The 141608-nt window shown below is 53.6% G+C and overlaps 1 protein-coding gene across 2 annotated transcripts; it reads left to right on the forward strand.

Annotated features, from left to right (window-relative positions):
• Positions 1–56963: 56963 nt before the first annotated feature.
• RUNX3 (RUNX family transcription factor 3) lies at positions 56964–117133 on the forward strand. 2 transcript variants are annotated; one of them, XM_060142763.1, is made up of 6 exons: positions 56964–57024; positions 90557–90825; positions 92708–92864; positions 100505–100609; positions 111536–111694; positions 116431–117133. In XM_060142763.1, the coding sequence occupies exons 1-6, from the start codon at positions 56967–56969 to the stop codon at positions 116973–116975; spliced, it is 1293 nt and encodes a 430-aa protein (XP_059998746.1). In that variant the 5' UTR covers positions 56964–56966; the 3' UTR covers positions 116976–117133. The 2 variants fall into 2 exon arrangements, with proteins under 2 accessions (XP_059998746.1, XP_059998745.1); XM_060142762.1 differs by lacking the exon at positions 56964–57024 and having other exon boundaries at positions 90541–90825.
• Positions 117134–141608: the final 24475 nt, after the last annotated feature.

Genomic DNA, 141608 nt, shown 5'->3' on the forward strand with positions numbered 1-141608 from the left:
TTAAGTATCCCAGCTACCCCCTTTCCTGGGAGAATTTACTAGTGCACCCCGGATACATATGCTTTGACCCCAAAGGATGGCTGGCTAGTGAGGGACTTTTTGGCATCAAGGGAAGGTAGAGAATCTCTTGTAGGCAACCAACTGCTCCGCCTACAGATAAAGCCCACCTCAGGGGAGCGTCAAAGCAACGGGTCTGCTCAGCAGTCCCCAGCGCCCCAGCTACCCAGCATCTGGAGGCGGCTGACATGGAAGGTGCAGTAGGAATGGGGCTGGTGTCTCCACGTGCTGAGAGCCGCTGTGTGGTCCTGGGCACGTGGCTGAGTCAAATGCCTTCAGGAGGCCCTCCCAGCCCCCCACCCAGTGATGGGCATGGCCATGAGGAGTGGGGGACAGAGAGGGCAGAGGGAGTGTCCCAGATCAAGGCAGGTGGGCACTCCCCAGAGAAGCAGTGGGAGGTCATTTGGACTTAGGAATGGCATTGGCATTACCCAGGGAACATGGAGCAAGATGAACAGTAATAACAATATGATGATGAGAACTGTCACAGGTTAAGGACCACAAGTGAGGAAATTTGCTCAGATTATCTTGTCTAATCTTCACAATGAGCCCTCTTGTGTGGCAGGCATTAAAGACCATGGAATCTGGAGTCAATAGTTGGAGTTCAGATCCTGGCCCACCAAGCCTCGTTCCCTCATCGCCCACAAGATTTACAAAGAGCCCCTACCTTCTGGGTGATGGGGCGTGTCTGTGAGCGATCACTGGGCACCACGGCAGAGAGGAAAAGCTCAAATCATGTGATAATTAGTACTGTGGATGCAGAGACGGAGGCTCAGAGAGACCACGTCACTTGCCCAAGACCACCCACCTAGTAAGTGGCAGAGTCAGAATTTGATCTTAGATCTCTGTGACTCAAAGCCCCACTCCCCCCCAGTGCCCCCTGCCTCAGTCTCTCTTGTGCCCCTTCTGTTCCTTCAGGAGAGTAAAGTACTCAAAACCACAGGTGCCCTAAAATGACATTCCTTTTAGAGGACCAGAGAGGAGTGGAATTTGCTGGAAGTCACAGCGAGTCTGCGGTCTGGCCAGAACTGGACCCTCAGTTGGCAGACTCTCATGCCAGTGCCCCACACATGTCTCTGTACAGCCTGACGGTGGGGTCACCCCCTTTCCGGAACCGTGCCCGACCCCGCCCTCACCTCCCTTGGGGCACAGGAAATGATGGCTACGATCCATTCCAAACCACAGGGGAAATTTTTGTCTGCGCTGGACTAGAATCCGGCCAGAGCCCCAGGTCAGACGTTTCCAGTCATATGCAAAGGGCGGGGGGTATGTAAGCAGGGTAGGAGGGCGCGTTACACTCCCACAACTGTCTGGCCTCGGGATTTCCCTCGCCTGGTGCGGGTGGCTCTGAATCAGGAGAGCTTCCGAGCTGCGGACAGAGGCTCCTGACCTCACCTGCACAGACCATCCTGGGGTCATGCACAAGCCGGGCCTTGGTCAGCTCAGCTCCAGCCTCAGATCAGAGCCAGTGCTGGGTCGGGGACAGCAGACAGACCTCCCCTGCTGGCTCAGCCCAAACTTTCTGTGCGACCCAGGACGGGTGACTTGTCCCCACCGACCTCCAGCTCCTCGCTGTCTCAAAATCTTTCCTAAACTCCTCTTCAGCGATTCACAGGGAGCTTTCTTTCAAGCATTTCTGCCTTTCTTACAAGACCCAGCCTGCTGAACCCAGCACCAAGAGAAGAGCTGGGGGTAACTGGCTTTTCAGCCAAGCAGGTGCCTCTGGCTTCTCCTCTGTTCACTCTCTGGGCTGGCATGAGGCAGTGAGCTCTCGAAGGAGCAAGCCTGGCTCTGCAGACGGCAAAGGGCTGGGAAAGAACTGCAGGTGGCCCATCCTTAGGTTGATCCAGAGGGCAGCTCTTGGCCCTGCCAAGGCCTAACAGGGCGCTGGCGCTCAGCTCTGGCCTGGTCTCTCCAGGGCTTTCCTAGGGGCTGCTTGGGTGGTAGCGGGCAGTGCCTGGGGCTGGCAGGGCTAAACCTACGGCAGGGGTGGAATTGCAGCCGGAATCAGGTCTGGCTGGAGACAGACCTGAGCAGCTCCAGACAGACCAGAGCTGACTTCCAGGGCCCTCGATAAATCCTTTTGTTTCTGGTGGTGGGGTGGGACACCAGGGCAGGGGACCACGAGTTAGGACACCTGGATTCTGGACGCTGCTCTGGCCTGACCTCCTCAGGCGGCGGGCAGCTGGGATGAGTCCTTTGCCCTTGCTGGGCCTCAGCCTTCTTCTCTGTACAATGGGGAGATACCTATGATCCTGAAGACAGGGCAGGGAGTTGGGAACGGACAGAGAGAGGGACTGAGTTTTCAATGAATTTGTGTCTTTCTGCATGAGGTGGGCTGCTGTGGCCTCAGGGAAGGCGGCTCTTCCTGTGTCTGAGCATTTCAGCAATAAGGCAGGCTGGGGGCGGGGCGGCTCAATTGCACAGTCTTCCGTCCATTTTCATGGTGCCTGGGCCCCCAGCACACACACCCCCACCCCAATCAAGTGAAGCTCCCCTCTCCCACCTTCCTGAGTTGCTGTGTGACCTTGCCTCAGTCACTCCACATCTCTGGCCTCCATTTGGGTAATGGAGCTGCAAAGTCCTCAGCGAGGAGCAGCCTGTTCTGGCCACATGCCACCCCTCCTGTGAGACCAACCAGCTAGGAGCGCCCTGGGAGATGGTGGAGGCCGAGTGCCTAGTTTCACAGATGCAGGAAACTGAGGCCCCAAGGGGGAGAGGCCGGCCATACCCACTCCTCATGCCCCGTTTTGCTCCCCATACACCCTTTCTCCCTCCCCTTCCAAGAGCATCCGAGTAATGGGGTAAATCTCACCCAAGTGGAGAGGCCTGTGGCGGCTGGGGCTTTGGGTCCCCGCGCCCCAGCTTTCAAGTTCCCAGATGTCCCTGGGCCCCCATGTTCCCATCTGTGCTCTGGGCAGAGTGAGGGTGACGGGGGGAGAGGGCTGACACCAATGTCCAAAATGGCCTCACTCTCTCTGGGGCCTGACCAGTGGCCCAGGCCCCTCTCCTGCCATCCTCCAGCTTCCTGGCTGCGGTGTCCCTCCTTTCAGCTCTCCTGGTGCCTCCACAGGCTCGTGCTGCCCCTCACAAGGCCCCCAAGGCAGCCAGGAAAGCCAGGGAAGGAGGCGGCAGAAATGGCAGGCAGTGGGCACCCAAGCCCCAAGCATCTGCAGAGGCATTCAGAGCATTTGGTGTCAGAGGGAATATTTGCGTCCGTGGTCAGCTGCGCTGCTCTTGCTGGCGTGGCCCCTCCGGTCCTCTGAACCATTCCTGCCTGGTGGGTGACGGCGTGACCTCTTCCATGGTCATCTGTCCTTTCTTCCCCTGCTCCCTGCTGGCATGGCCACACCCCCTGATCACTGCGTTGCCCTTGTCGGTGTACCTGCTGTGGCGGTGGCTCCTTCCACGAGCAGAAAGAGGGCCCCTTTGCCGGACAGCTACTCCTGTGGTCGGGTAAGCTGCCCCCAGCCCACTGGCATGGCCGCTGGATCTGGGTGTGAGGTCACGGCTTTCTGCATTCACGGCAGTACTCAAGGCACCTGCCAGACATCTGCAGACAGGAACTGCTGCCCCTTCAACCAGGGCAGGACAGCCTTGCCTTCAGATCCATCCCCCAGGGGGCCTCAGCTTCCCCCATGCCCTGGGGACCCAAGATTGTGTGCTCCCCTCTGCCCTGGAACCTCTCTCTGTCCCCAACGCCACCCTGTGATAAGCACCGTCCGCCCTGGCCTTGGGGACCTGTGGGCCCCCAACGACAGAGCTGAATGCCCCTCTCTCTTGGGACCTCAGCCACTGCCAGAAATGGCAGGGAGTGGGGGGCACAGCACACGCTCCCTCTCTCTTACTCCCCCGAAGCTCCAGTGCCGTAAGCAAATAGCCAGGGATTCCCACATCCATGGAGGGGTAGCCACCTGCTGTCCTGGGAAAGTTGTCCTCTGCACGGCCCCTCTGGGACCCTCCTGTCAACTCTAAACCCTCAGTGAGCAGCAGGTCCCAGGGCCTGCCTTTCCCAGAGGTCACCAAAGGGAAGAAGGGAGGTTCCTGGAAAACCTTCTGTGCTTCTCTCAGCCTCTGGCTGCCTTGGTGGCCCTCCTTCAGTCCACAGCCTTGGAAACCTACTGTGTGCCAGGTACTGTGCTCGCCTGGGGATGCAGCCATGAGGGGCCAGACCCGTCCCTATCCCGGGGACAGTCACAGTCTGGGCAGGGACCGGGGCAGAAAACTGCACAAATCATGATTTAAGCAGTTATGATTAGTATGCAGAGAGGGGCTGTGTGCCGTGAGGGCACGTAACAGAGCCAATCCTGGAAGGTTCCAGGAGGAAGTGACCTTCCAGCTGAGGTCTCAAGCTTGAGGAGGATATGGTCAGGCAAATGGGGGAACAGTCAGTGCTTAGGCAGAGGAAACAGCGTGTGCAAGGGCTCTGAGCAGAAGGGGCGCGCTCCTCATAGCTCCTGTGGTCCAGATCTCCATCAGCCACCGCCTGCCAAGCTCCTGGGACAGGCTGGCGCGGCAGTTAACGGCTCGGGCTCTGGTGCCACGTCACATGGGTTTGAATCTCACTTTGCGCTTACTGGCTGTGAGATCATGTGGAAGTAACTTGACTCCCTGTGCCTCAGTTTCCTTATCTGTAAAATGGGAATAATACTAGTAAGCACTTCCTGGAGTTGTTAGGAAAACTGAATGCGATCATGCATGTAAAATAAGCACCCAGCACACATTAGCAACTCTCATGAATTATAAACCCCACCCATGGAGCCCCTGCTGTGTGTCAGGCACTGTGCTACACATTCTGCAGTTAATTTTCCCACAGATCTGCAAGCTTGGACTCACTGACCCTTTTCAGAGATGAGAAGACTGAGGGCAGAGGACCGAGTCACTAAGGTGGAGATTGGTCGAGGTTCTGGAGGACTCAGGGGTGGCTTCTTGGAGGAGGTGGTGGCTGTGATGAGTTTTGAGGACAGCCCCCTCCCAGCCAGGCAGCCCCCCCCCCCCCAACCGCAGCAGAACGTTTCAGCCCTTGGGCTTCCTGGGTCTGGTGACAGGACAAAGGGGCCCCTCCAGGCACTTCCAAGGCCTTCCAGGAGTCCCAGCAAGGGAAGGCCCCAGCGAGCCAGGTTCTCAGACCGTAGAGCCTCGAGCGAGCACCAAACAAAAAGGCTTTTCTCACTCTGGATGACTCACCAGACCGAGAGAGCAGACGCCCGGTCTCTGTGCTGGAGAAGACGAAACCACACATCTAAAGAAGTTTCCCACGGCCACCACTTGCTTTAAATAGCTGCAGAGAAGTGGGGGAGGGTGGGTTGGGAGGCAGGGTTCTCCCCTCCCAGGCCCTGGCTGGGGTCTCCACACCCCGCCCGCACAGGACCCTGAGCTGAAGCCCCCTCGGAGGCTGGTCATTGCTGGGAACGCAGGCCTCACGGGCACCATGGGAACCCAGCAGAGGTCCAGAACCCGCGGTGGGCCGGGAGATAGCGGACAGACAGACAGCTGGAGAGACATCCCACCAGGCAGCAGGCGTGGGGTGCAGGCCCGGGAAGGGGGAAGTTGACCTCACCCTGCACCCCGGTGCAGCCTCCAGGCCCACAGCCAAGCTGCCTCGCAGGTCACCTGACTCCCCCTCGCGCTCTGGCTGCCCCGCCTGCCCGCCCGGTTCGTGACTGAGCCCTGGGCGGCGTTTCCGGAGGCAGGCCAGGAGCCGGGGCTGCTGACGCACTTGCCGCCCCCCGGCAGGGCCGGGTGAGAAGAGCGAGCCCCCCATCCCCCTTTCCCGTAAATGAGCTCCGCCACCCAGGCCTCGCAGGGATTCTAAGAAGTGGAAGCTTCTGCACCTGCTCCTCGCCCACCATCTCGGCTTCCCCGTGGTGGGGGGAGGGGCCGGGGGTCCTCACTTCTCTCCAGCTTAGCCCTCAGGCGCAGGGGCTCCGGGGCTGGCAAAGTTTTCTCCCCTCAGGTGTGCAAGAACGCTGAGATCAGTTTAGCTCAGGGTGCCCCCATGGCTTGTGCCCATTTCTCAGAGGGTCAATGGGGGAAATCCAAAGATGCCTGGGCAATCAGTCTGGTTCCCTCCCAGGCTGGGAGTAACAGCTCCTCTCAGGGGGTGTTTGAGCAGCCCTTGGGGGCCAGTGGTGGCTCACTAAGTGTCAGCCCTTAGAGACCATCAGAGCCAAGGCCCAGAGAGGGCAGTGACCTGCTCAAGGTCACACAGCAGACCCGTGGAGCCCCAGGTGCACCCCTCCATGGGCCCACAACCCTGGGCAGCCCACCGGTATCACCGTCACACGTTTATTGCGTGTCCTTTGGAGGGTCCCAGGATGAAATAAGATGACATCCTGCTAGAGTCTGAAACATAACAACTAGCAGTCACCAGGGCCCTAGGCCAGGGGTTCTCAGTGCTGGCTTCTCGGACAGAGCTCTACGCTTTGCAAAAATACAGATTCTAGGATGCCAGCTCTGAGACTATGATTCAGCAGATTGGGAACAGGCCCAGGAATCTGCATTTTATAAGATTCCTCAGCTTGAGCAGATGACTGAGAGGCTCTGGGACAGACTGTGAGTGGCTCCAGGGCAGGTGCCACTCCTCCAGGAGGGTGATTTGCAAGGGCTTCTAATGGGAGGCTCACGCTGCGGCCTTCCCCTCCCACACCAACCTCAGCCTGCACACAAAGCCCAGCCCAAAGGGGCCCCAGAAATGATGCATCGCTGAGGGAGGAGCTGGATGAATGATGCCCCCCACACCTCCGTGCTGCGGGGAAAGGTGGGGGCCAGCGCCTCAGCCTCAAATGTCTTCTAACTCTTGATCTGGCGCTCAAGGAGCTTGGTCTTCTCAGGCCTGGTAGCACTTGGTGGCATCTCTCTAGGTAACTTGGGAAGCAACGAGAAGCTCACAGGCTGGGCCGCCTAGTGGTGTGGGGCCGGCCGGACCCCTGGAGTGGGCTGAGGTCTGCCCCTTGTCCCACCCCTGTGCCCGGCACTATGTCCAGCCAGGGTCAGGGAGGACTCCTTGACTGGCTGGGGGTCTGGGGCAGCTGGAGCCCTCGGGTGAGCAGGAGTTGCTCCCCTCTCTGAGCCTATGGCCTCAAGGGCCCTGGTCCTGCACGCAGTGCCCAGCTCTGCCACCTCCTAAGGTCACCTGTCCTCTCAGAGACTGTGTCCTCTTTGTTCAATGGGCAGAGTCACTTCTTCCAGCAGGTGCAGACAGCGTGGGAAGAGTGGCTGGTCCAGCCCCCCAGCTGAGCTAACAGCGGGAGCCAGGCCCCTCTGCAAGCCCAGATGCCCCCCAGATGGGGTGTGTCCCCAGAGCCTCTCTGGTCTGTGTGTAGGTCACCGTGAGGAAGCAGAGGGCCCTGTCCCAACCTCCCCGAGGGAGGCTGCTGCTCACAAACTCCGGGACCTTAGGCAGGCCACGCCCCCTCCAGTCGGGCAGATACCCCAACTCTAGAAGGTCGTTGTGAGGATTGAATGAACAAAATCACCGGTGTGAAGAGCAATCATTACTTCAACAAGCACTACTGATTTTTTTTTCTGACTAAGTGTGAGTACCAGGAATGGGGACTATGTCTCTGTGTCCAGGGCCTGACACAGTCCCTGCTGCATGGTAGATGCCCTGCCTGTGTTTCTGGAGGGAATAAAGGCTTAGAGAGAGAGCCCCCCTCTCACAGCGCATGTGTATGCATGCATGCACACTCGGTGTGCAGGTGTGAGCCAGCATGGAAGTGTGTCTGTGCATGGCCCTGTCTGGGTCTGAATTTGCATATGGGTCTAGCGTGTGTGTATTTGCATGTATGTCTTAGGCTGTGTGCCTGGACACATGGACCTATGTGTATGAGTGTGCTCACCCCACAGGTGTTCAGGCCTTATGTGGTTAATTCTTTGTGTTCAGGCCTATATGTTAATTCCTTGTGGGGCGTGGGGTGGGAGGGTGCCCCTTGCTCTCCTGACCTCGCCCTTCCCCAGAGACTCCAAGTTACGGGCCCACCTGCGAGGGCCAGACTATGCAAAACAGAGGCCAGGCTTGGGGAAGCCCCTGGAGAGCGGCCCCTGGGGACTGGCTGGCCCTCCTCTCCTGCTTAGGCTCCCCCTCCCCCCACACTCTCTCCATCCCCACCACCCTCACTACCCGCAGCAGAGCAGCCTGCCCCTTCCAGAGTCCTGTGACCCTCCGCTCCAGGGCCTTCACCCCGTCAGGAGCCGGGTGCTTAGATTTCCCTGCCCCCCTGGCCCTACCCGTCCTGCTCTCTGCCTCTGTTGACACTATGCCTGGCATCTCCTTCCTTCCTCTGCGAGGACGGTGGCATCTCCTCTCCTTCCTCCCTTTCACTTCTGCACCTCCCTGAACTGCTTTTGCGAGCTGCACCGTGCAGCAGGTACTTGGCGCTTTACCAAGAGAGAGGTCTGGCAAGCGCCCCATTTTACCAATGAGGAAATGGAAGCTCAGAGAAGTTAAGGAACTTGTCCAGGGTCACACAGCAAGTGACTGAGAGTCAGACACGAACCAGAGTCCACATCCAGATGTCTTACCCACTAGGCCACACTGCTGTCACATTTCAATTCACCTGAATGGCCAAGCCTTGCGGGGCTGACCTTGCAGACCTCCCCCCACCTCCAAGAGGGGCCTCAGGGGCCTGGGCACCATCTCATATGCCCACAGCCTAGGAGATGGAGACCCCGGACTCAGGAAAGAGCTCTTGTCCTCTCAATGGTGGAACTGTGGCCCATCCCTAGCTCTTGGTCTGAGCCACGTTTGGGCCTAGAAACTTCTGAGCCCACCCCAGTCAGGCCGACTTGAAGCACCCCAAGTCTTCCCATTGCCTGGTGGTCCCCACGGAGAGATCAGAATCCCCTTCAACAGGGTCGTTATTGTTTCCCCAGAACACGCTTCCATTTGTCAAGGGGGTGTGTATCGGGGGAGCCAGGTGGCTTTGATTTAAATTTCACCCTGGAAAGACAATGGTTTGGATTAAAGGAAGAAACAGTTGGTGACAAGTCATGAAAAGACAGAAGGGGGGCCCTTGTAGCAAAAATGAGCCCCAAACTTTCAAACCGGCGTTCCAGAGGTTTCTCAAGGCCTGCCGTCCAGCCATAACCTCCCACCCCAGCAGGCTCCTGTCCCCTTCAGTAGTTGGGCAGGCAAAGCTGTGGGAGTGGAAGGTAGGGGGGTCCCACTGGTCGCCCTCCCTCCTCTTACAGAGGAGGAAACTGAGGCGCAGGGAGGTTGATGATGGATTCTGGTGGCTTCCACAGAGGGCAGAAGAAAGGTGGGGTAGGGGGACCACGAGCCTCTGCTGCTCCCACTCTGTTGGCAAGGAGCTTGCCCTCTCTAGGCCTCCATTACCCCACTGAGAAAGGGAAGAAAAGGGTGTTACAGTATCTTATCACCACTGGAGCTGAGTAAAGCCCAGGAGGCCCAGGCGAGGGTGATCTGCTTGGCTCTGACCTACTGGCCCTTTTCTCATGCCAGGCTCTGCACCGAAAGCTTTCCACACATCGCCTGCGTGAGTCTTCCCAACACCCGAAATCCCCATTTCACAGACGAACAGACTGAGGCTTCAAGAGGTTAAGAAACTTGCAGAGGTTCCCCAGCTAGGATGTGGTGAGTGGGTCTTGAGGCCAGGTCTGGGTGGCCCTGAGGGCTGTTTCTAACCACTGGGCTGTGAGACTGAGGCCAGGAAGGCAGAGTGGAGGGGAGTCAGCCTAGGGAAGTGAGAGTTGGGAAAAGTCTGGAAACACGCCCACAAGAGCATTTTGTGTCTCCTGACTCGCCAACCGTCAGAGCTGGGAAAGCCCTCAAAGATTGTCCATTCCTGCCTCGTAGGGAAGAGGGGAAACTGAGGCCAAGGAGGGTGGGACGTGTCCAGGGTCACACGGGGGGTGGTGCCAGGCCCAGTTACAACCACGTCTCCCGAGGACCAGCTGGGGGCTTCGTGGTGCATGTCCTGGAGCCGCGTGGATGGCCTTCACCTTCGGGGATGGCAACCCTGGCTCAGCAGGCCAGCCTCAGGCGGTGAGCAGCCTGGGCTGGTCCAGAGCCCACATCGACGTCTCTGACACGGCTGTTTGGGGTCAGGACCCTGCGGCTGTGGCTACGGGTTCATCTGAGGCCAAGGTCAGGGCATGTTGTGTGGCCAGCGCTGTGTGTCAGGAGTCAGAGCTTGGTCTGTGGCTGGGGTCAAGGCTGAGGAGTCCGAGGCAATGAACTGACTGTGGAAGACCAAAGGACTTCAAGCCCCAAAGACCAAGGCTGCTAATGGTGGAGTTGCAGGGGCTGTGATGGGCTGGGACAGAGGTGGGACGCTGGGCTCTGGAGTGTCTGGGGGCAGGAGATGGGGGCTCTCCACCCCATGCACTTCCCCTTCACACCCACCACTGCCTGGCCCCAGGTGTGTGCAGATGGCGGGCACACCTGGCTACCCCACCCCCACCCTCCCCCGGACAATGCCACCCTTCCCTCTGGAGAGAAGCAGCTGGCAGTCAGGCCTCTTCCCTCTCCTGATTTGCCTCCTATCGGACCAGAAGAGCCACTGCTCCTCAGTTCTGTGGTCACCTGTGCTCAGAGCCCAATCTTGCCCCCCGTGACAGGAGAAGAACCATCTGGAGGCCAGAAGGGCCGTTCTGCAGGGCTGGGTGTGGGGATGCTGAGCAAGGGACTGTGGAGGGCATCGTTCCAATTCAAGACGCTTCTGATCCCTAAACCCACCCCTGCCCCTGAACTATTCCTGTTACTGGGCACTTACCACCCATCCAAGCCATATGAGGTTGAGACAAATACCCCCATTTTATGGGTGGGTAAGTGGAGGCTCAGACAGGTGCCTTCACTTGCTCAAGGTCACCAGCTGACAGGGATGGGGCAGGGTTTGCCAGGCCCACCAGCTCTGAGACTGGGCCGTACCCACTCGTCACACGACCTCCTCCAGCTCCTCTGCCCATCCTGGGCCCAAGGAAAGCACTCCCGGGCTGAACGGGACAGGGCGAGGCGAGCACACCCAGCCATGGAGACGCCAGACCTGCCTTCTCAGAATTTCAGGAGAAATGGTTTTCCCTGGCGGTGGGGAGCAAACCTCGGCTGATATGATCTACTTATCTACCTCCCTTGGGTTTCTGTGCCCGGTGTCGCCCCACCAATGCAATGATAATAATAAGGGCCAGCACTTCCTGAGGGCTTTGTACGTACCAGGTACCGTTCAAAGTAATTTCCATGCATTCACTCATGTTATCCTTCCAACTACCCCATGAAGTAGGAACTATTATTAATCCTATTTTTAAAAATAAGCTTTAGTTTTTTAGAACAGTTTCAGATTTACAGAAAAATTGAGAAGCTAATGCAGTGTTCCCGTATACCCTACACATATATCCCGTTTCCCCGTTATTCACATCTGACATTAGTCTGGTGCCTTTGTTACAGTGAACGAATTGATATTATTAACTAATGTTCATACTTTATTCAGATTTCCATCATTTTTACCTGATGCCCTTGTTCTGTTGCAGGATCCCACCCGGGAAACCACGTTACATTTAGCTGTCGTGTCTCCTTAGGCTCCTCTTGGTTCTGACAGATTCTCAGGCTTGCCTTTTCTTTTTTTTTTTTTTTAAATGATCTTGACAGTTTCAAGAAGTGCTGGTACTGGTCAGGTGTTTTGTAGAATGTCCCTCTGCTGGAATCTCTCTGATGTTTTTGTCATGATTAGACTGGAGTTACAGGGTTTGGGGAGAAAGGCCGTGCAGGTAGAGTGGCGTATCCATCACATCATACAAAGGGTACATGCTATCCATATGACCTATCACTGTTGTTGTTGACCTTGACCACTGGCTGAGGTAGCATTTGTCAGGTTTCTCTACTGTAAGGTTACTCTCCCCACTCTCAAACCTCTCCCTTTCCATACTGTTCTCCTTGGAAGTAAGTCATTAACCCATTCTACAGGTGCAAACACTGGGGCCCAGAGAGGTTAAGTAACTTGCCCCGGGTCACACAGCAAAGGACAGAGCCAGGATTTGAACCCTGGCAGTTTGGCTCCTTAGCTCATGCTTCCAATCAAATGCCATAAACTTCCAAGAGCCTAGTGAGGCATTTATAAAAGGTCGCGTGCACACTGTTTTAGCAAAGCAGGGCAGTGTGGGGCAAAGGACAGAAACTCAGGGCCCCATGGGCCTGAGTGTCAGGCTCCATCCTGCCATCGAGACTTTGAGCAAGTCACCTCACATCATGGGGCCTGACATGTAGTAGGTGGTCAACAAACAGGAGTCTTAGACTCTCAGCTCCAGGCTCCGGGTCAGGGAGATACTGCATAGCAGGGGAAGGAGAAGCCGGCCTGAGCCTCCAACCTGTGTCCCAAGGGAAGGGGCCCCCTCCAGCCTTTCCTGCATGGGGGCAGTCGGCACCGCTGACCTGGGCTTTGCCAAAAGGATCAGGGTCAGATTCCAGGTGTTGCTCTCGACCATATCTACTCATGACTACCACATCTCTGAAGACAGTGAGAAAACAATCCCCAAGAACTGGGTAGGAAGGGACCCGGCATATCACCCTCTCCCCATTTTACAGAGCAGAGAATTGAGGCTTCAGGTTAGGAAGGGACTTGGCCGGGGTTGTACAGTGAGGTGCAAGCACATGCCTGGCCCGATAGGTGCCTCATGATAACAACGGGGCTATGCTTGCCTGCGGGCGGCCCTACTCCTCGTCCCCTGCACGTCCAGTCTCATCTAATCCTGTCAGGGCCGTACGACCACCAGCCCCATCTTGTTGGGGGGTGTACACTGGTGGGGGATAGTTTAAGGCTACGTTCACTCAACCAGCAAGTAAAAGAGGTGAGATTTGAGCCTGGCTGCCAGGCACCAAGCCATGTGTCCCCTCTGTGCCGCCAGCCTCACTCCCGGCAGCCCAGGCCAGGGGATGCCCAGGGTGTGGCAGCCTCATGCCCAGCCCTCCTCGCCCCTGCATCTTTGCGGAAGTCCGGGCCCTCTGCGTTCCACAAGGAACACTGTTCTCTTTACCCTCCAGCCTGTCTCATGAGAGGTAAGAGGAAGACAAACACACAGACGCAGGCGAAGTGACCCCACACCCGCCATCATTTCCCCTGGTGGATTTTTTCTCTGCCGCTGAATTCAGAGGAACCAGCCAACCTGGAGGAGAAATTAGGCTCGGGGCGAGGCAGCTGTGGCCAGGGGTGGGTGTGGGTAGATGGGGGTGGGCAGTACATTGACCAACCAAATGCAATTAGTTCATTTAGCGTTAACCTTGAACAGTGTCAGAGTCTTGCTGGGTTGAGGGATACCAAGGCCCAGTTCTAGTGCCACTGATTTGCTGTGTGACCTTAGACAAGTGACTTGGCCTCTCTGAGGCTTTGTCGCCCCCACCTATAAAGCGAGGGGCTTGAGTTCATCAGCTCGACTCCGGCTGCACTGGGGATCTTTTAGAACATGCACTTCGTTAAGGTTCTGGGGTGGTCCCCATTTAAGCCCACCCCAGGTGATTCAACCGAACAGCCAGGGTTGAGGGCCCTCGCCAGGTCGTGTGTGAGGGGCCCTCTGGCTCTGACATTCCACCAGAGCATAGGGTTTGGTGTCCAGCCCTGCCACGCACCGCTGTGTGCGCCTGGGTCTCTTCTCTGCTCTATGCCTCAGTTTCTCCATTGAGGGCTCGTCCTAGCCTTCCCTGCATGAAGTTATTGGAAGATTAAATAACCTGGTTGTGTAAGTTCTGCCATGTGCAGAGGAAGGACTGGGTAAGCTGGTGTGGAACGAGTAGGACAACAGTTCTGAGCAGAGGGCCTCAGCTGGCAGGTGTCCCTGGGTTGCAGGGCAGGATGCAGTGGGCTTTCCCGGAACGGATGCTTCTCTACCAGTCTGCCTAAGCCCCTGCGGCCGTGTTCTTGTGTGATCCCCTGAGCCAGTGCCTCCCCAAGGTGCAGCGGGGGCCTCAGGAGGTGGCGAGCTCCCTATCGGTAGGGGTGTAAGCAGGGGCTGGAGGACCCATGGTTGACGGGGAGCAAGCTGGTTCGGGCCTATTCAAAGAGGGTTGGACAGAGCTGGGCGTCTGACCATCTCAAGAATGTCTGCTTCTCCTGTTCCAGGATCTGGGGAGTCTAGAACCCGTTTGGCCCATCTGGGCCTCTCCCTCTTGCAGCTGCAGCCTGGCTCCCCACGCCCTCCCCACTGCCCGCAGTGTCCCTGTGGGCCGGGTGTTCTAGCCGTGGCAGGAGGTGCCTGGTGTGAGGAGAGGATGGGGGCTGGAGGCGGGACCTGTCCGGGGGGCACGGAGGAGGCTGCCGCTCCGGGGTCGGGGCTGGCGCTGGGGCCCCCTCAGAGCCAGCAGCCCTGGGCTCCTGCTTGAGCTCGCTGAATGCCAGAAATAGGGCTCTGGACAAATCACTGCCTTCGATAAGCCTCAGTTTCCTCACCTGCAAACTGTAGCTGATAAGTCCTAACCTGTGAAGCTGTGGCGAGGAGAAAATGAGGCCACGCTCGCGGCGGACATCTCGGAGATCACAAGGCGGGCGTCGGGCCCTGCATGGGGGAGCATCAGCTCAGCTCACCCTGAGCTCCATCACTGTGCGCACCGTCCCCGTTCACAGAAGAGAAACGAGACCTGTTTCGTTCACTGAAGGCCTGCTCTATGCTTGCCCCATTCCTGCATGCCTCCACCCCGAGGCAAGGCTCAGAATGGTAAAGCCACTTGCTCCAAGCTCAGCAACAAGAAGCGCCAAGCCTGGATCTGAGCTCAGGACCAGCAGGCTCCTCAGCTCTGAACCAGTCGACTGAAATGTGCAGAGAGGCCCTAGCAGGCGGTGGGTGCCACACGCTGACAGCTGTCGTATTGTTGCGTGGTACCCCTGGGCTCAGGCCTGGCTGTCAGGAAAGTGAAGGAGGTGGGGCTTCACTGCCTGTGCTGGACCAAGGCTTGTGGCAGGAGAGCTGGAAGTGTGCATCCTTGTGGCCAGAGAACATCTCAGGTCTGGTGTGGGTGACAGTGATGATATCGACATGGCCTGAGCACATACTGTGTGCCAAGCCCTGCTCCAAGCACTTTCCACCCACTAACTCACAGCCATCCAAAAAGAAGAACCACCATGGGCCCCATTTCACAAAGAAGAAGCTGAGGCGCAGAGAGGTTGAGTAAGGTGCCCACGGTCACCGAGTTAGAAAGGAGCAGAGTTGAGGCTCAGGTCCAGACTCCATACGTGAACAGCTATGCCTTAAGACCTCAGTGTAGACACCTGTATAAATTCAAGAGGTCTCTGGATCAAGCACCCAGACTCTCCAGCCTGCCGCCTGGAATCAAATCTCAGCTCTGCCACTTACTGGCTGTGTGACCTTGGGCAACTTACTCAACCTCTCTGTGTGTTTCAGTTTCCCATCAATGAAATGTGGATGGAAACCAAGTACCCGCCTTATGGGGCTACTGTGACACTTAATTTATAAATCGGCCTGGTGCAGAGTCAGCCCCACGTAAGCTGTGATCATTACGATTATTTTACCCGTGTAGATGGTATGCACTTAGCTGTTAGCAGGGGTTACTTCTAGGAGTGGGATGGCAGCATTTCCACTTCGTACTCACCACACTTCAGTAGCATTTTACTTTTTTTTCAATGAGCATTTAGCCTCTATTTTGATATACACACCTTTTTTAAATAAAGAAAAACCTCGGGCTCAGCTGAGGTGTGAGTAGGCGTCAAGAGGTCTCTTGTGGCTAGTATGTTGCTCTCTTTAGATAAAAAAAGAGGGAGCATTTGATTGTACTTCATAGAACCTGAGTCACGGCTCGTGGGTGTGCAGGAGGCCAAGGCATTCCCATCGAGTTTAACAAGAAACAGTTTCACCCCCACTGCACACTCGGGGCTGCAGAAGGACCACTGGACCGTGAGCCCAGTGACTTAGGGTTAGCCTGGCATTCCGCCACCACGTATGATGAAACCTTTACTTATTTGCTCAGCAAATTCTCCCTAGTGCTCCCTAAGTGCCAGGTGCAGGGCCCCATGGGCTCTGAGAGTCCACTGCTCACCAGTCCTGGCATCAGTCCTGGGGGACAAAATATAGGACAAGGCGGAGGTGGTCCCCCTCCTTCTGTAACCGTCAGTCAAGCAGCGGAGGCCGGCACTATCAGATCATCCCACAAGCGAATGTCCAATGGCCACCTGATGCATGCTGGGGGAGAGGCGGGGCACAGGTGCTCTGAGAGCCTCTGTGGGGGCAGGGAAGGGTCAAGGCAAGGAGAAGATAAAGGATGTATTGCAGGGAGAGAGGAGAGCATAAGCAAAGACCAGGTAGTGCAAAGGATCATAGTGAGCCTAAGGGAGTGAAAGTGTGCCTGGAATGAAGGGGGCAAAGCGGAGCTTGGTATGAATCTTGGTATGAATAAGAGGGAAGTGGGGGCAGGGCCGGGCCATGCGGGGGGTCATGGTGGGGATTTGGCCTTCACCCCTGAAAGCCACAAGGCCATGAAAGAAAACCGGGGGAGAGGGGGGAAGGTCTTACCTAGTAAGATCCCTCCAAAGCCTGGGGAGAAGAGATTAGGTAGAGGGTCAGAGTGGACCCCTGCCAATCTCCAGTTCCTCTAGCTGCATAGGTGTGGGCACAGAGCAGCATCAGTAAATGGCTCTTCCCCCATATCCTTCTCCATCAACTCACAGTAGCAAAATTTAGGTCTCAGTCTTTTTTTTATTTAATAACTTCTTTTCCTGTTTACAAAATATGCACTCTATAGTGCAGAACAATGGGAAATTAGCAAATACAAAGGGCTTCCATGGGAATTAGGGGCTCAGCTTACTTCCTGAGGTTCTCATCAAATGGAAAACCAGGTCTATAGGATGTAGCTATAAGGATAAGGAAGAGTTCCTAAGCCTGTTCTAGGAAATATTCTAAGATTCCTGGGTTCCTTGATGGGTAGTGAGTTCCCCATTCCTGGTGGTATGTAAGCTGTCAGAGTTTAATCTTAAAAAAGAAGTATGACTCATTCAAATATAGATTGAACATACGTCAAAAATTTGTTTAAATCATGAATGAGAGAACCAGTAAGACGGTAATGCTGATTCCAAGGAGAACAAGAGGAACAGAGTTACAAGATATTAGAGAAAGAACATTGGAATAAAATGGCTCAGTTAAATACAAAACTGATTAATGTCCTAAAGGGCCAAAAATCCATAACCTTTTGGGGTTTTCTACTAGAGAGAAATCTATCAGCTAACATATAACTTCTAAAGTCAGGTCTTTTGATAGCACATACCAAGTCAAATGTAAAATCCTCCAGATAATTAAATACCCTTGGTGGGCCAGTTAAGCAGTGCTCCAATATGAAGTTGAAAAAACATATTGCCCTCTCTTTGTCTATTTTCAAGTTTTGGGTAATTTTTCTTACAAAGCTGTGCAAATGGCTCCAGTGAAAGGCTGCAGGAGAGTTCTGGTGGCAAGGGGTTGGCTGGTATATTATCTTTTGTGGTATAAAATATTACCCAAAACGTAGTGGCTTAAAACAATTGGCTTTTATTATGTTGCAATTTCTATGGGCCAGGAATGGGAGAGCACCTTAGCTGGCATTTCTGGCTCAGGGTCTCTCATGAGGTTGCGATCATATATCAGCTTGGGCTGCACTGACCTGAAGGATTGACTGGGCCTGCAGGAACCCCTCCCAAGGTGACTCACGACTGGACAATTGGTGCAGGCTGTTGGCAGGGCTTGTCATGTAGGCCTCTCCATGGTCACTTGAGTACCCTCACAATATGGTGGCCAACTTCCCTCAGTGATCCCAGAGGGTAAGGCAGAAGTAGCAATGTCTTTTATGACCTAGGTTCAGAAATTGTACTCCAACATTTCTCCAACAGGCTACTGGCTACACAAGTCAGCCCTGCCTGATGGGTGGGGACTTCACAAGGGGGTAAATACCAGAAGGTGAGGATCATTGTGGCCATCTTGGAAACTGGATCCACAGCTGGACACCCTTAGGGTCCTTTCAGCCAGAGGATGCGGCTGGTGCAGGTAGCAAGCAGAAGTTGCCTTCAGCTGTCCGACTGCCCAGGACCCTTCCTATTCAGCTCCTTAAAGCTGCTACACAGCAAAGGTCATGGGGCAGGTGGCTCTGCATCAAAATCTGTCATTGTAGCACCTAGTTGTGTCTTGAGAGCAAAAGCTGCTCTTCCCATCCCAGAATCTCAGCCCAGGACCTCTCTGGGAGCCTCTCTGGGAGAGCTAGGCTGGTCAGTCAGACACACCTTGGTATGAATGAGTAGAAGGAGAAAAAGAAGGAGATTTGGGATGGGAGCTGGTGGGAAGCAGAGTCAAGGTTGTAGGGAAGGTAAGCCAGGGGCACTTGGAGGGATTCTCTGGCAGGGAGCAGACTTTCTGAGGAGGGCCAGAAGGGACCATCTTGGGGGAAGCCTTAGAAGGCGGACACCTCATGCAGCACATGGGTGGGGCCCCTGAGGGGGTCAGGGAGGGAAGAACTTGGGATGGGAGCTGGTGCCCACTGCTCAGGGTCATCTGGGGATCAACAAATGCCCAGGTGAGGGCATCAGGAGAGGGCAGAAGGCATGCAGGGGGAAATGGCACAGCAAAGAGAAGCTTCTGGCCCAGATGGGTGGACCCTGGCTGGCCGTTAGGATGTGATTGGCTGGCTGCCTGCCAGTGTGTCTGACTGAGGGGTGGGCCACAGCCCACTAGTGACCAGCAGAGGCAGACACTGCAGCTGGGCCACCCCAGGCCCTTGGAAGGCTCCCTTGAGGTCGTGGAGCAGGAAGGAGAATCCGTACCTTGCCCAATGGGCTGGCAAGGACCCAGGGTGGAAGGAGACCTCCTGGTTAGAGGCTGCATTCTCAGGAGTCCTGCCAGGCATCAAGCCCATCAGTAGAGGCCCACCCAAAGCTTCCAGGCGAGGCCGTTGGGACGAAGAGTCCAGGGTCCAGGGTCCAGTCTGGTCTCTGTCCTCCGCAGCACCGTGCCGAGACCTCCGGCACACTCCTTCCCCTGTCTGGTGCTCAGTTCCCTTCTGTGGGAATAGCCAGGGCACCATATGGTAGAGCCAGCTCAGGGAGCTGCCACCCAGGCTTTGCCTCTTCCTTGGCCAGGCCTGGGGCACAACAAGACTCCCTTCTCCTTCCTCTCCTCCCAGGCCATTCCTCACTGAAACAGGAGGTAGGCAACCAGGAGGGAGGGCAATGACCCCTGTGGACCCCATGCCCAGCTGATGCCCAGCATCTGATCTGAGGTGGGCAACTTCTGGGGGAGGTGAGGGGCAGATCCAGCTGGGATCTGAGGCCTGTGAAACTGTCCTAGAGGCCTTTATGCAAGGAGGGAGGGGGAGGGAGTCTGCCAGTTTAGGGGGTAATTATTTTGCAAAACTTTACTTCGGAAAATCTTGTTTCCCCCTTCACTGAAACCATTGTTTTTCAAGGGAAATTGAATTAGAAGGTGGTGGCTGCTGGAGGGGCTGGAGAGGGAAGAGTAAGCCACATGTTTTTCTAACTAACTGGGCAACTGTCCTGTGCCAGCAATTCCAGAAGCTCCTCATACTTTGCCTCTAGGACCACCAGGGCTGTGGCCGGGGCTGGGAGAGAGCTCCCAGCAGCTCTAGGGACAGTGGCAAGACTGGAGGTGCCCCTAAATCAGCCCCCTTCATCTGGGCTGGGAGACAGTAGGATGTAGCTGAGAAGGGGGGGTCAAGCCCTTGGTGCTGGGACGGAAGCCTGGGAGAGGCTTTTGCAGAAAGCTGGGTGGCCTTGTGCAAAGCCTCCCTGTCTCTCTGCAGCCAGTAAGAGCAATCAGAAAGCAAGATGGGACTAAAGTTCTTCTGCAAGGTGAAAAGGGCTGCGGTCTTCATTGCAATTAGCATCACCGTCATCACCTTGTTGAGAGAGAGTCAACCAGTGCCTCCTTTAGGCCAATTCCATGTGATCCCAGAGACTGGCTGGGGCGCTACAGAGCTGAAACTGAGCTCAAAGGGAGAAAGTGCAGGGATTGACTATTGATGCCTGCTACAGATGCAGACAGGGAAGTGATGTTGTGTGTGCCAGGTATTTACCATCTCTAAACTAGTCCAGTTCCCTCAATCTACTGATAAAGAAGCTGAGCTCTAAAGAAGAAAAGGGGCATTTCTTCCTGCTTCACAGGCTTATCGCCGTGTCCTCGCTCAAAACCCTTCACTGGCTCCTGCTGCTTAAAGAATAAAGTCCAAAATCTTTAGCTGGTCATTCAAGACCCACCCCAAGGACACTTTCCAAATGTCGTTTCCCTCCCTAGCAGCGTGTTCCAGCTGAGCAAGGCCACGCACGACCTCATAGCCCCACCGCCAGGCCTTTGTCCCTGTGGCGCCTGTACCTGGGATGCTCGCATGTCTCGCCTGCTCAGCTTCCTCTCCCACCCCAAGCCCTACAGCACCCCCCCCTCTATTTTCCCTCCTGGTCCTGGTCAGACTTTATCTTTTACTGATATTCCCATATGTTCTCTTCCCTACTGAGCTGTGAGCTCCTGTCACTGAGAAGGCTGGCCACAGGCTGGCCACAGAAGGCTGGCCCTTTCCTAGCATGGGGCCAGGCACACAGATCCTCAGCAGACACTCAGCAAGTAAGTGAAATGAATGTCCAAGTTCACAGTGGAAACAGTGGCCTCCTCGCACTGGACCCTGGGCCCCTGACTCCCTGTCCAGTGCTCCTCAGGAGCCTCAGACGTCTTTCTGGGAGTCTGGCTCTCCAACATCAGCTCTCTAGTGGCTTCCGCAGGCCAGATAAGCCTCCATTTTCTCTCTCCCTCCCTCCCTCCTGCCCACCCAGAGGTATCAGGAAGACCGCATTCAAGGCTGGCCTGATCGGGACCAATGCCTCGTGGTGTGAACCCCCAAATGAGGAAAGCCGGGTGGCGCAGCCTGAAACCCTACCGTTATCTCCCCGGCTCCTGGGCTCAGCACATGTCTCTCTCCTCCGATGACCCTTTATCCCTAGGCATGAAGGAAGCCCCAGTGCAGAGAAAGAGCCCTGGGTTGGAGGGTCTAAGTCACATCCTCTGACAGTGCGACCTTGGACAAGTCCCTCCCCCTCCTTGGGCCTCACCTGCACAGGAAATCAGAGGAAATCAGAGGACCCCCTCCAGCTCTAACAGGTGAGGCTTATTGGTGCCTCCCAGCAGAGCGGGGGGTGGGGTGGGGGGACTGGGACTGCGGGGGTGGAGAAGGGACCCCACTATGCCCTGTCCTGAGTGCCTGGCCTCCTGGGCCCCAGTGCTTGAGTCCTCTCCTCTGGGGCCGCGTTTCTCAGGCTGCCAGGGAGGCTGTCATTCATAAGGCCGACTGTCGCAAAGGCCTTCCTGGGCCAAAGTGATGATGAACTAGAAACCAAAGACGGCTCCCGCTTCTCTATACCTTTGGCAAACTGAAATACCTCCTTTGCTGGGGGGTGGGAGCGGGTGGGGGGCAACTTTGACTAAAGACACTAACATTGGTTTAGAAAAGAAGTTTTACATGTATTTTATATATATATATATATATATAATATACTTATTTACATTGAGAAAATACTTTTCTACAAAGAAAGGGAGCCTCCAGGAGAGATAGAGAGAAAGAGAGAAACGGGAGGGATGGGAGGGGTATGGGGAGAGGAGAAGCAGACTCTGATGATTCGGGCATCTCCGCACACATGACAGCCACACGCAGGCGTCCTGACTGGGCATTCAAGCCCTGTTCCACCTCCCACTTCTCCTCTTCGCCTTCCCCAGGCTCCAGGAAGCAACGTCCAGCCTCCGGGCCTTGCTCCTGCAGTTTCCCCATCTGGAGTGTCCTCTGTGCTGCCTCAGCCTTGCTGTCCCTTGGGCAGGCAGGACAGGGTGGTGGATTTGGTCTCTGGGCTCCGAAAAGCCTAGGTTCCAGCGCTTCTTCTGTCACCTTCCTGCAAGTTACCTCACCTCTCTGAGCCTCAATTCCCATTCTGAAAAGAGAGGTCATAGTAATAGCATCTGGTGGCTTTGAGGCGATTTCAACACTCTCCAATACTTAGAATGGTGTCTGGTATATATTAAGTGCTTAAGTCGTTAGCTATTAACTAATGATAAGGTCCATTAATGCCCCGCTGACAGCCTGCAGCAGGTTCTCAGCAAACGTCTATCCCTGGTGAGGCTGTGGGTGAAGAGGGCGGTGGAGAAGCTATGCTGCCTCTCATCAAAGCCCCCGCCTCTGCGCAGGCCTCGTCCACAGCTGATCCCAGACAGTCTTGTACTTTTTGAGTTTGGAGCCGCAAGAATGTGTCACTAATTGTTCCAGTTGCTACTGCTGCATAACAAATTGCCTAAAATGCAAGAGCTTAAAGCAGCAATTTTATTTTGCCCGTGATGGTGTGGTCAGGAAGGGCTGGGCCGGGCCGGGCATCTCTCACTTGGGGTCTCTGACGCCGCTGCAGTCTGGTACCAGCTGGGGCGGCATTCATCTGAGGGCTTGACTGGGCTGGACGTCCAAGCGGGCTGCCTCTCACAGCTGTCGACCTGGAGCTCAGCCGTGCCACGGCCACTGGAGCACCTACGTGGGGCCTCTCCAACACGGTAGCCGCAGGGTAGTCAGATGCCTTCCACGGAAGTTGGCTTCTCAAGCAACAGGGTCCCAAGAGTACCAGGCAGAAGCTGGAAGGCCTTTTACCACCTAACACTGCAGTCACGTCACATCACTTTCATCATATTCTATTGATGGAAGCAGACACAGCCCTACCCAGATTCACGGGGAAGGGACATAAAGCCCACTGCTTGATGATACGAGTGTCAAAGAATTTCGGCTACTTTTTGATCTGTCACGCTGATTTTTTAAATTGAATTAATTTAATTTTAAATTATATCTTATATCTCCACACTAAATAAAAACCAACATCAAGTAACTGCAAAAATAAATATAAGGAAAGCAAAATATTGTATTACTTTCCTGTTGCTGTTTAATAAATATATCGGCTTAACTCAGCTGCAATTTACGATCTCACGGTTCCCGTAGGTCAGGAGTCCGGGCACAGGTTAGCTGGATCCTCTGCTCAGGGTGTTGGCAGAACTAAAATCACACTGGGGCCCAGGCTCCTCTTCCAAACACACTGGTTGTGGCTGAATTCAGTTCATCGTAGCTGTGGGGCTGTCTGCTTTCTTGCTAGCAGACAGCCCTCGGCTCCTAGAGGCTGCCCGCAGTTCCTCACTGTGGGCCTCCCATGTGCTGTCTCCCAGGCCAGCAGAAGTCACTTCTTGGTACTTCACCTTCTTTGAAAGTTTCCTCTGATTAGGTCAGGCCCACCCAACATAAACTTCCTTTGATTAAGTCACATTCACAGGTTCTGCTCTCACTCAAGAAGACTGGATTACACGGGGCATGTACAGGACTCTTGGGGGCCATCTGAGAAAGCTGCCTACCACAACCGTTCTGAAACTCCAGCGGGATACTACAGTCTGCTGAAGCCTCTGACTCTGAGACTCTCTGCCTAGATGGGAGTCTGGCAAGAACGAGACTGTTAAAGACCCTCCGGCACCTAACTGATGGGAATCAGAGGTATCGACATGAATAGAAAAGGGCAGTCCAGGCTCACTCTGGAGTCCGTGCCCATCAACAGCCACCGAAGACACCTCAGAGACCAGACAGCCCTTGGGCCTTTCCAGCAATAACGTTCTATGACTTTGACCATCCATCTCAGCCCCGTCCTTTTTGGTCACGTGGCCTTAGGCTGCCCACAGTGAGCCTAGGACTTGAGAATGGGCTCTGCCAACTGTAAAGTGCTGTGCTAATACAGCGGGTTATTATTATTCGTCCTGCTTCCTGAACAAAGCCAAGCTGGGCTTTGTAACTGTTCCGGGTACTCACAGCGGCTGCGCAGAATGGAGTTTGGCTCCCAATCAATTCTCATGACGTTAAGTAGCTTTCAGTGTTCCTGGTGCTGGGGGTGGCCCAGAAGGGGCCGGGCTGCGCCATCTCAAGGGTCTGATAAGAGCTGGGCTCGGGGATCCTCCATAGGGATAACCGTCCTCATTGCTCTCCGAGGACCGTGTTATAGATGGTGCACCAACCAGTATTGGCTATTTTCATGGTTATTTCATATATTTTAGGGTGGAAAGTCTCTAGTCAATCAAACCTGTGATTCCACAGATAAGATTTCTCAGGATGAGGCTAAATGTAATTAAGTAAAAACAGTGAATACATTTTTTAAAACATACGAAGTAAGGAATATTATGTGCAATATGAATTTAGAGCAAGAAATGTCTTGAAGTTGTTACCGGAATGACTGAAGTTTGGAAAAAAAAGCATGTTTGGGAGGACAGTTCACCACAGAGCGGGGTGTGGCTCTGTTTCTTCCTGAGTCATCAAGCCAAAAGTCAGGGAGTTTAAGTTGGGTCCCTGCCACCAAGCCAAGTTAAGATGCTCTTCTCTAACAATGGCAGAAGCAGAGAAGCAGAGAGCATATCTTTGTGGATTGAGTTGCCTGGCTGGACCTGGCAGGACAGTGGCTCTGCTATGTTCCGTAAAGCTGACTGATGTGTAGTCTGTGGCCGTCCTAACCGGGACCAAAGGGTGACCTGGGCTGAGCCAGCTGCCCGTGGGTGCCAACTTCCTGCTAAGGAAGAACCTGAGGGGCTCTGGAGGCTCCTGAGTCTGGTTTCCAATGGCCAGGGAAAGGACCTGGAAGGAGAGCTCACGGCAAGGGTGGAGGGGGTCCAGGGTGGGGCGGCTAGCAGACATGCCAGACAGGGAAAACCCAGGCAGGAAACATGGTCAACCAGCAGGACTTCACCTCGGGGATAGAGAAACCAGAATCGGCAAAGAGTAAATAAACCCACCCTGCCCCGTCCAAGCCTGTGCAGAGAGGCTGGCCTTGTTTCCTGGTGGGCCCAGCAGTCAGCGGCTATCGTGGGGTGTAGGGAGGGAGAACCAGGGCAGATGTCCTGGATGTCCTCGGTGGCCTCTTCGAGGTGCCGGAGGACAAGCCTATAGCCCCATCCTGATCCAGGGACCATGAGGGCTTAGAGCCGGGCCTCTGCTGGGATGCGGGAGCCTCCCTCTGTTGTTACGGAGAGCTTGGGGTGATGGGCAGATGCAAAAGGAAAGGTTGGCACCCTATCCTCAGAATTGTAAGAACAGAGTGGTGACACCCACTGGGCACTGACTGCATGAGGCCCTTTGCAGCGTTAGCTCATTGGAGCCTCCCGACTCCCCAGGGAGGGAGACACTCTCATAGCCCATTTTACAGATATGGAAACTGAGGCCCAGAGAACTTTAAAAACTTCCCCAAGTTTACACAGCAGAGAAGTTGCCAGGCCCTGCCAATGTCACCTCTGCCCTCAAGAGCCAAAGTACTTTTTTTTTTTTTTTTTTTTTTAGTACGCAGGCCTCTCACTGTAGCGGCCTCTCCCGTTGCAGAGCACAGGCTCCGGACGCGCCGGCTCAGCTGCCATGGCTCACGGGCCCAGCCGCTCCGCGGCATGTGGGATCTTCCCGGACCAGGGCACGAACCCGTGTCCACTGCATCAGCAGGCGGACTCTCAACCACTGCGCCACCAGGGAAGCCCCAAAGTGCATTTTTACATCAAGAAAACACGTCCTTCATATGAATGTAATTTACCAAGATGAGTTCACACCCACATACTGCTCTGTAATCAGCCTTTTCACTCGGTGTACTGAGAACCTCTTACCACAAGATGATCTCAATCCTGACATTTCTCAAGGCTGAGAGAACCCAGGTCTGTGCTGGGCCTCAGCTGTGTCCCAGTCCTGTGCTCGGCGTGATGGGGAAAGGGGTGACAGGGAGAGAAGAGTCTCCAGGACTTGCAGACGGTGGAGCCTGGTACCTGGTGGAATATCTCCAGTGGACATTTGTCCCCTCTGTGCCAGGTCCTGAGCTGGACGTGGGGTGCAGACACATACCCGACACAGCCCTGCACGGGCGGGAGCTCTCTCTAGTTGGGGTGTGAGCAGGGAATCCATTAATTCCAGGGCAATGAGTTGAGCTACCTGGAAAGAAGAAAACCCTTGACCCTCAGAACACCTGACAGCTAACCTGATGCACAGTGCTCTGCTGCAAGGGACAGACAGTGAGTTGGCGGGAAACCTGAGGAGGGAGAGTTCTCTATGGAGGGACCCGTCCGAGAGGCTTCCTGGAGGAGCTGAGCCTGGGCACCTTGGGAGGACGGGCCGGGTACAGAGTGTGTTAATGCCGGAGCAAAGTCCCGCAGGAGGAAGGAGCCTGGTAAGCAAACTGGGACAGTTGGTCACCATAGAACGGAGCTGCTCGACGTCAGCACTAATGACATTTGGGACCAGCTGCTTCTCTTGGTGAGGGGCTGTCCTGTGCTCCGGAGAATGTCTGTAAGTGTCCCTGGCCTCTGCCTGCTAGTGGTGACCCTCCAGTTGTGATGACCAAAAATGTCTCTAGACATTTCCAAATGTTCCCCTGAGGGGCAAAATCCCCCAGTGCCGAGAACCATCACCCTAGAGGAAAGAGAGGCTGAGAGACAAAGACACTTATCCAAGGCCACACAGTGGTAAACAGCAAGCCTAGGGCTGTTGGAATCGCAAACGTGTGGACTTTGCACTGAGCCATGTGGCTGCTCCTGGCGTGGGGAATCAGGACAGCTGGACGGGGGCCTTCGTTCTGCCTCTGATGTGCTGTGTGTCCCAGGCAAGGCTCTCCCTGACTCTGGGCCCCAATTTCCTCATCTCTAGGTTTGACAGCCTCTGCGGCCCCTTGGGTTTAGATGCTCTACCTTCGGCTCAGCTGACATGGGTGGGGAGGTGAGGTGCGGTGCAAGAGCACGGGCAGGGAAGCTGGGGGGCAGGAGTGGTTACCGGGCAGTGAGTGCCAAGCCCTGCTGTCTGGGCTTGGCCACCATCGTGTGTCTGTCTGCCCACAGGCGCATCTCATCGGGGCACAGGAGGGCTCTGTGGTGCTCGCGGTGGGTGTCTGCAAAGGAGAACAGAGGGGGCTGAGCAGAGGGGGTAAGAGAACAGGGGTCAGCGGGGTGACCCCGTCATTCAGGAAGCCTAAGCCTGTCTTCGTAGCCATCACCCACACTCCTTCCTTTGACTCCTGCCTGCCAGGTCTTTGTACCTAGTGCTCAGGAAATAGTTTTTTGAATGAATGAATGAATGAATTCCAGCCCAACTCCCACTACGGCTGTGCAGGACCCAGTCCCAGGCACCCCTGAGATCTCCCAGGCCTGTAGTTTAACCATCACGCCATCTTGGCTCCTACCTCCCTGCAGTCCTTCTTGGTCTCACCCTCCCCTGCCAGGCCTGACACACACTGTGCGGGCCCCCTGTAGGGAGGGGGTGCTGCCCACCATGGGGCCGATCTCCGTCTCCCTGGCAGAGAGCAGCTGGCATGTGAGCTGGGGGATGCCTGGCAAGGAGGGGCTCGGAGCCCCCATGCTCCCCACCTCTCCCGCCCCCCACACTGCGGTTTGCTAACAGAGGAAGCAGCAGCTGGGCCTGAACACGAAGCCTAGAGGTGTGCTCGTTGGGCCGTGTGGAAAGTTACAGCCGACACCACTGAGGTCTTTGAAGACCAAACTGTTTGTGTTCCCCACAGCTATTTGTGGCCAAGGCGCCCACCCGCCCCCATCCCGCGCTGGCTCAGCACTGGAGACGAAGCAGAACTCACAGCACTGTGGCTATACCCCAGCCAGCTGGAACCCAGGCAAGACCAGGCCAGCCTACAACCCAGCCCACCACACCAACCTATCCCAAGCCAGACAAACCAACCAACCCAATCTGTCTAAGGCAGCCCAGTTCTAGAAATCCAAGTAACCTATCCCATCCCACTAGCTCTACCCAGCTAACCTTGCCTGCACCAACCCAAAGCAATCACCCAACCAACTAACCCAACCCAAGTAATGAGCTCAACCCATGTCAACAAGCCTAATTCAGTCAACCAGACCAACTCAAGTAGCCCTGCTCCACCCACATAATCCATCTTACTCAACAGGTTAGCCCAACTCAGCTGACCCATCCCAAGTCAACCAACCCAACTTGCTATGGACTGAATGTTTGTGTCCCCCCTGAATTCATATTTTGATGCCTAAATCCCCAATGTGGTGGTATTTGGAGGTGAGGCCTTCCAGGGATAATTAGGTCATGAAGGTGGAGCCCTCATGATGGGATTAGTGCCCTTATAAAGGGATGAGGGGAGCAGAGCTCGCTCTCTACATTGTGAGGCTATAAAGAGAAAATGGCCATCTGTAAACCAGGAAGAGGGCCTTCACCAAGAATCTAACCATGCTGACACCGTGGTCTTGGGCTTCCAGCCTCAGACTGTGAGAAATAAATATTTGTTGTTTAAGCCACCCGGTCTGTGGCATTCTGTTATAGCAGCCCCAACTGACTAAGATTCAACTCAGCAGCCCAACACAGCTAACCTAGTTGAATCCAACTAACCAGCCAAATCCAACTAAATCAACACAACTCACCCAACCCAAATGAACTAACCCAAACAAAGCCAACACAATAGCCCAGCTCAACTAACTTAAACCAATTCAATTTACCCACATCAAGCCACCCCAGCTCTCCCAATCCAAGTAATCCAACACAATTCAACTAAACAGTCATGTTCCCAAACCTGTCCAGTCTAACAAAACCAGCCCCACTCTACTAACTGGCCCAATCCAATGAACTCAGTTTAATCCAACTGAGCCAAAATAACTCAGCTTCACCCAGCCTGGGTAGCCCATCTAACTCATTTGAAATCCACCTGGGTTAGGATAAATCCTCCCAATCGAGCTCATTCTGTTTAAGCAGTCCAGGTCCAGACAGACTACCCATGGTCTCCCTCCAAAGGCCACCCCAGCCCAGTTCCGTGCAACACGTTGGTATTAAGAAGGTACTTTTCTTCGGAGTTAAACAAGCCCCTGAGGACGGGGATGAGAAGACGTAGGTCCTGTCTGCAGGGTCCTCACAGTCTCCCAGCATTTGGGAGGTAGCCTCCATGGCATGGAGGGATCCCCTGTTGTGGGAGCCACCTCAAAGCTGAGCCAGGCCTGCAGCGTGGTAGAGGTTGTAGCCAGGGCATGGGAGCTCTAAACACCAGGAACCACGGCTGACATGACCTATGTACGGGTCCTGAAGAACGGGTGGGCTTTGACAGAAGGAAAAGGCAGGGAAGGGCGCGAGCAAAGGCTCAGAGGTGGGGAAGCTCTGGTCTTACTTGACAAGCAGGAGCAGTGTGTTATGGCTGGAGAGCTGGGGGCACGGTGGGGAGAGGGGGATGAGAACAGAAGGGAGGGCTGGGAGGAGAGCACAGAGCGCCCTGAGTGGACTTCTATGTCTTGGGCAACAAGGATCCAGGGAGGTTGCTGAGCAGGGTCTGATCAGACACGTGCTTTTGAAGGTTCACCTTAAAGGATAGAGTGGAACAGGGGAGAGAGGAGGCCATGAGGATGCTACAGGTGGGGTGCAGGAGAAGCGGAGTGGCAGCAGGGAGGGGAGAAAGGGGGGAAGGGAGGAGAGTCAAGAAAATGTGGAGAGAACAGAGAGAGACAGCAGCATGTGAGATCAGACTGGAGGGGCCTCAGAGCTGCCCCAGCTCAGTGCACCCCTTTTGCAGGTGTGGGCACTGAGGGCCAGAAAACAGGGGGTATCCAAGGCTTAGACCATCAGCCCGGTGTTCCTTGACCAGCAAATACTGAAGCACAGCTCTGGAAGCCATCATAAAGACCCTGTCTGCAGGCCCAGCTCCTGAGGTCCCCTTCCTGGGGGCCAGCCCTACCCCCATAGAGAAACAAAAACACAGGGCCCACTCCCTGACCGCAGGGGAAGCTACGGCCTCCCTGGGAGACAGTGACAGGGGTAGGGCAGGAGGTGGGGGGTGAGTATCATGAGGGCTTTTGAAGGGAACTTGCCAGGATAGGGTAGGAGTGGGTGGAAAGGGAACGGTAATTGACATTCCGTCTAGTACGGCAGGGGCCAGGGTGTGAAGGGAGCCAGTTATGCATTTACAAGGACCATGCCCACTCCATGAGCCCTCCCTGGGTAATGCAACATTTCCAGACAGCAGGGAATATCGTCACCACCATCAGCGAGATCAGAGCTGGACTGTCCTTACTGATCATTGGTCTGACCTCCTCCTTTGATCCCTGGGAACCTGAGGCCCAGAGAGGGACAGAAACTTGCCCAAGGCTACACAGCAGGTCAATGTCAGAGCAGGGACTAGAACCAGATTGATGACTCCAGCCCAGAGCTGTCAAACACGCACCACCAGGTTATTCTTCAGGTTCAAAGTCTAGGGCTAGAGGGAAACAGCAGTGAATTGAAGCACCAGAAAGTATCGAGGTTAACCCAGAGCCTGGAAGGAGGTACCCCATGGGCTAGGCCTTTTCATCCCCACAGGCTGGGGCTTCCCAGCATGCTCTGCAGTCCTGCCCATGCCAGCTGATCCTCCAAGCAAAGTGTTTCCGAAACTCAAGGAGAACTATTTCCTGGCTCCAAACCCTCTGCCCCCATCGATTTCAGATTTGGAGGAAAACAGCTGCTTTCCCCGCGCTGACAACACGGATCAGCAGAAACAGCCCTGCACTTGCCAGGCCAGACAGGCTTGCGTGGCTGGTGGGCAGTGGATCTATACCAACCCGGGACCATTGAATCCCACCTGCCCCAGCTGTCTGTCTCCCCCTGTTAGGGGAGGGAGGCCAGGAGATATATACTTACAACACACTGTTTCTAAGAGTGAGTTCCCAGAGGACGAACAGGGTTTGGGGATGGGAGGAATGAATGGACCGCATGGGGCAGAGGTGGGAGGCAGAGAGGTGCTAAGAGCCCAGCCATTCCCAGAAGGTGGAAAGAGTGTGGAGCATCTTCTTTGAGAACACACCTCATTGACAGAGGAAAAGTGAGGCTCAGAGAGGAGCCAAGACCCCATTGTCACAGGTGAGTGAGGTCAGAACTGGGAGTCCCAGATCAGGGACATAGCCCATTCTGCCTCCTTGAAACCAGAACCAAACAGGAAACTGGAGAGAGGGTCCAAGAGCCATTACCCTTGTTCCATGAAGAACTGACAACTCCCCCTGGCTCAGCACAAGTGGTACAGTTAGTAGTTTAAGGGCATGGACCGTGAATCAGACTCCTGGGCTCAAATCGCAGCTCTCCCACGAATCGCCTATGTGAGCTGTTGATGCCTCAGTTTTCCTACCTCTAAAATGGGAATAATAGCATTTCTCTCATCTGTAAAGCATTTAGACTAGCACTGGGAGCATAACAAGGGTTCAGTAAATGTTAGCAGTTTTATTTCCCAGCACTTGACACTTAACCATTGAGTAAGTAAATGAGAGGACCTCCCCCACGATCACACAGCACGTCAGTGGCAGAACTAGGACCAGACGTCAGGCTTTTTGACTCCTGCTTCCATCTGTAAAATGAGTAGAGAAATGCTGAGCAGGGTCAACGAAAGCACGCACAAACTTGCTTGGGACAGTGCTGGGCACACGACAAAGGCCATCGGGATGGCTGGGATTCCTCTGCCCGGACTGAGGGTTGGGCCCTCATTGGCCCATCTTGGGTCACATGCCCAACCACAAACCAATCAGGGAAACCCTGAGTGGCCAGGTGAGTCACCTACCGGCCCTGGAGATGGGGGCGTGGCCACCAGCACACCAGGAACTGGACCACAGGGTGATGATGCCGCACAGAGAGGCAATGCCCTCACGTCCAGAGCACGAGGGATCCGAGCCACCAGGAAGAGAAAGAGTAATACTCGCCGCCATCATTTCCCAACACTGCCCACCCGGCGTGCACGCCCGGCCTATGAGGTGGGGACGGTTATCACCTCATGTAGCGTGTGAGGACGCTGGGGCAGCACAGAGACTTTAAGAGCCTCTGAATGATGCTGCCTAGGAGGAAAATTACGGAGACTGTCCCGATCAGAGGCGTCCTTAAATTTAACTGAGAAATGTCACAGTGTTCTCCTGTCAAATGGCTGTTAGGAATGTGTAAATGAACAACAATAATAACAGCTGACTCTAATTAAGCACTTACTATACGCCAGGCATTGCTTTAGGCACTTCCCATGTGTGAACTCATCCAACCCATGTAATACTCCTATGTGGTAGGTCTTATCTGTAAACTCCACTTTACAGATTAGGAAACTGAGGCATGAGTAGGTTAGATAACCTGCCTAGGGTCCCACAGCCAATTATTGGAAGTTTCAAGAGAATTTCAATTAACCATGGTTTTACCATATGCAGGGTAGAGATTTCAGTTAGCATCTATATAGAACACCTCCCTTCCGCTTCCTCCCCACTGGACAGATAACTAATGTTACCTCAGCACCACCTACTTGCCAGACATTCTTCTGGGTGTATTACCTACATTTAGTCTCTCACTGCCAAGACCCCAAAGCTGGCCTCATCATCCCCATTTTACAGATGAGGACACTGAGGCTCAGAGAGGCAGAGTGACGTGCCCGGGGTCACACCCACATCAGGAAGAGCTGAAGCAGGGTCTGGACTGGCCAGGGCCCCTTCTTGCCCTGTGGTGAGGGCCTGGATGAATGGGGCGCAACGGCGGTGTGCAGTGGAATGTTCTGTGCCTGTCCCAGCGCATGTCCGGAAAATCTGTATCCAGAGAGGGTAGAAGTGGCCTGGCTACCCCCTGGGCTGCTCTGTCTGAGGCTTGATTCCAGGCAACCTTGGCATCAGCTCCTCCAGGACCACAGCCTGACCCTTGTTTTGCTCAGAAACCCCACACATCATTTCACACAGGAAATTCAACCTGGCCTTCTCACGTCCTGTTCTCAAGAACAGGGGAAAAAAACCTGTAAAGTGAGTCGCTGTGTTGTTTTTTAAGCCGACTTTGAAAAGTTTCCTGAGAGGGAGGGAGAGTCAAGAGAAGGAGAGAGAGAGAAACCTGCAGGTAGAAATGGGAGGGAAAATGTGTCAGAAGGACCTAGAATCAGAAAGGAAGAGAGATGGAGCAGAGAGGGCATCTGGGAGGGACCCCAGTGTGGAAAAGCACCAGGAGGCGCCTGCAGGTGATGGAGGAAGGGAGGGAGAATGGGCCAAGGGAGCCAGCGAGGCCCACAGAAGCACAGGGGAAATTTGAGCCTGGGGAGGATCCCTACCCCCACCTCCGGGGCCACCCTCACCCTCATGTCAGCTCCAGCAGCCTGTCCACCCATCCAGGGCAGTGGGAGGGGGCCTCGCCTGGGGGTCAGACAGACCTTCAGTGGTGTGCTGGAGCCGGCTGGCGCTGGCTGCCGTGAGCTTGCAGGAGGCAATGGTGAAACATTTGGGAATTTTGCAGGCCAGTTGTTGGTAACTTGAAATTGGCCTTGGTGGGAGTATTTACACCATAGAAATTGGCCAGCACTACAAATCAGGGCTTTTTGGTTTTTGGTTTTTGTTTTTTTTTGAGAACCAGTTTATACCGGAACACCAGTGCCTGGAGTCCAATTCTAGCCATGTCTCTTAACAGCTGTGTAACTGTGGTCTTGTCACTCTCTAATCCTGTTTCTCTTCCTATGCAATTAGAAGACTAATACCCAGCTCCCAGGGCTGCTGGGGAAATAAACTCAGAGTCTGTGTGAAGCACCTGCATACAGCAGACACCCAGCATATACCCCCTTCTTCCCTTGAAGAACTTGGAACCCTGTTTTCCTTCACCTTCTTCACTTCCCCTTTATGTCTGAGGTTCCCCTGCTAGAGAAAGATGGATTTAAGCCTTACCCTCTTTCAGTAGAAAAATACTCATCTTCCTGGTAGGGGAGGACCCTGGTATGTTTCTCAGGCCTTTAGTCGTTTTAATTCAGTAGTTATTAAGCCCTTTGTATGCCCCACATGCCAGGGAGGGCGTGGGAAGGGGATGGGGAGGCAAGAGGAAAAGATAGAGATTAAGACGTATTTCCTGGAATCACAAGGAGAGATGAGGTGGCATATCCCGAAATGACTGATGCTAAGAGATAAATGATGTGTGGCTTTGAAACATGGAAATCAGGGGAGGCTCCCAAGGAAGGTCACATTTGAACAGCGTTGTCCTCCCTCCCTCCCTCCCCTCCTTCCTTCCTTCCTTCCTACCTTTCTTCCTTCTCTCCTTCCTTCCTCCCTCCATCCCTCACCCCTCCCTTTCATCATTCAATTATAATTTATTTGTTCATCATTCATTATTCAGCCAGCATTTCCTGCCTACCTGCCCAGCTGAGGTGACGAGGACGCTGGAAAATGACACCTTCCTCCCGCCCTCCTGGGGCTTGCAGGCAAATCAGGTAGGCAGGCCCACATGCAGCCCATTTCAGTGAGTTCTGGTCCCCTTTGCAGGCTGGCAGGATTGCAACATGTGGAGATGGTAAGAAGGACATTCCAGGAAGAGGAAATGGCACGAGCAGAGGCCCAGAGGCTGGACTGGGTGGACATGCTCAGAAGCTGTGAGAAGCCTGAGTGGCTGGAGAGGGGGGCAGGAGAGCTGGAAAGAGAAATCAGTCCGTTGAGTGCCGGAGACAGGACCTTTTTGCATCATCTGGCAGGACTGTTTCCAAGGACTGGCAGCATAAAGAGAGGAGAGGGCTTCCCTGGTGGCGCAGTGGTTGAGAGTCCGCCTGCCGATGCAGGGGACGCAGGTTCGTGCCCCGGTCCGGGAAGATCCCGCATGCCGCGGAGCGGCTAGGCCCGTGAGCCATGGCCGCTGAGCCTGCACGTCCAGAGCCTGTGCTCCGCAACGGGAGAGGCCACAACAGTGAGAGGCCCGCGTACGGCAAAAAAAAAAAAAAGAGAGGAGGAGGGTGGAGGAGTGTCCCCAGAGACCATGGTCCCTTCCACCAGTGCTGCCTTCCAGACAGCCCCTGTCCCACATGCCAGCCCTCCTCTGCAGAGCTGGGCAGCTGCAATGGGCACCTTGTTTTGGGGCCCCCCCAGCATCTGTCCTCTCTTCCTTTGAAAACAATATCTGTGTTTCCCTGTGAGGAACCCCCCGTCCTCCATGCTCCTTCCTTGTGTGTCTGCATCACCTGATCACAAGTCAGATCAGGCCTCTCCTCTGCTCAAGATCCTCCCGTGGCTCCCACCGCCATGGAAAGACAAGGTAAAATCCTCCCAATGGGCTTCAGGCCCTACAGCTCTGGCCTGTGTTACTTTCCGACTCCTCCTCTCACACCCTCCCCCTCACTCACCTGCTCCAGTCACACTGGTCTCTTCACTTTCAAGCCTGCGACCACCGCAGGGCCTTTGCACTTGCTGTTGCTCTGCCTGGAATACTCTTCCTCCACATAAGGGTGCAGCTCGCTCACTCATTTCATTCAGGCCTCTGCTCAAGTATCCTCTCATCAGAGAGGCCTTTCCTGACACCCACGTAGCTTTCAGTCCTCTTAACCTGATACGGTTTCCTTCTTACTGCTCTTCGCCATCTGATATATTCCATTTTTGATTGTGCTTTGTGGTTTATTATCTCTCTCTGACTCCCCCGCTAGAGTGTTGTCTGTAAGGGCAGGGATCTTTGTCCCTTCTGTTTGGCTGTGTCCCCAGTGCCTAGAACAATGCCTGATGTAGATCATCAGATCAGGGTTAGCCAGAGGGGAGAGGGGTTACTGCTGGGAGAGTCAGCACTGGGTGGCTGCAAAGAGCCCGGAATCAATCATGGCTTCAAATCCCAGCTGAGCCACTCGCTAGCATGTGACCTTGGGCATATCACTCAACTTCCCTGAGCCTCAGTTTCCTCATCAGTTAAATGGGATGTAATAGCACCCACCCTGCAGAGCTGCTGTAAAGACTGAAATAAGATGACACATGTCAGACCCTTAGCGTGATGCTTGGCACCTGATAAATGCTCAGTATGAGTTTGCCATGATTGTTACTGGAAGCCATTTGGGATAGAGCTCCAGCCTTGTCTCTCTGTGTGGGTTCAAATCGTAGCTCTGCGTGCTCTGGCTGTGTGACCTTGGGTAAGTTGCATGACCCCTCTGAGCCCCTGTGCTCTGCATCTGACAAATAAGAACTTAGTACTGCCTCGTGGGGCTCTTGAGGAGATGGAAGATTGAGCAAAATGATGGGTGTGGAGTATGTGGCCTGTTCTCAGCACACGGTAGTTGCTGATATTCAACTGTGACGTGTGATCCAACAGGGAGGGACCAGGCTTCCAGATACCGAAGCGGCGGGATTGGGGGCTGGCTAAGGTGTCTCAGCTGGCCGGAGCCACAGGCTGATCTCATTCATTCGTTTCAACAAACATTCATCGAGTGTCTACACGGGCCAGGCCCTGTCCCAGGTGCTGGGAACACAACAGAGAAGACAGGCAAAGGCCCCAGCCTCTGTGGAGCTTTCATTCGAGTGTCGCAAGACAGTCAGAGGGATACATGTAAAAGTGCTGGACTTGGGTCCAAAATACGGCAGGAAGAAGCTGGCCTGAGCCACAGTGTGGGGCTGGGGGCTTCGCACTTGGAGATGCATTGACCGGGTGACCTGGCTGCTGAAACTGATGCTGGGATTCTCGGCTGCATTAATGAAGGCAGGGCACCCAGAGGAAGGAGATGAGTCACCTTCTCCCCTGGAAGGTTCACACATCCCTCACAAGTCCCCAGCAATACGGAAGATTTGGTTCATGAGTGGACATCTGTGTCTGTCCCTGCTGCCCTCCCGTCTTACTTCTTCTTTAAGCAGCATCTTTATTCTCCTCCAAGGAACTCCCCTCACCACCTCCCCGCCCCCAAACACACACATAATTTCAGTCCATGTGGTTTGGGTGGAAATGATACTATTCCCCAGCGCCAGAGATTAGTATGTTGCCCAGGCCTAGCGAGTCAGATCACTGGATCCTGCAGCTAGCCCTCGGTGTGAGGGAGAGCACGGGATCCAAGCCAGGCCAATAACGACCAGTCCTGGAGGGCTTCCCTGGTGGCGCAGTGGTTGGGAGTCCGCCTGCTGATGCAGGGGACGCAGGTTCGTGCCCCGGTCCGGGAGGATCCCACGTGCCGCGGAGCAGCTGGGCCCGTGAGCCATGGCCGCTGAGCCTGCGCGTCCGGAGCCTGTGCTCCGCAACGGGAGAGGCCACAACAGTGAGAGGCCCGCGTACCGCAAAAAAAAAAAAAAAAAAAAAGCAGCCCTCCCTTTCTTTGCTTTGCTAAGCTCAGACAATAAGTTAGAACTTTGGGCAGGTTTCTTTGTACCTTGTGAGGAGAGCCTGCTCAGGAATGAAGCCAACACAGAGGAAAGCAGAACAGAGAGAGAGAGAGAGAGAGAGAGAGAGAGAGAGACGGATTTTAAGGAATGGGCCCACTCTGTTGAGGAGACTGGCAGGTGCACAGTCTGCAGAGAGGCCAGCAGCTGGAGACCTGTGGAAGAACTGGTGTGGCAGCTCCAGTCTGAAGGCCTATCTGCTGGCAGAAGTCCTTCTTCCTTGGGGAAGGTCAGCCTTTTTTCTCTGAAGGCCCTCAACCGATTGGACGAGGCCCACCCACGTTAGGGAGGACAATGTGCTTTACTCAAAGATTATGGATTTAAGTGTTAATCTCATCTAAAAATACCTTCCCAAAAACGTTCATTAATGAAGAACTTGTCAAAGAAAAGGAAGTGGGCCTGGGTCTTACAGAGGCAGGTAAACAAGAGAGTCATCCACGAGTCTGATGGAAGCCATGAGGAAGGATGGAAAGGATGGAAGCTGTCTTATGTGGGAACATGCAAGGGCAGAGTGTTCTCTGCCATCAGCCTTAGTCCAGAACACAGGGTAGGAAGATTTTTAATTGTTTCTGCTTTCTGGGACGACAGAGCTTAGATAAAGTTCAGCAATGCCCATAGTGATGACAAAATAATGTTGAAAATGACTGAATCCTCATTCTGAAATGAGGTACTTACAACCTACTAGGCACACGGCTTGCACTGTGGATAGTAAATATATAAAATGCACACTGTGCTTCAGTTCCTCCTCGTTAGTGAACATCCTGCCTTAATGTCTGCGCCTGTGCAGTCTCACGGTGGCTTGTGTTCCACTATGTGCTGCTTCTGAACTTTGCATCCCGGAATCCAAAGATACACAGAGCAGAGGCAACCAGCCCTCAGTCTACAGGTATAACAATAACTGTTTGCTGTTGTGAATCACTAAGATGTGTAGGTTATTTATTAAAGCAAATAAAAACTCTTCTCTTTTCCATCAAAAATAAATAAATAAAAATACCTTCCTGGCAACATCTAGACTGGTGTTTGACCAAATATCTGGATACTAGCACTTAGCCAAGTTGACACATAATATTAACCCATCACAGTTGGGTTTCTGTCACTTGTTATGGTCAAAAGAGTCCTGACCGGAGGCAGGGGAAAATGGTCCAGGTGAACTTTCTGTCTTTTTCTGGCTCAGGGACTCCACCTGGAACAGAGGCAATAGAGTGTCTTAGAAAGAGCACTGGATTTAAGAGTCAGACCTGAACACAAATACCTTTTGTTATAAGGAAAAACATAATAAAGAAGAAAGAGAAGTTTGAAGTAAATGTCAAGGTGAAAACAGCAGATCACTCCTCTCTGCTTCCTCCAAAACCCCATCTGATGGAAAATGTTCTAGATGGAAAGATAAAGCATGGAGAAGAAACACCCAGATTGTGAACTCAGGAAGGCCCCAGTGCAACCCCAACTCTGATACTTCCTGGCTGTGTGACTATGGGGTGTTCCTTAGCCTCTCTGAGCCTCAGTTTCCTAACATGGAAATGGAGGAGGTAGTACCAACATCCCCACACCATTAAGTAAATTTAAGGAGGCTGAGTTTGTGAAATTTAAGGCCTGCGTGTAGTAGGTGCTTAAAATATGTGAGCTAAACCTGAACAGGGTAGAAAATCCAGTGGATGCAATCACTGATGCCCATGCCACACACCACACGGTGCCAGGCACTAAGGGGGCAAGCAGAAGCAGAAGCTGACCTCTTGGCTACAAAAAACACAGAAGAATAGAAGCATGAGGTTGGCAGCTGGGAACTTCCTGGAGGAGGGGCACGAAAGCCGGGTCATGAAGGGGGAGCAGGATTTAGACAGTGGCAGAAGGAAGGGAGGGACTTCCAGGAGGAAGAATCCCTGTGGACAGTGACCTGGATTTTTTTTTTTTTTTAAGTGCAAAGTATACCCTATCCTGGCTAGTGCAAGATGCATGATTAGAAGCAGAAAGAAGTTTACCTGGAAGGCCTCAAACTCCAGGCTGAGGAGTGTGGAGGTGCTGCTGCGGATCCCAGGGAACCATGGGAGGCTGTAGACAGGGACAGGACCAGGCATTTGCATCCCCTGGGGCTGCCACGGGGCTGAGGAATCTACCCCAGCCCAGGCTCCAGGAGTGAGCGGCCTCTGCCCACGCCCTCCCTAAGCTTCCCGGAGGCCCATCTGAACAGTTAGAACCACCGAGGGAAGCAGACAGCAGCCGGGCCCGTCTGACACCTCGACCACATACAAGACAAGAGGCTTATCTGATGTGCCTTAATGCAGAGCTGACAGAGCAGGCAAGGGAAGTGTCTTGATTTCTCTCTTGCTTCTGGTTGCTCTGCCTTGGAAATACTATTGTAGCTTCAGTAGGAGCTGGGGGTTGTGTCCTGGGCTGTCCTTATTGGGCCACCAGCAGTGGCAGGGCCCAGGATTACATTGAGGCCAGGCCCCTAGTGCCAGTGTAGTCACTGGCCCGGTGATGCTGGGAAGAGCTTTCTCTCTCTTCTGCATCCCACTGCCTGAAATCCCACCATCTCAGCTGCCTCCCCGCCGGCCTAATGCCTGCTCTATCCACTTGCCAGAATGCAGGGGAGGGGGAGCTAGGAAGGTGGCTCAGTGGTCCAGGCCTCAGAGGGAAGGCATTTTGGTTGTTCTCTGGGAGTGGATTCTGATGCGGGGAGGATGGGAAGCACAGGGATTCTAGAGGTTGGCGGGGGCGGGAAGGATCAGGCAGGATAAGGGACAGGTGGGGGCCCTGGGACTTCTGAAGCCCATCTCTGCCTTCTTTGGCCCAGAGCTCCTATGCTGGTCACTTGCGCTTTCTGTGCCTCTCCATCCTCTCCCCACCACACCAAACCTCGCCACGGAGCCCCGGGGTCCCCCAGGCCATGGTTCACTTTAGGGAGTTTCTTTTCACCTCCCACCTGCCCGGAACCTGGCTCTTTCCAAAGTATGCCGCCTCCCTGCAGCCCTCCCTGAGAGGCTGCCCCTCCACCTTCTCCCCGCTGTCAAGGGGGTGCACCTCCCCACTGCTTCCAGATGCCACCCCAGAGAGTCCCCCCATCATCTCCCACGGAACCCTCTGGTCCTCTGGACCCCTTTTGTCCCCCGCCTCCCCAGTCCCCTGGCCACAGCCCTTCAGCCCTTCCAGCCCTAGGCCCCTGGAAGACCATTTTCCTCTTTGCCCCAAGCCTGAAATAGTGAATGAATTGATGAATGGATGAGTGAATCAATGAATATGGCCTGACTTCTGCTGCCCCCGCAACCCCCGCCCGCGCTCACCTGAAGTTGCACCTGGTTAATCACCAGCAACATCCTGCTCACTGAATCCGCGGTCACGTCTCAGGTTCTCTCCGCAGCATTCGCTCCCATCAATAACACCTTCCTTCCAAACCCTCGCCTGAACCCGCTCTACCTCCCCAGTCACCTTTCCGAGCTCACCTCGCCCTCCTGATCCCTCAGACTGGTGTGTCCCAGCTTCCGGCCCTCTGTCTGGATCCCTTCACACCCACCCTTCCATGGCCATGTGTGAGCAGGTGATGCCCAAATTCCTTTTGGGCTCCAGAGCTGTACCTCTACCTGCCTGCTGGACACCTCCTCCAGGAGACCTCCTCAGATGTGGCAGGACCCACCCGGAGCCTTCCCAACTCTGGACCTCACAAGCTCCGCCCCGTGTTCCTAAAGGCTCCACCCCATGGCCCCCACCAAACAGGCTCCGGCCTGGTGTTCCTCACCACCAACCACCCAGCCTCCAGGCCACAAACCCGGAGTCATTCTCAGCTCATTCTAGGCGGCTTCCTAAATGCCTCTTGAATCCATCTCACACCCTTCTTCTGGACACGCCTCCCGAGCTCCCCAAAGCCAATGGCGCCTCAGAAACCAGAGGGCACTTTTCAAACATTCTGCAGCACAGGCAGGTGGAAGTGGAGGGCTCTTTGGAGGGTTGTCGTGTGGGACTGGGTGGAAGCGGCTGCAGGCCTGGGAATCTGTACTTTGACAAACCCCAGATGCACGTAGGCCATAGACCTCTCCCCACAAACACCCGTGTAATCGAGCTCCTTCCCGCAGAGACAGCTCGGGCACTGCAGAGCCCACGGAGAGGGGACGGTCATCCCCCAGGGCACCCAAATGGCTAGCCTTTCCCAGTCACAGCTCCCGCCTGTGACCCGGGCCAGTGGGCAGAAGAGGGGGTCTTAACCTTTATTTGGGCCCTGGCTTCCTTTGGGAATTTTATGAAAGCTAGGGACCCTCTCACCAGAAACGACATATTGTATGTGACTTTGTGTGTGGTTTTTTCCACACAAAGAGGGGCCTCCAGACTCTCCGGAGCTTGTTGTACTCAGGGGAAGAATGCCCACTGTGGAACATTATCTATCCAGGTGGGGAAAGATTCATGAAAATTCAGGTATGGTGATGACATCTTGGGAGGAGAAAGAAAAAGACAGACACTGACTCAAGAGAAAGATACACACCAAAAAAAATTTTTTTAACATCTGTATTGGAGTATAATTGCTTTACAATGGTGTGTTAGTTTCTGCTGTATAACAAAGTGAATCAGCTATACATGTACATATATCCCCTCCCTCTTGTGTCTCCCTCCCACCCTCCCTATCCCACCCCTCTAGGTGGTCACAAAGCACAGAGCTGATCTCCCTGTGCTATGCGGCTGCTTCCCACTAACTATCTATTTTACGTTTGATAGTGTATATTAGTCCACACACCAAAATATTGACCGAGTTTAATTCTAAGTAAGAGGTGTGGGGTAATTATTACATTTTTTTCTTTGGTCTTTTCAAGTGTTCAGCATTGAACGTGTGTTGCTTTTGTAATTAGAGAGGGAGATGAACGTAACTACAGGCAGGGGAGAAAGGCAGGAGGAGGAGGGGTCCAGCCCCCATCCGGGGCAGGCAGGCAGGCCTGGAGGGGCCCCCCGGGGGGCAGAGGCTGGCTCCACTCAGAGCTGTCAGGGACTTGCCTGGCCTGAGCCTCAGTTTCCCACGCTTCAAATGAGGACAGAGGGCCACCTTGGTCAGCAGGTGAGGGTAAAGACGAGGGGTAGCGTGTAACAGGTGAAGTGCAGGGCACGGCAGAGATGAACCCCCAGTCAGCTCTCCCCTCCTGCCCGCCCCCCATCCTGAGGCAACTTCAGGCTCTTTGATCTGTTGCCTTGAAAGAGGGAACTCAAACATCTACGCATGAGGGGCAGGGGTGGGGTGGGAGCTGGGGACGGGGGCGGGCAACTTCCTCTCGGCCCCTCAAGAAACCTGGAGGGCCCGTTCCCCCCTCCCCAGGGACAGGACCATTTCTGAGGGTCCTTGGCCCTGCGAGGGGCCACAGGCCAAGGAGGGGCCTCCTGGGGTGGGCTGATGGGCAAATCTGAGCCTGTGGGGCTGACCCTGGGGCCAAGGGGACCCGCGGAAACTGCCTGCCAATTGGTTGCCCCAATCCAGTTCCCTGATGCCTTCTTGACCCTCAACTGGTAGTAAAAGTTCCGAGAGGTTGAGGCGCTGGCCCTGGGTGCACAGCAGCCTGTGGTAGAGCTGCAGGTTTAACCCGGGTCCTTTCCACTCTGCCTGGATGGGTGCTGCCATTGCCCCCATTTACAGACACGAGAGTTGTGTCTCATGCCGGGAAGCAACTGGCAGAAGGGGGTTTGAACCCAGCTTGGCCTGGTTGGCAAGTCCATGCCTTTCCACGTGCAAAATTCACTTCGGTTCAGTTGAGGACTGTTTGGGGGCACAATACAACGTGTGGCAAGCCCAAGCTGGGCCTTCTGGGCACACTGGCCCAGTCACGCCTCACGCGTGAGGCCTGTGCTATTGGACCCTTGGACGGTGCCCCGAGCCGCCAGTCCAGGATTCCAGGCAGCGAGGGCGTCTCAGCTGCATGTTCGTTTTCTAGGTCTGCGGAAACACACAACCACACACTGGGCAGCTAGAAACAACAGAAGCGTATTCTCCCACAGATCTGAGGCCCAGGAGTCCCAGATCAGGTTGTGGGCAGGGCCGAGCTCCCTCCGAAGGCTCTAGAGGACAGTCCCTTCTTGGCCTCTTCCCGCTTCCAGTGGGGCCAACGTTCCTTGACTTGTGGCTGCGTCACTTTGGTCCCTGCCTCCTCTTTTCCACGTGGCCTCCCTTTGCCTCTAAGACACATGAGACGGCACTTGGGGCCAACCTGGATAACCCAGATAGTCTCATCTCAAAATCCTTAATTCAAGCATACCTGTTACAATATAAGGTAATATTCACTCTTTTGCCATGTAAAGTAACATTCACAGGTTCCAGGATGTGGACATAATCTTCTGGGGATTCACCGCTCAACTCCTGAGGGCCGGGCAGGCCAAGGGTGGGATGTTGGGAGAGGCTGTCCCTTTCTCCAAAAATGTGGGGTTGCCGGGGAGACCCTCATGAAGGGTATTGGAGGGGGCAGGTTCAGAGCAGGCAGGCTTATCTCAGGGAGGTTGGGACAGGGGCCCCAGGGCTAACCTTAACAGGAAGCCACCGCAGACTGCGTGGGGAGGGAAGGAGGGTGAGGGTCACCCTGCCCTTCTGCCCTTGGTGACAGGGATTGTAGCCTGTGTGTGTGTATAGGACGCCCCTGACCACAGCCCTCAGTCCCCCTTCAACTTGTTCTCTAGAGAAAACTTAGAACATGCAAACCTGATCATGTTACACCCTCAAGACTCACCAACACTATCCTCACCTCTGGTCACCTTTACATCCTTCCAGAGCTGGCCCCTGTGTACCCGTTCAGCCTCCCCTCTCCCCGGGCCCATGGCCTTCTTCTGCAGCTCCCAAACCAGGCCGACCTCCTGTCCTCCTCCGGTCACTGCCCATGCTGTGGCCTCCACCAGGCCCACTCCTCACAGGTCTCACCCTCACCCATGGGTCACAACGGCTCCTGACTCTGTAAAATGTCACTTCATCCATGACTAAAATTCAGTAATTATTTGTGAACTTACTTGTCAAATGTCGATTTCCCCCATCAGACTCTAAGTCCCACAAGAGGAGAGGTCACGCCTGTCGTTTTAACCGCTGTGTCCTTAGCACTAAGCGTAGGATGTGACACGTAGTAGGTGCACAGCGCACAGCTGTTGAGCAAATGAAATGAAATTCGAGCCCAGCTGCCCAAGCCCCCTCTTTTTCAGTATTTCAGAAAAGGAGGGGCATTCATTCAATTCCTTATTTGGTCATTCGATCATGGATTCATTCAACAAACATTCATGAGTGCTTCTTCCAGTATCTGGAGACACACTTCCTGTTTTTGAAAACTCACAGAAGGTGGAGGGGACCAGACATAGGAATGACAGCAGCTAGAAATTTGGAGAAGCTGAGAAGCCTGTTTCACAGAGGAGTGAGTTGTCTGTGGACAGGAAGCAGGGGCAGGGAGCAGGCAGGCCTCTCGGGAGAGATTACAGCAGGGGCAGAGCCACAGACTTGTGAAGACACCACACCTGGCCTGGGAGGCTGGAGCTGGGAGGAGCAGGGGGAGGGAAAGACCAGGGTTTTCTTGTAGAAAATGGGATGTTGTTGAAAGCGTAGGCAGGGTACTGACTGATTCTCTGCCTACCTGGCTGATAGGTGGAGGATGAGCTGTCATCCCACCAGGCAAGAAGCAGCATGGGGATTATTTTGCAGGTAAATTCAACAGTAAATGCAGAGAGGAGAGTGATCCAGGATCCAGCTTGGGGACAGGGCGGATGACCGTGCCATTCACGGAAGAAGGAGAAGGGGGTTCTGAAGAAGTCCCTTTGGGAGCTGTGGCATTTGCCTTGTCTGTGGGACCTTTGAGTGGACTACCCGGGAGATGGTTGGCTATTTCCATTTGTATTGGTTTTTCTCCATTCCCCACGCTCAGATCTGCTTGTCACCTTTCTCTGCACTGTCCTGTGTACCCGGAGGCTACCATCTATGGCCTGCCTCGCCTGGTCTCCATGCCCTCTGGCACTGCAGGAGGTGCTCCTTCCCTGCCTGGCCGGCCATGGTTTGGGCAGTGTCTGCGTTCCTTCTGTGAGTCACCTCCTGTCCCAGAGCTGTTGACTTCCCGATCCATCTCCCCTCCCTCGTCCCTACAGGCTGGGGTGATGGTTTCCCACTGCTGCTAGAATCTGGGACCATCAGCATCCCTTGCTGGCTCCCTTGATCCTGCCCATACCTCCATAAAGAGCTGCTTCCTCAATGCTCCTTAGTCAAGGCTTTGAGGGTAACATCTGTTTCCTCCAGGATCCTGACAGATGCACCCTTATAGGGGCATCGGTTTCTGGGTTCTTTATTCTATTTCACTGGCTTAATCGTGTCATCTCGTGCCAGTACCTCTCTGACTTCATGACTGTAACGTATCCTAGATCCTGATATTGGGCAGGGCGACCCTTCTAGCTCCCCTCTCACAGAATTGTCTTGGCTTTTCTTGGCCATTCTTCTTCCACATGAGCTTTAGAAATAGTTTGTCAAGTTTTACTGAAAACTCCTGTTGGAGTTTTTACTGGAATTGCTAATATAATTTATAAGTGAATTTGGAGGAGAACTCACATCTTTTAAAGTTGAGTCTTCCCAAACACAAACAAGATATATATGGAATTCTTATTTCAATCAAAATCTTCCCCACACTCTAGAAAACAGAAAGGAGTGGATTGAAGACATTAGTTTACCTCTGCTTCCTATCTGTAGAGTGTTGTTGTCGGCTAGGTGGTTGGCGGTGTGTTTTTTGGTTTGGGGGGTTATTTTAGGTTATTTGACTACCAGGTCGGAGAGAACAGAGAAAAGATAACAGCAGCAAAGTGTAGGAACCTGTAAAGCATCTGTGGGAGAAGCCACTGACTTGGCAGACCTGAGCGACCTGAATCCCCACAGACATGCCGTGGGAAAGCAGAAAGCACTCAGCTTCTTACATGGCAAAACTGCCAAAGACTCAGGGATTGGGCACAAGAGATACATCCAGAAATGCAGGTGGGGAAGGGACTGAGAACAGGAGGAACGTTCGAAAGTCTGTAGGAAGCAGTTAGATCCCCAGATTCTCTCTCCCACCTCAGTAGGATATTTGAGGTTTATTTTTTGGAGAGAACAAAAATCAGAGGGTCTCTGGACAGGAGGGGACCAGCCACATAAAAGATAGAGGTTATGTATGGCATGAAGGATCATGAAGGATCAGGAGAATGTTACATATGTGCATTTATAACCCTCTTGGCCCAGAATATTGGCAGTCAGTCCAATACCCTCTAAAGACATCAAGAGAGTCTACCCCAAGGAATCTGAGCAGACCAAGGGGAAAGATCTAAAGATACTGACCAAGGAATTGACCTACTCAAACCCCTCTATGAAGTCCAGAGTCAGGCTGGACTCAATTACACGGAGCTTCCAATCAGAGTTTAGTGCCCCTCTATTAAACAGGGCAGACAGCCAAGGAACATCAGCCATATGAAGAAAGACTCTACCAGGAAAGACCAGACAAAATAAAATGGAAAAAATAAAGTAACTGAAAAGAAACACACTAGACAGGGAGATGAAATCTTTTTTCGAAAGTCTATCATTCATATCTTCAGAGGGATAAGGAGAAGATACTGCATCTATGCAATAAGAAAAGAGATGAAATGTAATAATTAGAAAATCAAAAAGTATGAATTCAAATTATTATAACAAAAATTAGAAACTTAATAGAGACATGGAAAGAAAAATATGAAGGTATCTCCCCCCAAAAGACTACAAAAACACAACACAAAGAAACAGAAGAGAGGATAAGAATTTTAGAAATTATGAGACTCTTAAATTATTTAGAACTTTAGAAGCCTCAACAGAAAGATAGAACAGTGAAAAGGGAAGGGGAAAAAATAATCAAAGAAATAATTCTTGAAAACTAGCCAGGATCGATCACCATAAAAGTCCAAGTCATAGGATTAATGGAATGTCCAGAACAACGGGTGAAAATAGAACCACACAAAGGCATATAATTGTGGAATTTTAGGACACTTGGGACAAAGCATATCTTCAAAGTTTTCAGAGAGAAAAAAAATAAGCTATTTTCAGAGATTAAGAATCAGAATGTCTTCAGACTTATCAGTAGCAGCACAACAAGCAAGAAAACAATGGAGAAATACCTTTGAAGAGGGAAAATTATTTTAACTATGATTTTTATGCCCAGCCAAACTACCTGTGAAGTATGACTAAAGACGTCATCAAATGCTCATCAATAAATCTACCTCACATGCATCCTTTCTTGGGAAGCTTACTGGAAGATGTGCTCCATCAAAACAAGGAAATAAACCAAGAAAGAGAAAGGATCCAGAAAACAGAGCTTCTGGTGTAAGAGGGGGCAAAGAGAACCCCAGGATATCAGTGTAGAAAGATCACAGGTTAATAGCTGAGTAGCAGACCTGGAGAGCAACCAGTTTAGACTGGAGCAGGTTAGGATATTCCAGGAGAGAGGACTCCATAAAGGAATCGATGCCATTGAATTTCATAATAGGAGATTTGGACAACTAGTGGAGAGTTTGGGAATAAATTTGTGGTAAGCACACAGAAAATTATGCAAATGAAAAGCTAAACAAACTATAACTCCAGGGAAAACAAAAGGCTATGCAAGCAAGGAAATGTGATCAGAGCATACTATATGACCCAGCCGGGAAGGCATTTACCCAGTTGAAAAAAGGAAATGCTAACAGCTCATCTAACCAAAATAACTACTATCCTAGGAGGATAGAAAGGTACATGGTTAAGGAGAAGGCCAGGTAAAAGGAGCTAAATCCTCTTTCATATGGAAAGTCAGTAGATAATATCTAAAACTGAAAAATCACAATGAATTTGGTAAACATATTATTTAGAGAAGTGGAGGAAATACTAAAAGAAACAGTTAGAGGTGTTGAACATGGTTTTCTCTGAGGAGTGGGAAGGAGCGCCTTATAGAAGTATTTGTTTAAATCATGAGCATAACTTTGAGGGAATAATAATAAAAATTTTTAATTAAAAATTAAAAGACAAAGCAAACTTCTTTGGCCAAAGTGATGGAGGACAGAGTCCCTCTCCCCCCATTCAGCCTACTCCCTGGTACCTTCCTCCTTGAGGGTCCGCTGAGACACTGACCCCGAGGGGTTTCAACAAACACTATTTAAAAAGTGTTTAAATATGCTGAAGCATGGATAGGGGAAGCTCAGGCTCTGGGACAGGCAGTGAGGGTATGACTTTGTACCTCATCTACTGTGCTAACACATTACTTCCCTAATGTCATGACAGCTCAGAAGGGTTGATAGGAAGGATACTGAGGAAGATGCCTATGAAATAAGAAATCCTTATCTATCAGAGCCAAGGGATGCCTTAGAAATCATACACCCTCCCCAAATAGACAGTTGCCCTAAAGAACAGGTCGGCCTGAGGACATTTTCTGGTCTTGAGTGAGCTTTGCCCAAGGGGAGCAGCAAGAATTGTTGGAGAGTCATTACTCTTAGAATAACCCTCAACTAATGAGAGATGGGAGTTGGTGGATACACTCCCCAGCTCCCTGGCCCTTGGGGAAGCAGTTCTGTGCGAGTTCCACCCACTTCCTCAGAGGGGTCCCGGGGGTAGAGCTCCAGCTGCCAGAGCGGCAAGCTGTGCCCTGTATGGGCTGCCTTCCCTCCCCTGTGCCACTTCCCCCCTCCTTCACCCCTGCTTCCTGGGATCATTTCCCAAATAAACTGCTTACACTTAGTCCTTAGGTTCAAGGTTTGTCTTTGGAGGAACCCAAACTAAGACAATGATCTCACCCTGTCCTTTTACATATAAGGAAAAACGACTCAGAGAGGGAAAAAGAACTTGTCTGATTTCACACAGCAAATTATTTGCAGAGCCTGGCAGCATGGAAAGAGCATCAGGCCACAAGTCGGGTGGTGCAGATTTGGGCATTAGCTGTGTGGCCTAGGGCAAGTTCCTGCCCCTCTCTGAGCCTCGGCCTGTAGCCTCACTGGCCAGGACTTTCTCCTTACCCCAGGCAGCCCCTCTTCCTACAATGCTGCCACTTACGTGCAGATGCTCAGAGCATCCTATTTAAAGTCAAGAAAATGCACACACACAGTGAGGAGGAAGCCACAGCCCTGGATGTTAGCTAATTCTTTAATTTCCTTGAGGGCTGCAGAAATTCCTGGGATACTAGATCGGTGGCATATGAAATGCCTCACCATTTCCCAACCACATAATGACACACACCCCCTTCCTTTTGCCTGGGTCAGCAAATTTGCTGGCCAGCACACCCTTGCAAACGGGGTCATTATGATTGAAGGAGAAAGAAAGGGATGGAGATGGGTGGGGGGGACATTAAGACCAAATCATTTTTTAAAAATTACAACCCTATCCAGGCTCCTCCTGGGGCCCAGCCTCCTCAGAGAAAGCAGCAGGGATTGGGGGATGGGTGGGGGTGGGGATTGAGACTGGCAGCTTCTAGCAAAGGCTTCAGGAATTCCAACAGATGAGGTTCAAATCCCGACTCCACCACTTCCTAGCTCTGCAAACTCAGGTGGGTCCCTTTTCTTGTCGGAGCCTCAGTTTCCTCAGGAAAATGGGAGGGGGGGAGAATAATAGTACCCACCACACACACACACACACACACACACACACACACACACACACACACACACACACACACACACAAACACCATTTGTTGGGAGAATCAACCGAGGCCATAGTTGCCATGCCCTGGAAGCCCTGTCGTGAATCCTGGCCTCATCGTTTGCTGTCCAGGTGATTTTGAGCACATATATTCCTTTCTCTGAGGCTCTGTTTCCTCAGCTGGAACATGAGACTAACTAATGATAAAATAGACTGTCTGGGTTCAATCCTGGCTCCATCCGTCCTGAGCCAAACTTGGGTAGGTCAGTTAACCTCTCTGAGACTCAGTCTCCTTGTCTAAGTGATTGGATTCTTGTGAGAATTGAGTTAATTTACCTAAAGCTCTTGGAAGTGTCCTTGGCATGCGGGGAGTGCTAGTTTATGATCATTGTTATGGTTATTAGTATTGTGTTTGCGGGGAGAAAGCACTGAGAGAAAATGGGGGGCGGGGGGGCTCCCTGAGCAGGAAAGGAAGGAGCCCTGAGCCTGCGTCTGCCACGTGTGGCCCTGGGGGTCGGGGCAGGGTGGGCTGGGGACACCCTTCCTTGCTGCCCTCCTTCCCCACCCCGCCCCGCTGAGGAGTGCCCACCTCCAGCAGGGTTTGTGGTCAGACCAAGCCTGTCCCTCAGAAGGTCTAAGCCCCTGGCAGCACTCTTTGATGCTAAAAATAGATTATTCAACCAAAAAACCCAGAGAGAGCTCGTTTTAGGAGCCCAAAGGGGCTAGAGCTTGGAGTTTTCTTGCTTTCTCTGAGGGGCCTGGGACTCTGAGGGAGGAAGCGTCAGGGGCCATTCTTTCCAGGTCCCAAAGGAGCACAGGAGAGGCCTCTGAGCTTGACCGGCGGCTTGGGAGGGATGCACTCTGGCCCGGGTGACCAGTCCTGCAGCCTGGGACTCGGGTTCGGGTGGCCCTCGACTGGGATCGGCCTTCCGAACCCAGGAGAGTCAGCGTTGCCGGAAGCAGGGCCTCGGTGGGACTGGATGGGAGGGCAGGAAGCTGCTGGGAGCACAAAGGAGCCTGGGAGAGTTGTGAGTCAGCCACACGCCCCCTCCTACCACCAGCTCTGCCCTCCATGCAGGACACCCTCACCCCTTACACGCTGCCGCCCGGGCTCTCAGACCATCCGCCACAAAACAGCAACAGAAGAAGAGCTTACCCCAGCCAGCTGCCCACCTGTGTTCTTCCCAGGGGTTCCCTCCTCACCTGCCCACCCTGGGAGAAGACAGGGGCTTTTGATCTTCCCCATCTTACAGGTGAGGGCAGCGAGGTGGGGACAGGACCGGCTGACATCGCACGGCCAGGAAGAGCCTGAGGGTGCTCTCCCGACTCCAAGGCCCCAGCATGTCAACCTCCCTAGAGGGGACTTGAGGGAGAAAAGGGAAGTCAAGGGGCGCCCTGGGGATGGCTGGGTGTGGCGGCAGCAGACCTGCAGTTGACTCCCTCTTACCACACCTGCGACTGCACGTGAGGCCCCTTGCCTCTGCGAGCCTCAGTTTCCCCAGCTGTAAAGATGGAGAGAAGCATCTCTGCTCTGTCCGCCTGGGATGTCTGTGTGCAGGTGGCAGTGGGATGGGGGAGCATGGGAATCATTATTTTAAGCAGCGGGGAAACTCTGGCCAGAGAGAGAGGCAACAAGTCCATTTGGGGGGCAGCTGGGTAGAACCCAGTCTGTGTTCTTCCCCTGCAGGGGGCTCTGTTTACTCCTCCACCCGCTTCTACCTGCCTTTTTGACAGACGGCTTATGGCCGAAATGTATCCAAATCCAAACGTGTACTGATGGTGGAATTTCAGGCAGGAAGAAAGGCCGTGAGTGGAGCTATCAGGGTCCCTGGTAAAGCAGATGCTGAGAGTAAAGATTGTTGCAAGATTGTCCTTAATGCCACCAAGCCTATGGCAGCTACACGGAGATGGCAGCATGGGTTCCAGCAAAGGGAGGGCTTGGAGAAGGGGGCTGAGGCAGGAAGGGGGAGGAGAGGGAGGGGTTTGGTTCTGAAGGGGGCACCGTGAGCAGTTTTTTGAAACAAACAGCAGGAAAGAGAGAGGCGGGGGGCGGGGAGGGGAGAAGCCCAGAAAGCAGGCGGAGGGCAGGCTGAATTTGATCCTGCTTCCTCCATCCACAAACAGGATGCCCTTGGGCAGGTCTCCTCACCTCTCTGACTGCCCCTGGAAATGGCAGGAAGGCCAGTATGCATGGTTGGCTGTCCTGAGAGCCCACCATTGGAGACCCTGTGCATACAGCTCCTGGCATGTGCATCCCACCTGGTACCTTCTTAGCTAATGATCCCTGGCTTGGCCTGCGTATCCTGGCCCCTGGGTGGGCTGCGTGCTTGCAGGCCTCATCCTCTGACCTGAGCTCCCAATCGAGCAGGGGGTGGATCTGGCTGGGGGGATAAGGGGAGATGGGGGAAGAGACATCTTACCTTGATGTCTCTGTGCTGAGCTCTGAAGGTAGAGCCCCCCCTCCCCTGCTTCTCTGCCCTATCCCCCACCCCCCCCACACCCCCACCCCCGGGCAGCTTGCAGTAGATATCAAATATCATTCCAGTACCTTCCTTGGACCCAGTGCTGTGATTGGCTGGTTGAAAGCCAGGATTTGAACTCTAAGACCAGTCCTCACCTCAAATCTGCTGCCTGTTTCGTCCAAGCTGGCTGTGCTGACTCCTAGAAGCTAAAACTCGGGATTAATTCCTGTGATTAGTCTTTTCCTCATCAGAAAAGTGAAGAGAGCCACACCTATCCCGCAGGTTGTTGGGAGGGTCCAGTGGGTTCAGAAATGTGCCACCTTTGTAAACTGTAAGGTTCATCGACAGGCCCGGCAGCCAATGCTCATAATTCCCCAATCACAGTCACCCAAGGTTGTAGTGAAAGTACCAGCTCTGCCCACAGGTTAAGAAAAAGGATTTCATCACCATTCACAGTAGGTGTTTTCTTAACTGACCCCAATGTAAATGGCCCATGGGGTTCACTGGTTCTTCTGGTGTATTATGCTAGTGGATGCCCTTGGCCAGCAGATCCCTCGCTGGTATCCACACCTTCTGGTCCCACCAACCCACTGAGCTGTCAACTTGCCAAACATCTGTTGGGTTTGTTCCCAAACCCGTTCGTTCCAGCTGGGTTTCCATGGTTACAGAACTCCATTGAATACCATGCCAGTGTTGGGCCACTTTGCCCTCAGACCCATCTACTCCCTCCCCTCTTTGGCTCTATAATGCAGAGGTCTGATTCCATTACGTCAGCTGGCTCCAGCTCCATTCGACTGGTGGAAGGCACTAGAAGGAGATGGAAGGACGGCAGGAAGAGAGGTTGCTTTATTCTTTGTCTCAGGGGCCCTCCATGGCAGCTGAGTCTCCTCTGCGGCTCCAGCAAATGCAAGACTGGCCATCATGCTCCTGCTTCCACTGGGGACCCTAGCGGCAACACTCCTCCTTGTGTCCCTCTTGCAGAATGGTGGCAGTGGCTTCCTGCCGTGGCTACTCTTGGGGCTCCTCCCCACCTCTGTTTGGCTTCTCAGCTCTTCCATCACCTGGGTTGCCAATAATCCCTGAACTAACTTCCTTCCCTCGGTGTCCATCACTCAAAGTGGCTTCTGTTTTCCTAATTGGACCCTCACTAGTGGTGATGTGATGTTGTTCATGGTATGAGGAAAAACGGGGGTGTCTGTCTCTGTGAAAACGTTCCAAGATTGAACACCTTGGAAAGACTCGGTGAAGGCAAGTTGCTAAAAAATAAACTGAATTGGGTATGGGTGAAACGTAAAAGATTGGGCGAAGGAGTCTGATCTAGATGCTACGGGGTGCTAATCGCTTTGTAAGCATCTTTACATTTGCATTCCACTTTAAAGAGGACAAATCTGGAAATTGTAGGAGACGCCTTCCGGGCTGGTTTGAGACAGAAGAACAAGAGGGAGGCCATTTATAAATTTAAAGGTAAAATAAAGGAACATTACTATTTTTTTTAATGATTTCCTTCTTCAACCAAAGTTTTGGATTAACCTGATCTAATGATTCAGAGGCTTCTAAGGTATCGGATATTTTTTTTTTCCAGTGGAGAACAAGAGGACACCTGACTGCCCAGAGCATGCCGAGAGGGTGCACGGTCAGAAGTGGCAGGAAAGGGAATCTCAGGAACTGGGCACCTACAGTGTGCCAGGCACACCCACAATATTTGTTTTCATTTAGTCCTCTTTGCAATTTTGAGAAGTGGGTCCTGCTCTTGGCCCCATCTCACAGGTGAGGAAGCAGGCTCAGAAGAAAAAAGCCTTTTGCCCACAATCTCACAGCTCATAGGAACAAAGTCAGGCTTCGGGAAGGTTCTTTCTGCTTCCCCAGGCAGCCTCCAGGAGTTCGAGCAAAGTCTGGTACATGCCTCTGAAGAGGCACATGGAGATTATAAGCCTCTTGAGGGAAAAACCAAACTTGTCACCCAGTAAGCATTTGCCACGTGGTCCCAGGAAAGCAGTAAACCACCTGCTGCACAGAAGTGCCCCTGGGCCCCCTTCCTGGGCCTGAACTCAGCTTCCCAGGGAGGGGGAGTCCCTCAGAGTGACCAAAGTATAGGTGTTATGGGGGGCCCACTCTTATGCGTGGAAAAAACAGACAAGTGCGTAGGGTGGTACGTTAGAAACTAGAGGTGGTGTCGGCAGAGTGGAAACAACTCCTGGGCTGGGAAGCAGGGGCCCGGGTTCCACTGACTCACGGGTGAGGTAGGGTGAGTCTCTGCCCCCCTGGGGGGCCTCAGTTTCCACTTCTATTAAAGGGGGTCTTTCCAGTTGTGTTCACCTCTGATCTATTTCACAACGTGGCAGACTCCAAAATGCTCCAAATTTAGTCAGGAGGCCAAGGGCCCTTGGCAGGCTCTACTTGTGCCGCTGACCGCCCCTCCTTCCCCCCACTACCCCCCGCCCTGGCCCTTCTCGGGCCAGGCCAGCTGATGAGTTTCCAGCAGGGGCAGTCTATCCTCCTATGTGACTGTGATGGTTCTTTTCCTGCACTTACTCATAACAGAGCCCAAATTACATCACCGAGCCTCAGACAAGGAAACCAACCTTCATGGTGCCCTCACCCAGTTGCCTGTCTCTTTGAGAAATGTGTTGTCCCCATTCTACAGGAAAGGAAACTGAGGCCCGGAGATGGCAAGTGACTTGGCCCATAGTCTTGCAGCTGGGATCCAGCAGAGCTGGACTGGAACTTGAATCTGACTCCAGAGCCCTGTGGCTTTCATTGTAAACCTGCTTCCTCTCTGGACAAATGAGAACCTCCACCCCCATCCCCTGCCTCCACCAACTTGCCAGTCAGGAAGAGGAGACTGAGCCTTCATGAGGATCTAGATGAGGCACAGACAACAAATTTCCTAGGGCATCCCGCTCCCGGGTGACCCAGTGAGGCTGGGGGCAGAAGCAAGTCTCCCTGGGACCTTGGACGAGCCCCTCCTCCCCCGGATGCCCCTTCTGCTCCGCGTTAGCTTACAGAGAAGAGCGTGAGTCCGAGGCTGGTGCCGGGGTCTGGCCCCAAGCTTGGGCTTCCTGGGAGGGGCCAGGTGGTGGTGCCCAGTCTGCAGAGGACTCTTGGAAACCTTGGGATTTAGCTTAGAGGATGCTGCAGAGCACTGTGGTGTCAATGCTGAGGCCCAGGCTGCTGGGCCAGAGGCTGACATTCTAATTCCACTCCGAATACTGTGTGGCCTTGCACAAGCTGACGTCAGTATTCTGGGCCTCAGTGGTCTGGCCCATGAAATGGGAGAGTAGAACTTACGAGGGAAATGGTAAAACCGCCACCCTCCCCCACGACGCCTGACCTGGTTTCTGGGAACACGGAAGTGTGGCGTTGAATCATCCTCCATGTCTCTCCTACTTTGGAGTCTCCCTGGGAATGGAAGCATTCAAACAGGGGCTGACAAAGGGCACTGGGAGCCGGGCGTGGGGGGAGCGGGGAGTGGGAGAGCGAGAGGAAAGACCCAGAAGCAGGAAAGCCCAGGCACGTTAGGCTGGAACAGAGAACGCTACGGAGATGCACACGTAGGCAAAATGAGCAAAGAGCCTTGAACGACTGGCGCAGGCCTCAGAACCCGAGCTCTGCACAGGGCCCCTTGGCGAGGCCATGCCACCAGCTTTCCCTAGGAGGGCCTTTCTGAAGGCAGACAGGCTGCGGTGTGAGCGCCGCTGGCATCCCTTCATGTGTTTCCCTTTGTACTTAATCCCAACTCCCCTAAAATCCCCGTGAAGTGCTACCCAGCCACACATGTGGACGCCTCTCCCCAGCTGCAGTGGTGGACGATGACAGCGTGAGAGCCACACGCAGCCCAGGGTGGGGGGCCTGGAGGGGATCCGAGCTCCCGGTGCCCAATGCAGGGCCTGCAGGGCTCCCGGCTGCCCGGGCCAACACTGGCCTTAATTAAAAAGGGATCTCCCACAGGATCCAAACCGCCCCCCCCCCAACGCCACTCCCTCTCCAGCCGCTTCCAGTTCTGCTTCTGGGCCGCGTGCTGAGGCTAGCTCCACAAATAAAAGCCATCCCTTTTTGTTCTCTCTTTCTCTTTCTTTCTTCTTCTTCTTCTTTTTTTTTTTTTTCTAAAAAGAGAGAGAGGCAGCCACAAGATCTTCTAAGAGGCTGTGACATCACGGCCCAGGTGACCGCCGCCCAGCCAATGGGCCAAGGCCGCGAGCTGACTTCTTGCATCCTGTGAGCTGAGGTCGGGTTGACACCGTGAAGGCCTGGTCCCTCAACCACAGAACCACAAGGCCAGGCCCTCAGCCGCCTTCAAGGCCCTGCGCCGGAGCTGGTTGGCTCCCCGTTCTCCCACCCCCGGGCCGCCCTCGCACCCACTGAGCTGAGCTGTGCCGGGGGCGAGCCTCATTCATTCATTCCCGTGGCGCTTGATGCTGGGCTGGCTCTGCCCTCACTGCCCTGCGACTCCTGCCCTGGCTGCCAAAGGCCCCTTCCCGTCATCTAATGATACACTCTGCATACGCTTCTGTTGAAAATTTGTGGCGAGACATTCCTGTGGGACCTGGAATCCAAATTCTTGGGTACAAACAGAAACTTACTTTCCTTGGGGATTTTTTTTCTCTCTCGCTCACACACACACTCTCGCGTTCTTTGCTTTTTTCTTTTTCATAGCAGTAGGGGGAATAAAGGGACAAAACGAAAAAAACAAACAAAAAGCAGGAGCACCCCCCCCCTTTATTTTCAAAAGTAGCTAGGGAAAAATAAAACGACAGCCAACCAAGTCAATCCCAACCCAACCCCCTGAAGGGCTGAAACCTCGCCTTCCTCAGAGCGGGGCATGGCATCCAACAGCATCTTCGATTCCTTCCCGACCTACTCGCCGACCTTCATCCGCGGTGAGTAATGATCCCCCTTTCGGGTGGGGAGCTGTGGCCAGTCCCCGGACCGCGACCCTCCACCGCCAGCCCAGGCTGCTTTCAAGTGCCCGGGCTGACTACCTAAATCCGCTGGCTTCTGAAAGCCTGAGGTGGGAAGAGGGCTTGGTGGCCTCCGTGGTCTCCTGCAGCGGAGCACCCTTGTGGACTTTCATCCTCAGCTGGTGGGGACTGTTTGTGGTGGGCGCCATGGATACCACAAGACCTCAAGACCTCAGAGGCCAGACCTCGGAGGGTCGTGGGGTGGAGCGGACACGGGGGTGTCCCTGTGACCCGAGGCTTCCCGCCTCACCATCAGGGCTCCTGAGCCCAGCTGCCCCAGCCCCTGGGCCATCCAGAGAGCTCAGACCCTCTACCTGTGCTCAGGCAGACACTCAGATACTCCGATCCCCCAGAGCCCAGCCAGCTTCTGAGCAGAGCCGTGGAGCAGGCAGGTGGCAAGTCTACGCCTTGGGATCTAGAGACCTTCCCGAGGACTTCTCCTGCATTGCATTTTCCGAGTGATCCCTGGGGTAAGGGAAGCAGAGGGAGAAGGGGCTACAGGCTTTTGCTGGAACTCGTGCAGCTCTGTGTGGCCTTGAAACTGGATCGGAGTTGAGGGAGCAGGCCTCGGGAAGTCTTGTGGACTTGGTCCCGGGTAGACATAAGTGTTTCTGGGTGGCTTCTGCCTCTATTCGTGGCCTAGAGGAACCCGGAGGTCGAAGTTACGTGCCTCAGAAAGGATAGGGTCCCGGGATCCCCCGCTTGAAACCTCTGATTGAGGCTAGAACTCGGGGGGAGACTGTTCCTGCCTCTGTCTGGCCCCCCTGCTGCCTTCCTCCCCGCTAGCAGGAGCCCAGAGGGGGGCTGTGGCCCCTGAGACTGGAGGTCAAGAGGCCCTGAGTCTGAGTCCCAGCTCAGTGGCAACCTTGCTGAGCGGCCTTAGACAAGTTACTTAACCTCTCTGTGCCCCAAATGGAGGCCCCTCTGGCTGTGACATTCTAATTGCCTGAGGCTGGGAACGGACTGTGTATGAGGGCAGTGTCTCTGGGTTATACACGGGGATGAGTCCTCCTCCAGGATAGAAGGACTGAGTGGCATCCGGAACTCCAGGGTCTAGGGGTCTGGCGTTGCCTTTTCTCAGCTGAGGTGATCGGCTGAGACACAGAAGTCGGTCTGACTGTCCATCTGCCCTTCTGCCCATCTGCCTGTCCTGCTGTGACTCTGCGCCAGTCCTTGGGCAGCCAGCTCTGGGCAGGGACTGAGGCACATGTGGGTGCCTATTGTCCAGAGGTTTCTGCGAGGGCTTGTCTGAGAGCAGGACATATTCCTCCTCCCTGGAGAGAAGCTGAGGCAGGCTGTGTGGCCGCATGTGGGGGCTGAGTGGAGAGAGGCGGGGGCGCTCCCGTCAGACCTGCCTGTGGCTGGTGACCAGCAGCAGCCCGAGGTCTGGGAGCCGAGCGCCATGGGCTCCTTCCTTCAAGCGGCTCCTATTATAACGCTGTTCCCTTTGTAGTCCTCGGAGCTAATTAAAGGCAGTTCTGTGGCAAGAAAATAAGAGTTTATAAAAACCATTTGCTGGGTCTTTGTAATCTGTATTTCTCCCTCCGTGAGCAAGATGGAGAAATGTCGAGTTTAAAACAAAGGAAACTTGGGAGACAGGACTAAAGGGCCACCCACCTAGGATGGGCTCCTGATGCCATGGGGCCCGAGAGATGGTAAACGGTGGCACAGAGGGAGAGGAAAAGGAGAGCTGGTGGCTCTGGGCCGGCTGTGTGCACAGAGCAGGCTGATGCCTGGTGGGCAGGGATGCAGATGTGTCTTGTAAGACAGGGTCCGGGGGAGGCCTCAGGGTCTGGGGTCTGAGGCTTTCCCTGCAGCTCCGTGTTCTGTCCCATTGTCTGGTCCCCTCTCTCCTGCCCAGTTCTGTCCCCCACATTCTGCTCACTTCGGGGGATTCTGTCTCCGGAGGCTCAAAGGGCTGCAGATGCCAATTCTGTCCCCAAAGCGATCCAGCCTCTGGGTCCGCAGTGCTCGGCTACATGCTGTCCCATGCAGGGCCCTTAACCTGCCCTGAACCACAGACCTTTCTGGAGTCTCAGGAAGCCTACAGACTCCGCAGAATCGAATTTTTAAATGCATAAAACAAAATACAAAGAGCTATGAAAAAACCCCAAATCTATGGAAATACAGTTATCCAACTATAAAAAAGCACGTCTGTGACTCCGTGACCATGGGCCTCTCAGTGGAGGTAGTAATGGTCATAATACAGCAGGAACGGGCATACATGGTATTTCAAGAGAATCGTGACAGCCCTGATGAGACTGGAGGATATCTGTGATTTCCATGGGTGACAAACTCACTGTGGCAAAAGATGCTACATTTTGGTTAGAGGTCAGTGAAAGGAGAGCTGTCACGGGTTTCCCGCCGGAGTTCACGGACCGCCCTGAATGCAGGCCTGCGGTCCCAGCTCCTCAGCCGGAGGCAGTGGAGCCAGCAGGTCTCACAACATCACTGCCCCTCGAGAGCTTTTCAGGCTGGGTTCCCGATTCCAGAACTGCTCTCAGTTCCCTGTGACAGAGAGGTCTGGGGAGAGCGTGAAGAGGCATTTGATTTCCACACGAAGTAGAGGGTGAGGAGGAGACATGAAGAGGGCGGTGCCTACCCCACAGAGCTGCAGGCTGATGGCAGAATGCCAGGCACTGAGAGGCCAAAGGGGGCTCCTGGGGTGCCCTGTGCCCTGAGCAATTCACCACCTTCTCCCATCTCTTCTCCGGGACTCTCCCAGGTAGGAGGAGGGGTATGAATATTCTCTTTGACAAATGCGGAAGCTGAGGCCTAATGGTACACTGTGTGACTATGGGCGAGTCCCTTCCGGTCTCTGGACCTCAGTTTCCCCACCTGACAAATGTGGGCAATGGCCTTGATGCTGCCCAAGGGCCCGTCCACAACCCATGGAGGGCCAGCTCCACGAGGCCCTTCTCTGAACCCCTTGGGGGCGTCCCCCTTGCAGCAGGTCCCTCTCACAGCACCCTCAAACTGCACCCCCATGGACAAAAGTACTCTCCCCAGGACACTGAGGGTGGGCACCCCTCCAGGGAGGGAACTGGAGGAAATGGATCTAAGCTGCCACATGCAGGAATTGGGAGGCTCAGGGAGACAAAGGTTTTCCTTTATTCAGTAATTCCACAAAAGCTTATCAAGGAGTAGATACTGAGATTCAAGCTGGGCTCTGGAATCAGACTCTCCAGGCTCAAGTCCTGGCTCTGCCCTTCGCTAACTTTGTAGCCCAGGGTGAGCCACTTCACCACTCTGTGCGTCTGTTTCCCCATCTGTAAAATGGGAATGATGATTACACCAAGTTCATGGGCTCTGGAGAGAATTAAATGAGCAGGGTGCCTGGCATAGAGTAAGTGCTCAATAAATGCCTTCCTTTTTTTAAATTATCAGGAGCCTGGCCTTGTGCTGGGAGCTCAGGTACAAGGGTGGCTAGGTCAGGCTCTCCACCCTTGAAGTCACAATCTGGTGTGGAAAGAGACAGGTAAACTGAAAATTGCACTGGGGTGTGATAAATTTATAAGGCACAAAGAACAGGGGGCTGGGGGATCAGAGAGGGGGCACTGGTCAGCCTGGGGGAGGACAGTCCTCCTGGAGCGGGGCCTTGCAGGGTGAGGGGGTGACAGGCGGGGAAAGGATGTCCCAGGCAGAGGCAATGGCCTGGGTGGGCAAAGATGCAGAGGCAGGAAAGGATGAGATGACTGTGGGCACCTCCTGGGATGGCTGCGGGTACCATGCGCGGTGAGGTGCTGGAAGGGGACCGGGACGGGCCTGTCTGGCCAGAGTTCTCTGAGCAGCGGTGGGCAGCTGCACAGCTGAAGACACCTGGAAGGAATGGGAAGTGGCCTCACAGAACGGCCCTGGGCAGGTCTAGCCAGGAAGGTCTGACTCAGAGGTCACTGGATGGCGGGAGAGCTGCCGCGACCAGAGAGGTCACTCACCGTGTCCTGTGCTCAGCTCTGGGCAGTGGCTAAACAACAGGGGACTCTCCCGAGTCCCGGGCACCCCAGGATGGTTGGTCACCCTGGGTAGAGCGCCCTTGGCCGCCTCCCCCATCCCCGTGACCCTGGGAGATGAAGGTGCTGACTGCCAGCCACCCACAGCCACTCTGGCGTTTGCCTGGCGCCACCTCTGCTGTGCCCTTTGACGGCGGCTCCTGAGGCCGCCCTGCACACGCCCATCTCCCCAGACCACCCTGCCAGTCCACAGTGCCCCCCCCAGGCAGGAAGGGCATTCCTGGGAGTCCCCCACTGGCCACAGGGTCTGGGCGGGCATGAGCCGGCCCCACACAGTGGGACTGTGTGTCCAGGCCTCACCCGTGCCCATGACGGCGGCCGGCAGCCCCCAGCGGCCCCACTGGTCACATAGAGAGCCCATTGACGCCTCAGTCTTGAGGGGGTTGCATCAAAGCTGAGGCCCGCTCGGCTACCGGAGGGCGGCCAGGAGTTAGATGCCCCTGAGCAACAGGGCCTGCAAACCTGACCTTCGAGAAGCCTCCTAGGGAAGGGAGGCAGAAGCACCCCCTGACCCCAGCCTTGCCTCTGAGCCAGTCCAGACTCCTCCAAAGGCGGGGAACCTGTGCTCTGGGCTCAGGCTTCGGTGGGGCGGCCGCAACACCAGCTCCTACTTCCGTCTCCTGGGGACACCTCATCTGCAGACCCTTCCTCAAATCCACCAAGCCGGGGGGGGTACCCAGCGGGCAGCTGAGGGGTCTCACCCAATCTTCAAGACTGAGCTCAAACACCCCTCTGCCAGGGGTCTTCCCTGGGACTACCTGTGGCCACCAGGGAGCCCTGGCCTCCTGAGACCTTCCAGGCCCAGGCCAGCCTGGGGGATCAGCCAGTTACTCCCGCCTTGGTGCCCAGTAGCCTCCCTTACGTGCTGGAAGGGGACAGAGGGAGGTAGGAAGGGAGGGCTTTATCCCTCAGTGGATTTGGAACATGAGCCCTCCATCACCCGCCTTGAAACAGCGCTTCCTGGAGGGACACAGCTGGGCTGGGAGCGAGACTTGTCACGACTGGAGACTCCACAAGAAGCAGGAGCAGTGCGTGAATCCAGGAGAATGCTGGAGCTGGCAGGCAGAGGGCCTCCGCCTCGGTTTATAGATGGGGAAGCTGAGGTCCAAAGAGATGTGTGGTCTTGTGTGAAGTCGAATTCCGTAACAGGAACACCAACTTTTCTCAGCTGCTCGGGGACCAGGCTCGCATACAGTTTAAGAATCAAGCCAGGTTTAAGCTGTGAGATAGCTGGGTGACCCAACATGTTAATTCACCTCTTTGAGTCTCTTTCCTCCTCTATAAGATGGGACTAGGGTGGTTGCAGGGGAGAATGTGACCCTGCCCTGAAGCCCTGTGCACGGCACTGGTCTATAGCAAGTGCTCACTCAGCACGGCCACCTCTTTGAGCCCCTCGGCCCCGCCGCCTCCCCATGTTCATTCACTTGCCACCTGGCAGATGTTCCCACATATCACCCCATTGCTCCATCTCCAGCACGAACCACCTGGTGTTCCCAGTGCTGGAGAGAGGTAAGCATGGGGGAGACTGTAGCGGGACTGTCAGGCCCCTTGTCAATGGCTCCCAGAGATGGGGATGGAGAAGAGGGTGTCCTCTGGGGAAGAGGCCACATGAAATGCAGTTAGTTACAAGCCCAGGCTGCAGCCAGGCCCCGTCATTCCCTCACTCTGTGGCCTCGGACAAAGTGCCTCGCCTCTCTGAACTCAGTTTTCTCATCTGTACAATCGGGAGAACAAACAGTAGCCATCTCAAGATGTGTTGGGTGGGTTAATGAGATCATGTATATTACGTACTTAATATAGGGCTTGGTGCAGAGGCAAGACCTCCATAATTATGGAAATAATGACTATTTCATGGTCCCGCTCTTCCTGGGCAAAAGAGTCTGACTCTGAACAGGATGGGGAAGGTGAGAAACCTGCCTCTCTCCTCTCAAGACCCAGCCTAACATATATACAATGGAATATTACTCAGCCATAAAAAGAAACGAAATTGAGTTATTTGTAGTGAGGTGGATGGACCTAGAGTCTGTCATACAGAGTGAAGTAAGTCAGAAAGAGAAAAACAAATACCGTATGCTAACACATATATATGGAATCTAAAAAACAAACCAAAAAATGGTCATGAAGAACCTAGGGGCAAGACAGGAATAAAGACGCAGACCTACTAGAGAATGGACTTGAGGATACGGGGAAGGGGAATGGTAAGCTGGGACAAAGTGAGAGAGTGGCATGGACATACATACACTACCAAATGCAAAATAGCTAGTGGGAAGCAGCCGCATAGCACAGGGAGATCAGCTCGGTGCTTTGTGACCACCTAGAGGAGTGGGATAGGGAGGGTGGGAGGGAGGGAGACGCAAGAGGGAAGAGATATGGGAACATATGTATATGTACAACTGATTCACTTTGTTATAAAGCAGAAACTAACACACCATTGTAAAGCAATTATACTCCAATAAAGATGTTTTTTAAAAAAAAAAGACCCAGCCTAAAGGCCGCCCCCTCTGGGGAGCCTTCCCGGTTCCCCCCTTCTCCCCTCCAGGCCTCGGGAGAGCCCTGCCCCCGCCCTCACTCCCCCCACCCCCTCCTGTTGGGTGGGGTGCTCCTGGGAGCAGGTCAGGCTCAGCGCTTCTTGCTAAGAGGAGGGAGGAGACAGAGGGTGAAAGGACCAATGAATAGATGGACCAACACTGACCTCCAGGGAGGGTTCCAGCTTCTCCCCTCACTTCCCCTTTGCCGTCTGGCTCGTTCTTTGAAACGCTTGCTGGTGGGTGCCTGAGCTCTCACATCCAATTGGTGCAGCCGTGTGAAGGGTTAGGTTCCTCTTTGGGGTTTTCTTTCGCGTCTGGGAAAAGTGTTTTTGGCAAAAGGTTCAGACTTACGTGTGGGCGGAAAGGGCGGATGCCATAACTTATGATTCGCAGGGGTGACCGAAGTCAGCCCCCCAGAACATCCTTCATTGTGTGACACTGAAAGCGGACACTGGTGGACTTAAATTCCACCGCGGCACTCGGCCCCTCTGGGGTGAAGCATTGCTGGCTGGGCTTTTTTTAGAACGCAGGGTCCAGTGCCCGTGAGTTCACTGATCTGCTCACCTTTGTTAAGAGAACAGCGGCTGGGTATACAGCAAGTAGAAGGTGTTAAGGGAAGGAAAACTTGGGGTACTCAAATGAAAGGGGCTGAAAAGAAAGGGCATGGGGAGGAGAAGGGAGGTCCATTTTGGTCATGCCCCTGCCCCAGGCTCAACTCGCCCGGGTGCCCAGTGGCTAAAGGCCAACACGGCATGGCCCCGAAAGTGCCCCCACCTTGAGGACTTCCATTCCGTCCTCCCTCACCGAACCCTAGTTCTGCCCCCCCGTTACCCCCATGGAGGAAGCCCTGCTGAGGTCTCACCCACAGCTCTGGGCTCCCTCATATCTTAGGAAGAGGCATCAGGGCCAGCATGGTGGGAGCCCCATGTTAGGGGTGGGAGGGGCTCACGGCATTGAGCCTGGCTCTCCCCTGTACCGCAGGCATATCCCTTTTGGGGCAGGCAGAGGAAGCTGCCTCTGGGAACAAGGCCACCTTAGGAAAAAGACTGCAAGGACAACACGAAAATGTTGTAGTTAGTGCTACGTGATGCGGTGATGGCGGGGAGCCTTTATTTCTAATTCTCTTGGTGATTTTTGTAGGTTTTCCAAACTACTAAACGCTGAACATGTGTTACTTGTAAATTTAGGGGAAACTTTTTTTTCAAAACAAGGAAGAGGAAGAGGCAGCCCCACACTCCCAGGAGCAGGTGAGCTGGACCTCCCATCAGCCGGGGCTGCAGCAAGGGGTCGGCCTGCTCCTGCCCAGCCAGGGCCCCACCGGCCGCCCCTCGTCTCTCTTCCTCTTCCCAAATCGCTGTGTCAGTCATCTTCCTCCCCGGCGCTCCCTAGCTCTCCCTATCTGTCTGTGGAGCAAGGGTCTGCCCTGGGCTGGGCAGAGCCATGCCTAAAGCAGGTGCTTGGGAAATGCTTGTGGCCTGTGTTGTGGTCCCAATCTGAAGACAGTTTTCCCTGGAAAGGGCTGGTTTTCCTGGATTCTCCCATTCCCAGTGCCCAGGACTTGGGGTGTGATGTGGGCCCACTGGTGCTGCTGATCACTCAGTGGACATTTATTGAGCATCCCCTGCATGCCATGTCCTGGGCACTGAGGATTCAGGAGCAGACAAAACAGACACAGGTGCCTGACCTCCTGGAGCTGACAGCCTCGTGAGGTGCGGAAAGTTTGCCTCAGGAAAATGCCCCAGTGAGAAAGGCCAGCACCCCTTCGGCTTCTACCCTTCCTATCGATGTAGAATCTCAGGCTCCTGGGACTTCTGTAACTTCCCATCACCCCATAGAACCCTCATCACAGCTCCGTGTGCTGGGCACCACTACCTCCATTGCAGAGATGAATAAACAGACAGACCCAGAGCGATGGGCGATGGACACTACCATTTCACAGAAGGAAGACACTGAGGAAGGGAGAGGGAAATCATGTTTGTTGATGACTTGCTGTGTGCCAGGCACTGTGGTGGTTCTAATTTCATTAATCAGTTAATCTCTAATCCATGTAGTAGGTGTTATCAATATTATCCCCATTTTACAGATGAGGAAACTGAGGCTCAGCAAAGGGAAGTAACTCACCCAATGTCATGTAGCTAGTAACCGGTGAAGCCCAAATTCATGTCAGAATCTGTCTGATATCAAAGCCAGCCTGACAAAACTCTCCTTTTTCTACCTGGCAGACATCTCTTCTTAAAGGCCCAGGCTCACCACCTCCTTGGAGCCCTGCCTGATTCCTCCAGGCAAGGTGATTCATATTTTCTTCTATGCAATTAGAGTACCTTCAGGCCCTTCTCAAATAATTCCAGAAGGCTTCCCAGAAAGGGTAGAATCTGAGACAAGTAGATCTGGGAAGGAAGGAACACTGGGGAGTCCAAGCAGAATTAATAGCATGGACAAAGGTATGGAAGAAGGACCACGTAGAGAGGATTGCTTAGAAATGGGAGGGCCTGTGGGTCCTGTGGCGACATTGAGGGAGAAGAGACTGGAAGGAAGTTGAGCCAGGCCTAGAGGTTCAGCATGGCCTTCAAGGCAGTGGGGGTCCAGGCAGGATCCAAGCTGGGCAGTGATGTGGGGCAGAGCATCCTGTAATGCACCAGGCCGCTCTCTGAAACAGGCCAGTGTAGACGTGCGCCTTGAGTGCACGTAAGTGTGTGAACACAGACCACAGGGGCCTGCCCGCACCTGCTTGCGAGCCCTATTTTTATCACTCTCTAGACACACACCTCAGCAACGAAAGCAAACTTTTTCTCAGGCGCATAGAGTGCGCCATGGATGGGATCGTCTGTGGTCTGACGAGGACAAGTCAGAGCAGCCAAAACGATACCCATCCCCGGGAGAACCCGGGACTAGTGCCGGCGACACAATTTGCAGGGCACAGTGCAAAAGGAAAATGCAGAGCCGCTTGGTCAAAAATCATTAGGAATTTCAAGATGGCAACTGCAGAGCATGAAACCAAGCGTGGGACTCTTCTAAGCAAGGGAGCCTATGTGACTGCTTGGCCTGCAGGCCCGTGAAGCCAGCCCTGCCTAAAGCAGCCCTAGGCTGGAGGGGCCCCTGGCCTGAAAATGGACCTCTGTCTGCCTCTCCCTTTTGGGTGTTTCATTCCTTTGCCTTGTGCAGGCCTCCATTCTTCACGAGTCCACAATTTTAAAAACAATGATAATAAATGAAGCCTTGGGCAAGAGCATACCTTGAAGCTTTTAGAACCAGCAAGAACATTAGAGAAAACATAACTCCACCCGACATCCCCACCCCACCGGCATTTTAGGTTGTAGATCACCTGAAGGACCTAGGAAATTTAAAAATAAACTCTGTAATCTCAATACCCAGAGAAAACCACTAACACTCAGTGTATTTCTGCCTAGACTGTTTTTCCCTGTGTCTGGTTTTTGCCTCTAGAGGGTCTCTTCCCTTTATGGGTGAGGCCATACGGAGACTTATGACATATCCAGGAACTTCACCAAAAATACTAACAATCGTTATGCATATATGTCGGGATATGTCTTGGGAGAGTCTGGAGCAATGCTGTCCAATAGAACTTTCTGTGATGATGAAAATGTTCTGTCTCTACTGCCCGATACTGTAGCCATTCACTGCGTGTGAATACTGAGTACTTGAAATGTGCCCACCCAGGTCCACAACGAGTGTGACTGAGAGACTGAATTTTTAATATTATTTTATTTTAATTATTTTAATTTAAATAGCACATGTTGGACCATGCAGATCTAGAAGAGTGTATGCCCAACTGTTTAACCCAGGTTATCTCTTGAGGTGAGGTTACGGAGCTTTTCATTTTCCAACTCAAAATGTTCGAAAAGTTTTATACCCAACCATCACGGATTGCTTTCGTAAGCAGAAAAAAGCTGCTGAAGATTTAAGTTTGTAATATATTCCGTGCTATAGGGGAAAAAAAGGCTTTAGATTTTTAAAAGCATATCACCAGGGAAGATTGATCCTGGCAGAATGAGATCTGTTTTTATTTTTCTTATCAACGTACAGAAGAAAGAATGTGGGGTTTAGAATCAGAAGTTGTGGGTTTGCCTCCCATATCTGCCACTTACTGGCTGTGTGGCCACTTAACCTCGTGACCTCAGTTTCCTCACCTGTGAGATGGGGATATTGACGCTACTGACCTCGCCAGGATGCTGTGGGGACTGAATCAGACAGTGATGATGAGAACGCAGGGAACCAGCTGAGCAATGGAAGCAAGTTACTGGAGATGATTTCTGTAGAGGTGGAACCACTCGTCTCTGTGAGGGGCGCCGCTCACAGCTCTGCCATTTCCTAGAAACCAGGAAATGAGTGGGGCATCTCCCAACGTGTGTTCAGCAGATGTTGTCAGGTGTTGAGCAGAAATAAAGGGGGCTCATAAAAAGGAATGAAATAATGCCATTTGCAGCGACACGGATAGACCTAGAGATTGTCATACAGAGTGAAGTAGTCAGAAAGGGAGAGACAAATATCATATAATATTGCTTATATGTGGAATCTAGAAAAATGGAACAGATGAACTTATTTACAAAGCAGAAATAGAGTCACGGATGTAGAAAACAAGCTTAAGGTTACCAAGGGGGGAAGGGAGGGTGGAATGAATTGGGAGATTGGGATTGACATATACACACTACTATATATAAAATGGATAACTAGGGCTTCCCTGGTGGCGCAGTGGTTGAGAGTCTGCCTGCCGATGCAGGGGATATGGGTTCGTGCCCCGGTGCGGGAAGATCCCACATGCCGCAGAGCGGCTGGACCCGTGAGCCATGGCCGCTTAGCCTGCACGTCCGGAGCCTGTGCTCCGCAACAGGAGAGGCCACAACAGTGAGAGGCCCATGTACCCCCCCAAAACAAACAAACAAGCAAAAAAAATGGATAACTAATGAGAACCTACTGTATAGCACAGAGAACTCTACTCAGTGCTCTGTGGTGTGACCTAAATGGGAAGGGAATCTAAAAAAGAGTGGATACATGTATATGTATAACTGATTCACTTTGCTGCACAGCAGAAACTAACACAACATTGTAAAGTAGCTATACTCCAATAAAAATTAATTTAAAAAAGAGAAATAAAGGGGGCTCTGTGGCCAGATAAGATCAGGAATGACGGTATCAAGCAGTGTTCCACAGAGGGTTTTACTGCAGGACTTTTCAGAGCCTTTGATATGCTAATGAACACTGGCTTCTTGAAGGAGCTGGTGTGTTGAGAGCCCACTTTGGGAAAAGCTGCTCTAGGGAAAGCTATTAAATCCACCATAGCTGCAGGCCTGTGGGAGCAGAAATTGTATGAAACTTGAAAGGGAAATTTGCTGGATCCTAAATGCAAAAGGAAAAGTACAAAATTGGAATTAATAAGTGCATAATTATCTAGAAAATATAAATTATGACAATTCAACTCTTAAATAGTCACATTGGCAGTCAACACTTACATGGCTCTTACTGTATGCCAGAAACTAAGTTCCTTACACATCTTTGCTCACTCGATCCTCACAACCCTACAAAATGAGTGCTATTATTAAGCCTGTTTTATCCATGAGAAAACTGAAGCCCAGAGAGGTTAAACCACCTGCCCAGGATCACCCGCCTGAGGTTCAAACCTGCATCCGGAGCCTGTGCACCTTACCGCAGCACATTAGCTCTGAGTTAACTGAGGTTTTCCCAGATAAAGGAACATCCCTTGGCTTCCACTGGCCTCCTTCCTGGGAAGGGCTGGCGGCACTTCCACGAGCCTGGCCGGTCAGGATCAGCTCTGCTGCTTTCTTGCTGGGTGAGTCATTGCCATTTCTGGGCTTCCGTTTCCTCCTCTGAGAAATGGGCCAGTAACCATTTGAAGACCAAGAGAGGGAGGTTTGTAAAACACAGTGCACAGTCTACTTAGAAAGCACTTGATGTAGGGTGGTCCTCTCCTTCCTCAGTGCACAGTTGGGGAAACTGAGGCATGGAGCAGTGGGAGCGGGGAGGGGTGGGGTGGGGGGCGTAAGTTGAGCCAAAGTTGAGCTCGTAAAGCACTCCAAGGAGCCAAGCCCAAATCCCACAGCTGGCCCAGGCCACGCATGGCACAAGCAAAGGGATCCTTTCTCATTTGGCAGGGAGGGTCCCCTGCTATCCCTCTCATAACAGCACTTTGAGCACTTTGGTGGGGGCCTCTCCCTCTGGGCTCCTCTCCCTGGGATGCCCAGTTTTCCCAGGGGTCCCTCCCACCTAGTGTAGGTTCTGTGTGATCCAGCCCCACGCCCCAAGCCTACTGCCTGGGCATCCTGCAGCAGTCCTCTGGAATTCCCCTCTTGGATCCTCCATGTGGAGTGAGGGGCACACACAGACATGCCTCTGGCCCTATTCATGGACCCCCCTGCTTACCGGGGGGTATATTCCTCTGCCCTGGGTCACCTCTGAAATTGACTCATGCCAGTACTGGGCTCAGCACTCGATATAATCACTACTAACTCGGGCAAACGCAACCAGTTGGTACTTTTGTCCCCATTTTGCAGAGGAGGAAAGTGAGGCCCGGAGAAGTGAAGTCACTTGCCTAAGTTCCCAAAGTTTGTAGGTGGTGGAGCTGGGGTTCAATCCCAGGCTCTGCTCACCACTGCCACAGTGTCCCCCATGGGCACAGCCTGGTGCACAAAAGGCAGCTCCTAAGTATACGTGCTGGGCACACACCCCCACACTCCCCCTGCACCCCTGCATGTCAGGGGCTTTGTTGCTGGGGTGGAAGTTGGGTGACTGACCCTCCCATCTGAGCTGGGTCCCTCCCTCAGGCAGGCCAGCTTCGTGAGCTGTAACCCATGGGGTGCTGCAGGGCTCCAAGCTCAGAAGGTCCCCACACTCGCGTTTAATGCTCTGCGGTTGCCTCTCGACATTCTTAATACCTTTATCTTTGGCTAAAAAGGGGCTGCAGCGGGGTGCACACCAGCTCAGACTCCGGGGTGGCCCCATGCTCTGAGTGGAGGCTTGCCCTTCGGCCAAGGCAAGAGGGGAGCTGGGCTTCTCTGCCCCCTGCCCGGGCAGGCCCCAGGCCAGCACGCAGCCCCCTGCCCCAAGGAGGCTTGGCCCAGAGTGGTGGGCCTGGGGCGATAAGTGGGCTCCTGGGGGCCTCCCTGCCCGAGCAGACAGTGGCCTGGTGAGGCAGGCACCCGGTCTTGGCTTTTGAACACATTGTGGCCCATGAAAACTCGTAAAGGCCCCTGCTGACTGGGGGAGGCGGGACTACAGCTCGTAGGGGGTCAAGCTGTGGTCAGGGTTGGGACTCAGTCTGTGACCATTTGGGGGCTCCGATTAGGGCCTGTCTTGTTCAAGGCCAAGTCCCCAGTGCTGAGCTAGATCTGACTCCTCAGAGTGCTCAGAAAATACCGCTGGAGGAATGAATAAGTGAACACAGTTTTCCCAGGGGACCCGAGTCCTGGACCCCGGGAGGATCTGCACTTGCAAATTAGCCAGACCTGGGTTCGAATCTTAGCTCCACCACTTACTCCCCGAGGGTCATATTTAAGCTCCCTTTCCCTCAGTTTCCTCATCTGTACAAGGAAGAGAACAACAGTTCAGACAATTAACTAAGACAGTATTTCAAGTGCTTAGCTCCGCCCCCGGCCCCAGTGAAATGCTCAGGGTATGAGAATTAAGATGATTTATATCAAGAGGCTCTAGAGACACCTTCCTCCTCAGAGACGCATGGTATTCACTCTGGCTCTAAGATTTCAGGCGTCAACATTTTTTAGGTGTTTTTCTGTATTTGTACAAGTTTTTTCATTGTGCTCATTCTACTTGTATCACGGGGCCAGGGGTGTGTTATGTGAGACCCTTAATTAATGTTATTTATTAACAGTGTTGTTTTAAACAGACAGTAAAAAGGAGGCAAGTCAGAGTCAGCTCCCCTCAGACCTTCACTGGGGTCCCAGCTCCTGGAGGCCCCAACAGCACCGGGGCGCTGGGCCCAGCGTGCCCCGCTCCCCCACATGATCCCCTCCCCCACATGCAAACCTCCCCCACATATACCCCCTCGTCACATGTGCCCCTCCCCCCCATACGCCTGCCCTGCATGCTCCCCTCCCCCACATGCATTCCACCTTCAGGTTAGACCAGCCCCAGCCAAGGGGTTCTGGGGGGGACCTGTGGTTGTGGTAGGGCCTGACACAAGCTGCCCCTGTTCAGCAACCAAAGTCTGGTCCCCCCAGGCCCGTGTGCCCACTGGCCCCCATGTTCCTCCCACCCCCACCACGTACGTGTGAACACTCACAGAGGCAAACACACATCAGCGGCCGCACCCACTGTGACAGACACCCGACTTTTCAGGAACCCCTGTCTGTGGGGACCAGGTACACCTGGTGGTGTGGTCTGAGGGAGGCCGCAAGGGAAGCGGCTTTGCCCCTACCCAGGCTGGTCCCCGCTTCTCCGGCCAGGAATTTCCTCCTCTCCTGGGGGGCCCCCAGACACCTGCCCCTGGCCCCTGTCCACAGGGCTGACGCTTCTCGAGCCTCCCGGGAAACCCAGGACTGATGGGACAGAGTGGAGGCCCCAGCGCAGAAGGAGGTTCTCCAGCTGGGAGACGCTTCCGAGTTGCCCAGAGGGGACTCATGATCTGACAAGTGGGAAAACTGAGGCCGAGACAGGAGGGTCTTGCTTGCCCTGGGTCACCCCAGGAAGGTGGAGGCAGGGGAGGTGGAAGCACACAGCAGAGGGGGCGGTGAGGAAAGCAGGCCTAGTCCAACATCTCTGGGCTTCGGTTTCCCCGCCTATCACACGGGGACCTTCCAGCTCCAACAGTCTGATCTGCTGGGAGCTCTGGAAGGCTCCAGGGAGCTCCAGGTGAAGTCCACTCAGCTCCCTGGCTGGTGGGGGAAAGAGGATGCAAATAGGAGGGGTCCCCAGGGACCCGGGTTAACCCCCTGAACTCATTTCTGGCCTCTTCTTCCTGTGGGGTTGGTTAAAAAATAGCCTCCCATCTGCCGGGGCTGGGGGGGTGTGTGGTGAGTAGGCTCCATCTGGGGCTGTCAGGTCTAGGACTGAGACTTGCCCACTCCAACCCTGCAAGAACCAGGCTTGGCTGCCTCTGATGACGTGGCCCGTCTGACAAGAGTTCTCTCTTCCTTTGACTCAGCGGTGAGTATCACCACGGCTGTGCTCAGAGAAGCCGCATGCCCAGGAGGCTGTCATCTGAGTCCCTGCTCTCCCATCTTACAGTTGGAGAGGGTGAGGGCACACACAGCATCAGGACAGCGGACAGAATCTGGCCCACCCAGCTTGTAGGCCAAAGCTCTCTCCTTACTTCCCAGTGATGCTGGGACTCTGCCCCGTCAGGTAGCAGGCAGCAGGGGCAGGCGGGCTAGGTCTTTGCACCCCCAGCTTACAAGGCTCACAGCTCTTCAGCCTAGAATCAGGGGTCTACACAGGTGCAGCCCCTGGAGGACAGAAGAGTCAGCTTTACACTGAGTCAGGCCAACCTAGGGTGAATCCCAGATGCCCTGTGTCCCTGCTCTGTGAGCTCGGCCAAGCCACTTCGTTCTCAGACCCTCAGTGTTCTCATCTGTAAGATGGGAGATAGTCATCCCTACTTCCAAGGGTGATTGTGGGGACGCACAGAGATGCACAGGGCCTGGTATGAGGTAAGTTCAGTCATTGAATTATTAACACATGATGTCTATGCAGGCCTGAGGTCGTGAGCACCCTCAGAGATGTCTGAGGCTGTTTCAGTTAGAACCGAGTGTCTGAGATGGAAATCATGAGCCTTAGACTATAAAGCGGACAAATGGCTAAATAAATGGGTATCTTCAGCCTGGATGGAACCAGTGAGGCCTTGGATGTAGAGGGGGTTTTTCTTCCGAGGAGGTCAAATAACTCCCACAGTTTCCTGCCAAGCCCAGAAAGCCAAGGCGAATGGTAGGAGCGGGACTGGGGAGAAGCAGGCAGGTGGGGTCGAGAGCCCAAGAGTGTCCACACGGGGGTCCCCACCCTGGAACACGTTCCAAGGGAGGAACCAGGGACGAGGCTAAGACGTCCACACTGGGGTGTTCTAGCAGTGTCTGCATAACTGAGATCTAGAAACACCTCAAAGGACTCACCACGAGGGAATACCACGGTGGTCCAGCTGGAACTGGGGGGTCTCTCCACACACTTACCCCCACCATGCCCGATCAGTGTAGTTTTGTTGCCTGCCGTCAGGGAGAGGATTAAGATCAAGGGGAAATGCACACTGTATGTTGGTGAGTTTCAAAAGCAGGTTCAAAACATGGACTACAGGTTCCCACTGTTAGAAAAGAAAAGAAGGAAAGACAGAGGGAGGGGGGAGGGAGAGAAGAAAAAAAATCTATACATATAGTAAGAATACCAGAAGGCCGAAAACCAAAATATTAACAATTGTTCTGGGTGGCAGGATTATGGGTGGTTTTAATTTTCTTCTGCATAATTTTATTATTTTCCAATTTTTCTTTAATGAATGTGTATTATTCTTATTATCAGCAAAAACTGTGTTTTGTTTCAAGAGATGAGGGGGTAGGGATTAAAGACTGTTCTTCCCCTTTCATAGACTCTAAAACTGAGGCCCAGAGTGGGAAAGATGTTCGTTCATTCCCTCGTTCATTCATTCACCACTCATTCATTCATTCATTCACTGGTCCTTAAATGCTTCTGGAAAGCCCCTTAGAGCCATGCTCAGTTCTAAGTTCCTCGGCCAGAGAGCTGAAAATGACTCAGTTCTGTCCTCAGGGAGGTCCTAGTCTGGGGGAGTAAAGGACAAAACAGCAAGTCCTTACATACAGTGCATTCAGACAAGGGACCAAGTCCTCCTGGGAGCATCAGAGACAGTCTAACAATGAAGGGGAATTAGGACATGGCTTTGGTGTATGAGCAGGAGTTCTGCAGTCAGAGCAAAGGGGGAAGCCACCCCTCAGAGAGGCACCATGGTCTATTAGAGAGAAAGAATCCACTATGTGCAGGGAAGTGAATTAGGAGATAAAGCTAGAATGTTCTGTGAGCCAGGGTCTTCGAGGGCCCTGCACTGCCTGGCTCTGCCACTCGTGGGCCTCAGTTTCCTCATCTGTAAAGTGGGCTAATGACCCCATTCGGTTACTGCAAGAACTGAGTAAGTTAGTAATTGTAATGCACTCAGAACGGTACCTGGTATATAGGAAGGGCCATGAAACTGTTTGCTTTCATTATTTGCTGTTATTTATCCTGTAGGAATTCTGGAAGCCAAAAGGACTTTTAAGCTAGAATTTAATGTTTATTCATTCATTTATTTATTTCACTCATTCAACAGATATTTATTGAGATCCTAGTATGATCTCAAGCACTTTTTTAGGCACTGGGAGTAGAGTTGCCAGACAAAATACAGGACACCCAAATTAGTTGAATTTCAGATAAACAATGAATGACTGCAATCGTTGGGACAACTTTACACTAAAACAGTATTTGTTGTTTATCTGAAATTCAATTTAACTTGGTGTTCTGTATTTTTATTTGCTAAATATGGCAACTCTAACTGGGACTGCGAAACCAAATGAAAAAAAAAAATACCCTGCCCTCCTGGAGTTGGCATTCTGGTGCTGGGGGAGGGAAAAGACAATTCGTAAGTGAAAGTGTAATTTATCAGGCAATGATAACTGTGCTAAATAAGTATAAATCGGGGAAGAAGGATGTATTAGTTTCCTATTGCTGCTGTAACGAATCATCACAAATGCAGTAGCTTAAAGCAACATACATTTATCATCTTACAGATCCGGGGGGTCAGAAGGCCTACGTGAGTCTCACTAAGAGCAAGGTGCTGGCAGGGCTGTGTTTCTTTCTGGAGGCTACTGGAGCATCCATTTCCTCATCTTGTCCGGCTTCTAAAGGCCATCTGCTTTCCTTGGTTAGGGGCCCCTTCCTCTGTCTTCACAACCAGCAACACTGGGCCCAGTCCTTCTCATGCTGCCATCTCTCTGGTTCCCCAGTCAGTTTTCTGTCTCAACTCTCCCTCTGACTGTCCTCTTCTGCCTCCCTCTTCCACTTGTAAGGACACTTGCGATGTATTAGGCCCACCCAGGTAATCCAGAGTAATCTCCCCATCTCAAAGTCCTTAACCTTCATCATATCTGCAAAGTCCCTCTTGCCATGTGAGGTGACATATTCAGTTTCAGTGGTTGGGATGTGGGCATTTTTGGAGCCATTACTCTGCCTATTGCTGGGGCTCCAAGAAGGCCTCTCGCTGGGGTGTCAGGGACCTGACTGAGGTGGGGAGTTGAGCCATGCAGACTGAATGTAAAGGCTTTCCAGGCAGAGGGAACAGCATGTGCAAGGGCACTGTGGTGGGGGTATAATTGTGTGTTTGAGGACCAGCGAGGAGGCCAGTGTGGCTGGAGTGGGATGAGGGAAGGAAAGAGTGGAAAGAGATGAGGACAGACAGATGGAAGAGTGGGGGGCAGTCGTGCAGAACCCCATAGGGCTGATTGGAAGGGGGAAATCAGTGATGGCCCTTCCCACTCCTGGCCCTCAACTGCCCTCAACCCCTGCCCCCAGTACCACCCTGTTCTGCTAAGCTGACACCCACTCACATCAAAGGCCAAACTCCCCTCAGAAGTATCGCAAGATGAGAAGGAAAAGGGATTCAAGGGAGTTGGGCTCAAGGATCTTCAAGGTCTTCCCAATATCAACCAGCTGTGATTTCCGCACTCCAAGACCCTCTGATTCTAGGGATCTTATATTCTAGGACAAAAGCCTCAACTGTGTGACCTTAGGTAGGTTACTTAACTCTGATGAGACTCAGTCTCCCCACCTGTAAGTGGGGGGCTCATAGAACCCAGGATGCACGGAGTTAAACCGTATAAAGTGCTCAGCACTGTGCCTGGCACACAGCGAACACTCAGTAAATGTGAGTTCTGATGACCAAGATTCCGCCATTCCTGCAGTGTCTCGGAGTCTGGAGTCCGTGACCCTGTCCCTGGGAGCCTGACATTGGCCGGCTGTGGGGTTCCAAGTCTCCGGAAGGCCCCTACACTGTCAGCGTGCCCCCAATGCCCTGGCCTCCCCCACGTGCTGGGTGGCATGCCTACCCCACAGCCACATGAAAGGCCATTCCCCCAGGGTGTTCCCACACCTGGGAAAACCGGCAGCCTGCCCGGTGCCGGCCCCGCCCGGTGGCTAGAACACCAGGCAAGATCAGTGAAGCCCGGCTGGGCTCCCAGGGCCGCCACCTTGTTCCAATCAGGGCCGGGCGCACAGCCCCCAGCGCCGTCCCTCCCAGGCCCTGCCCAGCAGCCCACGTTTCTAGCCCCGTGACCCCTGAGGAGCGGTGCCCATGGCCTGACTCCACTCTGGCTGTCGCCTGCCTGGACTTGGAGGTTGAAGAACACGCTGGACAGTGGGGCCGGCCTGAGGAGCACCAGGCCGGGTATGGGGCCTGGTGGGGTCCTGGCACTGGGTCACAAAGGAATGCAGTACAAGCCCCTCTCATCTCCAGCCTCAGTTTCCTCAGCTCTAGGTCAGGCTACTTCAATTCGCCCCATCTGGTTCTCAGGGCTATTGTGGGAGAAGCAAAAGGGAGAAAAGGGGAAACAAGTTTTAGAATCATGGACGTGCCTGGTGCAGAGGAGGTGGGAGAAGGCAGGTGGGAGGAGCTGCTTCCTGCCGTGCTGTGGGCCCTCCCACCAGCTCCCCTCTCCTTTCCTCCACCTGAGTCTCCTCAACCTTCAGGTCTCGGCGCAGATGCCACCTCCTCCGAGAGACCTTCACTGACCCGCCTGTCTAAGGAATTAGTGACCACCCACTGTCTATCTTCGTGTTTATGTATTTGCCTCCTTGTTTATCTTGTGCCTTCCCTGCTGGAGTCTAAGCTATCGTGCCCATTGCTGTGTCCTGAGCACCTAAAATAACCCCTGGCACATAGTACGTGCTCAAAAAATGTTTGTTGACTGAATGAAGCTAGCTAGAGCCTCCTCCTTCCTTTGCTTATTTCCCCTTTTCCTTTCCATCCCAGCTCTTCCCCCATCAAGTGCAGGGCTCCCCGAGGATAGGACTGGGCACATTTCCCCCTGCGCTCCTAGGATGGGACCAGGCCTCTGTGAGCTAAGGACTTTCAGAGCATCAAGCCCACCCCTGATCTGACCGAGGTTCAGAGATGGGGCAGTAAGAGGGTGCAGCCCCCACCCAGGGTCTAAGCACATTTTATGATCCCATTCCAGAAGTCACTCAGGGGCACCCAGAGATGCACAGGTGATGAACATCACCTTCTTGCCAGGGACAAACTCATGCCAACAGCAAATGACAAAGAGTGCCCAGTGTCTGAGCCTGTGGCCCAGCTGGCTCTAGCCTCTGTTTGGTTCTGCCCACATCCTCAGCGCCTCCCCAAGGGCCACAGGCCCGCTAGGCGAAGAGGGACGGACACAGCTCATTGCATAGGGCTGGTGTCACTCTGGGAGCAGATCTCCCTGCTGCATGCCCCAACCCCAGCCATCCATTCCTGCTGGCCTTTGGTTCCTGGGGGTCATCTGTGGACCCCAGGCCACAGCTCTGTCTTGTGTCCATGGCGTCTGTGCTCCCCATGGGCCTGGCAGGGCAACACAGGCTGCCTAGGTTCAAAGCTCACCTCTGACATTCATCTGAGGTGTGAACCGGGGCAACTTATTAACCTTTCTGTGCCTCAGTTTTCCTAGTGCTATAATGGAAGTAATAATAAGGGTACTTAACACCTAAGGTGGCTGTGAGGATAAATGAAATAATACATGTGAAGTGTGGATCTCATTAGTTATTATATTGAAGGGCCTGGCCCCTGGGGTGGGGCTGCTGCATACAGCAGGGCACAATTTCAGCATCAAAAGATCTTGATTCAAATCCCAGCTCTGCCCCTTCCTAGCTGGGTCCAGGAGACTTACTCAATGAACTTCAGTCCCTCGTCTGTAAAGCAGGCCCGATGACATGTACCTAGAAAGCTGTTGGTAAGATTTAAGGAGCTCAGTAGGGAGCATGCTCAGCAGGGGCTGGGTACCCCAAAATGCTCCACATGGGGGGCTGCCATGGTGAGGATGGCTTCAAGGCCACCAGATGGTTCAGCTGAGTGAGCTGGTGGACAGGACAATCTGGTTGAAACAGTGATTTGGCCAAGAATACACACTCTCCAACTTTGATGGGCAGTTTTGCAGCTCTATGCAAATTTCAGCATTTTTGTCAATCATTTTTTCAGAGGTTTCGGGGAGGGAGGGCTTTTTCGGGGAGGGAGGGCTTTTTTACCTTTTGCTTTTCTCCTAAAATATTTTATTGTAAAATATAGTAACAGGGAGTGTATATAAATATTGTTTAAATGATAATAATAAAACAGACATCCATAAACCCACCACCTAGCTTCTAAAAAACCCCACTAAGTAAGGTGGATGGACCTAGAGTCTGTCATACAGAGTGAAGTAAGTCAGATAGAGAAAAACAAATACCGTATGCTAACACATATATACGGAATCTAAAAATAAATGGTTCTGATGAACCTAGGGGCAGGACAGGAACAAAGACACAGATGTAGAGAATGGACTTGAGGGCACAGGGAGGGGAAAGGGTAAGCTGGGACGAAGTGAGAGGACAGTATTGACATATATACACTACCAAATGTAAAACAGATAGCTAGTGGGAAGCAGCTGCGTGCCACAGGGAGATCAGCTCGGTGCTTTGCGACCACCTAGAGGGGTGGGATAAGGAGGGTGGGAGGGAGACACAAGAGGGAGGGGATATGGGGATAGATGTATACGTATAGCTGATTCGCTTTGTTGTACTGCAGAAACTAACACAACACTGTGAAGCAATTATACTCCAATAAAGATGTTAAAAAAAAAAAATCCACTAAGTGGACCTCAGGGCTCCCACCAGTGTCCCGTTCCCAGTCACATCCCTCCTTCTCCCTGTCCCTGCCACGGCGGGGCAGGGGATCCACTCTCCTGTGTTGACCATCCTCTTGCTTGTCTGTATGCTTTCCGCTTTCAGTGTCATTTTCTATTTATAAGAGCAGTCATTTTGGAATGAACTGAAAGGCAGCAATAAAAGATGTGAGCTATTGAACTACTAAACTTTATTTGGAGGGAAGATCATGGACGGTGGTCAATTCTCCCCATTTTACAGATGAGGAGACTGAGGCTGGAGGCGGCCCAAGGTCACACACTAGCAGGTAAAGATGCCAGGGTGAGAACTCAGAGCTGGTAGACCCTGCATCACAGACTGTCAGGTCACAAATGGAACTTTGGTTTCACTCTATCATTTGTTCAAGAAATGTTTACTATGAGCCAAACCTAGGCTAGACACTGGTACCTGGTCCAGCCTCCAGCCCCATCCAACATTTAAATTCCCTCTACAATATCCTGGCCTCAACTTGAATATCTCCCATGACGGGGAGCTCTCTACCTCTAGAGGAATGTCTCATTCTGTCTCTGCTTCTTTTCCTCATATGGAGCCCAACAGCCACTGGCCATAGTTCCATCCCCAGCATTCGTATGGTCCCCTGCCACGCATGGGCTCTTCAGAGATCTGAAAGCAGAGCTCTCAGCCCCAGGCTTGCTCTTCCCCAGGACAAAGTTCCCAGTTGCTTTAACAGTTCATCAAATGACATGGCTTCAATACTCTTCCCCGTGCTGAGGTCCCTGGGGGTGTCACCTAGGCCCTATAAGAGGGGGCTCAGGGTGGCGCACCCTGCAGGGGTGGCCAGGCTGCGGCAGCTGCTGTCTCTGAGCTCCCATGCAAGCCGGAAGCCCCTTCACGACACCCTTTGAGAAGCAGTAATTGCCCCGTTTTACAGGTGACGTGGCTGAAGCTCAGGAAGGTGATGTGTCATGTCCGGGGCCTCTCAGCCTGAACCTGACCCCAGGGCTCTGGGGCCCCAGGCTCATGCTCTGCCCTCCAGCCCAGGCTGCCTCAGGGACCCTCCCTGCAACCCTCATATAACAGCCACCTTTTTCTGGACCAAGAGGGCAGGCTCCCCTCACCTCCCTGGAGCATTTGGGAGGGAAGGAGGTTAACAGTCAGATACTGGGCAAGTGTCTGAAAGCCCTGGGCTCACAAACCACCTAGAGAGTCAATGCCCCTGAAATAAGAAGCAGCAGAAACTCCCACAGCCAGGGTTCAACTCCTCCCAGAGCTGAGCTAGAGAACAAACTCAAGCTCTAAGCCCTTACTCCACACCTGCCTCAAAACTTGCATGTAGCTCTGTCCACAGGATGGTCTGTGTCTACACGCACTTGACGTGTGCCTATGGAGGCCTATCTGCGTCTACATTAATGGGTCTGTGAGTGTTGACACAGACAGATGTGTCTCCTTGTGAGCGTCTTTGCACACACATACACTTAACTGTTTACATGTGTGGCTGTGACGTAGCAGTGTTGGCCTCCATGAGGACTTGTCCACATAGATGTGTGAGTGTGAGCTGCGAGTGAGTGTGTGTGAGAGTGTGCGCATGAGCATGTGTGTTGCGTGTGAGTGTGCCCATGAGAAGAGGTGTGTGTGTGTGTGTGTGTGTGTGTGTGTGTGTGCGCACACATACCCTGTGTGCCTCGGGTCCAGTAAGATCTTTCTTCTCCTGGCTTTCCAGCGCTCTATCCCTCACCTGCCCCTTGGGTCCTAGAGTTTGACCCTTCCTCCCCATTTTCTAGCCAAATTATAACACCTGGAATAGAGGCCTTTATTATGGAAACAATGACACAACCTAAACGTGAGTGGGGAAAAAAGGACATTACCATCACCAGGCACATTTTTTCCTAAAGAGGACCCTTAGCTGAGGCTTCCAGACCTGGGCACTTAAGGTGCCTGACAGGCCATGGTGACCTGTGGAGGACAAGACCAGAGTTGGTCCCTCCAAAGGTTTGTGCAGAGAAAAGCTAGGTCATCAGGCAGGAGCCTCAGAGTTGGGTCCGGCTGCCAGTGAGCATCCTGTGTGACCTTGAGCAAGTCTATGACCTTGCCTGGGCCTCAGTTTCCCCAGTCATAGATTAACATGGAATGCTAGAACATTGAAGATGGACAGTCCTCCTGGGGATCAAGTGTGGGCTAATACATTTCTCTCCCTGATGGGGTGTCTGAGGCCCAGAGAGGGAAGGGGCTTGCCTGAGGTTACCCAGCAAGGAATAAGGGGACGGCTCCCCTGGGGCCAGCAGCCAGGTCATAAGTCATGACCACCTTTAGGCTCCATTCAGCCCCAACTTTCTATGATTCATAGAGGATTGGAAGCCCTTTGAGTTTATCAAGGTATAAGGCACAACTGCTTCCCCAGCCAATGAGGGTAGCAGAGGAAAACTGGAGCATGAGAGAGTGAAGTCACAAACAAGGACTTCTAGATGTTTAGGACGGAGGGTGGGGGAGGGGGGCCAGGACTCCCACTACATCCAAGGCCAGACTCAAGGCAATGACCCACACAGAAGAGCTAAAAATGTACAAGTGCAACAAACAACTATAAAACTGGGACACCCCTCCCCCTCAGCCCTATGGGTCCGGGCCCAGGTCCACTGTTGCCCAGTCCAGGACCAAGGGACCCATTCCCCACTGACTGGGTATGACCATGAGTACCTTCACTTGTCAGGCCTCAATTATCCCTTCTGTTATTTGGAAATAAAAAAGCCTGACCGTGGGCATCACCATCCCCACTGGGCATGATGAACATGAAAGACTGTAGAATGGGGAGTGGTTCAGACACGTGCTTTGGAATCAGAGGGACCTGACTCCAAATCTAGGCTTCCTTGCCGCATGGAAGCCTCTTTGAGCCTCAGTTTCCACATCTGCCCAATTCACGAGGTTGCTTTAAAGTTCACCTCAGACAATATAGCTTCTCACAAAACACTCTCCCCAGGCCTGGGCCCATGGAAGGGGCCAGGAGACATGAGGCAATGGGCTGATGGGGTGACCTGTGGGCAGGACCAGTCATATCATTTGAGGGGCCTGGTGTAAAATGAAAATGCATGCCCCTTCTTCAAAAAGTATTAAGAATGTCAAGGCAGTGACGGCAGAGCATGAATCCAATTGCAAGGCCCTTTTGTGCGACTGCATGGGTCACGGGCCCAGGAAGCTGGCCCTGCCTGTGGGACATCTGGGGCAGCTCAAACTCAGTTCAGGTTGAGGGACTGAGGCCCTGCCACTGTGGCTTCTACCACCGCACGGAGGGCTACCCCTCTCCCCCGGGGTTGCAGCTGGGATCACGACCGCTGGGCCCTGCCGCTCTCGGTGGCCATTGGAGGCCACATAAAAGACCAACTGTTCTCCACCTCATTCTGCCCCGTTTTTATCTCATGCCATGCATATAGCACATAGTTGATTTCTTTCCGCAAAGGGCTGCGCTTTTTTTTCTTTTCCAAGGGCGACGCTGGAAAGCCATGTGGCTTTTATTGCTGTCAGGAATGTCTGAGGCGTTCCTCTACTACCACATGAAATGGAGCCGTAATCTTCATCTGCGTAAGGCCAAAGCCCCCAGTCTCCTCAGAGCCATCGGCCTCTGAGATTAATTAAGGCTTCACAAGGACTGATAGTCATTAGGACCTATTTGGGGCGATGGAAAATCCCTAATGGGACTGGCTGGGCCCTGGAGGCACTGGGTGGGCAGGCATGGGGGGAGGTGGCATGGAGAGAAAGGCACCCTGGAGCACAGTCAGTGGGAGGCGGTGAGAGGGGGTTCCAGACTCTGCCCCTGGCCTAAGCTGCGACCTTGAGTGAGACCCTTCCCCTCCCTCGGCCTTGGTTCCACCATTCGATAAATAGGAGATTTGGATATGATACCTCAGAGCCCTGTGGAGTCTGACATTATAAAATTCTGAATCCTGCCCACAGTTCTCATGCCAGGATTCTAGTTCTATTCCATGACTGTAACTTCAGGCAACTGATTCTGGTCCATGAGAACAAGAGTGTGGTGGTCAGGAACGTGGGCTCCGGGGCCACGCTGCCTGGATGGAATCCTAGCTCCACAGTTTCCCAGCTGTGTGTCCTTGGGCAAATTACTTAACCTCTCTGTCTTCGGTTTTCTCACCTGTAAAATGGGGGTGATAACTGTACCTCCCCCATAAAAATATTGTGAGGTTAGATGCACTTTAACTGTTGTCAGTAATGATTAATAAAGCTTAGCGTTCTAACCCTGTGGTTCCAATCCTATTCGAACATTGGTTTTTGGACCACCAATCTCTTGGACTCCTATTCTTGCCACCTGATTAAGGTTTGCAGGCATTTTGAACCTGAAAGCCCTCCTGTCTTTCTTCTACTATAGGGGATGCAAGAGGCAACAGCCACTCAGAAGAGCCCTTTCCTTAACTGCCAGAGCGGAGAGCTCCGTCCAGGGCCTGGGGAAAGGCCACGCCCTTCCCTGAAGCCCCCTTGGGCTCCAGGATACCCAGGCCCCTCTCCCCATTCTCCTGCTCTTCCCTGCCCCCCAGCAGAGGAGTCCTCTGATTTGACGGCTCTGCCAGCAAGGAGCTTGGCACCCACCCAGTTGTGGATGGATGCACTGTGACCAGCCAGCAGAGCAGAGACAGAGCCCTGCTCTGTCAAGGAGTCATGTTAAAAGAAGGGCCCTCAAGGGACTTCCCTGGTGGTCCAGTGGCTAGCTGTGGCCCCAGGTTCAATCCCTGGTGGGGGAACTACGATCCTGCAAAAAAAAAAAAAAAAAAGAAGAAGAGCCCTCGAGACTTTCTTGTTTGAACCTCTCAGGTTCTGAGGCCCAAAGGGAAGAAGCTCTTTACTCTCTGAGCCTCAATTTTCCCACCTGTAAAGTGGAGGAAACAAAATCTCTACCCTGCGGAAGCCTCATAAGGGTTAGTGATGATTGGGGTAGCACTCCCAGCACACAGCAGGAGTCCAACCAATTAGGGCAATTGTTAGTCATAGACCACAGCACTCTGCCGGAATTATTTCCGTTTTATAGATGACCAAAGTGAAGAACGGTGAGGGTGGTAGGAAGGCCAGACCCAGTGGTGGGAGCCAAAGCCAGAATCCACTTTCCTGGCTACTGCTGGGGCCGCCTCCCCTCTCCTGGCCACACTTGTGCTGAGACCACCCCTCTGTCCTTCGTCCTCCCTCTCTCATTCCCAAAACTGGGCACCCTCTCCCAGGGGAGCTACAGCAGGGTGGGAGTGGGGGGCTCCGCGGCTGCAGGGACAAGAGGGGAGCCGGCACCTCCTGAGGCTCCAACCCGGGGTCACCGTGAAAATCATCTGGGGTACTGTGGGGAGCCGGCCCAAAGCCTAGAAGGTTGGTGAAAGTGAGGCCTGCAGCCAGACGGGGCACTTCCCCTGGAGCGATGGGTCGCACCTGGCCGGGAGGGGGAGCTGGAGGGATGCCCTGCAGCCCTGGCTCGCGGCTCCGTCTGCGGGCTCCAGCAGGGTGGGCGGAAGTCAGGCCGCCCGGCTGTGGTGCTGCCCCCTGGCCTTGCAGGAGCTCCGTCCAAGTCTCCCTTCTTCCTCGGTGACTCAGGTCAAGTCTCTCCCCGTTCTGGACCTCAGTGTTCCTATCTGTATACTGGGGACTACAGCTGAGTCAGCCTCCTCCCAGGAGAGTCGGTTCCGAGGTGAAAAGAGAGCAGGCTGTGGGAGCGGACAACCCCTGCACCCGCTTCCCGGAGTCTGAAGGGTCTGCTGATTTCCAAGTCCACCGTTGTTTAACAAATTGTATTGCCTCTAGCTCCCCTACCATCATCACAGCTAACCGTACTGAGCTCTTTCAATATCTGTACACTGGGCTCTTCCCATTTCTTCATTTAACCACTGGTGGGGGGAGGGAGGAGGAACGTATATAACCATTTGAGGTGCCTCCTCCCCGAATTTTGAGTCAGATTGAGCTTTTAATCTGGTGCTTGTCCTCCTTAGCCCAGAAAACCTTGAGCAATGTTTCTTTTCATTTAAATGGGCGTAACACCTACCATGTACACATGAGGATCGAAAGACGCACTTAAAGCCCAAACACAGTGCCTGGACGTGATAACACCTCAGCCAACATGGCTGTTACTTCTCTTCCTACTTTATTGTCCAGGGGACCAAGGCTCAGAGAGGTGCAGACCCTGGGCAAAAGTTACAGCCAGTTAACGGCAGAGGCTGTAGCTGTGTCCTACTCACCATGCTCTCCCCAGCTCCCTCTCCCGCCCCTCAGAGTCTGGTCCTTTCCAAAAGAGAAAAAAAAAAAAAACCCTGCAATTTGAGAAGCCACTTGTCCTCCTCCTCCAGCCCCATCAGCAGGAGCCTTCCTGAGAGGCTGCCCAGGAGGGACAGCCTCAGAGATGGATTCTCGGGGGGTGAAGGCTCCCAACTCCGGAGGCAGCAACCCCTCAACCGTATTACTGTTTTTCATGACCCTTTCTCACTAATTATATATGTATGTTTTAATATATGATATATAGGTAGCATATATAATAAAACTTACATATGTATAAATATATATCTGAAATAAGGATGCAGACAAGTCCTAGTTTAAACAGCAGCATTCTCTTTCTTTTTCTTTCACATGGAACAATTGATGGTATTTTTCATATGGTGAAACACAATGCCCCTCCCCGCCAGATTGTGAAATGGAGCGATTAGAATGACCTCCATTCACAGAAGAGGAAACTGAGGCTCAGTGAGGGACAGGAATGTTCCACCTTGGGTTCCAGGGCACTAGGAAAGAAACAGCTTTCACCATGGGTCTCTCTGGAGTGGGTGTGGAGGTCGGGCTGGGAGAAACCAACAGCTTCTGCATGACTGTCCTCTGTCTATTCACTGGACTGGGGCTCCCATGAGACTCAGGATAAAGGGAACAGCTGCCTCCTGAGGAGGGCGTGAGGGCTGACAGTGCTGGCTGAGGTCAGTTTCTACTTGGGAAAGTGTCTGTGGGGAGGTAGGGGGTGAGGCGAGTGGGTTTCCAGAGTGAGGGTCTGAGAGCCCAGGGGAAGGTGAGTCCTCAAGGTCCAGGCACCGGCAGCCCTGTGATGGTTGCTGGAAAACCCTCCTGCAAGCTGTCTCTGCCTGGACATTCCTTAGCTCCCCCAGGCCACCCCCAGGAGAACCAAGGGGGACAGGATTGCCAAGGACTAGGTTCCGAGTCTGGGGAAGCTTTGAATTTGGGAACTGGGTATTTCACAAATGGGAAATGTGAGGCCCAGAGAGGGGAAGGGACTTGCCAAAGGTCCCGGACAAGGGGTGATCAGGACTTATTTTTTTTAGTATAAACAACAGTGCCAGCTAGAATGGATGGAGCACCACCTATGTGCCAGGCCTGTGCTAAGCACTTTACACACAATTCTATGAGGAGGCCACTGTTATTACCCCCACTATACAGATGAAACAGATGAGGCTCAGAGAGGCTTTAAGCAATTTTCCCTAGATCACAGTAGGTGGTGGAAGAACTCAGGCAGTGGAACCTCAGACCAAAGCTCCTTCCACAGCCAATGGACCTCTTAGGTTTTCCAGAGCATATACGTCCACTATCTGGCACGGCTGGGGGGTCCTCACCCCTCCCCAAGCACTGGGACTCCCTAGGAATCAGACCTGCCCTCAGAAGCGCTCTCTCTGGTGGGAGGGGAGAGACGTGCAGGCTCCTCACTACCGGGAGTGCGCTAGGAGCGCACTCCTAGACATTCTCCTGCAGCAGGAGGAGGGTGCCCGACACAGGGTCATTCTGACCCCATGGATCCCCTTCCAGGGGTGGAGGACACTTGGCGGGAGGAGTGGCTCCCAGAACCCAGACTCTGCAGGCTCCAGGTTGTGTCCCTGTTTACCCAGCTCTGGGCCAAGGTAGGTCCAGACCTCTTGGCTTCCTCCCCCTGCTGTGGACAACTTGGCGTTCCCTTAGGTGGGCTGTTTGTCCATCGGTCCCAGAGAAGAAGGAGAGGAGATGACTGTCCACATAAGATGGGGAAGGGACAGGGTAACTGGGTGTCCCAGCTTGGGGACTGGGAGCTTTCCAACTGTAAGTGTCCTTCGAAAAACGGGGAGAGATGGGGTGGGAAGAGAAGGAGAGAGAGAGGTGTGACCCTGAGTCTGTCAGTCTGGGGTGGGGACAAAGCAGGTTTGCCTTAGGTTGAAATTGGGAAAGAGCTGGTCTGTTCCTCTGTGAGTGCTCCTCAACCCCGGTGCTCCGGAACAGGACAGGAAAGTACTGTGCATTTCTGCCAGAGGGAACGTTCTGCAGCGGGTCAGAGGGCGCAGGAGCCCTCCGGTGTCCGAGATGCGAAGGCAGAGAGCGTCCTTGTCCGTTGGGGGCGGAGAGGGCAGCCTCTGGTCTACCACAAGGCCACTGGTTTGTCCGATACGTAGCGCACAGATAGTGAGGAATAGGGCGGGAGGTCTGTCCAGAAGGGGCAGCTTGCAGGAGGTGGCCGGCGGCGCCTGAACGCGGGACCGCAGCTGGCGCACATCTGTGCGCAGAGCCTGTCGGGGCATCTCCGCGGCTGGCAGAGTGCAGGCGTCAACTAGCGGTGGATCTCGGAACTGCTCCTCCCCCGGCGGCCCCGGCGACCTCCTACGTCTATAACCCAGGTTCCCTGGTTCTGGCGCCCACTGGCAGCGAGCGCCTTCCTTAGGGCTGGAGCCATGACGGGTCCTATGCCAGGTGCCAAGATCCACAGGAGTCCTATTCTCAGGAAACCCATTTGTAAACCAGCCGTAGGATGAGAGGGAGAAATCAGGCGGAGAGACAAGTAAGGGCATGGCTGCAAACCAAAACCATTCGACAAACCGGATTTACGAACCTCAGAGGCAGCGGGTCCTGGCCGCTCCAGGGCAGTGCGGCGTCGCCCGTCCTCCCTGGCCCCGGGCCCTACCTGGCAGGAAGCTCCCAGAGGTTGGATGCGCCAAGGTCCCGATTCCTCACTTTCTTCTAGTTCTGCGGCTAGTGTCTGTGCTCACGTGAGCGAGCGGGCCTGAGCCCCGGCGATCTGCAACTCCGACGTGTAGGCTCTATAAAAAGGTCCAGTGATGGACCTTCGTCGTCCCTGTTCTCTAAATGGCCCGAGGGACTGACGTGAGGCTCCGACAGGGGTGGGGATCAGCTCTCCAGGTGGTCGAGGTTGGGCCAGAGCCGGTCCTTCCTGGAGCGGACGCAGGGCTTGATTTCGTTTGGCAACGACGAAATGGCACGCGATGCGCCGGGGTCAGATCCAGGGCGAGATCTTGCAGCCACCTTCAGATCCTATGCTTCTTTGCTCCCGAGGCTTGGAATCGGTCGTTTTGCACCTGTCGAGTGCCGGAAACAACGAATATCCAACCCGATCTGCAAAACGGCGGGGAGGCTCTGCACGCGTTCGTTCCCCAGACTCCAGGGAGCGCATCTGTGGCGATAATCCAGTGTGCATGGCGGCTTGATCTTTGCAGTTCCCCTCCTCGATGTAGCCTGTCCCTACGCCCGCTCGCCCGGCCTAGGAGGCGGGAAAGGGATTGTTTGCCTGCTTGCCGCCGGGGAATGGTTGGGCCACGCAGCCGGGCGTGGGAGCGAGGACCCAGGGCCGGCGAGCAGTGCCTCGGCAGAGCTGTCTTTGGTCCCTGCCCGCGTGGCCCAAGCGCACCGCCCGGGCAGAGGTGGGCGTGGACCCGCGGGAGCCAGTTTGCATCCACATGGTGGATGAAAATTCCCTCCTTTGGAAGAAGGGGCCCTTAGCTTTGCAGCCATTCCTGCGTTATCTGCACAGTTTTCCTCTCACCAGGGACTCGCGTCCTCTTCCACGATGCAGGACAGTGTTTACATGCGCGCGGGGTCGGCGGGGGGCGGGAGTAAACACTCGCATTTTTCAGGCCGCACCGCGTTTTTCGAAGACCCTCAGGCCGCCACAACGAAGAACGACACAGCGAGGCCTGCGCGATGCTGAAAGTTATTTTGAGGGGAGAGAGGAGAGAAATGGGGTTACTCGCCCCCAAGCCGATGAGGGCGCATAAGGGACACCCTTCCCTCTGTCCCCAGTTTGGCACCGGGGCCACCGGGGCCGGGAGGAAAGTCGCGCAGAGCTGGGAGCTGCAGAGGCCTCTGGCTCGCGCGTAATCTCGTATGCGGTGGAGGCTCTTGGGTCAAAATAATTTGCGGGACAGGTAGGGGCAGTGAGAAGCCACTTTGGGGCAGCTCCCCGCTGGATGTCGCCGGCCTTGAGGCCCCCACGGCCCCCAGCTGAGAGTGCAAGCTTCACAGGCCGAAAGCAGCTGGAGTGGGGAGGCCTGGCTGCGGGCGGCCGGGAAGGGCGACAGAAGAGCAGCTGCAGCCCCCGGGTCAGGAGGCGGCGGCAAATGAGCCTCTGTAGGGACTAGACGTTTTAAACAAATTCTTAGCCTCGGCGCCGGCTCCCCAGAACTCTCAAGGAGCCCCGGGTCGTCGCGCTGGGGCCCCCCAACCCCGGGCGTCCTCGGCGGGGCGGAGCCTTCCGCCCCTCCCCGTTGGGCGGCCTTCTGCGGTCCCCGTTCCTCCCCCGCGAGCGCTGCCGAGGTGCCCGCGATGGGGGCTCCGATTGGCTGCACGACGCGTCGCTCGGGCCGGCCCCGCCCCCTCGGGCCCCGGGGTACTAACCCCTCGCGGGCGGTTTCGGCACCGCCACTTGATTCTCGAGGATTTGCTCTGGGGCTGCGGCTGCGGAGTCGGTGGGGAGGCCGCTAGCGGGCTGCGGGGGCGGGAGGCGGCGGCGGCGGTGGCTGCACAGCCCGCGCGGGCCCCGCCGCGCTCAAGGCAACCGGGATCGCCGCGAGGGCGGCCACACGCGGGCCGCTCGCCCAGGATGCGGGACTAGCGGACAGGCTGCGCGGCCGTCGGGGCAGCGAGGCCTCGCGGCTGGCTGGCCCAGGGGAGGCGTCCCCGGGCGCCGCCCCCTGCGCCCTGAGGCCTCGGCCCGGCTGCTTCTGCTTTCCCGATTCTCGCGGCAGCGGCTGCCGAGGAGGCGCCCGCGCCAGCCACCCCCGGGGGAGCCGCGCCGCCGCCGCCCGCCCGGTGCCCTGACGGCCGCTGTTATGCGTATTCCTGTAGACCCGAGCACCAGCCGCCGCTTCACACCTCCCTCCACGGCCTTCCCCTGCGGCGGCGGCGGCGGCGGCAAGATGGGCGAGAACAGCGGCGCGCTGGGCGCGCAGGCGGCCGTGGGGCCCGGCGGGCGCGCCCGACCCGAGGTGCGCTCGATGGTGGACGTGCTGGCGGACCACGCGGGCGAACTCGTGCGCACCGACAGCCCCAACTTCCTCTGCTCCGTGCTGCCCTCGCACTGGCGCTGTAACAAGACGCTGCCCGTCGCCTTCAAGGTGAGTGCGGGGCCCTGGGCGGGAGGACACCGGCCCTGCGCCTTCGGGCGTCTCAGCTGCTGGAGCCAGGGCCCCAGAAAGGGAGGGGCGGGGACGTGCCCGCGACCCCGCGGCTAGAGCCCAGCAGCCGAGCCACGGGCGCTTGCGGTCTCTTTGCGCGCTCCGGCCGGGGACTTCGGCGTTCCTTCTTGGATGCACCCGACACGGACGACTTTTAGAGGATTTGGCCCCTCCACCCTTGGGGAGCCCTGCGGAGAGATGTTGATGCGGAAACGGGCGGATGGGGCTTCGCTCTTCCCCAGCCCGGATCCCTCGGACACAGCCCTGCGGGCAGCGGGGCAGAGGAGCCCCGGGACCGGGGCGAGGACACCGGAGGCGGGGTGCGGAGGGTGGAGAGGGCCTACCCTCCTCTCAGAGGAGCAGCACCCCTCCTTCTGCACTGCTTCAGAAACACTTCCTGCTCACACCGTCAACTCCCGGCTTCTGAAATTTTACACCGGGAGGCTCTAGGCCGGGATCGGGGGCCTAAACGAACCCTAAACGGTTGCGGCCGGGATCCCGAATGTCAGGCAGAGACTGGGGGCGCTCCCACCCCTGGCAACCCCCAGTCATTCAGAGGAGCTTTTTCTCTTTGCTGGGGAGTAGGCGACTGTTTCATTTTCATTTTTTTAAGGGGGCAGCGAGATGAAACGAAAACGCCTTGGTTTTCCCCTAAACCTCTCACAGCTGCCGTGAGAAAGGGCAAGGCAGGAAGGGCCAGCGGCTGGGGGTGGCGGGTGCCTGAGGTGGCTGGAAACAGCGGCTCCTGGCAGCTGAGGCCGCCCTTGGTCCCATTAAGACGACTCCAAATTGGAAAAAGGGATGAGTGGCTCTTTGAGGTCTCCCGGGTGACATCTTAAAATACCAGTGGGGAAAATCTCCCGGGGAGAAGGGGGAGGGGGAAGCCCGTGTGACTTTAATCCTCAGATCGGAGGTTTTACTGTCACTTGGAGCTTAAAAGGAATCTTTGAAATTAAAAGAAGACAGGATGTTGACAGGAAATCTGGCCTTTTTAATCAGACCCCAAACATTTTCTCCTTGAAATTTTTACCATCTGGATCCCTAGTCCCTGCACGCGGTGGCCACGTTTAAATGGCTGTGACTGCCTTTGCAGTCTGATTCCTTTTCAAAAGGCATCTGCCTCCCCATGCTCCTTGGGATGGGGGCGTGGGGGAGACTGTATTAGGGGGGCATCTCCACCCCCATCCTGCAGTTCCCAGCAGGTGCATCCTCCTGCTATCAAAAGCCCCTCTCTCACTTTAAAGGGGTTTTCTGGACAAACCCCTCTGAAAACACCAGTTTGTTTTGCATTTTGCATTTTCCCTGCATAACGAATTCAGGCTCTGCAGAGGCAGATAAACTGGGCCTGGGCTGCATTTCAGGGCCACATTTTGTACCCCAAAGGGCTCTGGCATTAATTGAATGTGGGGAGCAGTCCCGTTATTATTGATGATATTATTTTCATTTAGAGACTTGGTTGCTAGGAGCATGTTGATTCCTCTTTTGCTCAAGCCGAAGGGAAGAGAGGAACTGCACCCCACAGCATACTGCCTGCGCTCATTCACCGCTTTCGCTTAGATTAAATTTCATTGAAAGGATAAATTGTTCAGGACGTGACTTAGCCAGTTGATCTAGGATTTGGGTGTGGAAGGTAGAGATTTTGTCCTTTGATTTTTGTTGTATTGGGGGGCAGGTCGCTCTTGTTTTTAACCTCTTCTCCAACCCGCATTTGAAAAATCTGCAGTGCGCGTGGGACCTAGGGGAGCTGCCCGCCCAGCTCCTCCCCTTCTTTCCTTGGCCTCCTCTACCTTCCTAAGCTGTCCCCCTGCCCCCATGCCCTCAGGTGGTGGCTCTGGGGGACGTGCCAGATGGAACGGTGGTGACCGTGATGGCCGGCAACGATGAGAACTACTCCGCTGAGCTGCGCAACGCCTCAGCCGTCATGAAGAACCAGGTGGCCAGGTTCAACGACCTTCGCTTCGTGGGCCGCAGTGGGCGAGGTGAGCGGGAGGGAGACCGCGCCAGCCCAACTTTGGCAATGGCAAAGGCGGGGAGAAGGAAGCTGAGAGCGAGGTCTTGGGGTCCCTGTGGCAGCCCCAGAAACAGGTCTTCAGGGCCAGCTCTGTCAAAAACAGCGGTTTGGAACCCCTTAGGGTGTTACAGACCCTTTTGAGGATGTGAAGAACGTTAGGGTCTTTTGCCGGAAAAGACACAACTTTCTTCCCATTTCTGGGGTTTACTAACTTGTGAAGTCTTCCACACCTCCCCTCTTTCCCGGTTAAGCACCCTTGTCTCACAAAGGTGCCGGGAGAAGATAGTAGACTATCACTGTCTTCAAAATGGGGCCTCGTCAGTCTTTTTTGGCAGGATGCTTCTAGGCTGATTTAGACAAATCCTTGGTCTTTAGGTCCCCAGCGCCCCAGCCAGTCTCCCCACTGGGGTGGAATCTCCCCCACACTTTGAGGCTGCCTCTCCCCAGCTGCGGTCTCCTGAAGCCACAGTTTCACCAGTTCTTCGAGCCTTAAGGTGGTTTAGAAAAGAAACGAATGCAGTGCAGGATGCTGAATGTTGGAAAGCATAGCTTGAAGGCTGCCGTCTCCCACCCTAGAATCATGGCTTCAAGCATAGCTTGAAGGCTGCCGTCTCCCACCCTAGAATCAAGATCAGACCTGCCTGTCTGATCTTCCTCAGGCAATATGAAGGAAGGCGGGACCAGACGCCGCTGTGGCTGCTGCCAGGGGCTGTTGAGTGGGAGGCTGCTGGGACCTGAAACCCGTCATCACTTCTGGGTGGAGAAGTTCTAGAACCCCTGCCGGGGTGAAATGGAGACTTGAGGGCTCGCTGGCCCTTTAAGACCAGCCTGCTGAAAAGGGGGGAGTGTCCTTCCCAAGCACCAGCCGGCCCCTCCCGCTTAAGAAAGTGAGCTAGGTTCCCTCTGCTTCCAGTTGGGACAGAGGCGGAGGCAGAATGGTACTTTTCATCACCAATAAACAAGACCTGCTTAAGGTTTTAGTTCCCTCTGAGCCGCCAGTCCTGCTCGGAAAAGGGCATCTGGGCACCATTTTTTCCTCTCCAGCCGCTCAGTGTATACATACAAATGTCAAACATATTTTGACTTTTCAGCATTAATTAAAACCAGGGCATTATTTGCATGTAATAACTGTTTACTTGTTACTTTTTATGAAACTGAAATAGTTTACATTCTTTCAAACATTTCCTGTTCCTGTTGGCTCCCTTCCCCACGCCCAGATTTCTTTCAGACATTGCCCTTAACTGGTTGCAGGTTGATGGATGGAAAATGTTTGCTTTTATGAATTAAGCTTTCATTGCTGCTCCTAATTAGTCTTCAAGCCCCTTTTGTCATCCCCAATCTCTCAAGCCTTTTGCAACTTAATCCCAGCCCCAGCCCTGAGTGGAGAGTCGCTCGCCGCTGGCTGGTGGTAGCTTGCTTGGATGCAGTTGGACGGCGGGGTGGTGGCCAGGTCCGCAGGCCCAGATGGCGGTGGCGAGGGAGGCCCCCTACAGCTGCAGCAGAAGGGGAGGTCGGTCTTGGGAGCCCAGTGAAGCACCTACACCCTCTTCTGGGAGGTGAACTCCGGAAAGCGAAGAGACGGTGATTCTGTGTTACTGAGACCCTGCCTGGCCCTTCTGCTGCTGAAAACGATTTCTTTGTGGTATTTATACCCACAGACCCGCACCCACCCTGCAAGGCCCACCGGGAGGGAGATAGGTTTCCAAAGCATTGTGTAGCAGCGTGTTCCTGGAGCAGGCAAGGCTGAGGCTGGGGTCATGGCTCTGGGAGATGCAGGAGGCTGGGTCTATGAGGCATCCTCACAGCCATTCTCTTGCCAGTCTCAGTGGTCCTGGGAGGCAGAAGAGGCCTGAGTGGGCGCTCCGATGCCCGTGGAACTTGACGGGACTTTCAGACCTTGGAGGCTCATGGTCTTCAACAGCCTGGGCTCTACAACCAGCCGACCTGGATTTCAGTTCCAGCTCTGCCAGTGACTTGCTGGATGATATTGGGCAAATGGCTTAACCTCTCTGTGTCTCTGTTTCATCGTCTGTAACATGGGGATGATAATGTTACCTACCTCGTGGGATTTTTGTGAGCATCAAGGAGACGGGTACTAGCATATCAGTTGGCACATGCTGAGAGCTGGATACAGGTCAGAGATTTTGTTACTTCAAATGCCTGGGACTGGAGGAGATCTTTGCAGTCCCTTTGAATGGTGACAGTCACTGATTTTCTGATTATGGTGTGGTTTGGGCGGGGGTGGGGGAAACCCAGAAAGTGTGAAGTGTCGAGTGGGAGAAGTGGAGGCGGCTGGCAGTGAGATAGGAGGACACAGGGGTCCTGTGGCATGCAGCTCCGCATCTGCCGTGCCCCTCCTGCCCACTGGGAAATTCCCTCTGAGGAACAGATCGGTGTTTGACACAGTTTGGGCCACTTTAGGAGGCAGGACAGGCTGGGGTTTTGGACTCAGAGCCTTTCCCTGGCTCTCTGACTTCTGCCAGAGCTAAGAAACCAGATGGAAACTTCTGCTTGTTTCCTTGCATTTTACTCCTTGAATCTGTCTTAATTCCAAGAAGGTAGCTTTCCGTAAAGGCGTACGCACGATACCACCCCAGAGCTCTCACGATAAGCCTGAAGGTGTAAACCAAGAGAAGGAAGGGAAGGAAACCAAGTCATTCTCCTGCAGTGATTAGGGCCAAGGTCCCCGCCCTGCCAGACGCAGTGCCCCTTCTTACAAAAAATTTTTGCAGCACGCCCTCTACCATCCTACAATTGAAACGCGCAAGATAACTTAATCTATCCACCTGTGTGCATATTCAAAATCTATATAATTCCATAGCTATAATGGAGAGAAAAAGGAAAAGTAACTTATAATGATGTATCTATTTGAATATGTAAATGTTGGGGCGAGATGACAGACACTGTGAGGTGGATGGGTGTTTGCACCTCTAGCTGAAGCCCCGTGACCCCTGCGGCCGACCCGACAGGCCAGGTGTACATGACTCAGTCTGAACGTGGCACTGCCGTCAATGACATGATTCGCTGAAGCTGTGAGCAATTCTTGGCAAAATTCTGAGCAAAATTTAAAAAAAAAAAGAATTGTCTTCCCTCCCAGAAAATTCAGTACATATCAAAAGAGTGTAAAAACTTTTTCCTTGTTTTATCTAAAACTGAGTTAGGCTCATGGCTCAGAGAATCTACATAAGCAAGTTTTTCCCACACGGGAAGAGTGAATAGTTGATTGCCCTGTGCAGTGCTAGACATTTGCATTCCCCACCCCCCCGCCTTCCACATCCCACCTCTTGAGGACCACGCAGCACACATCCCCAAAATGCTGTCTAGGAGGGGGCCACTGGCCTAGGTAAAGATGAAAACAACATGACTTCCTGAACTGTCATGACCTGGTGAAAAAGAAACCGTAGTGTGTGGAGACAGATTTGGGAGCCAACGTGTAGGTGCAGGCTTAGGGGGACCACTGGTGGGGGAGGAGTGGATGGCTTCCTGGTCGACACTGAACAAATCCAGAGGCCCCCAGAGATGTCCCCTCCCGCTGTCCATGAGACCCCAGTGAGTGGAGCTTGTCCCACAGGAACCCAGGGAAAGAGAGACAGGGACTTGCCCAAGGGCACACTGCTAGACCCCGCTGTGTCTGCTGCTCCATCCAGGGACCCAGGTCCTGCGGGGACGCCTACGGCCACTCTCAGCCCCAAGGAGCAACTATTTCCAGACAGAACTTCTCCGCCTCCTACCAGGGCCGGTGGGAGCACCTTGATTTGCAATTCCTGGGCTCCCAGCTGATTGAGAGTTTGCCCGGGGTTCCTGCACAGTTGTCCACCTCCTTTGTCCTCTCAGCTTCCTGCTCTAAGAGAGTGGAGAGGTGGGCGGATGGGTTTGCCGCCAGGTGGAGAGAGAGGTGATGGGCGCTCAGGGAGACAGCTTTCCCCACCTGTGGTTCGTGGGGCCCCTGCCTCTTGTGGCACCTGACACGTGCCCCTCCCTCCCACTCCTGCTCCCAAGTGCCAGCCCCTCCCTTCCTCCCTCCCTGGTCTCTGTGGGTACCTGGGAGGGGTGGTGTCAGGCCTGGAAACTGGGAGGAAGCTGTTAAGGTGGGCTGGTGACCTCAGGGCAAGCCTGTGGTTTGCTGCCTGGTGGGGGCTCCTCACTCCCCAGGAGTAGATGCTTAGGGTCGGTGTGAAGGGGCAGGCTCCAGTACATTTTAACCTTCCTGGGCACTCTGCCTGGATACTGTGTGACGTGGTCAACTCATTGCCCCTCTGTGAGTCTCAGTTTTCTAATCTGTAAAATGGGAGCAGTAACCTCTGCCCTTAATTCATTTAACAAACATTTATTGAGCACCTACTGTATGCCAGATTCTGTCCTAGGGGACATAGCAGTGAACAAGACAAAAGTTCTGGCCCCCAGGGAGCTTATAATCTAGTAAAGGGAGACAAAATAAATAAGTAGGTAGATTATTAGAAGTAATAAGCATTAGGGGGAAACTCAAGCAGATTGAGTGGGAGTGGGAAGGTCTGTGACGCTTCAGAGTGAGCTTCTTAACCTTTCATTACCCCATGGACCCCTTTGAAAGTCTCAGAATTGTGCTTTTAAAGAATGAAATAAAATACAAAGGATGGCAAGGAAAACCACTTATATTAAAACATAGCAAAACGTTTTTAAAAATTGTGATAAATGCGCTGCCTTGTTAGCTTGTTAAATAACAAGATCTAGCAACGGGTTTGATGACGACCGTGACTTTGAAGTTGTGACGAGCATGAAAGATATTTAAAGAAATCTGCAACGTCTGTAATGTGATATGTAAATATGTGTGACGTCTGTTGGTGACAAGGTCACAGGGACCGCTGTAATGCCTCTGTGGTTTGTTGCCTACGTTCATACTTAAGAGAGATGCTAAATTTCAGCTAGAGGCTAGGGACAATACAGTTGTCATTTTTTTCTTTTCCTGTCCCAGTTTCTGAGCCCGCTCAATTCTAAGAGGGATGCCAAGTTTAAAATGCCTCCTTAAAAAAAAAAAAAAAAAAAAAGCCTCCTTTAGATAAAGTGACCAGGGAGGGCCTCACTGGAAAGGTGACTTTTCAGTGATGACCTGAAGGAAGGAAGGTGAGAAATAGAGCACTCCAGGGATCTGGCAAGTGCGGGCACAGGGGCCCATCCAGCCCTGGGCTGTCAACCTCAACTACCCAGCGGCTTGGCACCCTGCGGTACCAAGGAGGTGACGGAAGGGTCAGAGGCTCAGGGACCCCTGGAGAGGGCCTGACTGGTTGGGGGAAGGATCCAGGAGGGAAAAGACCTCAGAGTGAGGGGAAGCAGTAGGGGGGAAGGAGGGTCCCAGGAGGGGTGGGGCCTGGAGCGGGAGGCCTCTGCACTTCCTGTTTCCAGAAAGCATGGAAAGCGCCCCTGTGGTCTGAGTGAGGGCCAGGTGGGTGTCTGGCCCAGAGCTCCAGGTCGGGAGTGGGTTGCATTTCCACCCCTGCCTCCAGCTGGCAGCTCTGGCAAATCCCTCCAGAGAGGCCCCACTCTTCCCCAGTTTGAGTCACACCTCAATTTAAACCCCTTCTGTCCCCCTACCCCCTTACACCCCCCCAGTCTCAGAAGCCCTTGGGTTCCTGGGTGTGGCCCCGGGAGCCTGGCTGGTTTTCTTTTGTGCTGGGTTGTCCTCTTCCTGAGGCTGGAGTTTTCCCTCCATCACCGATCAACAAGTACCAGCCATGCTAAGCTACCGTTTCTCACACCCCGCTGCACCCCCCCCCCCCCCCCCGGCCCCGAGCTTTCGTCTCCTACTTGTGAAGTGGGAATATGGAATCAGGCCTGCCTGCCCTGGCGAGGTGTTGGGAGGATGGGGACAGCCCTGGGGGGACACAGGTGCACAGGGCCATCAGCCCCTGCCCTCGGGGAGTCCCCAGGCCTGTAACTGGGGACCAGAGATAGGGGTGCTCGGGGGCAGGGCAGGAGGAGGCCAATCTGACTTGAGGATCAGCGAAGCTCCCCCCACACCCCTCCCCAGCCTCACACGCATGGAGACTTTGATGCTGGTAGAGAACAGGGCGGGAGAGGGGACTCTCACTTCAGTAAAGGTGCTGGGAAAATTGGGGTGCCCTTTGAAGAAAAACCCAACCAGTAAACCCCCAGAAGAATCAAAGAATTCAACGTGGAAGGTAGAGAGGATGGTGTTGATTGAAGGTAACCTTTCTAAACACAAAATGACAGGAGAAATCACCAGCAAGAGGTAGCACTGAAAATGCAAATCAGCTTGTGTCAGAAAGCGAAATGTAAAGGCCAGTGAAGTGGGAAACCGACTGCCACAAACAGGACAGGAGAGTGTTAACAAGCTTGATAGAGTGATTTTTCCTTAAGGCATTGAAACCTTAATAGAAAAGTATGAAAGCCCATGAAGCAGTGATTTGTGTTGGATTAGGATAGATGATAAACATATAAAAAATTTCAGTCTCACTAGTAATAGGACAAAGGCGACAAAGTCAAGAGTGTTTAAGAGATCTTTCCACCTTGATAGATGAGGTCACGAAGATGCTGACAGCATCACGGTAGACTCGGGCCCACACCAATCACGACGATCCTCTCCAGAGAGCCATCTCACCGGAGAGATTAATGCCCCTGAATCCCTCCCAACCCTCTGACGCGATGAAATCACTCACCGCTTCTTGGAATCTATTCTAAGGAAGTAAGCAGAGATGTAGGCAAAGATTTTTATAAACAGAAGGCCATTTTCGTTTTATTTTAAATGGTAAAACAAAAATGATGATTTTAAAAGTTTTCTCCCGTCTCAGGAATTTTGAATGGAGACTTTGGAGCCAAATGTCTATCTAAAAATAGAACAGAGCTCTGGAAATAACAGTTGTGTCTACAAATGAAATGTCTGCAGTTCCCAAATCAGTCCTTTTTCAGCCCCAGCTGCACACGCCAATAAGCAATTAGCAGCAAGGTAACACCCAAGAGTAAGGAGGTGGATAAGAAAAGGTGAGGCTTCCAGGAGTTGAAATGTTTTGCAGCCATTAAAAATGAAGTTTACGAAGAATTTTTAATGACATAAGTGCTTATGATGTGATGTTAAGTGAACAAAAAAGAGGGTACGGAAATACTTATTTTAGTGTCATTGCAACTATGTAAAAACATACACTCGCCTAAAAAGGGTTGCAGGAAAGAACACCCAAATAAATGTTAATAGTGTTTATCTCTGGCTAGTGGAACTGTGGGTGATTCTTTTTTCTTCTTTTTTATATGTTCTGTGTTCTCAAAGTCTTCTATAAAGATCACTAATTATTTTCATGAAAAAAAAATATGTACTCATCTGAGCTCCCCACCCCCAAATCGCAAGGGTCTCTAGGTAGAAGGAACAGCACAAACAAGGCCAAGAAGCAGGGAGGAAGCAAGCCAGGGTGGCCAGAGCGTGGGGCAGGAGAATGTGGTAAAGTTGGTGCCAGACCTCCTGGGGCCTTGAATGCCAACCCCAGCAGCTTGAATTTTACCCAGAACCCTATCTTCTGCCCAGGTTCAAAGTAGAGAGACCTGCTCCTTCTGGAAGATGAGGGCTTCAGGGTGTTGTGAATAGCTCCAGGTGCCAACCTCTTCTTTATTCCCCACTCCCCCCAGGGAAGAGTTTCACACTGACCATCACCGTGTTCACCAACCCCACACAAGTGGCCACCTACCACCGAGCCATCAAGGTGACCGTGGATGGACCCCGGGAGCCCAGACGTAAGTGCGGGAGCCACTCAGCCCCCTGGGTCGGGGAGGAGGGCCCAGCGGGGGAAGGGCGGTCGCCGAGGTCAGACAGATGGCACTGGATCCTGGGGGCGGTGGCGGACGGCAGTCCTCCGCTCCACACCCCCGCCCCGACTGTGTGCCTGTGCTTAGCCCGGGCTGTAGGAAGCCATTCTGGGAAGAGGAGATGACTGAACCAACCTGACCTGCCCTTGGCTCCCTGTACCCCAAGGGATGACTGCCCACTGGGGGCCGGCTGGGGGAGTATGGATTTGCAACCTTTAAGGAAAGGAAAAGGATGGGTGTGTGTTGTGTGTGTGTGTGTGTGTGTGGTGTGTGTGTGGTGTGTGGTGTGTGTGTGTGGTGTGTGTGGTGTGTGTGGTGTGGTGTGTGTGGTGTGGTGTGTGTGTGTGGTGTGTGTGGTGTGGTGTGTGTGTGTGCTATGTGTGTGTGGTGTGTGTGTGTGGTGTATGTGTGTGGTGTGTGTGGTGTGTGTGTGATGCGTGTGTGTATGTGTGGTATGTGTGGTGTGTGTGGTGTGGTGTGTGTGGTGTGGTGTATGTGTGTGTGTGTGTGTGTGTGGTGTGTGTGGTGTGTGTGGTGTGTGTGGTGTGGTGTGTGTGGTGTGTGTGTGTTTGCGGGTGGAGGTTGGGCCAGGTTTGCTCTACTCCACCCCAGCTTCCTCTGCCAGTGGCGGAGGGAGGGAGCCATCAGAAGTAGGGGCTGCTCGGGCTGCAAGGCCAGATCCCCTCCTTGGAAACGTTCTTTGAGTCTTAGCATGTGACTTAAGTCACATAGAGCCCAGACACTCTGACCCCAGGACCCACATCTTGAGATCAGGAATGCAAATTTGATTCTGCAAATATTTATTGAGCACATATTCTGTGCAGGGAGCCCTGATCCGTGCACTTTAGCATCAAAGAAAGTTCGTGTTTCATTGCTTCTGCCTGCCGAATGACCTAGAGTTTGCAGATTCAGACTGGGGGCAACTGGGGGGGCAGCTGCCACAGTGGGCCTGAGGCCTGTGCTCCCTGAATGAATGAGTGAAACAAAGAAGCAGCTGGTCATCGCCGGACTGGCTGCTTCCTGAGCTCTGAGCAGAGCTCTTGTGTGGACTGGCCCCCACTCACGGCATGCTCATGCCCGGTGTATTGAGAGCTGCCGTGTCCTTCTCTTTGTAACTGTGGCCCTTTACAGTTTAGAAAACCCTCTCACATTTATTGTCTCATGGGATCCTGAACCAAAGGGTCACTAGTTCCAGGGAGGAGAGAATCCAGCCCTGGGGATGTTGAGAACCTGACCAGGGCGTCACTGTCTCAGGTGCAGGGAGGCGCCAGCCTTCCCAGAGGCAGCCTTCAGTTCCAGTTCCAGGGCTAAGTGGGCCTGAGGCAGGAGGCTGAGAATGGGGCGTGGCTGTACCAGGGCAGCGCCAGTGAGGGCCACGCAGGCCTGGCTCCCCATCTGTCCAGTTCCTGGGCCCACTCCAGTACCTGGCCGCTTGGGAAAGGCTCAGAGCTGGGCCCGGTGGCCCTGGAAGAGTTTCCCTGTAGGCCTCTCCGGGCCACACCTCCCCCACCCTGCCTCGGGTTCCTGAACCTGGTGGTCAGGCCCCAGTTACTCACCTCCCAGCTGGCACCTGCCCTGGCCAGATTCCTGCCGAGTCCTTCCTGCTGGGATTGGATGTGGATGGGTCCGTGCCCCTGGTCTTGGACTTTGTGGCTCTGAACAATCATGGCTCCCTTTTGGCCTCAGTTTTGTCATCTGTGAACCGGGTCAGTGACCCCAAGAGTCTCAAGGTGGTGATGGCCGGGAAGCCCTTGTGAGCCATAAGCCCTTGGTGCGGAGAGCAGATTCTGAGCCAGCTTGCCAGCTTGGAGACCTTGGGCAAGGTCTGATCTCTGTGGGCCTCAGCTGCCTCCTCCAGGAAGTGGGATGATACCACCCAGCCTGCAGGCCTGGAGATCAGTGATGGCTTGTGGATAGCATCTGGCTGTAGCAGAGGGTCCTTGTGAGTCTCTGTATCTGTGGTATTCTCTTATCCCTGGTACCTGGCACCCCCTCTGTACTCCCACCACTAGCACCGTTAGCTGATGGTGAACTTTCTTGGTCGGCAGCGGGGTGTCTGCTGAGAAACCCAGGCCATAGTAATAGAGGTATCAGGTCTCCGTTGAGGGAGGTGGTATCGTACTCGAAGTCTCCAGGGGCAGAATCAAGATGAATGGGAGCCACGGTTGGGCTCAACGTGATGATGAGCTGTTAGGAGCCACTCCACGAAAGAGTGAGCACCCACTGTGTAGAGGCAGAGGGCGCTGGGAGCTTGGGGGGAAGGCACCCAGGGACCGGCCAATGCCTGGAATTCCTCAGAACCCTCCACGTTCAGCCCTGCCCAGCCCAGAGCAGCTGCCCACCATCCCCAGCCGAGGCCACTGGCTAAGGCTGGAGGCTCAGCCCTACCCTTGGAAGCCCCCAGTCAAGTCCTTGCCTGCTCGTCTCTCCTGAGGTCCCCCAGACATGAGACAGCCCCTTCTCGGGGTGAGCTGGTAGGGGAAGGGGTGGCATAGGTCGAGGCAGCAAGAGGAAGGGAAAGAAATCAGGAGCGGAGAGAAGCTGGAGTCAGAAGCAAGGCAGTACGGGCCAGATCGGTGACTGGAAACAAAGTCTTAGCAGAGGCTCATTTACAGAAAAGAGTAGATGTGGGAGGCGGCACATCTCCCAGTCTCCCATCTGAGCACCTGCGTGCCCTTCCCCCTGCCCGGCCCTCAGGGCAGGTCTCACCTGCACCCTGGGTTCCAGCCCCAACCTGCCCTTCACTCTGCGACCTTGGACAAATCTTCCTCCTTTCCCAGCTTCCGTTTCCCCACCTATAAGTGGTCAGAGGGCAGCTCAGCTGCTGCTGGTCAACGAGCACTCCCTGTGTGCCAGGCCCTGTGCAGGGTCTCTTTTTTTTTTTGCCGTGCTGCATGGCATGTGGGATCTTAGTTCCCCAGCCAGGGATAGAACCTGCGTCCCCTGCATTGGAAGCGTAGAGTCTTAACCACTGGACCACCAGGGAAGTCCCCCGGAGTCTCTTAATTGATCCTCGACAACCCCAGGAGGAGACAGGCCAGGAGACCGAACCACTTGCCCAAGGGTGAGCTTCGGTGCACCGCAGGGGCTCCAGCCTGGGGCTCAGGGAGACAAGGGCCGCTCAGAAGGGCCTTCCTAGCTCAGTGTGCTCGTCTGTAAGATGGGGATGGTATTAGCTTCTGCTCCGGGGAGTTGTGAGCTTTACGTGAATTACAGCTGCCTGGCCTGCAGGAGGCACCCAACAACCCTGATGGATTGTCACAGGGTTTCCCTTCGGGGCTTTTCTTCTGCTTTGTGACCCCCGACTCCGTGTGAGGGCTGAGCCTTCCGTGGGGAGGGGTGGGAGCAGAGGCTGGTCCCGGGAGCCGGGGAGAGGCGCCTGCAGATCCCCGAGGCCCGGCTGTGGGTTCTGTGGCCAGGTCGTTCCCCTCCGCTGCCCTGCAGAGCGTGCCCAGTCTGCAGCCAGGTGGCCGGCTGGGTTTGAAGGCTGGCTTGGTGGCTTCCTGCCTGTGTGGCCTTGGTTTCTGAGGTTCTCGGTGCTGGTGTCCCTCAGAGTCACCGGGGGCTGGTAAAGAAGCAGTGGAGCAGGATCCAATATACGGGGCAGCAGGCGGTGTAGCACCTGGCGAGCCTGGGGTAGACTGCAGCGTGGGAACTGCTCACCCTGTCTCCCAGGCTTAGCAGGTGCCGTAGCTGAGAGGGCAGGACACAAGTTCTCCATGCTGCCTGAGGCCATGGGCCGGCGGCTGTTCTGACATCTTGCCTGAGGGCCCTTTCTTCCCCAAAGTGTACATGGGATGGTTTCAACAAATATTTTTCTGGGTACCGACCATGTATCAGGCACTATTCTAGAAGCTAGGGACACTGCAGTGAACTAACAGATGGGCTCTGGCCCTCTTGGGTCTCACACACTAGGGGTGGGAAGAAATGGTAAACCATGCTATGGTCACCATGGCCCACGAGGCCCAACCTGATCTGTGCCCTTTACCCCTTGCCTTCCTCTCTGACACCCTTCTCCTCACTTACCCAACTCTGGCCACCTTGGCCTCCTGACCAGTCTTCAAACTGGGCAGCTTCACACTTCTGCCTCAGGGCCTTTGCACTGCTGTTCCCTCTACCTGGGACACGCCTCCCTCAACAACCCCAGACGTGTGGCTCGCTGCTTCCCACCTTGAAGTCTTTACTCACACTTCTCAGTGAGCCCTCCCCTGACCACGCTGTTTTAATCAAACACACAGGCATCCCCGTCTCGCCCTTACACTTCCCAGCTTTCATTTTACTTATCGCCTCCTAAGATGCTATATAGTTCACTCATTTATTTCACATATTTTTCATCTCCCCTGACTACTATATATGCTCCATGGTGGGGGTTCTTTGCTTTGCCAGACATTGATGTAGACCCTGGAACACGGACGTGAGCACTTAGTAGGTGCTCAGTAAATATTTGTTGAATAAATAAACGAGGTAAACAGATGATTAGCTAGTTTAATTTCAGGTAGTGAGAAGCCCTGCAAAGAAAATCTAAGCTGGGGGTCGGGGGGGAGCGGTGGAGAGTGCAGGGCGGGGACCCACAGTGGGAGGGGGACAGGGGAGGCCTCCTGAAGAGGTGACATTTGAGCAGAGGCCTGAAGGAGGTGAGCAGACAGCCACTGGGGCTGCTGGGGGCGGGAGACGATGTGGGCAGGAAAAGTGACCTTGAGCCTGCAACTTTAGGACTGTGGCCGTCCTAAAGTTGCCACAGTTCTGTCCTCAGCTCCAGGTGGGATTGGAGGGATGCCCAGCTTGAGGAGAGGCAACTGCTCCTGGCCCCTGGCTCCCAGGACCCCACACCCCCAGGGGGAGTGCACCCAGCAGGAGGGAAGGGGTTAACCTTGGACCTCCCCGGTTCCCCTAATCAACCCCAGGCCACTGGAAGCCCCAGTTGTGCCCCTGGGAGAGCCGCTGGCCCCCCACCCGCCTGGTTCCTTGCCTAGCCACCGACTGGCTTTCATCTGCTCACAGGGGGCCAATTCACGGCAGACCACCTGGGGCTCAGCCCCCACCTACGACTCTGCTCGGCTGTTAGGAACCAGGGGTAAATCTCCTGACAGGCCGCAGAGCGGGCCTTGGGCCCGGGTGCCCCACCCCACGGCTGGACAGACAGTGGCTGCTGTGTATGGGATGTGGCCGCACTAGGGCCAGGCCGGGCAGCCGAGGAGGTGGCCAAGTGGCTTCCGATGGGAGAAGGGCCCCATGGCTGGAGCCCACATTGTTGCCTGCAGACCACGCTGCTCCTGGGGCCCCGCCCAGCTCTGTTTCTCCCCGCTCCCTGCTCCCGTTGGCCTCCTGCCCCCCTCACCCCACCGCGGCAGGACACTGAGCTGGCCTCCTGCCAGTCGGGCCTCACTGCCAAGGAACCCAGCTCTGCTCTCTTGGAGGTCTTGGGAAGTCAAGACCTTAGCAGCTGAGCTCCATGCAACACGCTGACCAGTCCAGGTTTGACCTTGACCATGTGCCTCCACTTTCCCATCTGTAAAATGGTTGTGATGATAGCGGCCTCTCGGAGGATCGTGGCCCTTGTAGACGACACGCGTGGCCTGCCTGGCACAGTGCTTGGCACGTCGTAGATGTCTGCTCAAGCGATTGCCACTCTCATCACGGGGGCTTGTGTCAGGCCAGTGTGAAGGCAAGGGCGTGGCCCTGATGGCCCCTGGATTTCCCCCTGAAGCACCAGGTACCTGGCAGGTGTGGGGACCCGGTGCTGGCCCGGTGCTGAGAGATGCCGGGTGAGTCACCCACCTGGCTGGGCCCCAGCGTTCCTCCCCCAACTTTTATCCTTCTCACACACCTGCGAGGCTGGGCCCTCCCACTGTCCAGATCCATTGAGGAGGGGTTGTAAACCCAGAGTGCCTTCCTTGAGTGCCACGGCCAGGTGGGCTGTTTAATTCTCCCGGCCTGTCCCCAGACTCAGGAGTTAGAGTGTGAGCTCCACTTCACAGGTGACACAGCTGTGGCCCAGTGGGTAAGAGCTGCCTGGGACAGGCCTGGGCCGCTGGGTCCTGGAGGGTCATAAGTGAGGATCGGAGCAGGTGCCGTCCCACGGGCTGTCAGTGAGTTGAGCCCAGGCGCCGCAGGCGGACAGGCAGCCCAAGCGAGGTCCAGAGGGCCAAGGTGGGGCCGTCCCCAGGCAGTCCCCCTCCTCTGCACAAAGTGCTCTGCCTTGAAACACTTGGGGCCTGTGCTCTAGCTCATCCTCAACTCAGGGGTTAGACACTATGATAACCACTTGACAGCTGTGGAAACTGAGGCCCAGAGGAGCAGAGGGACTTGGTGGGTTAGAGCAGGGTGTGATTAGAGGGTTGGACGCTCAGCACTGAGCTTCCGAGCAGGGCAGGGCTCCTGGTGGAGTCCACTGAGACCCTCTCATCTTCTTCTTTCCAGGCCTGTAATCCTGCACCTGCTCTGGGCCCTGGGCCCGGGCTGGGTCCTAACACCCATTGTTTGGAGCCCCTGACTTTCCAAACCCAGGCTCCTTTCCTACAAGATGGGCTCCGGGAAGACAAGGTGGCCAGGTGCCTCTATGTGACCTCGAGCATGTCCCTGGCCTTCACTGAGCCTCAGTTTTCTCACCTGTGAACTAGGGACAGTGGTAGACCCCCTCATGGGGATAATGCAGGTGAAACAAGGCAGAGCGTGTCAACCGCTTAGACAGTGGAGTGGAGGAAGCACTAAGTGTCGGCCACTGTTTTTCTTTCCGTTCCTGCTAGCTACTGCTCTTAGCCTGCAAGGTGCTGGGAGAAGGGGGCTTCCTGGAAGAGGCAGAGAATAAATACTAGAGAAACCCTGGGAGCAGCAGCAGCAGGAGGCGGTGATGGGGGTGCCCGTGGGGGGCTCATCCTGGCCAGTGGCTGAGTCTTGCAGTCTTAAGTCAGGGACTTGCAGAGCTAGAGGGGCCTCAGTGAGCAGTGTGTGCAGATGGGAAACTGAGTCCCGGCATGAAAGTGCTGGGCCCCTGGTGACCTAGTGGGCTGGGCCAGGGCTCCCCACCCAGCTCTCACTGTGGGCAGCCGAATGAAAGAGGTCTATTCTGAAGGCACATCTTCTTTCCTCAGGCACAGGGAGTTCCGCTCTGCTCCCAGTGTGAAGGCCCAGGCCCCGTGGCTCTGAGACTCTGTGGCGCCCTGGCCACGTGGAGTCACCTCAGCTCCCCTTTGCCCCTCCTGGGCCGTGGCTCCAGCATTCCACAGCAACAAGGAAGCAGTTCCCCAAGTGCTGTTAAAACTCCTCCTCCAGGAAGTCTGCCCTGCGTGAAGGCAGAGCAGCATGTGGTGGGAGCGTGGGCTCTGGGACCACATTACCCGATTTATATCCCAGACCAACCGCTTAGTGTAGGGCTCATCTTGAAGCCTCAGTGGCCCCATCTGTACAATGGGACCAAAAGGGAAGTGTCAGGAGAAAGAGCACTGGACTTGGAGTCGGGGTCTGGGTGCCGACGCCAGCTCCGCTGTCCTGGCTTTGTGTCCCGGACAGGACTTAGCCTCCTGGCCTCCGTGTCCTGGTCTCTATGTGGGGATGATGATCCTGCGTCCCTTGGCACAGGCTGGGGTAGAAGTGACCGTGCAGATGGTGGGGCCCCAGGTGGGTGGAGAGCGTCCGGTCACCTTATTTGGCCAGCACCACGACCTGCGAGGGCACCACGATGCAGACACCGTGGCTCGGGGTGGGTGGGGGAAAGGGGTGAGGCCACCAGGCGGCAGAGCCCATCCTCGGACCCAGGCTGGCTGCGAACCCCTCCCTCCTTCCACTGGCCCAGAGGAGTATCTCTAGACACATAGTGCACAGTGTGACTCAGAAACGGGACTTTATTAGCCAGTGGCGATAACGAGGCCTGAGGTTTTGCACCAGCTTTCGTGTAACCCCACTGGCTCACTTCAAGCTTGTGGTTGACTAAGACACCCAGATCCTCTGCACCTGAGCTGCTGTCAGGTCAGTCTGCGGTCTCCAGATCTATCCAGCCGGCTTCCTGCCTGTTGAGATTGTTCCGACTTCATTCATGCCCCAGCTCATCCACATTGCCTTGCCATTTTCAGTGGCCTCGGCAGCCAGGGCAACAGCATTTCCTCCAAGGCCGATCAGGACTGAGGCCAGGCCGTCCGGCATTTCCCTAGAGACCACGTCCTGAGGGGTATCCATGAGCCAGTCCTCGATGGCTAAGGTTAGACAACCAACCAGCAAATGAAATCCCAAGCTTGGAGGATGCAAACCGGCAGCCCCTGAACAGGACATGTTCTACACAGTGGTCAAGTTATTTTGTTGTTGTTTTCAGTATTTGAATTGCCAACACATAAAATACAGGAGGCTTCACATAAAAGCAGGTTTATGGCTTCTGGTAAACTGGAAGCTCTGGCAACACTGGGTCCACCCCCACCAGGGCACCAGTCAGCTGGACTGGATGGCAACGGCCCCTTCTACGAGGCCCACCCTCTCCAGTCTGCCCCAGGCCCTACGCATCCCATGTGCCTCATTTATGCGACTTGCCCAGCCCCCATAGTCATCTAACCTGGTGGCCCCAGCTCCAGCCAAACTACCCCCAGCCCACGTTTTTCCTGTTGCCAAGGGTCCTGGGAGGCGCAGTGGGGGGCCCGGCTGGGAGCCAGGTGGTCTCATTTTGGCAGCTGGATGTCCCATGGGCTCAGGCCTGGGGCCTCCTCAGAGGGGAAATTGGGTCCCTGGTTCTTGGTGACTTGCTGAGCCCATTGAGGCTCCTGGGACAACCTGTTCCATTTCTAAGGGCTCTCACATGCCTGTTTGAGCTTGTGACAGGGGTGTGTAGCAAGACTAGGGGCCTGTGGGTACCAGAATGCATTGCATCCCCCTTTTGAAAATCAGAAGTCAGGCCCATTCTGAAGTCCCCACCTCTGTCCCCTCACTCCCAGTGGCAGTGAAGAGTCATCTCACACCTTCCAGGCCCCTAGGACACCATTTTCCAAGCCTCAGCAAGCCTGGTGAGTTTTGTTTTACTTCCCGCTACCTCTCTCTCCTTCTTCTTTCTCTGTCAATCTAGAAGATTCCTCGTGTCACTGAAGACCCCAGGACTCAGGCAAGCCTTCCCCTCTCCCTTAGCCCCTCCCCACACTTCTTTTCCAAGGATCCCAAGTCTAAGACATCCTCCCTCTTTCCTCGCTGTGTGACCTCGGGCAAGCCTCTTCACCTCTCTGAACTGCAGTTCCCTTGTCTGTAAAAAGAGGACCAGGCCCACCTGTCTGCCTGGCCTCCTCCCTCAGGGTCAGGTGGAGCCGAACGGGCCAACCTCGGCTGACAGGCTGATCAGGAGAGCCCAGGAATGTCCGGTCCTCTCAGTGAGGAGTCTGTTATAACACAGGGTCTGCCCTGGAGAAATCCCCCGACACAAGGAGGTGTGTGAACAGAGATATTCCTGGGAGTCCTGCATGCAGGGGGATCATTTGGAAGTGAGCTAAGTGTCCATCTGAGAGGAACGGCTGAGGGGACTGAGGCCTCCAGGGGATGTGACGAGCAGGAACGAGGGACACCCACAGGCTTAATGAGGCCGTCCCGCCCCCACCTGTTGCCCCTCACTGTGCCCCGGGGTGGGCTCCCAAGGTTTTGCGGGAACTCTGTTGTTTCTCTGGGGCTGGGTTACTCTCTCCATCTATCAGATAAGGAAACTGAGGTGGCCCCCCAGGTGTGCTACTGAAAGAGCAAGTTAGAGAATGATACAGCCAGGCTGAGACCATTCAAGAAAGTTCTGTGAGAAACTTGCTCTGTGTTTTGCATGCACGTGAAACCAAAAAACGGCTGGAAAGAAAGACCTCCAAACTGATCACGTGGGGATTTCTGGGCAGCGATTTAGGGTGGGTCAGAGGGGCCATTAGCCTTACCTGTAATGCTTTTATTTTTGTAGCTATTCATACTTTGCTTGTGAAATGTAAAATGAGTAATTGAAAAAGTGGTGTGTTTGTGTGTGTGTGTGTGTGTGTGTGAGAGAGAGAGAGAGAGAGAGAGAGAGAGAGAGAGAGGTGGTGGTCCCTGCAAGCCTGATGTCATTCGAGAAGGCTTGAGGGTGGCCTCGGCTGGCTGCTTAAAGGCAGGGGCATGGCCATCTTGACGAGGCTGGGGTCCTTCCTGTGTGGGCCATGGCAGAGGGATACTGGGAAATGCTGGCGGTTTCTCCAAGTGTGATGCCCAAGCCAGGTGCCCTGGTCCCCTGTTCCCAGCTTCGGGACAGAGATGGGAGTCCAGCCCCTCACACAGCGCCCCACTCCACTTCCCAGCATCGTGGTGAATTTCCCCTCCTGTCTGAGACCCAGAGGGGAGAAGGCATGTGCTGGGGGTCCCAGGGTAGCTCTGGCCTGGAGGAGCCAGCATTCCCATTCCGGGGCCATCTCCCATTCCTCTTGCAGATATGAATGGCAGGCAGGATGGATGCTGGGGGGCAGACAGTGGCAGCATGCCTGGGTTCTCTCCCTGCCTCCCATGGGAGCCTGCTTAAGCCCCTTTCCCGTGCCTGTTGCCTCAGATTCCCCTTCTGCCAAAAAGCGTAACGTAGAGGTGTAGGTCGCAGGCTTTGATTTGAACCCTGAGTTCAAATCTTGACTCCACAACTTACTGGCTCTGTGGCCTGGAACCTCTTTGAGCCTCACCTGTGGCATAAGAAGGTAGGAGTGAGATGATGGCAGCCCCAGGGCAGCACGTACTGACCATTCTCTGTTCAGAAGAGACATCGGTAGTGGCCTTTGGGTTCTCCCTACAGAGGCCTAAGGGTAGACCTCAGAGAGAACTTTCCGGCAGAGCAAGGCATTTCTGCCCCCCGAGACTCACGGGGACCAGGTTCTCACGGGCTCTCATGCTCTGCAGGGCATCGACAGAAGCTGGAGGACCAGACCAAGGCGTTCCCCGACCGCTTCGGGGAGCTGGAGCGCCTGCGCATGCGGGTGACGCCGAGCGCGCCCAGCCCCCGAGGTTCGCTCAGCACCGCCGGCCCCTTCAGCAGCCAGGCCCAGACCCCCATCCAAGGTACGGCGCAGGGAGGGGGGGGCTGCGGTGGGAGAAGGGGACGGCGGCCTGGAAGCGGTCTCTCTGCTCCGGACCCAAAGCTCATCCCAGGGTCGCTGGCTGCACCACCCTGGTGTTTGTTATAAAGGAACGCGGCCTGCTCTGAGGGCCTGCTCTGCCCGGTCCTGGGCTCAGCCCTTCCTTCATTCATTCAGCAAACATTTATTGTCACTCACCCTGTGCCGTCATGGTGCCTGGCCCCAGGGATGAATAGACAGGCACAGTCCCTGCCCTCCAGGGGCTCCCTGTGCCCGGCGGGAAATGGGTATTAGTCCCCCAGTGCACCCGTTACAGTTGGGCAGGCCTCGCCCCAGGAGCCTGAGACAGACGCGTGTCTGCCAAGGACATCACAGCCCCCCAGGCCTCAGCTTTCTCATCTGAAAGCGGGGTGGTGGTGGATGCCTCTGCCTGGGCCTCGGGCGACATTCAGATGACGTTACTGCACTCAAACTTTGTAAACTGTGAAGTGAATTTGTCCCTGGAGAGAGACAGAGCATCTCCTGAGAAAGGTCCCCGCCTGGCCCAGAGACTCTTCCCAAACAGGAAGGAGGAGGGAGGCCTGTGGGCGGAGGCCCAGGATGGAGTCTTTACCCCTTGGCCAGAAGGACACGGCAGGCACGTGTGAGCCTGTCTCGGGCAGGCCGTCCAGGTGTACGGGGCCTGGCACATAGCAGGTGCTCGGTAGGTGGTCAGATGGTGAACATCTACGCTGCTGTCTAGGTTCTCCTGGCCGGTGGGTTGGGGTGCAGGAGGCTGAGTGCGCAGCTGACCCTCAGGCCAGGCAGGGGTGGAGAGTGCTCGGCAGCGGTGCTGGACGCGACCGGGAGGGCTGGCTGCGGCCGTCATGCACCGTGGGTGTCTGTTCTTCCTTGGTCCTCCAGGCCCTGGTTAGAACCCATTTGGCAGATGAGTGAATTGAGGCTTAAGAGGTTAAGGGCCACTCTTGGGTCACACAGCGCATCAATGCCCAGGTTCAAAGTGTCCACAGCACCCGCCGCCAGGAACTTCCTGTACTTCTGAGGGCACAAGCGAGGGGGTCCCTGCTGGGTCTCTCCATTAAGGGAGGCCCTGCCCCCAGCCCTGGCCCTGTGTGCCAGGCACAATGCCATGGCAGGGGGACTTGATGCAGCCCCGTGGTGTGAAGAGACGGTACCTCCCTTCTGGCCTGGGAAGCTGGGCCTTGGCCCTGCTGAGCCCCCAAGGTGGGGAGAGGCCCCAGGTCCAGGCTCTTAGCCACGGGCTGTCGAGTTTGAAACACTCAGCAACTCTTGAGCCAGGGGGGCTGCAGGGTGGAGGGGTCTGAGCTCAAGAGGCAGTAAGATGTCCTCTGGGCTCATGCCCACCCCTGCCCAGAAGCTGTCCGCGCTCCCCTTCCCAGCAGGCCAGCCTTTGCGCAGGTACAGTGGTCTAACACTCCAGGCCTTTCCCTGACATGGCAGAGCTGGAGCCCAGCCAGGGGGCCCTGGAACCCAGCAGGTGGGGGCTAACAGTGGCGTCCTGTCCAGCAGCTCCTGTGGAAGGAGAACCCACCTCTCTTTCCATTTGTGTGGACATGGCTTGGGAATCAGCACCTGCTGGACCCTGAGGCAGGCCTACCCACCCTCCGTCCAGCCCCAGAGGGCCAGGCCTAGCCCAGCAGCAGGCAGAGCCCCTGCCTCCCCCGAGGCTGGGAGGAGAGGAGGTCGGGCCTGTGTGGGATAGTGGCTGACCCAGTCCTTCCCCTTCTGCTGTACCCTGAGGCAGGGTGCTCGCTAGCCACCCACAGCATTGGACTTCAGGCAGCCTCTGTGGCCCTTCACACCAGCCAGGCCTCCCCGTCCTCAGGCCTGTCCCCTTTGGAGTGAGAGGAAGGGCTTTTGACAACCAAGACCAAGGAAGGAACGTGAACTTTGCAGTCAGGTGGACCTGGCTAGGAATTCAGGCTCTGCCAGGCACTGGCTGTGTGATCTTAGGCAAGTCGCTTCACCTCTCTGAGCCTCAGTTTTCTCATCTGTAAAGTGGGAAGAAGGAGGTATCTGTCACAGGGGTGTTGGCAGGGCCAGGCTTGGGGAGTCCCTCTCACTGGCCCTCCCCTCCTGGTGGGACAAGCCTCTACTTTCAGACTCCATCCTGGGGGTCCCCCTCAGGATACCCCACCACCACTTCTCTTGGTTCCTGTTAATAGCTTTGACCCCCCAGCTTTGGTGACTGGCAAGCAGTGCCGAGGCCCCAACCCCTCCGTACCCCAGCCCCCAGCCCCCTGGCTGTGACCGCCCACAATGGGGGCTTCTCACAGCTCAAAGGCCTCATTCAGCCACCACACAGCAGCTGGGGCAATTTGGAGAAGAAAATAAACATTTCCTTCCAGTGTTGGGATTGGCTGCTCGACAGAGGCCTGGCCAGCTCGGGTTTCTTGGGGCTACTGGGCTGGAGGGGGCGGGGCTGGGGGCAGGAGCTGAGGGGGTGCTGAGGGCAGACACTCCCCCCACCCGGGGAGGGAGGCAGGAGAGGACGGTGAGAGGGCCGGGCAGGCCTGCCCGCAGCCCACATGACCCCCGAGGGCCCACCTGGCACGGAGGCCCAGGCTACAGCCCTGCCATCGCATCCTGGGCTCCCTGTTTGGGCTCCCTCCTGTCAGGCGGCAGCGCTCGCTCCCCTGGGCTCAGGGCAAGTGTTAGCCTCATGCTTGGCTGTGCTCGGGGTGCCAGGCGCTGCCAACAAGGCTCCTCCCCTGGGGTTCAGAGATGAGGGCAGGAGCCAGGCTCCTCCGACCCCCTAGGCCTCAGGGCAGCACTGACCAGCCAAGGAATCTGTTACGGAGGGTCCAGATGGGCCAGAAGGCCCCCGTCTCCCGGCCCCTAGCCCCCACATCTCCCCACCTGGAGCCCGGAGCCTCATCCCGTATCATCCACATCCAGGACCAGAGCCTGCTGCTGAGGAAACACCCCCCCAGCTGAGCTGGGAAGACCCCAAAGTCCAGAGAAGTTACAAGTCTTATCTGAGGTCGCACAGCACCTCAAGCAGATCTGGGGAATGAGGCCTGAGGGCACCTGCAGCTCAGCCACGCCTCAGGCACGGCAGGCGGTGCACACCTGGAGCTGGCCAGGGGCAGAGGCTGGCCTCCTCCTCAGCCCTCTCTGGCCCCTAGTCTTTGGTGGACAGAGGGCTTGGGAACAGACAGACTTTAGACTGCTGCTGGGGGCTCATCCACCTCCCCACTGCTGCCCAGAGTCACCCCTTGGCCAGGGTACAAGGAAGGCCCAGGGTCAGGGGCTCAACTTTGCAGGGCCCTGAATGAGCCGGTTCTCCTGAGTGCCCAGAACAGGAGGTGTCACAGCTGCAGTGGCAGCAGAAACCCTCATCAGGCCCCTGCTGTGTGCCCAGTGTAGGCACTTTACATGTATTAACTAATTTAATCCCTAGGAACTGTTATTGTCTCCATTTTTCATGTGGGACAACTTGATGCACAGAGAGGTTTAGTGACTTGCCCAAAGACACACAGCTAGTAAGTGTCAGAACTAAGATAAGTATCCAACCTCAGAGACCACACAGTTGTGCTGCCTCAAAGATGGGACAGTTACCCTTCAGGCACGTGTCAAAACTCAGGACTGAGAGCCCTAGGATTCTGTGTAGGTCCAGTGTGCTGTGTGACACTTAGGCAAGTGCCTCACCCTCTCTGAGTCTCAGTCTTCCTACCAAGGGGTTTAGACTCAATCCTGAAGCCCCTTTGAGTGTTGAGGTTTGGGGGGGGGTCTGTGATTACAAAAGTACGGGGCAGAGGCTGGGATACTTTTGTCTTGGAGGGAGCCAGGGTGAGGCCTGGGCTGGACACTGGGTCTCTCTGTGACAAGGGCAGGGTCCAGGCCACCAAGCCCCTCTGGCTGCCATCTGTCTCGCTTTGCTGTGGAGGCGGGTGAGGGTGGCATCTGATCCTTGTCTGGCCACCAGTCAGCTCCAGCCTGCAGGGCAGCCCTGGAGACACAGGCCCAGGCTGAGGCCGGGGTGGGGGGTGGTGGGGGATGGACAGAGCTGCCGTGGACCCAGCTGCCACAGCACAGGCGGAAGCTCCCGTAACCTAACTGAGCCCCACCTGGGCAGGAGAGGTGCAGGCGCACACGCACGTACACCCCAGCGGGAGCAGAAAGCAGAGGCCTCGTGATGAGTTCCAGTCCTTTCTGTGCAGCATCAGGAGAAGCCACCTTTCTCTCTCTGCCTGGTTCCTCGTCTGCGAGAGCAGGGCCTGACTCCCAATCTCACGGGACCGTTGGAGACCCTCTTTACCGAGAGCGAGAGAGGGAGGGGAACCTGCCAGGCCAGGCTGTTGGGCGGCCTGTGCTGGCCCCGCCCTTGGCTCCCCACGCACCCACAGCCCAGCGGGGAGCCCACCTGCCCCCTCAACAGGCCTCTGCATGGCTAGGCTGGGAAGAGGATGCCGGCAGGAGAGAAAAGCCCTCCCCCTCCTCTGCCTGCCCCGGCAGCACCCGCCCGGGGCCACCCACAGCCCAGACCCCTGCTCGCACCTGCTTCCCAGGTGGGACCGGATTGGGAATCAGCAGGCTCCAGCCCCCGAGCAGCTCAGGGCGGTGGGAGCAGAGCCACACGTAGCACCAGGGATCCCCCTAGATGGGCCTGTAAACCAGAGCCCGAGGTCATTCTTGAAGAAAGGCCGCCGGGGTGGTGTCGGGCAGTGACTGACCATCCTCCTTGCTGTCCCCCAGGCACCTCCGACCTGAACCCTTTCTCCGACCCCCGCCAGTTTGACCGCTCCTTCGCAGCGCTGCCGACCCTCCCGGAGAGCCGCTTCCCCGACCCCCGGATGCATTACCCAGGGGCCATGTCGGCCGCCTTCCCCTACAGCGCCACACCCTCAGGCACGAGCATCGGCAGCCTCAGCGTGGCCAGCATGCCGGCCACCAGCCGCTTCCACCACACCTACCTCCCACCGCCCTACCCGGGGGCCCCGCAGAACCAGAGCGGGCCCTTCCAGGCCAGCCCTTCCCCCTACCACCTCTACTACGGCGCGTCCTCCGGCTCCTACCAGTTCTCCATGGTGGCCGGCAGCAGCAGCGCTGGCGACCGCTCGCCCACCCGCATGTTGGCCTCCTGCCCCAGCAGCGCCGCCTCTGTCGCCACCGGCAACCTCATGAACCCCAGCCTGGGTGGCCAGAGCGACGGCGTGGAGGCCGATGGCAGCCACAGCAACTCGCCTACTGCGCTGAGCACGCCCGGCCGCATGGACGAGGCCGTGTGGCGGCCCTACTGACCGCCCGGGTCCAAGTGGACTGCTCCCGCTGGTGGCGGGGACCCCAAGAACCTTCCAGACAAGTGGCGGGCCCAGCTCCAAGGCTCAGGGCACTCATGGGACTTAACGCTTCACGGCAGCTGTGGGCCCAGGGTCCATGGTCCTGGGGCCCAGAGCTGGTAGCTGGCTCTGAGAGCATATGGTCCAGCCACGTCTTTGTACAGAGGGGTCGGGACCTCCCCCAGGACCCCACCCCCAGCCCAGATCCTACTCATCTCATCCCACGTCCCCTTGGGAGAAGTAGCCTCCTCCTGCCACCTCCCCTGGAATGACCTGGCTGTCCCCAGCTATGCCCACTGCTGTCACGGGGCCCAGGCCTCCTGGGACAGAGACCATCTCTGTTCTAGAGCGAGGCGGCATTTGCCCACATGGTTTGACCTCTTATCCTCGGGACCCTAGAAAGACCTCCCCACCCTTGCCTTCCTCAGAGACCCCGCACCCTGTGGGCCCAGCCCTCCCTCTGCATTTACACAAGTTGAGTCACAACTGGAAGGTCCCCCAGCCCTGAGAGGGGCTCACTTATGGTTTGGATGGGGAAGGAACCCCTCCAGAGGCCCCAGGGAATCGCTAGCAGAGATGGAATGAGGATACCCCCAGGCCCGCCCCCCAGCTCTGTTTCCCTACAACTCCTGGCAGCTAAGGGCCCCGACCCCATCCCAGCCGTCCGTGGGTCCCAGGCCCCAGAGCAGACTGGCCTGCGGCAGCAGGCCCTAAAACCAGGAAAGACACCTGCGGACAGGTCTTCCATGCACTTTACCAGTCCAAGGCATTCGCCCTCTGTTCTCTCAGTGGGGGCTGGGAAGGGTCCCTTTCCCCCTAGGCTGGTCTCAAAATTGCCATTTTTGGAGAGAGCACCAGGACCAGACAGGTCCTACCAGAAAGCCTTGGGGTAAGGGGTCATGGGGTCAGATGTCAGCATCCCTGGCCCACCTAGGTCCAGCCAAGCTGTGCACAGCCAAGCTGTGCCCCGGACCCGCAGCCTCGGGGGAAGGCCCAGCCTAACCTTCCAATCTCTGACACACTCCCCGTCTTTAACCAGTCTGCTTCCAAAGCAGTCTGGAACAAAACACCAGTTTTTAAAGCTGATTTTAGAGAAAGGAGCTTGTCAAACATTTTCAGACACACGATCTCTTACAGGAAAAGCCCCCGTGATAGTGAACGATACCCCTCCCCCTCTGAGAGTGTGGAATTGTTAGGACCCCAAAACCTCCTCAAGGGGTCACAGTCCTTCAGCAGCATCCCACCAGCTTGCTCCAAAGGCCAACCTGGTGCAGAACAAAGGGAGCACTGGTGAGATGCTGGAATCTCGGGCATTTGTCCGAGAGGACGTGTGGGTGTCCCGGTAGAGGTGGGAGGGATGTGGGGGAGTACGGTGGCTGCATGATGGCAGAACACAAGAGCTGGGAAGGGCTTGGCAGCCTCAGCTCAGCCCCTGCTCTGCTCACAGGGGAAGTATTACAGTTTACAAATGGGAAAGCAGGCCTTGCCCAAGGGTTTAAGCATGTCCGAGTATTTTTCGTTCTAGAAAGGCATAAAAAACCCATGTCTGAAGTTTTTAGTTCTCGAAAGGCGTAAGTGGAAAAGGACAAAACTCTTATAGGCATTGGGCAGCATGTGGCTTTTAGCCATCGTTTCAGCCCCATCCTCTGTGGATGTGGAAATCTCCCCTACAAAATGCTCCTTAGCGGTTGTCTCTGTAATAGCACGTGACCTGTCTGCCACCGCACCTGTGACAACCGCCAGATAGGCACATGGGATGCACGCTCAGACAGGTTAGGAGCTACAGCTTCTCTTGTCCTGCCCTCACTGGAAAAAGCAGTCCCCTGCTTTTATCTCTTCAAAATAGCTGCTGGGGGTATCCTGCTGACTCCCTTCAGCCGGGGGAGGGGCGGGGGGATATCTCCACCGCTTCTCAGGAAGCAGCTACAAATCCATTGCCCTCGTGTCTCCTCCTCTCCTATTCTCTTTGGTTGTAGACTGGCCCCAGGCCCCAGTGGGAGGCACCCTTGGGTTCCCAGTGCCCAGCACTTTGTAGCCCTTCCCCAGATTACTCCCCCTTCCTGACATCCAAGCCCCAGTGGGGGCAGGGACAGGAAATAAATCGACCCCCTCCCCGAAACTCCCTGACTCAAAGTGATGGCAGCCGTGCTGAGTTTTTTAAGGCCCATAGTGGGTACAGACAGCTTGGGCTGGTAAAGATGGGTCCTTATTTACAAGGCTGCTTTGAAGTTGTACTAGGCAAACACACTGACTTAGAAAGCACAAGGAAACGAAGGGGTTTGGGCACCATGTTACTGTAAGCCTCTTGGTGGTGGGTACGGATACGTTGTGACATATTGTCATGCTGAGGAGTTAATACCTGCTATACTCATATCTTCCGTAAAACCGACCCAGGGCTGGGAAGAAGGTGGGGAGGGATGGAAACTGCTTTGCACTATAATTTGCTTGGTGTGTTTGTTTTTAATGCACAACTTCCATGTACAGTAAACTGTCTTCTATACTATTTAACAGTAAAATGGAATTTTGGCTGATTTGTTACAATAATATAACTCTGAGATGTGTTGAAGGATCTCAGTGCCAGACTTCTAGAGCTGTATGCATGGGGGTGGGAGAGGATGGGAGTCCTCCCGCCATGGCCAGGGAGGAATGGGGCCGGGCCTGGGGACAGGAGCAGGACTGACTGCACTGCTTTGGAGATTCCCCAGCGCCTTGGCCTCCCTGCATCCGGCTCCATCCGGAAGGGCCGCAGAGACCACCCTGGGTAAGTACAGCTGGCGAGGGCTCTCCCATGTGTGGCTGGAACCCCAGAGGAATATCAGGTCTTCAAGGTGCCACCGTCCCTTCTCCCTTCGCAGGCGGCCCATGACTTTTCACAAGTCAACAGAATAGGCGGAACACCTGTTCCAGCTCATCCCCCAGGCTCTGAGTTGGGAAGGGGGCATAGGCAGGTGGACCGTGAAGCAGCCTTGGTGAGAGCCCATCTCTGGGAACTGTTCGCTGCCATGCTGATAAATTAGCAGCAGTCAGCACTGCAAAACAATCAGCCACGTCAGCTCCCCCATTTTGCAGATGAGGCGACTAAGGTGCAAAGAGGGGGTGTCACCTGGCCCCGCAGCTCCGCGGAGGAGTTTGTGGCTGATGGTGAGGGCGGCGGGTGTGAGGGTGTGGGCCCCTGGCTTGACAGCCTCCCCAAGCCTGCCAGCAAGGAGGCTTGGCCCACCGTGCCTGTCCAGCTGGGGCTTGGGGATGGGAAATTTCATAAAACACCTTAGTTTTGAGTGAAAATACTTCAAAAGCTAATCCCAAGACTTTGCCCTGTTCAGTTAGGTTGGTCTGCCTGAAACCCAACACCCAACAGGAAGTTCCCCTTTCCCCGGCCTAAACCCTGATCCCCGCCCCTCTGCGCTGAAGCACGCCTTCTGCCCCAGGGCCAGCAGAGTCTTCTCTAGGCAGGATCCTGGCCAGAGCTGCAGAACTGCTCTGTGGGTGTGCTCTGAGTGCCGTCGCCCGGATGAGCAAGAATGGTCCTGAAGCAGCATCTATAAGTCAACACTCTGCTTCCGTAAGATGTGTTTATTTGGGGGCCCTTTGTAGAGAATGATGGAGGTTATGAGGGAGCACAGTTCAAGCTCCTCCCCGCTGGCCACACTTTGGTGCCACAGCTGATACAAGAGGAGGTGTGGCCTCCAGAGCCCCTGACTCAAAGCTCCATCACCTTAACCCTAGCAAGCACAGACCAGCACACCCAGGTTCCCAAAGGGAAACTGAGGCCCAGAGAAGTCCAGGACTTGCCTGAGGTCACACAGGCTGCTGGGGGAAGAGCTGCAGTAACCATATCAGCCTGCAGGTGGCAGCAGGTGGGGAGAGTGAACATGCCCCTCCAGAGAAAGGGGAAAAGGGACTTGCCTCAGTTATGGCCAGAATTCAGGTTAGGTGTTGGAAAGAACTTCCTAACCTCAGGGGGTTCATCCCAGAAGGACCTGGAAAATATCTTGATGTGGAGGAAGGGTTTTCTTTCCTTCTTTAGCTATGTGCCTGTGGGAAGTCCCTGTCCCTCTCTGAGCCTCCCTTTTTATTCAGATATTACACGAGCACCTACTGTATGCCAGGTATGTAGTATCAAGTCCCATGATCCCCAAAGGCCCTGCTTTGGGACAGGGGTTTACTCGGCTTGAAGGAAAGGTTGACATCCCTGGCCCAGCATCCCCAGCCTGCTGGAGCCCAGGCCCGAGCCCCCCACCTCCTGCACCTCCCATCAAGGGTAAAAGGGCATTTTGTTCCAGAGTCTGGGAGCCCCTGGACTCTAGAATTCCATTTTGAGGCTCGAGGAACTGGTGCAGTTTGGGCAGTGCCTACAGGTTCACCAGCCGTGTCAGGCCACAGCCTGTGTCCGGCCTGGCCAGAGGCCGAGAGAGGTGGTCCAGGCCTTGGGACTCCAAGGGGTGGTCTCCCTGGGCACTGGACTGATCTTGGCACCTCCTGAGGGGTGAAGTGGTCCCAGACAGACTTGCAAGTGCTGGGCGTCTGGCCATGGGGATGGCTTTGGCTTTTGTAGTGAGAGGTGGATGTCCCGGCAGGGGTCTACAGGCCCCAGGTGATGATGTGTGACCAAGGGAAGAGCTGTGAGGGCCGAAGGAGGCTGCGGTGAGGAGCTGCCCGGTGCGGGGCCAGCACCGGTGCTCTGGGGAAGGGCCTCAGGCCTGCCTTACTCCCCCCTTTCCCCAGACTGCACCCCACAAACACAGCCAGCCAGGCCCCCCCAGCATGGCCCAGGGGGCAGCTCTCAGCTGCAGCAGACACGCAGCTTGGCCACCGGGGAATGCACCTCAGTGGGTCGGTTCATTCTGGGGTCGTAAATGAAATGAGCTGTCCAAAGGACGGGGGCGGGGGGGCACCGGAGTGAAAGAATGAACTGTTCCTTGCGGAAACTCAGGGTGCCCCCCGTTCCTCCCCACGAGGGCTGGGGAGCTGGGAGGGGGCGAGGGGCCGCATCCCCTCAACACCCACATCCACACCGATGTGGTCCAGCAGCTAGAGGAGCCCGGGGAGCCGGATTCCAGGCTTCCTATTTTTAGTCTTGCAGTTAACGGCACGCTGTTTGTTTTATATATTTATACTCACCCGCAGAGGGAGCCTGCCCTGAGCCAGCCCGGAGGAAGCCCTTGAGCGAAGGGGAGAGGAGCAGCCCCCGAGCTGGCTTTCTGGAGCCTCCCTTCCTTTGTGCCCATGCCAGCTGCTGGAAACCGTTGTGACCTCGTTGTCGTCCTAATGGGTGGCAGCTATTTGGGCCACATACCCCACTCTGCTCTTTGGGCCTGGTGTCTGCGAGGCCTTGGCCAGAGTTCATTCACTCATTCACCAAACAGACCCAGGCCTCGATCTACCCTCATGTGCCAGACAGCAAGAAAAAAGACCAATAAGACACAGCTGTGCTCCCGGGGAGCTCCGAGGACAGACAGGAAGACAGGAGGGCTAACCCGTGGGATACACGGTGCGGACGAGACAAGATGGAAAGATGAGTAGAAGTTCACCAGCAGAACTTCTACTCAGTGAAGCAGCAGGAGGGCCTCTAGGTGGAGGGAACCACACGTGCAGAGGCCTGGAGGACAGGAGTGTGTCTAAGCTGGGAGGACAGTGGGGAAGGTAGAGGAATGGCGAGGGGATATGGGAGACGAGCAGGCCAGGGGGTCACAGGGGCTGAAGGTCAAGCTTGGATTTGGTCCTGCAGGCACTGCGGAGTGGGGGCAGGTTCAGATGGTTGTGCATCTGTTGGGGGGAGTCACCATGGCAGCCTGGAATATGAACTGCATGGGGGTGCAGAGAAGACACCTGCTCACAGGCTACTGCAATAGTCTAGGCAAAGGAGGGTGAAGCCTGTGCAAAATGGTCAGAGGAGGAGCTAAGTGTTCCCTAAGGCATCTTTAGCACAAAAGTCATAGGATGGATCCAGTGCCCCAAACCTCAGGTTCAAGCGTCTCTCAATTTCTTGGGTTCATGGCATTTGATGGAGCCACTGGGGACAAGGTCTTGATAATAGTTTTTGTTATGCCAAGTGTGTAATAACAGCAACCCTGCCCTCTCCCTGATCCCTACCCCCCACACATGTTTTAGTGAAGCCTTATGTCCTGGCTCGTGACAACCCCCTCACCACCCCCGAGGCCACATGGAGCCTCTCAGACTAAAGGGTCCAGGGCTCAGAGTCTGGTCCTGCCACCCCACTGTAGCCCAAAGATGTAATGGTTGTAAGATCCTGAGCCTGAGGTTCCCAAATTCTATGTATTAAACTTTAAAATCAAATTTTTTAAATTGAAGTATAGTTGATTTACAATATTATATTAGTTTCAGGTGTACAGCATAGTAATTCAGTACTTTTGCTGACGATACTCCATTAAAAGTTATTACAAGATAAAGGCTATGTTTCCCTGTGCTATATAATATATCCTTGTTGCTTACTTATTTTTTACACAGTAGTTTATATCTGTCAATTCCATACCCCTAATTTGTCCATCCCCCTTCCCTCTCGCCTTTGGTAACCACTAGTTTGTTAGAGAATATTATGCTTAGTGAAATAATCAGAGAATGATAAATACTGTATGATATCACTTATATGTGGAATCTTAAAAAATAATACAAATGAATGCATGTGCAAAACAGAAACAGACTTACAGATGTAAAATCACATTTTAAAATTACACCAAATAATACTAGTGTAATTAGTAGTAATTACAGAGAAAAAATAGATTATACAGATTACCAAAAAGAGGACAAGAAAAATGACCCATAATCCCACCTCTCCAAAGATAACCATTGTTAATACTTTCAGGGATTTTCCCCCATCCAGATCTTTACTTTCTATAAATATTTTTCCTGGAATAAATTTTTTCTAGCCAGGTACACACTGTATATACGGTATATCAATTAATGTAATTAAAAATATAGAAATAAAAGGAATCTAGAGTGAACTCACTGGAAGGTTGTGGGTTATAGCTGTTTTCTGTTTTCTTCTTCATATTTTTCAGTGTTTTTTCAAGTTTTCTAAAGTGAGCACATTTGTTAGGGGTATAGTGTATTAAACTTCTAGACCTTGATGAATATCCAAGCAGAGGAGTTCAAAATCATGCTTGGACCAACTCCTTTGACATTAGCTGAGGTGTCACCTCTTCCAGGTAGTCTTCCCTGATAACCTCATGCTGGGTTTGGTGCCTTCTCTGTGAGCTTATCTTTGGAATGATAATAATAGCTAACACTGCATGCCAGGCACTATTATAAATATTTTGCCATGTTAAATCAGCTCTTTGAGGTCTATATTATCATTATCCCCATTTTACAGATAAGAAAACTGAAGAACAAGGAAAGAATTCCCTTCCATTTCTAACAAGGACAGAGCAATACCTGAAAAAGTTGAGCTTAAGTTTCCCATTAGCTAAACGTATTGGGGGCTCAAAGTAAGAATTAAGTTCACTTTAGGAAAAAGGTGTAATTTCTTGCACACCTGAGTTTGTGCCCCATGACTCATCTTGGCCATAAAGATTGCCCATTAAAGGGAAAAAGAAAGGAAAAAGCCATGAGAAAATGTCTTTTTAAAAAAAAAACAGAAGCAGGGAGGACACAGGCGTTACAACCCTTTCTTCTCATCTGAGAGCGATGTGTCTGCCTTTCTGAGTTGTGAACCTAAGATTTCACAGAAGTGTGAAATCGAAAGACAGAAATCACCGTCTCTGGACCCTCTGGCGACCCCCAGCCTGTCCTGCATACTCAAGGGGACAGACGCCCTGTGAATGAGGCCTCCCTGGGGGGACCCAGGCCCTTGGTGGCAGGGCTCCCTCGCCCTGGACAGGCACACCCAGTGGGACCACCAGCCGAGGGGGCAGTGTTCCCTGCCTCAAACAAGTGCTATTTCTTTTTCCATGAAAACAACCCAGTTCTAAACCACCGACGCCCGAAATTAGAAAAATACGTGGCCGGTATTATCATAAAACTATTTTAACACGGTGGGGCCCTCTGGGTGGCAGGAGGGGTGGCCAAGAGCCCACAGCAGCCCCTTCCAGTTGCAGCCCCTGGAAACGCTCAGGGGGACGAGAAATTTGGTTTTCATTAGCGGCGAATGTGAGCGGTTCTGTCACTCTGAATGGACCTTTGATTCTGGCTGGCGGTGGAATCTTTCCAGGACAAGTGAGTTTTGTTTTGTTTTGTTTTTTTCGTACAAAATGGGCCAGGCCCTTCTAGCTTACGTCTCCCTGAACTACAGGGGAATTGGGCGACTCCCCAACCTCTTGACTTCTAACATCAACAGCTGGGGCCAGCAGGAGGGGCACCCGAGACCATTTGGCTTTATTGACCCTGAGGCTTTATTAAAAATGTTATGTTTCCTTGAGGTCTGCCCCAGACCCAACAAGAAGCCCAGCCAGGGAGGGGCTCACCAGGCCAAGGGGATTTTCACCACCCGGAAGACAGCCCACCTAGACCTGCTTTCTCCCACCCCGGTGACCCCCAGAAGTGGCCTCCACTTTAAAACCTCCGTAGAAAACCCTGTCGTTTGACTTCTGTCGACTTCAAGGGAAAGAACACAGGCCCGCTCTTTTATTCATTCGACACATATTGGTTCAGCACCTACTACCATGATGGGGGCTTGGGAGGCAGCTGTGAATAAGCCAAAATCCTGAGCCCCGTGGAGCTTCCGCCCTTAGTAGGAGAGAAAGACTGTAAACAAACAAATACATGCCATGATTTCAGAAAGGAATAAGGGCTACGAAAAATAAAATGGGAGAATATGATGGAGGAAGACGGAGCGTTAGAAGACAACGTAGTCAGGGAAGGGCCCTCTGAGGAGGGGACGCAGCCTGCCAGGAGCTCGGCCAGGTGTACCTGAATCTCCGCTACAGGTGGCATCTTCCCTGGGGCAGGCCAGCGTGTCTGGAGCCGGCAGACAGCTACTGCTCTGGCAAACTCTCTTCATGATGTCCCGCGGCAGAGAGGAGACACAGCAGTTTGCCTTTACACGGCAGGGACCGCAGAACCCCCTTCCCGGCCCTGCCTGAGCCCCATCATAATAACACCGCCAGGGGCTGTCTTAGCTCAGGTTCCCTAGGAGCAGATCCAGAGGTAGGGATTTCTGTGGGCTGGGCTTTCAGAAGTGGAATGAAGGAAGTAGGACAGAGCAGGGGAAGAAAGATAATCCGTGATGTCTTTGGGCTGGAGACTGGCCTCCTTCTGATCTCACGGGGGCCTCTGAAGTGTGAATTGCACCACTGAGTTGCCTCCCAGGCAGCCGGTGTGGCTGACCTGTCCCCGCCAGAGGGGAGTAACCCCCCTGGTAAGATCCCTACTATTGGGAGGAGAGCAATTCTCCAGGGAAGCAGGCATCTATAAGCTGCTAGAGCCAACCTGGTGGCCCAGGGTGGTGTCTGGAATGTTTAGAGGATCAGACACACCATAGTGTGTCGATGCTGCCAGAACATTACCCATACCCCCCTCCCTGGGCCAGTGCCCCATTCCCCTGCCGCCGTGAACCTGAGGAGCAGGGAGTGGCAAGAACATGGGTGCCAGAGGGTGGAAGATAAACCCCGTGAGGATTCAGGGGTCCGACATGTTAATGAAGACAGTAAGGGAAAGGGAGCTGAGGCATGCCACGCCTTCACCTCTAAGAGAAGTCGCTGCACTCTGCACCTTCTACCACGCAGCAGGCAAAAAAGTCCCCCCACCAAAAGATGCGTCCACGTCTTTATCCCTGAAACCTGCGATTATTACCTTATTTGGAAAATGGGTCTTTACAGATGTAATTAAGTTAAGGATCTCGAGGTGAGAATATAATCTTGGGTTATCCGAGCAGATCCTAAATCCAATGACAAATGTCCTTATAAGTGACACACAGAGGAGGAAGCAATGTGACCACAGAGGAAGAGACTGGAGTAGAGAAGCCACAGGCCAAGGCATGTCTGGAACCACCAGAGGCTGGAGGAAGCAAGGAATGGTTCGTCCCCTGGAGCCTTCAGAGGGAGCAAGGCCCTGACAACACTTTGATTTCAGGATTCTAACCTCCAGAACTTTGAGAGAGTAAATTCTTATTGTTTTAAGCCACCATTTTCGGCCTCTCTAAATTTTGAAGCAGCATATTCCACGCTTGGCAATAAGTATTGCTTGGCAATACTACTCTGACCTATTTATTAGGTGATCAGAAAGCTACCAGCTTTGTGTGTATGTGTGTGTGCGTGTTAAAATACATATAACATAAATTTACCATCTTTACCATTTTAAGTATACAGTTCGGTTGTATTAAATGTATTCACATTGTTGTGTAGTCATCACCATCATCCAGCCCCGTAACTCTTTTCATCTCGCACAATAGAAACTCTATATCTATTAAATGATCTGGCATTCTCCTGGATCCTAATAGAGACTGCATGCCTGACCATGAGACACCCAGCAACTATACCATCTGAGCTCCCCTTGTGAGCTGGGTATTATCAAATCCACCAAGTCATAATATTAGGAGGGCCCAGCATCAATCCATTATAGAATGGAAATGATATATCTGGAATTGGGACTGATCGGGTCCCGAAGATCCAAGCAGGTTCCATGAAGAGGTGTGCCAGGCCCATGCTGCCCACTTGTGTTGCATCTATACCTGTCCCTCCACACACTCCTGTGACTTCATGGTCATAGTTCCCTATGGTCAACTGTCAGAGGAGTCAAGGACTCAAGTCTGGGTCATGGGCTGGTACACAGCAATGAGCGATGCATGTGGTTGTCCCCTTCATGTGGAGGGAGAAGGACTACCTGTTGGCACTAACTCCCAAGCTGGTTGGTCAGCAGCCTGAAACTGCAAAATTAGAAGATCTCAGATGGCACGGCTGGGAAGACTGGCCTGAGCAGGATGTGTGGAAGACTCCTCAGGGGCCCCAGGGGGTGAGTCCATTTACAAAGCGTCACCAGCCACAAATCACTGAATCTTGGGACCCTGTGAGGTGGGTCCCTTCGTGGCTCCCCTGGGCTGGGTTCCTGCATCAGTCCTGGCCACAGCAGGCTCAAGGTATGGGTACTTGTCTCAGGTTGGGCTGCCCAGAGTAGACTTTTAGAAGAGGTTCTATGTGAAAGTGAATTTCTTAAGGAAGTGCTCCCAGGACAAGCCATGAACAGAGTGGGGGTATCTGGACCTGGAAAGTGAACTAGTCAGCTCAACCCTGACCTATGGAGGCCTCTGAAGTGTCAGCTGCACCTCAGAGTTTGTTCCCAACTGGAGGCCAGTGAACTGGGCTTTCATACTCCTGCATGAGGACCAGCCAGTCATTATCATGCTAAGGCTGCCCTGGGGACAAAAATGCCCAGGCACTTCTGGGGGGGTGTGTGTGTGTGTGTGTGTGTGTGTGTGTGTGTGTGTGTGTGTGTGTGTGTGTGTGTGTGTGTGTGTGTGTGTGTGTGTGTGTGTGTGTGTGTGTGTGTGTGTGTGTGTGTGTGTGTGTGTGTGTGTACGTGTGTGTCAGCAAAACAGCTCTAGTAGCTCAAGGGGAGGCCCCTGAAGAGAGCCACAGGTGCAGGCTGTTAGAAGCAAAGGCACCCGGGAGGGTCACAGAAACAGAATGTCAGCTCCAGCCTCCTTCCCTGTGTCAGCTCTAGCCAGCTTCCCAAGAGCGACAACTTCTCACCTCAAGCACTGGGATTCACGGTGTCCCTTCCAAAATTCATGTCCTTCCTGGGACCTCAGACCTTATTTGGAAACAGGATCACTGCAGATGTAATTAGTTAGGACGAGATGGTAAGATCATCATCAGATGAGTAGGGTGAGCTTTTCATCTACTATGACCAGTGCCCTTATAAGAGGAGAAAAGACACAGAGACAGGGACACAGGGAGAAGATCAGGTGAAGACGAAGGCGGAAATTGGAATGATGCATCTGCAAGTCAAAGGACACCAAGGCTCGCCAGCAGCCACCGGCAGCTAGAAGAGAAGCACGAAACAGATTCTCCCTCAGAGCCTCCAGAAGGAACTAACTCTGCCAACAACCTGATTTCGAATTTTTAGTCTTCGAAACTGTGAGAGAACACAGTTCTGCCGTTTTAAGCTACCCAGTTTGCGGCCCTTTGTTACGGCGGCCCTAGGAAATGAATGCACCTGGAAGCGCCTGGGTGACGGGCAGCAGAAGCAGCACATGGAAGCCCGGGGCTTTGATGAGGAGGCCAGCAGGCCTGCACTATCATCATCTGGCCAGAGAGACTTGGAAAGAGACTTACGTTCCAAAAGCAAAACGAGCAAAGGAAAAACCACACGCTTCCATCACCTTCCAGGAGGTGAGGAACTGCCACCCCACCCGACAGGAACCTGGGTCTGGGCTGTGGACAGGAGCACCATTAGTCTGGGCTGGAAACACATCCAAATGCTCCTGAGGTTGTTTTTGGAACCACATTGGCCAGATGGGAGAGGTGCTGGGCCTGGCAGCTGGACCAAGGCCCAGTTGGGGGAAGAGGAGGGAGCAGACGGGCACCAGATGAGCAAGCAAGAGGGATGGCTCTTCGTTGCTCCTGGAGACCCCTTGTCCATGAATGCAGGTCTAGGAAGAGCAGGGGAGGTGAAACGTGGCTGGGACCTTGCCAAGTTGTCCCTCTGGGTGGGAGACCAACAGCCATGTCACCTCAGACCTGGCATCTTTCACTAAACAGAGCATCTTCCCAGGCCAGAGGAAATCTTCAAGGAACAAAAATCCACTAGAAACAGCATCTCCCAAACTTCACTCACTCAAGTATCGTCTCTCCACTTTTTCCCATATCTGGCCCATATCAGCTACACAGGTGTTTTACTTAACATTTTTCTTTAAAATATTGCCTTGGGGCTTCCCTGGTGGCACAGTGGTTGAGAGTCCGCCTGCCGATGCAGGGGACACGGGTTCGTGCCCCATGTGGGAAGATCCCACATGCCACGGATCGGCTGGGCCCGTGAGCCATGGCCGCTGAGCCTGCGCGTCCGGAGCCTGTGCTCCGCAACGGGAGAGGCCACAACAGTGAGAGGCCCGTGTACCTCAAAAAAATAAAAAAATAAAATAAAATATTGCCTCTTTCTAGTCTCTTCAACACATGGTGCTGGGACAACTGGATATCCGTATGCAAAAGAATGAAGTTGGACCCCTACCTCACATCATATACAAAAACCAACTCAAAATGGATCAAAGACGTACATGTAAGCACTAAAGCTTATAGAGGTTAAATCTTCATGACCTTGAATTTAGCAGTGACTTCTTAGACATATGACACCAAAGCACAAGCAACAAAAGAAAAAAGTAGATAAATTGGACTTCTTCAAAATAAAAAGTGTTGTGCATCAAAAGACACTACTAGGAGAATAAAAAAGCAACCCACAGAATGAGAGAAAATATTTGCAAATCACATATCTCATAAGGGATTAATATCCAGAATATATAGAGAACTCCTAAAACTCAACAACAAAAAGACAAACAAACCAAATCAAAAATGGGCAAAGGACTTAAAAGACATTCTTCAAAGAAGATATACAGATGGCCAACCAGCACATGAAAAGATGCTCAACATCAAAAATCATTAGGGAGGGCTTCCCTGGTGGCGCAGTGGTTGAGAGTCCTCCTGCCGATGCAGGGGACATGGGTTCGTGCCCCGGTCCGGGAAGATCCCACATGCCGTGGAGCGGCTGGGCCCGTGAGCCATGGCCGCTGAGCCTGCGCATCCGAAGCCTGTGCTCCGCAATAGGAGAGGCCGCAGCAGTGAGAGGACCGCGTATCGAAAAAAAAAAAAAAAAAATCATTAGGGAAATGCAAATCCAACCCACAATGAGATACTAATTTACATCCACTAGAATGGCCAAAATGTTTAAAAAAGAAAGAAAATGGCAAGTGTTGACAAAGATGTGAAGAAATTGGAACGCTCATACATTACTGGTGAGAATGTAGAATGGTGCAGCCACTTTGAAAAAACAGACTGGCATTTCCTCTAAAAGTTGTACACAGAGTTACCACATGCCCCAGCATTTCTGCTCCTAGATGTATACCTCAAAGAATTGAAAATAGGTATTCAAACAAGTACATGAATGTTCATAGTAGCACTATTCACATTAGCTAAAAGGTAGAAACAACCCTAATGTCCATCAGTGGGTGAATGGGTAAACAAAATGTGGTCTATCCAGACAATAAACTATTATTCAGCCATAAAAAAGAGTGAAGGACTGGTACATGCTACAACATGGATGAACCTTGAAAACGTTATGTTAAGTCAAATAAGTTCGACAAAGGAGATCGCATATTATATGATTCCTTTTATATGAAATATCCAGAATAATTAAATCCATAGAGACAGAAAGCACATGAGTGGTTGCCAGGGCCTGGGGGGGAAGGACTGAGGAGTGACTGCTTAGTGGGTACAGGGTCTCCTTTGGGAGTGATTAAATGTTTGGAACTAGATAGAGGTGACGGTTGCACAACCTTGTAAATGAACTAAATGTCACTGAATTGTACATTCAGTATACAATGAAATTAACAAGAAATGGAAACAATCCAACTGTCTATCAGTGGTTGAAAGGATAAACAAAATGTGCTGTATCCATACAATGGAGTATTATTTGGCCATGAAAATGAATCAAGTACAACATGGAAGAAGCTTGAAAACATTATGCACTAAGTAAAACAAACGAGCACATACTATATGATTCCATTTATCTGAAATGTCCAGAAGAGACATTGACATTGTCTATTGTTCACAATGTTTAGACATGTCTATCCATAGAAACAGAATAGATTAGTCGTTGCTAAGGGCTAAGAAGAAAGGGGGATGGGGAGTGACTGCTAAAAGGTACATCATTTCTATGGGGGGCAATGAAAATATTCTGGAATTAGTGGTAATGGCTGCATGACTGTGTGACTATACTAAAAACACTGAATTGTACACTTTGTAAAAGGGTTAATTGTATGATATATGAATCATATCTTTTTTCAGAAAAATGCTTTTGCGTCTGGAAAAACTGGGGACAATCTGGCATGACTGAGGCTTCTCTTCATGATAACAGCACCTACCTCACAGGAGGGATGAGCAGGCTGATAAGCTAATGCCGTGATTCTCCAATTTTACATTTTAGCAGAATCTCCTGGGGAGGTTGTTAAAATACCAACTGCTGGCCACATTCCCAGGGTTTCAGATTCCGAAGGAGCCCCAGGATTTGATTTCTAACAAGTTCTTAAGTGACGCTGATGATGCTGCTGTCCCTGGACCACACTTGGAGAAGCACTGAATTAATTCCTGTAAAGTGCTCCGGGTCTGGCCTCTGAGCAAGGACTCACTATCACGTAAGCACATTTTAATTATTCCCATAACCATAACTGGGAGGTTTGCAGGACCAGGGCTATTATCGTGGTGGTGAAATTGAGGCTTAGAGAAAGCAGTAACCACCTGGAGTCATGAGGACTGGAGGTGGCAGGACTGGGACTCGAGCCCAGATATTCTGGTCCGTGTACTTCCCTCTGAATTCCCCACAGTTCCTGAAGCACATGCTAGGTCCGTTCCAGACTCCCAGTGATCCAATCCACTCGCTCCATCTTCAGCAAACTCACTGCAATCTCCCTGCTATTCTGGGGTTTTATCTAAACCCTCTGCTCTCGATCCCCTTCCATCTGGATGCTGCTTCCGGCCACCGCCTCCGCCAGCTCCAGGCCAGGTCTCAGCCTTATCCTCCCTGCCCCACCCACCAGAGACCCAGTCCTTGGTCCCAACAGGCAGGGTTGGGGTAGGGCAGCCTGAACCAAGTCACAGAAGGAAGGGGTGGTCCTGAGATCTCCAAAGGGGTCACATAACGATGCTCTCAGTGAACCCCTCAGAGTTCCTGCGAAGCCATGTTGCATGCCATCCTAGTCGCTCCTGTCAATTTCACAAAAAGGGACTTTCTCGAGGGCAGGGAGTCAGGCAGGCTACAGGATGCAGGATGACGTCCCTCCACCAGGGTCTGTCATTGGCTCATTCATTTAAATATTTCCGGGGCACCTGCTCTATGTCAGGGGTGTGCTGAGTTTGTTTGTTTGTTTGTTTTTGTTTTTGTTTTTTTGCGGTACGCGGGCCTCTCACTGTTGTGGCCTCTCCCGTTGCGGAGCACAGGCTCCAGACGCGCAGGCTCAGTGGCCATGGCTCTCGGGCCCAGCCACTCCGCAGCATGTGGGATCCTCCTGGACCAGGGCACGAACCCGTGTCCCCTGCATCGGCAGGCGGGCTCTCAACCACTGCGCCACCAGGGAAGCCCGGTGCTGGGTTTTGAGGGAACACAAAGTTGCAGAAAGTCACAGCCAGGTTGGGAAGACAACACTGACCCCGAAACAGTCATTAGAGGGGTCTGTCTGAGGTGAGACCCCATAAAGAACACCTTGAACCATCCCCAGAGAGCACAAGCCCCATCTTCGTGGGGCACAAGCCTGCACCCAGAAAAGATGGTCCAGAAGCAGCCTGGTGTCAGAGCCACAGTTTCCCTCTCTTTCCAGGTCAGGGCCAGAGGTAGTAACACCCTGGAGATATGGGCAGATGCCACCTGTTTAGGGATGGGATGACCAGTGAGACTGCTGGCCATGAGGAAACGGAGGCACATCTGCTTTACGGAGCTTAATCATCAAGACGAGCTGCTTCTCAAAGGAAACTGCTTCAGCAAGGAAAGATGTTCAAAAGTGTAACAATACACTGTAACTCAGCCATTCTAAGAGGCATGGTTTTTCACATTTTAATAGCTCTGAAATGAGGGTGCGTCTCCCAGTATCTGCTGGCCGGGGGCCCTCTGGATGGAGTCATTATTGCCTGCCCAGCACTCTGGTATGGGTTTCTGCGGCTTGGAAGAAAACCCTAGAGACAATAAAAGAGTATTCTTTTAACCTCTAGGAACCAACCGGTTGTGGGTAGAGGGTGGAGGAGTCAGTAAAGCAGACGTGTTCAGCCGCATTCCTCACGCGGGGATCAAATGTGGGAAGAGCCACAAAAGGCAAGGCCAGTGTAAGGACCCTTGGCTTTCAATTTATCTGTGAATTCTTGTAAGAAATGCTGCTTCAGAGAGGCTCCTTGGCGGAGGTGGGCTAGGGAGAGCACAAAGGGGCCTTCTAGGCTGCTGGAAAACTCTCTCCTGACCCCTACAGTGGTCACACTCAATGAGGTGCTCGTAAACCAGTCTCTGAGGGGGGGGAGGGGAGACCCTGAATTGTAGCGCTTGCCAATTTCCATGGTGTAAATATTTTCACCATGGCTCATTTTAAGTGACCAAGAGTTTAAAAACCAGTGTGCAAAATTCCTAGATATTTAACCATGAGCCCACCACTGATGTATACATACATGGACAAAAACTCATCAGATAATCATATGGTTTTTCTTCTTCAATTTGTTAATATGGTGTATCACGTTGATTGATTTGCGTATATTGAAGGATCCTTGTATTCCTGGGATAAACCCCACTTGATCATGGTGTATGATCCTTTTAATGTGCTGTTGGATTCTGTTTGCTAGTATTTTGTTGAGGATTTTTGCATCTATGTTCATCAGTGATATTGGCCTGTAGTTTTCTTTCTTTGTGACATCCTTGTCTGGTTTTGGTTTCAAGGTGATGGTGGCCTCGTAGAATAAGTTTGGGAGTGTTCCCTCTGCTATATTTTGGAAGAGTTTGAGAAGGATAGGTGTTAGCTCTTATCTAAATGTTTGATAGAATTCGCCTGTGAAGCCATCTGGTCCTGGGTTTTTGTTTGTTGGAAGATTTTTAATCACAGTTTCAATTTCAGTGCTTGTGATTGGTCTGTTCATATTTTCTATTTCTTCCTGATTCGTCTTGGCAGGTTGTGCATTTCTAAGAATTTGTCCATTTCTTCCAGGTTGTCCATTTTATTGGCATAGAGTTGCCTGTATTAATCTCTCATGATCATCTCAATAGATGCAGAGAAAGCTTTCGACAAAATTCAACACCCATTTATGATAAAAACTCTGCAGAAAGTAGGCATAGAGGGAACTTTCCTCAACATAATAAAGGCCATATATGACAAACCCACAGCCAACATCATCCTCAATGGTGAAAAACTGAAAGCATTTCCACTAAGATCAGGAACAAGACAAGGTTGCCCACTCTCACCACTCTTATTCAACATAGCTTTGGAAGTTTTAGCCACAGCAGTCAGAGAAGAAAAGGAAGTAAAAGGAATCCAAATCGGAAAAGAAGAAGTAAAGCTGTCACGGTTTGCAGATGACATGATACTATACATAGAGAATCCTAAAAATGCTACCAGAAAACTACTAGAGCTAATCAATGAATTTGGTAAAGTAGCAGCATACAAAATTAATGCACAGAAATCTCTGGCATTCCTATACACTAATGATGAAAAATCTGAAAGAGAAATCAAGAAAACACTCCCATTTACCACTGCAACAAAAAGAATAAAATATCTAGGAATAAACCTACCTAAGGAGACAAAAGAACTGTATGCAGAAAATTATAAGACACTGATGAAAGAAATTAAAGATGATACAAATAGATGGAGAGATATACCATGTTCTTGGATTGGAAGAATCAACATTGTGAAAATGACTATACTACGAAAAGCAATCTACAGATTCAATGCAATCCCTATCAAACTACCACTGACATTTTTCATAGAACTAGAACAAAAAATTTCACAATTTGTATGGAAACACAAAAGACCCCGAATAGCCAAAGCAATCTTGAGAACGAAAAACAGAGCTGGAGGCATCAGGTCCCTGACTTCAGACTATACTACAAAGCTACAGTAATCAAGACAGTATGGTACTGGCACAAAAACAGAAAGATAGATCAATGGAACAGGATAGAAAGCCCAGACATAAACCCATGCACATATGGTCACCTTATCTTTGATAAAGGAGGCAGGAATGTACAGTGGAGAAAGGACAGCCTCTTCAATAAATGGTGCTGGGAAAACTGGACAGGTACATGTAAAAGTATGAGATTAGATCACTCCCTAACACCATACACAAAAATAAGCTCAAAATGGATTAAAGACCTAAATGTAAGGCCAGAAACTATCAAACTCTTAGAGGAAAACATAGGCAGAACACTCTATGACATAAATCACAGCAAGATCCTTTTTGACCCACCTCCTAGAGAAATGGAAATTAAAACAAAAATAAACAAATGGGACCTAATGAAACTTAAAAGCTTTTGCACAGCAAAGGAAACCATAAACAAAACGAGAAGACAACCCTCAGAATGGGAGAAAATATTTGCAAATGAAGCAACTGACAAAGGATTAATCTCCAAAATTTATAAGCAGCTCATGCAGCTCAATAACAAAACAACAAACAACCCAATCCAAAAATGGGCAGAAGACCTAAATAGACATTTCTCCAAAGAAGATATACAGACTGCCAACAAACACATGAAAGAATGCTCAACATCATTAATCATTAGAGAAATGCAAATCAAAACTACAATGAGATATCATCTCACACCAGTCAGAATGGCCATCATCAAAAAATCTAGAAACAATAAATGCTGGAGAGGGTGTGGAGAAAGGGAACACTCTTGCACTGCTGGTGGGAATGTGAATTGGTTCAGCCACTATGGAGAACAGTATGGAGGTTCCTTAAAAAACTAAAAATAGAACTACCATATGACCCAGCAATCCCACTACTGGGCATATACCCTGAGAAAAGCATAATTCAAAAAGAGTCATGTACCAAAGTGTTCATTTCAGCTCTATTTACAATAGCCCGGAGATGGAAACAACCTAAGTGTCCATCATCAGATGAATGGATAAAGAAGATGTGGCACATATATACAATGGAATATTACTCAGCCATAAAAAGAAACGAAATTGAGCTATTTGTAATGAGGTGGATAGACCTAGAGTCTGTCATACAGAGTGAAGTAAGTCAGAAAGAGAAAGACAAATACCGTATGCTAACACATATATATGCAATTTAAGAAAAAAAATATCATGAAGAACCTAGGGGTAAGACAGGAATAAAGGCACAGACCTACTAGAGAATGGACTTGAGGATATGGGGAGGGGGAAGGGTAAGCTGTGACCAAAGCGAGAGAGAGGCATGGACATATATACACTACCAAACGTAAAATAGATAGCTAGTGGGAAGGAGCCGCATAGCACAGGGAGATCAGCTGGGTGCTTTGTGACCGCCTAGAGGGGTGGGATAGAGAGGGTGGGAGGGAGGGAGGGAGACGCAAGAGGGAAGAGATATGGGAACATATGTATATGTATAACTGATTCGCTTTGTTATAAAGTAGAAACTAACACACCATTGTAAAGCAATTACACCCCAATAAAGATGTAAAAAAAAAAACTCATCAGATATACTTCTGATTTGTGCATGTTATTATATGGAAGCTTTAGTGCAGTAAAATGTTTTTAAAAATAGAAAGAGAGAGTGAGGTCTGCGTCACCAGCGCTGGCCGACACAGAGGATGATGTCGTGTGAAAAAGCACCAGCCTTGGCCACTCTGAGTCAGAGTCAGATTTTGAATGTGAAGAAGTTTATTTTCACATAAATTTAGTTTCATATAAATTTCCTTTTATTATGCACAAGAGTGATATGTATATATATACATATATATGATATGCATCTAAGTCTAAAAGAGCTCTTTTACTAAGTAGGAAACAAAAAAATCCTAAGTGATAACGTATTGTGTCTTGGTTTAACTGACAGCATTTTTATATCCTAGGGTATATAAAATACTGGTGTATCTATGTTCAATGATGTTGTGGATTTACTGAAATATAGTAATGTATTTTTTTCAGTTTTACAGCTGTTCTCAAGAACTGTTTAGAGCACAGGGCCAGGAATCAAGAGATGAGGTCTAAGTCTGGATTTGCTGCTCTGTGACCTTGGGCAAGTCAGTTATCCTCTCCAAGCTTCAGTTTCCATACTTCTAAAATAGGGATGATAATATTGTCTACCTCTTCCAGCTGCTGGGAAGATTAAAGGAGATGCTGTGTGCAGCATGCTTGAGCCTCATGCTTTTAGTGAGGCATAAAAGAGCTCAACAAAGGGCAGCAAATTGATGTCATTGTCATTTCTTAGCTTCTCTGAGCCTCCATCTATCAAATGGGCCCAAGTCCCAGGTTTGCTGGGAAGATCCCCTGAGCTGTTGCATATGTAAGTGCTATGCAAACTAGAAAGTGTTCTGCTAACGAGAAAGATTGTTAAGAGCAGTCTAAGGAGTGTGTGCAATAGACATGAAACACATCAGAGCATCAAGACCACGACTGGAACACATCACCCAAGGGAGAGAGTGAAAAGGGAACCGTGAAAACACACGTCAAGGCTCAAACTCACTTCCACATGTGGAAACATCTGTCAATCTGTGGTTAGACCTCCCGTCCCAGCCTGGTCTCTTGGTCATTTCAGAATGGAGAAGTGGCCATGGGAACGGCCTCCTCGTCTGTAAGGGACTGACGTAGGGGCTTGGACAGAGGGCGGGGAATGAGGCACCAGAGATGAACTGAAAACGTTCCCAGGGAGGCATCCCATGCATTTCCGCCCCACTGCCCAGCTATGCTGTGCCAAGACCATGTGGACTGGCCCCAGGTCTTCACAGCCAGGGAAAAGGGTTCAAATCCCTGTCTGCCCCCCAGAGCCGAGTGGGCTTGGACCCTCTCCTCTCTGAACCTCAGATTCTCCAGCTGAGACCTGGGGATAATAGTGCCTAAGTTCAGGTTATTGGGAGAATTAAACAATGCATGCAAAGCATTTAGTAGGTTAGCACTGGGGAGGCAAAGTCGTGTCCATCAAGCTCTGTGCTCCACTGAATCAGGTGGACAAACGTGGAAATTCATGTGTGATGTGATGCAATTAGTGCTAAGTAGAGAAGGAGGCACGAGGTGCTTTGAACGGGCACAAGGGTAGCGTCACCCAAGATGGGTGTGCTGGGAGGTTTCCTGGAAGAGCTGAATCTCATCAGGTGGGCGAAAGTCAGCTGAGCAGTGGAGGGTGGGAAGGGCATTCCTGGCAGCTATGACACCATGAGCAACGCCGGGAGGCATGAGGCGACTGTCTTACACAAAGGGCTCCTGCTCCAAAGACAAACCCTCATCTTCAGGGTGGGAGTCGCAAACGTCTTTTCCTTATCCTGAGCCAACGTTCATACTCAGCAGGCAGTGAAATGAGCTGTTGCTGCTCCCTCTAGGATTAGAGAGTGAGCTCCCCAGCACCTGAAGCATTTAAGCACAGATAGTCACAGGCCAGTCCTGGGCTTCCATTCTCAAATACCTCCCTGTCTGTGTTGCATGGGGCTGATGCCTGCGGGCTGCATTGCCCAGGCTGTCCTGCCAGCCGGTTTCCAGTTGGGTGAGGACCTGGAGGAGGGGGGCGTGAAGAGAGAAGCTGGACTATTCCTCCCCCGTTCAAGTCTGCCCCAGGTGGGGCCACTGGCGGCAGCTGCTTTTCCTCTGTGCCCCACCCAGCAAGGTTCCAGCTGGCACCAGGTAGCCCAGGATCCTGGCTTCTGCCCACCCCACCGCCTCCCCTGGTCCCTCCACCCCTGGGTGGTGGCAGTTTCCCACGGTGGATGACCTCTGGTTTGACTCATCACCCCTCTGGCCTCTCGGCTCTCCTATACACCTGGGTGAGTAACTCCCTGTTTGAAGTCCCTCTATCTGAAATACCTAGAGCGTGTCTGTTACTCGATTGGTCTGAAAGGACACAAGTCCTTCCTGAAGCCACAGGAAGAGGCTTGTCCTGACAAGTCATGGACAGAGGCTGAGCCGGGAGGTCCTTTGTAAGCCTGCGACTCTCACCCAGGAGTCCACAGCCCCCTGCCCATCCCAGTGCCCACTTCCCTCTGATGGGGCATTGGACAGGCTGGCTCCACCCAGAGAGGTCCTAGAGCAGAAACTGAACCACCCCCAAGCCATCAAAAAGCCCAGTAGCCTTTCATTGTCACCAGAGCAGAGAGAGTCCTTTCGGACAGCAGGGAAGAATTGCAGGGCGCTGGAGAAGAGTCCTTGCCACGTTTTGTGGACTGGCATCTGATGCAAGCCAAGAAAGGCTGCCTGTGCCCTCTGGCCAGCATCCTCTTTTGAGGTAGAGGAAAACAGGCTCAGAGAGGGGAAGTGACTCTCTAAGAGCCCAGGGCTCCTGACTCCTGGCCCGGGACTCTTTCCCCTCCTACGTCATCCTGTTCCCAGCCACCTCCCAGGAATCAGGGTCTCAGGTCTGCTGGTACCCTGATTGTGACTGGCGATGCTGTGGTCCGGCCAGTCCACCCGTGGGAAGGTTTCCTACGCCAGCCTAAGCGTATCAGTGCAGTGGGGTCACTGAAGCCTTGTTGAAAAGTGAAAAGCTGAAGATAAGCTAAGTGACATTAGTAGGAGGTCGGTCACAGAGCATGGCACGCCCACACTTAGCCCCCCGGGGTAGCCGTTAGACCAAATGCAGTATGACCTGCCCTCCCCTGTGTGTTTGGGGTTCAGAGAACGCATAGCAGGGGTCAGTGTGGGGGGTGGGACTGAAGATAACTCGTTTTTCACAGTAAACCTTTCATGCTATTTACGTGGCTGCCTCAGGCACAGCTTTGTTCTAAGAAGAGTTAATAAAGTTGTTTTTCATATTTCGTTTAAAAAATAAAAAAGAATGAGGTTGCGCTCTATGTGCCGACATGGAAACCTGTCCCTGATAAATGAACGATCACTATGTGTAGTGCTACCTTTGGGAGGAAAAAAGGTTCTCCATGTGGAAAGAAAAATGCCTTGAAGGAGACTCACCAATCTGTCGACAGAGGTTAAGATTTGGGGAGAGAGAGAGCAATGAAAAAGGGCTTTGCTTTTTACTCTATACACTTTGGAATTGCTTCACATTTTTACAGTGAGCTTGTTTCATTTTTGTCATTTAAAGATGAGAGGAAGGACTTCCCTGGTGGCGCAGTGGTTAAGAATCCACCTGCCAATGCAGGGGACACGGGTTCGAGCCCTGGCTGGGAAGATCCCACATGCCACGGAGCAACTAAGCCTGTGCACCACAACCACTAAGCCTGTGCTCTAGAGCCCGCGAGCCACAACTACTGAGCCCACGTGCCACAGTTACTGAAGCCTGCATGCCTTGAGACCATGCTCCGCAACAAGAGAAGCCACTGCAATGAGAAGCCCGCGCACCACAACAAAGAGTAGCCCCTGCTTGCCGCAACTAGAGAAAGCCCGCGCGCAGCAACGAAGACCCAATGCAGCCAAAAATAAATAAATTAATAAAAATAAAGATGAGAGGAAGAAAACATGTTTTTAGTTAAAAATGACGGTGGTTTGCCAGGGTCTCCTCTGGTCTCTGGGCACAAGGCTGACTCAGCCTGACCCTCCTCTGGCTAAGACCTCCATGCCTCAGACAGCTGTACCTGTGCTTTTAGGACGCCCAGAGAAAGAAAAGGATGAGAGCGAGAGAGAGCTGGCAAAGGTCATGATGTCAGGTAAGCCTACCTTATATGAGGATGCTGGAGGCCCCTGTATCTTCTCTGCATTCTGCAGCCAGAGTCTTGTGCTCAGCCCTGCATGGAAGAAGGATCTGGACAAACGAGAAGGGTGGGAGGTGGGAGATAAGAAGAGTGGGGGGCCTGGAGCATCCTGATGGAGAATGGCTGGGGGGACCAGAGAGCAGA

The sequence above is a fragment of the Lagenorhynchus albirostris genome, chromosome 2, assembly GCF_949774975.1.
Source record: "Lagenorhynchus albirostris chromosome 2, mLagAlb1.1, whole genome shotgun sequence".
NCBI classification, from domain to species: domain Eukaryota; kingdom Metazoa; phylum Chordata; class Mammalia; order Artiodactyla; family Delphinidae; genus Lagenorhynchus; species Lagenorhynchus albirostris.

Excerpts from the sequence above, each read along its gene's own strand:
- RUNX3 (XM_060142763.1), top strand. The coding sequence starts at position 56,967 with ATGGCATCCAACAGCATCTTCGATTCCTTCCCGACCTACTCGCCGACC. Across the intron at positions 90,826-92,707 it reads CGCTGCCCGTCGCCTTCAAG|GTGGTGGCTCTGGGGGACGT; the intron begins GTGAGTGCGGGG and ends CCATGCCCTCAG. Across the intron at positions 100,610-111,535 it reads TGGACCCCGGGAGCCCAGAC|GGCATCGACAGAAGCTGGAG; the intron begins GTAAGTGCGGGA and ends CATGCTCTGCAG.